This window comes from Lolium rigidum, chromosome 4, assembly GCF_022539505.1.
Source record: "Lolium rigidum isolate FL_2022 chromosome 4, APGP_CSIRO_Lrig_0.1, whole genome shotgun sequence".
NCBI lineage: Eukaryota > Viridiplantae > Streptophyta > Magnoliopsida > Poales > Poaceae > Lolium > Lolium rigidum.
In genome coordinates, this window is record NC_061511.1 from 56,992,122 (window position 1) to 57,121,682 (window position 129,561).

General features: G+C 43.3%; 1 protein-coding gene and 2 long non-coding RNA genes across 3 annotated transcripts; 2 read left to right on the forward strand and 1 right to left on the reverse strand.

Moving 5' to 3' along the window:
* Positions 1-13,201: 13,201 nt before the first annotated feature.
* Positions 13,202-14,334, forward strand: LOC124705632. Its single transcript, XR_007004116.1, has 3 exons — positions 13,202-13,331; positions 13,939-14,023; positions 14,270-14,334. It is a non-coding gene; the product is annotated as an uncharacterized LOC124705632 (long non-coding RNA).
* A 242-nt stretch (positions 14,335-14,576) lies between these two features.
* Positions 14,577-15,947, forward strand: LOC124648929. Its single transcript, XR_006986472.1, has 3 exons — positions 14,577-14,635; positions 14,725-14,817; positions 15,913-15,947. It is a non-coding gene; the product is annotated as an uncharacterized LOC124648929 (long non-coding RNA).
* Positions 15,948-23,542: 7,595 nt separating this feature from the next.
* LOC124708434 (alpha,alpha-trehalose-phosphate synthase [UDP-forming] 1-like) lies at positions 23,543-100,470 on the reverse strand. Its single transcript, XM_047240116.1, has 20 exons — positions 100,202-100,470; positions 100,020-100,075; positions 99,672-99,932; positions 32,044-32,484; positions 31,406-31,506; positions 30,936-31,324; positions 29,061-29,175; positions 28,735-28,836; positions 28,362-28,512; positions 27,465-27,553; positions 27,218-27,266; positions 26,959-27,059; positions 26,630-26,817; positions 26,376-26,493; positions 25,533-25,712; positions 25,318-25,440; positions 25,153-25,240; positions 24,936-25,066; positions 24,629-24,736; positions 23,543-23,993 (listed from the first exon to the last, which is right to left on the reverse strand). Exons 1-20 carry the CDS (start codon positions 100,468-100,470, stop codon positions 23,742-23,744), a joined length of 3,312 nt encoding a protein of 1,103 aa, XP_047096072.1. The 3' UTR covers positions 23,543-23,741.
* Between the last annotated feature and the right edge of the window lie 29,091 nt (positions 100,471-129,561).

Sequence of the window (129,561 nt, forward strand, 5' to 3'; positions counted from 1 at the left end):
GTCTCCATTGAATCTGGGGGAGTGATAGCAACCCCTAAGGTTGTGGATGTGCTTTTGCCACTAGGGATAAAACATCAATGCTTTGTCTAAGGATATTTGTATTGTTTACATTACGCACAGTACTTAATGCAATTGTCTGTTGCTTGTAACTTAATGCTGGAAGGGGTGCGGATGCTAACCCGAAGGTGGACCTTTTAGGCATAGATGCATGCTGGATGGCGGTCTATGTTCTTTGTCGTAATGCCCTAAGTAAATCTCATAGTAGTCATCATGATATGTATGTGCATTGTTATGCCCTCTCTATTTGTCGCTTGCCCAACCGTAATTTGTTTACCCAACATGTTATTTATCTTATTGGAGAGACACCACTAGTGAACTCGTGGACCCCGGTCCATTCTTTTACATCTGAAATACAACCTAATGCAATCATTGTTCTCTTTTGTTTTCTCGCAAGCAAACATCATTTTCCACACCATACGTTTAATCCTTTGTTTTCAAGCAAGTCCGGTGAGATTGACAACCTCACCGTTAAGTTGGGGCAAAGTAGTTTGATTGTGTTGTGCAGGTTCCACGTTGGCACCGGAATCCCCGGTGTTGCGCCGCACTACACTCCTTCACCAACAACCTTCACGTGATCTTCATCTCCTACTGGTTCGATAACCTTGGTTTCTTACTGAGGGAAAACTCGCTGCTGTACTCATCATACCTTCCTCTTGGGGTTCCCAACATACGTGTGCTTTACCGTCACAAGCAGCGGGCAGTACCCTGAGGGACGGGAGGGACCGACACGCCTCCAACGCTTAGGCACAAGGGTAGTTCAAGGCGCAAAGCTCCTCCACCTGCTGGTAGGTTAGAGTGGGTACGGTGGAAGCCATGAGAGAGTGATGAGAGATTGTAGAGATGTGATAATGCTGGCCAAGCCGGGCTACATATATAGAGTGAGAAATGGCGGGAAAAAATGTGGGCGGGAAGACAGGAGGCGGGAAGACAGTGGCGGGAAGAAATAGCGGGAAGAGATGTGGGCGGGAAGACAGGAGGCGGGAAGACAGAGGCGGGAAGAAATGGCGGGAAGAAGAGGAATCCAGAGCTGGTCATCTAACCTTTAGTCCCGGCTGGTGGGTGCAACCGGGACTAAAGGTGGTTTTTGTGTCATCTAACAAAACTGTCGGTGGGATAAGGACGTCTGGGTAAGCTTTAGTCCCGGTTGGTGGGTGCAACCGGGACTAAAGCTGTCGGCAGGATAAGGACGCATGAGTGGATGCACTGCTCGATGAGATAAAGCATGTAGCGCACGACGCCCTGTTTGAGGAACAAGACAAAGCAGAAGCGGCGCCGTGCCTATAAAAGGAGCATCGATACGCCTTGGCAAGCAGACCAACAAGCCAACCTAGCATCGATGAGGCTAGGGAAAATTTTCCTGCCAGCCCGTGAAAGACTCCATCTCCTCTAACAGTGTTGGGGAAAGAGTTGGAAAATCTCCCGTGGCGCAGCTTCTCGAAGATGTCATTGGTGCACACGCCCTACGACATCTTCGGAAGTGCGCCGCCCCCCCCCCCCTCGCCGCCCCCTCCGCATACGCGCTGTTTTTTGTTTTGTTTTTTAGGCGAGAGAGGAGAGAGAGAAACACATCGACCCCGCGCGTATACGGAGGGGGTGGCGAGGGGCGGCGCACAACTTTGTGCGCCTCCCCCTCGCCGCCCGCTCCGTATATGCGCGGGGTAGTCGGTGTTTATCTCTCTCCTCTCTCTCGATCCATATGTGTTGTCATCGGCACCGCCACCGTCCTTTCGCCACCGCCACCGCCTTTCGCCACCTCCACCGCCCCCTTTCGCCACCACGTGTACGCGCGCGCGTCCTTTCACATGCCACACTAATATTTCTTTACTTAATTAGTTTTTACTACATGTCTTCAGGACTGACATATGGCGGACGATAGAGCTGACCCGATTCTGGAAAGCTATGATCCGGAAGCCGAAGCACATATAACCGCCCTCATAAACGACGATATTGAGTATGTGCCGGAAGAAGATGAAGAAGATGTCTCTTCTTATCTGAACCTTGATGGTGAAGGCAAAGGTGAAGGCCAACAAGGTGAAGACGAAGGAAGAATGGAAGTTATTGAAACGTTTGCCTCCGGAGGGCAAACGACAAACGACCATCTCGAATTAGCAACCACCTCCGGCGAGGTATATATATAAATTGAGCCTCTAGTGATTCAAATTTACTGATTTGAATAAATATGTATTAACGCGCGCGACTCTCTTTCTTTTTTTAGCCCTCGACCGGATCGTCAAAAAAATCGAGTACAAAGCTGCGTGGCAAAACCAAGACGATGAAACAAGGAGAAACATATACCATCGATATTGTCAGTGAAACTGGCAGGCCGCTGGAGCCCAAACATCATTATACAAAGTTTACCAACCAATGCGGAGTTGTTGTTAGAGACAACATCCCGATCACCGTCCAGGAATGGAATGAGCCAAAGAAGGCACGTGTTGGTTTCAGTTTTGTCCACAAGAGAACAAAAAAAGGATTGTTGGAGAAAGCTTATGGAACATTTCATTCTACCTCGGGAATTCAACAAACACGATGAAGAGGTGAACGAGATTCCGGGTGGACGTGAGAGGAGGATGCTAGTCAAAGAGTTCGCTCTTCAGAAGATGGCCGAAGCATTCAAGAAAAATTTAGCCCGTGACTATGTCTCCCTGAACAAGATTCCGTATTTCAATGGACAATATGAGAAACTGAAAAATGATTGGCCCGAATTTGTGAGGCAAAAGTAGTCAGAGCATTTCAAGGCCATATCAGAAAAAAAATAAGGAAAATGTGGCTAAGAAAGTGTACAATCATATTATGGAGCCAGGAGGATACCGTCTTTCGGAGCCTAAGTGGGAGAAGATGGAGAACGACCTGAGGGAGCGAGGAATCCCTCTAGGTACAGAGGGATGGGACCCAAGGGCCAAAACCTGGTGGTACGGGCATGGGGGATCGCTAGACCCTGTGACAGGGATGTGTGTTCACCGGAAGAAAGCGTTTAAACCCACCCAAGCCCTTATTGACGCAATGACCCAAGCTCGATAGGGGAAGATAAAGTTCAACAGAGAGAACGACGCGCTGACATTTGCCCTCGGGAATCATGAACACCCAGGACGTGTACGAGGCAAAGGCGTCATTCCGTGGAAAGTAGGGTTTTCCCAGGACAATGACCCGTACAGTTACAGAAGCCGTAAGAGAAAGACGGATCGGGATGCAGATCTTGTGGGGCAGTTGGCATCGGAACTCTATGAGGTGAAGCAGATTGTGAATGAACTAGTAAAAGAAAGATCGGCAGGGCCGCATGAAGATCATGCAGCGGATGTCGGAAGCCAGCAGCGGAGAAGCAACGTGGCTTCCACGGAGGCCCCGGCTGGTGCTAATGCACCCTTGCTAGCCCCGGCTGGTGCTAATGCACCGATGATTGATATTACTGCACCGGAGCCTCGCTACCCCGTGGACGATGTAAAGGAGATGAAAGAATGTGAGCTGCATTATGCAATGGGGAACATTTCCATGAAGGTAGCGATCGGCTCCGCTTTACCTTGTACACCTGGAGTGCTCCACCATAACAACCCCATTGCAGATGGCCATGGTTGTGTCACGGTGGAAGACATAGTCCAAGGGTGAGAGGACCTAGAGATTGACTATGCTACACCCGAAGGAGAGAAAATACTTGGAGATGTCAAGCGCCAGTTCGTTCTAAGGAAAAAGAAGTACATAAAGTTTGCAGGCGAGGCGCTAAGGCTAACAAGTCCACCCCCCTCCGGTGGTGGTGGTGGTTCACCTAAACCTCCTTCACGTCAGCCGACGCCGCCCCCCAATCCACCTCCGGCGGGTAAGCAGCCACCGTCCCCCAGTCCGCCTCCGGCGAAGAAGGCCGACAGCAAGGCAACCCCCTCCTGGACTACTAACCCGGAGCCTTATGTACCTAAGACCACAAAGGTACTAATGCCATTACTGAAGCCTCTCCTCCCGAGACCTTGGGAACTTACTGAAGAGGAAACCAAGGTGGTCGCGGCTGCTCACCATGAGAAATGGAAGGCGAATATCAAGGAGAAAAAAGAGCCTGAGCCCAAGCCGGTATTTACTGAGCAGCAAAAGAAGTGGGCTAAGGATTTTTTGACGACACCGTCCCAAATCTCGCTGCAAAACGACTATGGACGTGAATTTCGTAGGCAAATAGCAATATTGGATAAGAAAGCCTCGGAGGAGAAGAAAGCCTTGGAGGAGAAGGAGAAGAAATCCTTAGCGGAGAAGGAGAAGAAAGCCTTGGAGGAGAAGAAAGAAGCAAGTACAAAATGCAGGAAACAAGTTTCCCAACTCGGGGAACAGAGAAAACAATCGATCCCCCGCTCATAGTGGAAGCTGGTCCTTCCCTTACGACGACGTCCTTCAGAGCCGATATAGATAAGGACATGGAACTATTGGACCCCGCTATCATAACAGCTGCTGGAGCACATGAAATGACTGTAGCGGAGGCCAAAGAAAGAGCGGCCGAGTTCAGTATGACTCTTCGTGCATTGTTAGGCCCTGAGGATGCGCCAATAAGTGAGGTGACATTTAAATATGCGTCGAATGGGCCTCTCGTCGAGCCTGCGCAGGAAGTGAGTCTACCAACAAATATGCGAAGTCTGCTATGCTGGTACAAGGATTTCATAAAAAATAAGGCCGACAAAGAATATATTTATGCGGAAGTTAGAGAGGAGCATCACTTCAAACATTACTATGTACAAGTTCATATGAGTGAATTGTTCCAGTTGTTCAATCTGCGCGAGCTCGACAAATCTATCCTGAGTTGCTACGTTCTGTAAGTGATCGATTTATTTCTATAATTAAATCTCTACCTCATCTCGTTCATTGCCTGCACTATATTGTCCTAACTATATTCTTGTGTACGCTATTATGCAGAATGAAGCTTGGGGAATGCAAAAGAAAGAACATCCTTGATGTTGGATTCATTGACCCACATATCACTAATGGATATGTGTTAGAAAGATACCCCAAAGACGTGGAGAAAGACTTGTATCAATTTCTTACAGAGCAGGAACTCAAATGTCAAATTCTATTTCCTTACCATTTTGGGTAAGTGTTTCTATCTTGTGCACATTCTCTTTTGTTTACTCCATACATGTTATGTCTAATCGATGACTTATGCATGACTGTGCGTGTAACGTGTCCGCAGGTTCCACTGGATTCTGCTAATAATTGAATATGACAAGTCCAGAGTTCTCGTCATGGACTCTCTGAGTATGGATTCAAAGCATTGGTCCGGTATAAGAGCAATGCTTCAAAAGTAATTATTTTCAATCATTTGCGCACTATATCGGCCTCTTTCGTTCGTTTCCTTATATCAAGTAACTAATAACTCCCTTGTTCATTTAATTTCTTTGCCCTGTAGGGTTTGGAAACGGTTCAAAGATAAAATAACCGGTGATTTCAAAGATGAGCTAAGAATTACAAGGATAGCTAATGTGGATATTCAGCCACCGAGGACCAATCTATGTGGATACTATGTGTGTGAGTTCATCCGGCGATACACCTCTGAGCGGAGGGCTGAGGATATCAACATGTGGAGGAATGACTTGCGAAAGAAGCTTAATCCAGAAGCTCGTTTCCGACCAATTCAAGAGTAATTGGCAGCATTTTTTATGAGGGAAGTCGTCCATCCTAAAGGAGAATACTATTACGAGGACGAAGAACTTCTAATTTGATAAATTGTATATGGAAACTTGTTTGAAGTTGTTCTTGTATATGGTCACCCGAGACTGAATATTATATATTCCTCTTGAATTATTCTTGTTTGAAACTTCAAACTTGTTTGAAATTGTATATTCATATGCATCAACGTGTAACGTGTATATATATAGTAGCGTACAATATGTGTACTGAGACTTCTTCAAAATTAAAATTAAACACAAAATAAAATATAAAAGAAATTAAACACAAAAAATTAAAAAGAAACCAGATTTAGGGGGGCTAAAAACCCAAACCTGCGGAGACCTTTAGTCGCGGTTGGTCCAACTGCGACTCCAACCGCGACTAAAAGTCCTCCACCCCGACGAACGCCTGACACCCACGTGGATGGGCCTTTTGTCGCGGTTCGTAAGCAACCGCGACTAAAGAGGGAACCTTTAGTCTCGCATAATTAATTCCGGTTGCGCAACCGAGATTAATGCCAGTTGCGAACAGCGACTAAAGGACGTTTTTTTACCAGTGACGTCATGGTACCTGCCTTCGTCATGCTCGTCTCCGGCCGCCATCAGTCCCGATCGGTATCGCTTGAACCGGTTGATGGAATCTTGAAGATGGGAGTCGTATTTCTTTTCCAACAAGTCGTGCCCGTACCGAGAACTCGCTGTCTGGCTGAGCTTGATCCTGGCGGAGCACTGGGCAGCGTAGCGTAGCAGGTTTGCGATCGACACCGCCGCCGTCTTGCCCGTGGACCTGTGCAGACCCTCGAGCTCGAGATGCTCGAGCTTGCGGAACTCCGCTAGGAGCTGAACCCGCCGCGCCTCGCTTGTGATGGCGATCTCCTCGAGGTCGCGCACCCGTAGCTCATCACCTTGGCGTGGGTGTAGCTGCGGACGAATTGCCAGAAGTTCCGGCGGACATCGCGTGGATCCTTGCCAGTCGAGGAGAGTCAAATCCGCCAGCGGCAGAGTCAGAAAGATGTGCCGGAGGGCCCCCCTATAACGGAAGCGCAGCAGTCTGGGCGCGTCAATCTCCACTCCACGCAATCACGCATCCTTCTTTCATCCAGCCGAACCAGTCGAGCAGCACGGCGGCCGCCGGGCAGCTGAGGCGGCAAAACACACCCTCGTCTCTGGATTCTCGAGGATGACGGACTCAAGGTGGATGACGGCGAGCACCAGCGCGGCTTGGATGACGCCCTGGAGAACCTTGAGCGGCACCTTGCTGTGGCACAGCCGCATCGACGCGAGCCGCGCGAGCGCGATGGCGGACGACAGCGGCAGCTCGAGGCCGCTGCAGTTGCGCAACTCCAGCACGCGGATGGTCTCCGACGGCAAGAAAGCGAGACGGAGCTGGTAATAAATTCTTAGTGCATCATTAGTTCATTACGCGACTACAAGTCGGATCGAGTCAATCCGCTCGAACCGCGGGGCATCGAGATGGCGAGATCCACGGCCGTGATCCGCGGCGCAATGGAAGAGGTAGGCCGTTTTGAGAAAATATAATCGCGAACGTTTGCGTTCGCAATTTTGGTTGTGTACCGCGTAAGAGCATCTCCAACAGGCGCGCTATATCGCGGCGCGCTAAAACCAAGAATCCGCGCGCGGTAAACAGATATGGCGCGCTGTGCCGTTTTTTCCTCCGCCGGGCGCGGCAAAATACAGCGCGTGCGCGCGCAGGAAAAATGGTCCTCCGCCAGGCGCTGCAAAATACAGCGCGCGCGGGCGCGGAAAACAGATTTCTAGTCTATTTTGCATTCACAATTCATGAAAGAAATGACACAATTCATGAAATAAATGACACAAAGTGCAACAACATCACATAGTTCAACAAGGACACACAAAATGACGTAGTTCAACAATGACACACGACATATGGTTCAAATGGACAAAGTGAAACAATGCATATCACAAATGCATATCACACTTCCGCATTTTCCAAGTCAACACCTTCTTCTTCGTCCTCGTCATCTTGGGTTGAAGGAGGAATAGTAGCATTCATGGAAGACACGAAGCCTCCCGGTGGTGCTCCCATACTCCCGTACACACCACTCACGGAGCCTCCCATGGTCCCTCCAAACACTCCTCCATAGCTTGATCCTCCCATGCCGGCCATGCCTCCATAGCCTCCCATGCCGGCCATACCTCCCATGGAGGGCATGGGCATGCTTCCCATGCCGGCCATGCCTCCCATGGAGGGCATGGGCATGCTTCCCATGCCGCCCATGCCTCCCATGGTGGGCATGGGCATGCTTCCCATGCCGCCCATGCCTCCCATGCCTCCTCCAAACATGCCTCCTCCAAACATGCCGGTGGTGGAAGTGTTCATGTTGGCTAGCAACAATCTCTTTTTGGCCAACACTTCATCGCGAAGAAGGTTGACGTACTCCTTTTGCCTCTCATCCATATGGGAAGTATCCATCAAGAAAAGCTTCCTCTCCTCCTCCGCTAGGCGTGCATGCTCCTCGGTGGCTTGCCTCTTCTCCTCCAAAGCCAACTTCCTCTCCTCGTTGGCGGCAATCCTCTCCTCCAAAGCGGCTCTCCTAGCTTCAATAGCATCCATAGCCTCTTTCTCCAAGTTTCGTTGCATCTTTCTATCTTCATTTGCTTGCAACCTTGCATTTGCAATCCTCTCCATAGCCATGGCAATGTCATCATCTCCGGCCTTCCTTCCCTTCATTTCCTTGCCGGTCTTCCTACCGGGCACATTCCTCCGCCCATTGTTGATGGAGTGAGGAGTGGAGCTTCTCTTCTTCCCTTCATCACTTGAATCATCATCGATGATTGTTGCATCACCGGTAGCATTGGCCGCCATAGTTGCCGCATCCAACTTGCCGCGCGTCTTCCACTTCTCTTCATTCCCTAGCACTTCATAGCAATGATGCAAGGTGAATGGCTTGCCAAGAATCTTGTTGCCTTTCTTGTTCTTCTTTCCCACATCCCTAAACAATCCTTGAGCCATGGAGTTCTACACATATGCGCAAAAGAAAATAGATGAGCCATATGAAGTACAACCGTATTCTTCTCATATGAGCCATATGGTGAACATAGTAGAGTCACTTACCCTATCATTCTCATTAGTGCCACTCGGATTGAGAACATCGATGTTGGCTTGCACGCCCGCCCATTTTTGGCAATCGGTGTTGATACCGGACCAACGGGACCGAAGTGAGCGCATGGTTCGCTCGATCCCACTTGTGTTTGTATTGAAGTACTCCGTCATCCTCATCCAATATGTTTCTCTTGTTTGATCGGTACCGGTTGTTGGATCCATTCCAATTGTCAACCACGTCTTGCAAAGCAACTTGTCCTCCGCTATGGTGTAGTTGGCGGCCCGGCCGGGAGGGCGAGGTTCAATCAACCCTTCTCCTTCCTCATCTACATCCTCATATTCCTCCTCCCCATAGGCGGCTTCATCGTCATGCAAGAACGAGGATCCAACATTCATTGTCTCCATGAATGCCGCATCATCCACTCTACATTGCAATGAAATTCATTACCATCGGCTAGGTATGCATCTAAACCACAATTCGACAAAAAAGAAGTGTTTTTTACCTCTCGGGCATTTCACCATCCACCATATGTGCGCCCGCGCGGTTGCCGGACGGAGGCGTCGGCTGGGTCGGCGGAGGAGGAGGAGGAGAAGGCGCCTGGTTCGGCGCCGGAGGAGGAGGCTGTCGGCGGGGGACGGGCGCCTTCGCTTCTTCGGTGGCGCGACGGCGGCGGGGCCGACGTGAGGCCGTTTCGTTGACGGCGCCTTCCCCCTCCTCGGCGCGGGCCGCGCGCTGCCGGTGCCCCGCGCGGCCATCTGCGCCGCGGCAGCGCCCGCGTGTAGTGCCCCGCGCGGCGGGACGAACAGCGCCCGCGCAGCAGCCGTTGGGTTCCCGGCGCCGGCGCCGCCGCTAGGGTTCGGCGCCGGCGCGGCGGGAAGTGGCGGCGGCGGCGGAGGGTGTGACAGAGTAGGGAGGGGTCGGCGGGTTGCCGGAGGGGTCGTCCATCGTCGGGATCGCCGGCGGCGCGCGGAGACGACGGATTGGGCTCGGGGCAGCGACGCGGGGGAGGAAGTTTCAGCGCGGGGATTTTTCGCGGTTGGACGAGCGATGCCGCGCGCTGTAGCCGACGCGCCGATATGCCGCTCCGGATTGTGCAAAACGCCGCGCGCCCTAAAAATTTTACAGCACCGCGCCGTTTACCGCGCCTGCTGGAGCGCCTGATTCTGTCCCGCGCGCGCTATATCGGACGTTTTTATGCCGCGCGGCCTATATAGCGCGCCTGTTGGAGATGCTCTAAGTCAGTAGTTTCGTGCGCAAACGTAAGCCCTGGAGTCATTTATCCCTTGGTTTCTTGCATTTCAAATAAGAATAGGAGGAGAAAAAACCGGAATTTCGGATCCGTGCGAGACGTACTAAGATAAATCTGCTGCGCATATGATGGATATATACGCGTTACCGTCGGAGGATCATCAGGTCAGATTTTCCGTGATGGCGGCTTCGAAAAGTGAGGGCCAGTCTGCATGGCCGGACCTGCCGCCGGGACTGTTGGGTGCCGTCCTTCGCCTCCTCCCATCCCTCGCCGACCGCGTCCGCCTCCGCGCCGTGTGCCGCCCGTGGCGCTCGGGCGCAACCGGGCTCCCGCCGTCGCACCTCCACCTCCCCTGGCTCGCCTTCACCGACGGCACCCTCCTGGATGTCGTCAACAATCACTACACCACGGTATAGATATAGGGGCACTTGTCCTAGTGGCACTTGTCAAAGTGCCCCTAATAGTAGCCAATTAGTGGCACTTTTCCGAAGTGCCCCTAATTGTATGCCTATTTGGGCACTTCTCAAATGTCCCAATATGTGTATACCTACTAGGGCACTTTTTGAAGTGACCCAATAGATGTTGACCTTTTGGGGCACTTTTAAGTGTCACAATTGATCATTACTTGGATAAAACAATGTAAACAATGCTATAGCTAGCATATAGTTAACAGGGATAGAAACATAACAGTAGCATATACAAACATCCTATAGCAGCCACCAGTTGCATTGGTAATCCTATAGCTAGCATATACAAACATAACAGCTAGTAGCATTGCCAATCCTATAGTTAACAGGGATAGAAAATTTAGTGCAATCTTTTCATAATCTGATAGAAAGAGGAAAAGCTGCACATGGAAGCAACATTCCATACATATATACTAACACTGCAGTTCATTCAGACTTACCCATATTGCATAGTAGCAGTACTTAACAGTAGCATAGAAACATAGCAGTTCATTTCTAATAGTCCATACTTAGCAGTACTTAACAGTCACTTAACAGTCCGTACTTAGCAGTTCATTACTTAACAGTCCATTACTTAACTAGATTACTGAAGTCCAACATTTCAAACTAGCACAACAGTGCTATGAGAAATGCTACCACCAAACCAAAATGCTATGAGAAATGCTACCACCAAACCAAAATGCTACCACTGGTACCGTTGCCACCGTCTTCATGGGTTCAGGTACCGTTGGCACCGTCTTCATGCTTCCAGGGGGTCGATGAGAAGCCAAGGGTTATGGCCATTCTTATCGACAGAGAAGCAGAAGATGTAGACGCAACCTTCTTCTAAGCCGAACCTCCTTACAGCCTTCGCCCAGCCACTTGTCAGCATTGCCCTCTTTAGATCTAGTCCCAGCCTCATCTTGACATTGTAAGACTTTTGATATCCCGCACATTGGACTGGTAGCTCAATTGCATCATCCAGGTACTTCTTGAGGTACCTCTGTGTAAACTTTGCGGAAAATACCTTGCAAAATAGAAACATTTGAGAATCATTAGGATAGAATATTTGTATTCTTCCTAAAGTACTAGTATTTTTTCAGAATTTATGCAAGGAGTTAAAATAAGTACACACCATTTTGCAGTTTTTTTGAATGACAGAAGATTTGCTCATCCTGTACACATAGTACTTGAATGGTTTTCCTGGGAACTGACGAACCAAATTTGTGAGGGCCTTGCATTGGTCTTCATTGAGTACTAGATTGTTTCCCCAAACACAGTGCTTATCATACTCCTCGCTGCCGTTATACGCGGTCCTGCGTATAATAGTTGTACATGTGAGAGACATATCCGTTTATCTCGTGGACGACATATTTGTAGGAATGTGAAGACACATACCCCTATGAACCAGCACAGTCTGCTGCACCGGGATGTCCATGTCCGGATCACTTTCCATCGGCATCTCCTCTTCACCATCAGAGAGCACGATAGGATTTAACTCCGTGCTCCCCACCTCCATCTCTGAAATATAGCAAGGTGTTAAATAAAACAATGGTGACTTGATTTTTAATAATAGATTAACATACATTGTTTTGTACATAATAGATCAACAACTTACCCCTTCTTTCGTCGGAGGTCGGGTACAACGCCACGAAGAAGATAGAGAACTGCTCCCCGGTCACCGGCGGGAACAAGATTCACTCGCACGAATTTGAGTATTAGTGATCTTCTAGGAATTAGTAGATTTTGTTTAATAAACTTGCATAATTTTTTTAAATTAAAATCAAAATAAACAAATGGAAAAATCAGGGATCATTGTAAAATGGCACCCATAGTATTAGCCGTCGCCATCGCCGTCGCCGCGCCTCGCCGTCGAGGGCCCAGCCGCGCCTCGCGCTCCATCGCCGTCGCCGCGCCTCGCCGTCGCCGCGCCTCGCCGTCGAGTGCCCAGCCGCGCCTCGCCGTCGAGTGCCCAGCCGCGCCCGCCGTCGCAGCCGAGGTGGTCCTCGCCCTCGCAGCCGACGGCCCAGCCGCGCCGCCGGCCGAGGGCCGGGCCGCGCTTCGCCGTCGTCTTCAAGGAAATTCCAAATCCAACTCCGGAGCGAGCGCACGGGAGTCGGGAGGAGAGCGGAACTCCAGCCGCTGCCTACACAGATCAGGCGAGCTGCTCCGGCCGCCCCCGCCGATCCGCCCGCAAGCCGCGCGCGGATTGACTCGCCGCAAACCCCAGGCCCTCTCCCCGCCTCGCCTCGGCCGCATTCGGCCGGCGGTGGGGAGCTCCGCCCCGATTCGTGCCGCTCCAATCCGTCGCCAGTCCACGGTGAGTTCGGTTCCGCCGCTCCTCTGGGCGTGCCGCTCGAATTCGGGGTGTTTCGGGGGCGTCTCTGACCCTGGTGCTGATTCGGGCTAGGGTTTTGCGAGGCTAGCGGCAGATGGGGGTGGAGGACTACCATGTGGTGGAGCTCGTCGGGGAGGGGTCCTTCGGGAAGGTCTACAAGGGGAGGCGCAAGTACTCTAGACAGGTTTGGTCCGCCGGCCGCATGCAAGGAGGGCGTGGTGGTCGAGGCAGCGGAAGGGCGGTGGTGCTTGGTGACGAGAGGAGGGACGTCCACCCTGCAGCTTGGGCGAGGGAGTCTTCACCGTCCTCGTCGCGGCGGTCTTGCTAGGTGTGGCGGAGGCCGTGGGCGGAGGTTGCCGAGGTCGCGGTACGGGTCCGGTATGAGCGGAGGTTGCCGATCTTGCAGATTGTTGAACCGACGGGTGCGGAGGAGCTACCTGGAGCAGTGGAACACCAGCGTCCAGCTCGACCTCATGCTCACTCGATGACATCGTCCCGCCGCACGCCACCGAGAACCAGGTGCCTCGTTCTTCCCAATCTTTGTCTGTCATCGTAGTTCTTGCCAGCGCAGGGAACGCATACTCCAGTCTCCTAGAAAGTTTACTAGGAATGATTCTTAATCTGACTAAGCAATGATCACCGTACTAAAGAGACTCTGGTCAGGTGATGGTCATAATTGTGTCTCCTCAATGGTTCACTAGGAGGGATTCTTAATTTGATCAATATTGTAAGCATTGTTGTGAACAAGCAGGCTCTAATAATAAATTGCTTCATGTTGACTGTTCAAGTTTTTTGCTCATTAAGGACTGCTAACAAAGACAAAAAAAAAGCGACAAATCTGCTTGTTTCAAAATTCCATTGATCTGTAATGCCCAACGTTTCGAGTTGTTTAAGTTGGACCAGTTCTAACTGGCATTTTCCAATCTAATTTATCAGCTTGTACTAGTACAGCAGACGATGTGATCTTGCTTGCAGTGCTTGCACTACTAAATTAACTGTTGTTCCATGGTCAGACTACGCTTATAATATGCGCACATGAAATCCTTATCAGAGGATTCCAAGCTAGAAACTGATCCATTTATGAGGCACAGTTGGTTCTAAACTTTTTTATTTTCGTTTTATTCAGACGATGTTCGTTTGTTATCTTCTACTAGCTCTGCGGATGCTTCCAAGACATTTGCCTTGCGTATATGCTGGAGTATAAAGCCAAGGTGAGTATTAGAGCCAAGCAATGCAGGTGTGGTAGAGTGGAAGCATTTCTGATCCAGGTTTCTTAATCACTTCCGTGTATGCTTGAAAGTTGAACGTTAGAAAACATGATCTTAATCGCTTATGTCCTACTCAAAATTGTTCTATTTTATTTTGGGGAAGGGAAAATGGTTGATTCAATACATACATTTGTGCTATGGATTATTGCTACAGTAAAATACTCATGGAGTATCATCATGTCCTTGCAGATATCATGGAGTATCATGGAATCCAACAGTAGTTGCGGGTGTTTGTCAAAGGGCAGTTTACCGATGATGAGTGGGCAGAGGAATAACATATGCCCAAAATGACGATGACCATTAGGTAATTGTGCCTTGCTTATGTCAAATAATCTGTGGATTGCTCCAGCACTTTTATTGTTTGCACAAAAGTACTCCAGCACTTATTTTGCTATAAGAACAAAATGACACTACTTTTGCTTGGGTTGGAACAAGTTTCAGTGCAATACTGAATTAATGGTGGGTAATGGCTGTTTCAGTGGAGAGCTCTTTGAGATGCTCGAGGATGATAAGTGCCTTCCAGAAGAACAAGTTCAAGCAATTGCTAAGCAGCTGGTATGGACTCAATGTTGTTTTTCTCCTTACGAACCATACCAGTCTACAACTTATTGCCTTCACGGTTTGAACGTGTGCCCTCATTTCAGGTAAAAGCATTGTATTACTTGCACTCCAATCGTATTATCCACCGGGATATGAAACCTCAGAACATCCTTATTGGAAAAGGATCTATTGTCAAGGTATATTCTATGCTGTGTATGGTACTAGTTTTAGATCATCACAAGAAGTCTTTGGAATTTTCTTGTTCATGATGGTTTTCAATTGCGTTTTAACTATGCTGGACACCACAGAGGGTTAGTGATGGACCAAACATTTCATTTCCTGTGCCAAACAGGGACATTAGGTCTAGAGTTGTAACAGGATAATCCTTGATTCTTTATAGAGTGGAATTGGTTTGTCTGAATTTATATTATTTAAGTGAAGAATCGAAAATTGTCGTGTATGTACATTTCTTGAAGCTCAGCTTGGACAGACTAGTTTCTTTTTGTCCAAACAACAGATTGTTCCTATAGTGCTTTGCTTTTGCATGAACTTATTGGATCGAGTACTTCATCCATCCATTTTAATAACATCTTCACTTCTCCGTAACCCAACATACAAGCCCTTAGCATGTCCATGTCCAGCATCACTACCCTTGCTCTGCATATTTGCAAATTACAGCGGGCGGAAAAAATACAAGACATCTAGATTAAACAATACAAGACATCTAGTGTAATATACTGCTACAGCTACTCAGTTTGCATGCTAGGAAAACGTACTTCACATGGGCAGGCTGCTACTTGCATTAATCCAAGCCCCTCTTTCACGGTATTGACATTTAGCTAATACTTTTAATAAGCCATGTGGATACACCAGCTGCATGACTTTCTGAAGAAATGCATACTGTAGATGGAGATATTGGGTATCTATCTTTGATATTTGTTACTGGAATTGATAGACAGCTCTTTTATTACAGAGTTATCCAAATGACTTTAGGACAGTTCATATTGAGCATTTGAGTTTCAGTTAAAAATGCTTTAGTACTGTCTTCTCTTTTTTCATTAGGACATATTTTTCAGCTCTTTCACTCAAAATAGGGGTCTCTATACTAGCGTCAACTTACTCATGCTCCTTTGTGCCACATTGATGGATGCAACAAGGCAAGTTTTTAGCATCCACCATGTGCACATGACCAAACTACTTGGTTTACTACTTACTGTCAGCATCTGAGCATGGACACCGCACTTCTATTTTTCATCTCCGTTTTGCTGAAACATATTACTGCTTCTCTCAAGGTACAATTCTGAATACTCAAGGTGATGGTGATCACCGATGCCGCACCATCTCAGTCGTCTGGGTTCAACTGAAGGTGATGCTGATCAGTTATGATGTTCAAAGTCGAAACATGGTGATGATTTGACAGTATAAAACTGAGAGTGTCACAATTTTCGTCTCCGTTTTGCTCAGTGTGTACGACAGTATATATGTTGGTACTGTGTGTTCTTATTCTTGTATGACAAGTATGTGCTCATTCTTGTATGAAATAATGTTCATATTGTGTGCTCATTCTTGTATGACAGTGAGCAGCACATGAAATGGTATTTGCGGAATTTTGGAAATTGCCACAGGTTATGGGGCACATCTCAAAGTACCCCTAATTGCATTTAGTGGCACTTGGCAAAGTGCCCCTAATTGATTTAGTGGCACTTGGCAAAGTGCCCCTAATTGGATTTTGTGGCACTTGGCAAAGTGCCCCTAATTGGATTTAGTGGCACTTGGCAAAGTGCCACTAGGTAGTGCCCCAAATACTTTTAGAGACGCAAGTAAAGGTGGCACTTGAAAAAGTGTCCCTATAGCTAATTAGTGGCACTTTGGTTCAAATTTGGGGCACTTTGAAATGCCCCAAATCTTATACCGTGATGTAGTGAATGCCGCGCACCGCGTGCGCATACCCGACGACGCCGTCTGCTACAGCGCCGGCGAGAACACGTTCTTCCTCGTGCACGACGACGGCCGGTGCTCCCTGGTGGACTTGTTCTACGGCGGCACGGCAACCCCTCTCCCCGAGCTAGCCGCACTCCTCCGCGCTTCTAAAGTGGACCCGCGCTACGAGCTGCTGCAGCCAGTCCACAAGGTCGTGGTGTCCACGTCCTCGGCAGAGCTGGAAGAAGATTGCCGCCTCGTCGCGGTCATAATCCGCGGCGGCAATGTCATCATCTCCACCTGCCGGCCGGCGGGGGAGACCAACGCATGCCTGGCGCTGGATAACTACTTCAATTTCTCCATCGCCGACATCGTGTTTTTCCGACCCCCTGGTATCGAGGTCATACCCGGAGCGGCATCGGCCGAATTCGAGATGATTCAGGAGCCTCATCTTCAGGAAGATCCATGGCCGTATGGTCACGAGGTTGCCCGGCGGTATCTAGTTGAATCCAATGGCAAGCTGCTCATGATCAGGCGGTGGACCCGCAAATCTCTGGTGAGCTTTAGTTACTATGGGATGACTGAATTCCATGACGCCGACGGATACGACCTCGACCGGACTCGCCGATTCGAGGTCTTCGAGATTGGCCACGGCCAATGGAACAGCCGGCGCCGGTGGCACAAGGTCCAGAGCCTGCACGGACAGGCGCTCTTCGTGTCATCGCCGTGCTCCAAGGCTGCACCTGCAGCAGACCATGGAGCTCAACAAGACTGCATCTATTTCTCCCACCAGTTCTATCGGAAGAAGATGGACGACCCCCTTGGTGACTCCGGGGTCTACAGCATGAGAGACGGGACGATCACGCGGCCCTTGCTGCCCGAGCCCGCGGCGGTGTCTGCGTCGCTGCCATGGCGCCTGCGGTTCCCTACATGGGTTTTCCCTGTTGAAGCATAATTCGGTTTCAGCTGCATACTGGTTGGTTCTCGATCGGTTCCTAGTGCCAAGAGACCCAAAGGGGTCCAATAATAAGATGGTAAAGAAACTAATACGTACTAGTACTACTTTCTGCATTCTTTTTTTTTAGATAGAGGTCTTATAAGAGCACATCCACAACGCTAGATTCTAATCTGAACGGTTAGGTGAAAAAATCAAGTGCCATAAAATTGGACGGCGTCCTTCACTACATCACTGTCAAATATTAGGGGCATTTCAAAATGCCACAGATTAGGAACAAAGTGCCGCTAATTAGCTATTGGGGCATTTTTTAAAGTGCCACCTTTACCTGCGTCTCTAAAGGTATTTGGGGCACTACCTTGAGGCACTTCTCAAAGTACCACTAAAACGAATTAGAGGCATTTTAACAAGTGCCTCAAAAGCTAATTAGGGGCACTCCTCAAAGTGCCACTAAATTCAATAAAGGGCACTATGACAAATGCCCCAAATGCCATTTAGAGGCACTTTGACAAGTGCCACTAAAGCCAATTAGAGGCAATCTGAGAAAGGATCCCAATATATAGAATACATGCACAAAATCTGAAATTACCATTCCACATATCACAACATCAAGGCATCAAGACATTATGCTCCCTCCGTCCGGAAATAACCATCCCCAGACTAGTACTGCACATTTTTTTTGCAGAAAAGGGCACATAAATTTCATTTTTCTACGACTTAGCCTTCAATTCAAAATTCAAAATTCAAAACAACCTATCGTCTACCTCCGTCATCCGCAATCGAAGCAAGCCTGGCACGCACGGGCAGCTCCGCGTGCACACACAGCTCAACATGCTCAGAGGGCTGCAGCCGGCTGGCCTGCTCCCCTCGCATAGAGCTCCACGGGCGCCCTCTCCACCTGCGTCACGCCGCCGTCTGCCCTGGCCTGCTCCGCTTGTGCCGCAGCACATCAACGACTGCGAGCTCGACCTCGTCTGCTTCGGACTCTCTTCAAGCCCAAGGTGAGCAGGTATGTCTTGCTTCGATAAAGCAGCCTGCAAGTTCATATACATTTATCCACGATGTAAACTTCCACTTTCCATACTTGTAAGTTGTAACCGTTAACCCAAACTGAAATGCATGTATCCATGATGAACAAGAAACAGATTTACACCTTTAAGATGCTTGATTGATATAGCATGCTGCTAGTGCCAATGCTTTTGGTTTAGATGAGTAGCACCAACTTAAGCAAATTGGATAAGTCAGGTTGTACTCTTACTTGATAGTTTCAGAAAATGGCCGTAGTCATTACTGGCTGCATCCCTGCCAAGTCATTTTCTGTAATTTCCTGTCATGTTCTGTCCATTAAAAGCTCCCTGGATATGCAAGTGTGTAATACAGTTAGGTCTAGCTTAAAGGCACAATCAGGTAAAGACTTTGTATAACAATAGCAGTCACGAACTTAGTTAAAACTAGTTAGTGTAGTGATCTAGTTGACTTACCTTGTGCTTATTTAACAGAAGAGCTCAACTACACACCTTCAAGAGAGATGCCTGATGTGAATTTATAAAGCAGTACAAGGAAAACAAAGATATATACTCCCATGTTAAAGCAGTACATTTCAACAACCTCCCATGTTTTAACAACTCTACAGAAAGTGCTGAATGGTTAATAAGCCAACCTAATCCAAATTTGAACAGAATATATGCAGACTTGAGAATCTAGTTAAATAACTACGCAAAAAAAAGAATCTAGTTAAATAATAAAGCAACAATATATGCAGCCTGGAGCACTCCCATAGTTAATTAATAAGGATACATATTTTACATCTACTAGAAACTGGAGCTTCACCGCAAGCTAACGAGAGCGCATGAATAGTATAGCATTGGATTGCACGCTCAAAACCTGCAGATGGTGACTCATTACGTGGCAAATGAACTTACATGGCAAGCACACTTCAGGTACTAAGGACATCCGTGCAAGAAATATTTATAGGATAACATACCCATAAGAGTATGTTTGGTTTGGGTTTTATACTTCTACTTCCAATTATATCATAAGAGTATGTTATGTTCAAGTTTCCTACTTCTACTTCTGAATTGTTCTCTTGCAGAATCATACTTTTCAACAATAATAGAAATTGAGATCCAAAACTTTTGTGAAACTATAAAAATCAGATTGTTCAACAGCTAGAGGCACAGTCATCATGAATTAACCTGACAACCCATGGTCAAGGCCTAGCTAAGAGTCCCAAAATCAGATATTTTATTCTTATGGTGGAGCTGTTGGTGTGTCGTGATGCAGTGTTCCTAGCTCGGACGAAGGGGTGGTCTCATGTCATCCTTGAGACATACTGTCAGCTGATTGTCAATTCTTGGAAGGATGGGAAGTGGCAGCGATCGGACTCAGCAGCGATCCTGCGGGAGATGAAGGCTACTATCTCCGCTTTTCAGGGTTTTAGGTTCGAGTTTGTGCGGAGAGATGCTAATAAAGCAGCACATGTTTGTGCTCGCTCCGCTCTCTTGCTAGAGTCTTATGTTACTAGTTTTGAACTTATCCTGATTTTCTGATTGAGCTTGTTCAATCAGATATTTTATTGTCATTTGAATAAAAGCCGGGCAGCGAATTTTTTTTAAAAAAAACCGGTCACGCTGAAATACTCAGCACGCGCCAAGATTGCGCTGGATTGCCGGATCGGACGCGCAGAAATGTAACCGATGACCAAATGAGAAATCAGCTACTGTAGCTGAAATTTAGAAAAGGTGATCATTATGCAATAATGGAAAGAGGTAGCCCGTTTTGAGAAAACATAATCGCCAGCGTTTGCGTCCGCAATTTTGGTTGTGTACCGCGTAAGTCGGTAGTTTCGTCTTTCGTGCGCAAGCGTAAGCCCTGGAGTCATTTATCCCTTGGTTTCTTGCATTTCAAATAAAGATAGGAGGAGAAAAAACCGGAGTTTCGGATCCGTGCGAGACGTACTAAGATAAATCTGCTGCGCATATCATGGATGCAACTTGCGCATTACCGTCGGAGGATCAACAGGTCAGATTTCCCGTGATGGCGGCTTCGAAAAGTGAGGGCCAGTCTGCATGGCCGGACCTGCCGCCGGAACTGTTGGGTGCCGTCCTTCGCCTCCTCCCATCCCTCGCCGACCGCGTCCGCCTCCGCGCCGTGTGCCGCCCGTGGCGCTCGGGCGCAACCGGGCTCCCGCCGTCGCACCTCCACCTCCCCTGGCTCGTGTTCGGCGACGGCACCCTCCTAGACGTTGCAAACAACGCCGCGCACCGCGGGAACATCCCCGACGACGCCGTGTGCTACAGCGCCGGCGATAACATGCTCTTCCTCGCGCACGACGACGGCCGGTGCTCCCTGGTGGACGCCTTCTCCGGCGCCGCGGCGGCAACCCCTCTCCCAGAGCTAGCCGCACTCCTCCGCGCTCGCAAGGTGAACCCCCGCGATCTGCTTCAGCCAATCACCAAGGTCGCGGTGTCCACGTCCTCGGCAGAGCTGGAAGAACGCTGCCGCCTCATCGCCGTCGTGATCGACAGCGAAAAGGTCATCATCTCGACGTGTCGGCCGGCCGGCGACACCAACGCGTGCCTGGCGCTGGACGACTACTTCGACTTCTGCATCGCCGACATCAAGTTTTTCCAAGGGCGGATCTACGCTCTGTCCAAGCGCAACGAGACACTCTGCGCCCTCGACCTCAACAAAGGCCGCATCAACGAGCTGCCGGAATCGCCACCCGGCTTCGAGGTCATACGCGGAGGGTCATCCGACAAGATCAAGATGGATCAGGAGCCTCATCTGCAGGAAGATCCATGGCCGTTTGGCCACATGGTTGCCGGGCGGTATCTAGTCGTGTCCAACGGCAAGCTGCTCATGGTGAGGCGGTGGACTCGCAAGCCTCTGCTGAGCTCTAGCTCCCCGTACTCGATATTTCAATTCCGTGATCCCGATGGATACGAAGCTAAGCGGACTCGCCGGTTCGAGGTCTTTGAGATGGACCGCAGCTACCGCCCGTGGCAGCGCAATGGCCGATGGAGCAAGGTGCAGGACCTTGACGGCCAGGCTCTCTTCGTGTCCCCGCCATGCTCCAAGAGTGCGCCTCCGGCAGGCCATGGAGCGCGGGAAGACTGCATCTACTTCGTGCATCAGATGGGTCCGTGGAAACCAGAAGATCCACTCGGCGACTCCGGCGTGTTCAGCATGCGAGACGGGACGATCTCGCGGCCGTTGCTGCCGGAGCCTGCGGCGCTGTCGGCTTCACTACCGTGGAGCTACCGGTTTCCTGCCTGGGTTTTTCCGGTTGATTGAAGGTTTATAATTCAAGTTTGAGCTACATGATGGCTTCTCATCTAATCTGCAGCTCTACGACAATTTTTTAGTTAACTCTTTGCTAAAACATAGTAGTACTCGTCTTGGTCAGTTAAACTTTGTAAAGTTTTTTATTAGAATCATTATGAATATACTTTCATATTATATGTATTTGATATTGTACACGTTGATTTGAGAGCCGTACAAGATCTATATTTTTAATCACTCGGTGGTCAGATCATATACATACTAACACAATGGTACAAATCTTTTCTTCGGCTGTAATGTGGTGAATGTGAGCAAATAAACCAAATAGCGGCTGCAGCATCACAACATATTTTCGATAAAGAGCAGCAGAACAACATGGACAAGATCGTAACACATTGTTCAGTTGTTCAACTTGTAAAACAAGAAGGAAAGGTTAATCTGCTACAAACTAAACTCCACTTCCAGTGACTTTTCTTCGGCTGTAATGTGGTGAACGTGAGCAAATAAGCCAAATAGTGACTGCAGAATCACAACATATTTTCGATAAAGAGCAGAAGCACCACATGGACAAGGTCATAACACATTGTTCAGTTGTTCAACTTGTAAAACAAAAAGGATAGGTTAATCTGCTCCAAACTAAACTCCACAAACCAACGAAACAAGAACTTCTCTCCCTTTCCCCTCTCTACAGAAGGAGGAGGCGAACCGGAGCGACCAGTCTTCTCCACCTTCACCGCCGGCAAGATCTCGGGTTCCTCTCCCCTCCGTCGGCCGCCTCGGCGGCGGGAGGGTAGGGGAACCCAGGATCTTCGATTCCGGCATGTAGATAGGCGTGAGATAGGTGTGCGTGCCGCCGGCGTGTCGGCGGCGACGAATAATGTATCCGCGGCTAGGATCCGGCGTCCTGGCGGGCGGATCTGCTTCCCGGACGGCGACGGTGAGGCAGCTTCGGCGTCGTTGAGGTGGGCTTTTGTTCTCTCCGATTTTCTGCTCCCAGGGTGGATTATCTCCGGATCCGGCCGGGAATCGGGTGAGATGCGTCTTGGAGATGGTCGGCGTCGTGTGCCGGCTTCGTCCAGAGGGTTGCTGCACTGGAGTGGGTGGCGAGGTATGAAGGTTGGGGCCCCGGCGTTCTTCCTCGACGTGTTCGACGGGAAGCGGCGGAGCTTCGCTCTGAGGAGTGACGGGGTTCCTCCCGGCCGACGAGCCCCAGAGACGATGGTGCCGCCGTTTAGCAGACGGACGACTATTGAGGTCCACAAAGGAGCAAGTCTCCGATGGTATCTCCTCTGAGCTGGAAGCGTGGTTAGTCCGTCTTTTTCTTCTCCGGCGGCGGGGATTGCAACTGGACACGATCTGGATGTGCTCAAGGACCTGGAGGGCTATCATTGTAATTTTTTATTTTTCTAGGGGTCTTTGTGCAAATTCCTATGTCTACTATCATCTGGATCTTTCCAGATATGGCCACGTTTGCTGTAATCTCCAAGGTTAAGCTAATGATAATTCGTGGTTTGCTCAAAAATAAAAACTAAACTCCACTCCCTGCATACCAACTTGACAGGCCAGACATAAAGGACAGAAGAACATGCCTAAATTGATATTGATGCAAAGATGCATAGACAAATGGGCTTGCAAAGATGCACCCACATGTGTGGTTTTCACTGAATTTGCAAGACAGAAACATGCCGACAAGAGTGGACAGTTAATTAACAAAGCACCATAGAAAGAAAATTTTGATTTGAATAAAACCTACAAAAGAATTATAACTTCGGTAACAGCAATTTAATGGTTTTACAGCATCACGTGCATCGACAAAAACTTGTGCGGTTGTAAATCAGCCGCAAAGTGATGAATATTTTCCAACCTCTTCAACTATATGTACAGTTTTTCCTATTCTTTTTTTGCTTACCCTAGGATTTTGCACATGTATACGTATTTGAAAGGGGCACCTCAGTGGCCACTCTACAACTGCGAGCCATCATCGTCTACTATGTCCAGGGAAGCCTCAGAATTTGCAAGACCACGGAGCAAGGTGACAACATCACTCGTTCCCTCAAGCTTGTACTTTGCTCGAGAGCATTCCCTGCCAACAGTACACGAGAAGTAGTTCTCAGCCTTGAGGCCGTCGAACATGATGCTGGTGCAATCTTCTTGCCCCGCCTTTGCCTTCGATTCACGTTGAATAAAGTAGGGAAGGGTATAGACGTCTTCATCCTGAAAAATGTTGTAATACCATTCAACATGGTACTTGAGCATTCCCAATGACTTTCATAGGCTAATGTGCTAGACCATACAATCTAAGCTTCATATAAAATGCATAAAATCCTAAACTGCTGATCATATATTTCTCGACTTAGGAACATGCTAAACATGTGAAAGAAAATGCATATACATGACGACATCGTTGGAAGTTGATTTCACCTCTAACAATTACATTTTCTAACTATGAATATCCACAATAGTGGTCTCTATGAATATTGAATGCATCACTGGACCTTTGGGTATATTATTGTGACGTGATAATTTTGATTTTATGTTGTTCTGGAAGGATCTGAACTTCTATATATATAACAGAAAGGGAGAAACAGTTTTTTCATCAAGTTGAACCTTTGTCCTCTCTGTTTCAAAAATATTGTGTCTGTTTTCTCATTATATACTGGGTGATCTCTTCTTTCATGCAGTACATAGAAGAAAAATACGGTGAAAATGATATAATAGGTGCCTTATAATTTTTTTAAGGACTCCCTTGACCCCAAACATCATTATTCATATTAACTGTTTGTCCTGTCTCATTTTGTTCAACTAAAGTAACATAAATAACAACACAGTGGAGAAAATTCAGTAATTACCTTTGCAAGGAAGTGACCTATGCACAAGACAAAGTCGATTGGAGTGGTTATGTTTTTTGACTTTCTTCTGCGACCTAATTCTTTAATGATTTCATTAACAGCATTACCCTGGACAAAAAGATGAATCAGTTTATAGAACGCAGGCACGCAGCCAACAACCAATATGTTGCATCTTCTATTTAAGTAAAGGATGGATCAGTTCAAAAAATATAGCTAACAACCATTATGTTCCACCTTTCTATCTTATTTTGCTTGCATAACCACTGAAACATTTCTGTATCGATTACAGAACTATAAAAGAGCTGACCTTGGTGACTCCCACAGGGCGCACCTCAATTGAGCGTCTGCCTTGAACAATATCAGCACTTCGATTTGATGATGAATACGACCCCAAGTGTTGTAACATATCCTTTGCCTGGTTTCTTCCAAAATCATCATCTGCGGAACATTTGCATGAAACATAGAAACATAAACCTTTTGGTTTGTGTCGATACTGGTACCATGAATGTAAGTTGAATATTTACCTGAGTATTTATAGTTCCATACAAATGATTTTTCACGCTGTTCTAGGTAAGAATTTGGGGTTCTTCTAGTGAAGTATTCAATAACTTTCTGGAAAATATTAGCATAAGTCAGAAGAGTAAACACAAAATTGCAACAACAGAACACAGTTCACCGTGTACACGCACCTTTACACTGTCAGAGCAACCAATTTCAAGATCTTCAGTTGCTGTGGCCATCCATTCTTCAGTGGTTCGCTGTAAAAACATCCCGTTCTCTGCCGCCAACCACATTTCGAACTCTCCGAAGTTCTACATGCAGGAAATGGTTATGTGATTTTCAGCCAGAGATTTGACTATATATAAATAATGCAAGCAGAAAATGAGAATCATTAAGAGATTACTTCCTCGAGAATAATTCTGCCATAACCACTGACAACAATTACAGTCGTATCCTCATCGTCACAAAGGGTTTTCAGAGGTCCCTTAAACTCAGGTTTCAACTTCAGTTTCATGCTTGCGGTTTGGTCAGAAGCCCCTATCTCAAAGGATTGGACCTGTTCAGTCAACGTTTCATGAAAACCCTGTATAGAAACACAGTTGTTAGCTGCTCTGTGGAGTAAATGTTCCACCAAAGTGCACCAAAAGTTATTAGATGACAGAACACACATAAATCATAATGTGAGGAAAATCATCACAAAAGTGAGAAGGCATCTAAGATCAGTTACATCTTCCTCCTTTATTCAGAAGGAAGATATCACTACACGATTTGTAAGATTTTATTTCCTGAAGGAAATTGTATTGTGATTATGTGAATCTAGTTTGACATATTATAACATTTCTTATTGAAATGAAAGAAAATGAGGATGTCCAGCCAAAACAATCTACAAAACTCGGAAGACTTTATTTGCAGTGAGTTGCCCGCTATTATCTTGAATAATGTCTAAAAGTGGGGCTTCAGCTTAAGTTTGAACCCAAAAATTAAGTAGGTTGGCTCGCCATGTCTTGATTTTATTCAATAATAACCCCAAGTTGCAAAACGACAAGTTCATTTAAGAGTGAGCGTCAAATACACCAGATGCAAACACAGCTGTACTCTACCTAAATAAGGCATAATGTAATCATCCAATTATTATTGTTAATTAAAGATGATGGTTTCGTCAGTATCAGAAAATTTTCTGAAAAAACAATGGAGACCAAGTAAGCAGCAATTTATAATGAGTTACAGAGAAATTCTGCAATCTTACCAATATGAGCAAACGACTTCTGGATTGTGCGTATCGTGAAGTTGTTTCTTCAATTGGGAGCACAACAATAGGTTGTTTTGTATGTACTGGAGCTTTAGTAGCTGTTTTATGTAGCTCGCTGCAGGAAAAGAAAAATTATGACTGTTAGATCCCAATATTAGTAAGAAAAAATTGTGTCTCGTCAAGAAGAAATCCAGTCAGCTGATAAATACTAGTCTTCCAAACTCCACGCTAAATTGGCATGAGCCCCTCACCGGACATAGTCTTCAGCCCAGTTTTGTGCACTGTATGCTGAAACCAGTTTATAATTATGCCTATGCCGTTCCTCTCTATCATGAGCTGGCATAGCCAAAGCAGCTTTTATGGAGTTTGCAACCTCTGCAGTATCCCACGGGTTTACAATAATAGCACCAGCCCCAAGAGACTGTGCTGCTCCAGCAAACTGAAAATAGGATAACAGCAAGGCATGTACCATTGAATACATTTAACAAGAAATGGGGAAATATATAACATGCAAATGTAAACTAACCACATCAGTACCAGGAGGTACCTACAAATATTAGGCAGATTGAAATCTGCTTACCTCGCTCAATATCAGAACACCTTTATTTGATTCTTGACAGGCAACAAATTCATAGCTTACAAGGTTCATACCATCTCTCAGTGACGTTACCAGAGCCACATCTGAGCAACACCGAGTAAAAAAAATAAAACATGCTCAGTTACTCACTAGTAGTAGAACATAATAATAAGTGAAAGCACATGTGACAGATTTGAGGAAATAATGATAACAAGCTGTTGAAGGTTATGCATTTAATTTTGAAAAGGGTTGGGAGAATCACCAGTGACTGCATAAAGAGCGCACAGATCAGGAAAATCAACAGTTTGGTCCTGTAAGATAAAAACATCCAAAAAAATTACTTGTATTTCTCTCTCAAACCGCAATACACAAAATGCTCAAATTAACATATTTATTGTAGTAGTGGTGATTCAGATGTATTTTGACACAACCATGCATTAGTACTAGTCTAGACTGGTCCCAAATAAAGCAAATATTAAGTTTGTGCATGTAGGGGGAGGGGGACAAACCAGATGGTGAATAGGAGTGGTTCTAATCGTTCCAAATCGACCATTTACACGTGCAACCAATTCGTGCACTTGACTTGCTAGCCTTCGATCTATTCATGGAGTAAATAAAACATTAACAAACGTGAAACAATCATTAAAACGTAGAAACGATACCTTGTAATAATCTCCTGAAGGTTAATTGTTACACCTAAGAACTACTCCCTCTGGTCGTGTTTAATCGACGCAGACATAGTAAATACATAAGCTGTTCTCTATTCACACTTCGCGTCAATTTTATCTGACCGGAGGGAGTACCTATAGAGACCATCATATCCCTCCAGTGCCTTATATTTTTTGAAACACCAAGGTGGTGTAATTTCACTAAACAATAGTCAATGACCACAATCTCTAGTTGTGGATGCAAAATTCCAGAATATCCGACTATCCAAGCGGTATTAGACTATTCGTCTAAAAATAAGAGAACAGAAATATTTCCATAAGTAGGAAATGAAGTTATAATGCATATCAGCCTACTATCTTGAGAATTGAGATTCTTAATCGAAGAAATATTATTTTTATATAATTACCTGTTACTAAATTATAAATATCTCCAATGATTTCTATAAACAATTCTTCCTAAGATTCTAAGAAACCCAATCTTGCAGAAGTTTCTGTTTCGGACATGACACTTCAAGAATTACCAGATCTTGTATTTCATCCGCAAGAAGTGTCAGCAACAAATGTTTGGAGTTACATTACTTCAGTTACTACAAGCTAGATTATTTCTGGAAGCATAACAACACACTGTACCGAGAACAATCGTAAACTCAATCAAGTGAACCTTCTGCATGCCAATCATATGAGTTATCTGTGCAAAAGACACCAAAAAATTGTAAACACCAATGAAATGGATCTTACATTCAGGTACGTCACTTCTGGTAGGCACTGCAATCTGCAGTAGAACCACCTTCTCATTCATACCATTGTTTTCCTCAAGATATTTCTCAAAGGCCAGCACCTTTTGAAGTAATCCTTTAATCATGTCAAAACGGTCAACACCCAGCATTACCTATCACATTAGCAAGCAACAACCAATCAACATAAAGGAAATTGTTGATTATCAAGAAGTGTACATGATTCACCAAACAAATTCAAAGAGATAAGGGAAATGTGCTAAATGAACTGAGGTGATACACACACGTTTTGTTGCATTGCAGTGGACTTTTTTACAGATTGTGTTACACAGAGCCTCAAAAACAATAACTTAGAAGTATATGACTTATCTTTGTACCTGTCGACCAGCAAAAATGCTTTTGAAATCAGCTATTTTTGCTTTGACTTCTGGAAGCTCCAAAGTTTCTTTGAATTTACTCGAGTCAATCCCGATTGGAAACTGGGTATTTAAGCAAAGTGAGTATCAAATAATCATTTTCTTGCATGCGCAAACAGATAATTTCAAATGTTCTGAATGTTGATGAGGTTTAGATATCATGATGAAAAAGGTAGTAAGCTTTGAGTGTGAGAGTAGAAAATCAAAATCATTTAATATTGATATTGGAAATCATTTTGAAAGTTTCAGATAAGATACAAATATAAATTAGAAGTTCTCATACATACAGCTTCAACCTTCACAATCCTCCCTTCGACCTCAACACCTTCTAGGTAACTCTCAAGTCCAAGAAGGCTGGTGCAAGCACTCACAAAGTGCCTTGCATAATCATACGTATGAAAACTGAAAAAAAAAAAGCAATCATCTACGTTATGACCAGCTCAATATTCAAACTGGAAAAGAACATAAGAGACAATATCAACTAGAGGAAAAAATAATTTAATGCGGACCAATGCACACCTATTGATTCTAAACCACTGCTACATTTAAAAACATGCATTTTTGTAATGGGGGGGCTTATGTGCAAAACGTGGTTATAAGGACGTGTGCTCTCCCAGGTGGAGAGACACGGAGAGATTCCCCAAAAGATTATATTGTATCGGCACTATGGTTTAAATCCTAGCCCACCCTTAGCCATCACCGTTTATATTCATGGTAGCTGTGTTGCATTCATGCCCCTCCCTTGGCTCCCTGCATCATCCTAGAAGCGAAAATAACAACCTCATTCTTGGGAGGGCATCAACTGCCGGCTTGATGGCAGGAGTAGGAACTCCACTGCCATGTGGCTGGATTTATGTGGAAGCTGGGCTACTAGGAAGGAGCTGATGGTTCCCCAGAACCCAGACAGCACAGGCTGTGTTTCCTCTGCTGCCTTGGGTCGTTATGTATTTGGGCTAATCCAGTGCTGTTCTTGTGGGTGCTGAACTGCTGATGTGCACGCAATCCTTTATGTGAAGACTATGCTAGTGGAGGGAGTGTTGGATGTTGCCAGATTTGAGTTGTAAAGACTTGTCGCAGTTGTAGCAGATACACATGCTTTATGATATGTGCAGCAACGCTCTATTAGAACAGATGAGTACAAAGAAGATGGAGGAAATAAAGAAAGCAAGTGGAAAAACTGCCACTGAGGCAAGCAGCACAGAAGAAGCAGAGTGCTGAGACTGCTGTCCTCATTGGTCACTTAGGGAGAATTGAGGAGCCTACTGCAGGCATGGAAGTATCAGAACGCCAAATGAGGTGAAGCTAGAGGGGGGGGGGGGAATTGCCTGAGTTGCTCGGCCAGACTAATCCTAGGGACAAAAGGAGAGGAGCACTACTTGCGGATACATGTACTGAACCTGCAAAGAAGAATGGCATAGAATGGAGGATGTGGAACCCCACTAATTCAGGGATAGCGGCATGGTTGATGACCTCTGTTTCTCCAGCTACTGCCAGGATAGTGAATGCAGTGGTGATATGGAAAACATTGAGAATATGTACTTTCGGCAAGGCAATATGATGATAATGGAAAATGTTCAGAGCAAGGTAGATGCACTAAAAGAGGGATGAAAACTGTCCAGGAGTATGCCAGCCAGCTGCACTTACTATGACCCATTGATCTGGTGGAGTTGAAATAAGATAGGCATGTCAGCAACACAGGATGGTTACATATTTTGTAAAAGGCCTGAGTTCAAAACTTGAGAACAAGAGAGCTGCTAATGTGCCACCACAGAACCTGCCTACAGTGGAGGATGAAATTTAAGACTCAAGTGGAGATCTGGGTGCGAGCGATAGACAGAAACAACCTTGCAAGATCAGCATATGTTTCTTTCAACAGGGATTGCTACAACTGGGCAGAGAACACATCTGAAATTGGCGCATTGGTATGGGAGGAACTCTGCCTAGTCACCATTGCGGAAACAGTGGGGAAAGTAGCAGAAAACAAATCCAACATAAAGCATCACAATTCAGAACATCTCGTTGGCTTTAACATAAGCCAAAACTCAAGCTAGGGCTCTTGCATCTACTTATGTAAACAAACCTTCGTATATAATAGATAGTTGATTCAGGAGCCTCCAAACATGTGACATGAAAAGACAAGTTTTAGAGGAGGAAGAACTCACCCGACCAAGTCAGACTTCAGCACTGCCTTCAACAGGTCCAGGCGGTTCGGTAGTGCTCGATAAATTTCAGATGAGGGGAACGGCGTGTGAAGGAACCATCCCACCTTCATGTTGATGTCATGCTTCTTCAATAGAGAGGGGAGGAGCATCAAGTGATAGTCATGGCACCATACGATGTCTCCTTTCTCATAGATTTGGCACACGACATCCGCGAACATCTGGTTGGCTTTCTCATAAGCTTTGAGCTGTGACTTGTAGTCTTTTGTCTTGCTGAACCTGTAATCCTGTGGCAGCCCAATGTAATGAAATAGTGGCCACAGAATATTATTACAGTACCCGCTGTAGTATTGGTCCACCAGCTCTTGATCCATGAACACAGGAAAGCACCTCTGTCACAGTCAGATGAGAACCACGTGACAATTTACACATAAAAAGATGTTAATGACAATAATGTGCCAGATTTAACCAACCATGGTCGAGGTGAGTTTATCCATGACGATTGTTTGCTCCTCCTTGTCGGGGATGGATACACCAGGCCAGCCGACCCATTTCATTTTCACCCCGGTCACACCTGTGGCATCATAATTCAGAACATCACCTCCAGGACAAATTGGCTCAGAGAGGAATATAACTGAACACAAATTGCCAGGTATGCATTAGAATTGACTGAAGATGGTGGCCTCTGATTTTTTGTTAATGCAAACAGGCAAAACACCTATGGAGAATGGCAGACTAGACGCAACTAGATTGGTTTTACTACACTGTCCAGGGCCTACGGATGTCATCACTCATCTGTATCTGTACCAGCTTGAAATAGATGAAGTGCATAAAGGCATGTACGTTGCTCTGGCTGTGGTCTCATGAACGAAGCACAAGCAAATGCCATCGACCAAAGCAAATCTATTGCCCAAGTGGCCTACTCAGTGCAAGTTCACAGCCACGCAAGAATTTCATGAACACTTCCTGACTTCGTATCTGAAAACTGTTGCCAGCAATTAACCTGGGCAGTCTAGCTAGTTAATGGAAAGTACGCGTTCCGTTGTCATACATCGCATCATGTCGCCAGCCAAAGATTTGGGAAGTCCTCGATCAGGGACAGGGATCATACCTCGTAGAGCGCTGACGAGACCACCCGAACTGTCAGAGTAGTCCCAACCGTCTCCGAGGCGCTTCACCGTCACGGGAAGACGATTTGCGACGATGAGGATCCGACCCTCCGGTCCTAGAAGTGCGGGTAGACAGCTGGCTGGGGCAGACGCCGCGGATTCGAGGGGGCGTTGGATCGCAGTTTCCGGCGCTGCGCCCGCGCCGCTGGCGTCGGTGGTGCCGTCGCCGCGAACCCGAGCGCTCGGGACGAGGCCCGAGGCGGGCTCCCCGGGGTCCTCGTCCTCGCGCTCCGCCGGGTCGGCGTCCACTGCTGCCGTGGAGGAGGACGCGGAGGAGGCGGAGGAGGGCAGGTAGGGCGCGATGCTGCTCCCCTGCAATACCCGCTCCAGCAGGAACTTAGTCTTCGCCGCGTCGTCGCCGTAGCGCGGGAAGGGGTCGGCGGGAGTGGCGCCATGCCCTCCGAGTTCTCGGAGGAGGCAGCGGTGGTCCTCGGGGTCCTCGTCCTCGCGCTCCGCCGGGTCGGCGTCCGCTGCTGCCGTAGAGGAGGAAGCGGAGGAGGCGGAGGAGGGCAGGTAGGGCGCGATGCTGCTCCCCTGCAATACCCGCTCCAGCAGGAACTTAGTCGTCGCCGCGTCGTCGCCGTAGAGCGGGAAGGGGGCGGCGGGAACGGCGCCATGCCCTCTGAGGTCTCGGAGGAGGCAGCGGTGGGGCCCGGGGTCCTCGTCCTCGCGCTCCGCCGGGTCGGCGTCCGCTGCTGCCGTAGAGGAGGAGGCGGAGGAGGCGGAGGAGGGCAGGTAGGGCGCGATGCTGCTCCCCGCAATACCCGCTCGAGCAGGAACTTGGTCGTCGCTGCGTCGTCGCCGTAGAGCGGGAAGGGGCCGGCGGGAACGGCGCCATGCCCTCCGCGGTCGCGGAGGAGGCAGCGGGTGTGCGCGGCGCCCGCTCCACCCACCTCCAGCGGCGGCGCGGCGTGCAGCATTGCGCCGAGCACCTCGCGGGCGACGGCGAGAGCGAGCGGCGGGAGGGAGAGGGAGAGGGGGGAATTGGTGTGGGGCCCTTCTGGCCGTTGCGGTTCGATCTTTCTAGAAGATACGGAACGGGATTCCACGGCGCGCTGTATCCGGGACGTCCTTGTGGGCCTGAGTCGTCAGCGACAGTGGAAAGGTCGGTTAGTGAACTCGTCGTGTGAAGCCAATTCGTGATCAAACAACTTTTTGTGGCGGACTGTTTTGGTTTGGTGAGTTTATGTTCTTCAGCATCCGTTGTGATTTTGTGAAATGCATGCTTTTGTGCGACTGCGTATTTTTGTGCAATAAATTTCTGCTGTGGCATGCGCGAAAAAGATACTAGTCCATCTGATTCATAGTATTTGTCGTAGAATCGCATGAATCATATTTTAGCACCTCAATTCACGCCTTTCAGGGATAATGAGAGAGTATCTCCGTTTTAATTAATAAGGCACACGCATATCATAAGATGAACTTTGATCAAAAAAACTAAGCAATAAAATCTTGATTATATACGTAATTAGTATAGAAAAAATCTGATGATGCTAATTTTATGTGTATTAGAGTAATTCTTGGTCAAAGAAAAACAAGAAAAAAGAGATGTTTTATTCATTGAAATGGAGGTAGTATGAGATAACGTACTAATATACTCCCTCCATTCTGAAATATTCTACATTTTAGCTTCAAAATGTATTCGGAAAACTTTGGTATTATATATAACAACATGGAAGGTTCATTAATGTCCAAACCTCGAGTATCCGGTGGAATCTAGAGTGTCCGGTGGACATGGGAAGAAGAGAGGGAAAAGTTCTGGTGGAAATAAAGGGGAAGGTGGCCGACCAGGACACCATGGCCACATGGAGCCAACCAGGGCATCCCAACTGGACCAGCTGGCCAGGCCCCAAGGGCCCATAGCGCCAGCCCCCTTCCCTTGGCCACCCTTTCGAAAGGTGGGCCTTATGATTGGGGGTTACCTGCCCATCCCTTGGCCGCACCGACCTAGGGTGGGCGGCTTCCCCCTCCCCAAGTTTGTGATCTCTCTCCACCTACAATTAGAGGTCCCCACCTCAATTTGTGTGCAAATTCCTCTCGAAGTCTCTCATGGCCCTTTGGTTGGTCGTATCTCTCTCTCCCTCTCCGCATACGTCATAAGGTTGAAACACTCTCACCACGATGGCCTAGCCCTGGATGGCAAAACCCTTGCAGATACCGCCTGGCGTGTGGACTACGCCGAAGGAATAGTCAGTTCGATTCTTGGAGCAAGGACGAGATATCCTCGTGGCTTGGATGTATCTTCTATCTATGTGGATTTCCCGGATCACCATCTTCATCGAGCTCTTCCGCTATACTCGGTGAGTTGATACCAACCAAATTACTTTGCTGCAATTACATAGTATAGATTTTGGTGTTCGTGGACTACATAGTATATATTTTGGAAATACATACACAATCCCCTTCAAAGTGGCATCAGAGAAGATCTATGTTTAGTTGCTTTATTTCGATCAAGTATATGTGTGGTGGTAGTATCATTTATCAACCCTTGATGATAGTGATGTAGATGTTGTGTAATAAAATTAATCAACTTGGGTAAAACTTGCAATAGAGCGTCTAGAGCCATCTAACTCTATTTTTGCAGTAAGTGCATACGATGTGGTATAGTTTTAAGATTTCAATATGTTTGTATGCGATGCTATATGATGTAATATATGTGTATCATATAACAGCATGATGGCCGGAGCCATGTGATTGTCATTTAATTATGAAAATATGAACTGCGCGTGTCGGACTGTTCAGCTTATTCCACAACGGTTGTCCGGATGGAGGCCAAATGCCAGAGGCGCCTAGTACATGGAGGTGTTGCCGCATGGTGGAGAAGGTGCTCCACCCCATTGTAAATTAAATGAACACGAACAGTTCAGCTGTCAGTGACTATGAAATATAGCATTAATCATCAATGAAAACAGACTTCATCCAAGAGGTGATTAAAAAAATTCTGAGAAAAAATATGCATGTATTCAGGTCTAGTACGAATAAGTTTTCACAAAAAATATCATTTCAAACATGTGGAGGAAAATCGAGATCTTTTTACCTTTTGGAACCACAATTTTCTGTTTTTCCTTGCATCCCAAAATGCAACATACTATTATTTAATAAACTTTGAAGGTATGAAGAGAGCACTTGTAGGTATCCAGAACATATTATTTAACAAAATTTAGAACTTCTAAATACCATTTTTTTTTATCCAGAGGCCTCGGGAGCCAAACACTGCACTCATCTCTTATGATCAATGACTAGTGTGTTTCAATCCCTGGCTCTCAGAAAATTTACACCCTCTTCACCCCGTTGTAAATTAACAGAACTGGCGCTGATAGTTCTGCTATGCCTAAAGAGTGGTGGCATCCATCAAATAACACAATCTTCTTACCTTTTCACCCAACATTTCTTTTGAAATAAATTCAAGATGCAAAGTCATGCCGCAATTTTCATTGCTAACAGATAAATACTAGTAACATCTTGACATACCCAACCGGATTCTTTTTGTTGAGTTACACCGACAGCCAGCACATGGCGACATAACAAAAGAGTTGGACAAACAAAATAACGGAAGGCTTGGAACAATATCACACAACCACCGAACACGCGCCTTAGTCCTCACCCGACCAGTTGGGATCAAAGAATGAAGGTGACACAGCCCGGATACAGTCTGCACAAACATGAAGAGGACCACATCAGTTTTACTACAATATACCAAGGAATTTATGGTTGCTAGGATAAGGATTTTGAAGCAGAGAACTAGTAACAAACATGTATGTAATTTGACCTAATTTACTATTAACCAGAAGTTAAGACAAAACTTCAGAATAATTATCAGAGTAGATATACTGCTGGGGTAACACATATATGACCAGTGTCTCAGCCTTTGGTCAAAAGTGTGGCAGGTAGGTTGGTTTAATCAGTGTCATTAGGGGTGATCGGAGATAGCAGCACCGTCAAACCGCAATAGGCAAACTGGTCACAGGCTCAAACAAAAAATTGAAGCAGTCACCAACTGGTGGTTCTTACTAGGGTAGACGTCAGGAAATTAAAACAGTAGAAGTAAACTGTATTGTAAGATGGAAACAACTACAGTTTCTGTTAGCAGTTAATCAGATTTATAGGCACCAATGCACCATAGAAATGTATTTCGACTATTAGTGCCACCCTGATCCTGGTGAGACATGTACCCATTCTGAACTCCATCAGCTCATACTAAAGGATTACAGATCTTGAATATGGATGCCATTGTAAAAGGTTATTATATACTCTACTTGGTGAGTAGTTGAAATTAGAATATAATTGCTAGAAGATGGTTCTATGTTTTTTTCAGAATTAGAGACATATAAGGCATGAAGAACATCAATATTAACTTACAAGCTTTTGGCCTTGGGATCTTCTTGAAACTGATATGCTCAGAAAGTACGCCACTTCTATTCAAGATCTTCACAATTTGATTGACCTTATCCTTGACCCTTAGTCGCTCTTCACATTCAATGCTGACTTCCTTAAGATGCACACATGCAAATGATTCCTCTATTTTAACATGTTTTCTTTCGCCTCGGGCTGCACATAGGAACCTCTAAAGGACGCAAGGCATTTTAGTAAGATCAACAAAATAAACATGCTTCATTCATCAGTAGTACAGTGGTCGCATAAATCCAGAAAATCTACCTCATCACTACGAAGCTGAAGAGTGAGCTTTTCAAGAGCTGGCGAGTGCTGAAGAATGCGAACTAGTGCATGTAGATCAATAGCCCTACACCACATGTCGAGCAAAAGAGTCTTTAATCTGCCAAATGTGGGGTAAGACTCCAGATCCCTTTTGTAGATATACTGGACAGATTGCAGAAGTATAAGTAATCAGAAACTCAAGTTTTCCAGCATATGAAATGAAATAATTGAGGTTGGTAGAAACTTTTGGTAGATATTTTAATTCACTTGTAAAAGGGAAAACACATAACTACACCTTAAGCCTGTAGATTATTCATTTTTTCTAATCAAGCCTCCATATAATTAAATATAATGATCCAAGGGTTCATTTCAACAAAAATAAATAGTTGAAGGCTTACATCAAGAAATCAACATTATAGGTGCTTGATCGGACAAAGTATAATAGTTAGTGTCCTAAAAGAGGCTCATGCAGTGGGAAATACTCATAACCCATTATGCCATTCTACGTTTTTCTGCATCTTAAACGTTGATATATTGACAATAGAGGCTAAAGATTTTGAGAAGAATCACTCAGTTTAGCATTCCTAACTTGTATGGTGTACCAACATGCAAGAGTATAATCCACATTGTACGTACAATTTGTCACAATCATCAGAAACGAAATAAACTGTACATCAACAATCTGTGACACTGAAAACACAAAAATGAGATAATGAAAGAAAAAAAAAAGTTGTTTAAGGATGTGTTGATGCATGTCTATCTAAATAGCAGATGGCAAGTACTAAACAGCAAGAGAAGGTACAGCGCAAGTGGAAGCATACCACTTTAGGTTGATCTCTCAATTCCAAATTGACAGCATTGGACAGACTATTGAGAAGCACACTCTGATAACCACCAACAGGATAACCACGACAGCCTTCACAGGTCTGGTCAGCACAACCTCCACACTTATCCTCGCACCCGGTGGAGAGATCGATGGACGCTGTTTCTAGCAGTGGCATGCCTTCAAGCAAAGGAGTCTTGCCTTGACAATCAAGCAGTTGCAGTGAAACAAGACAAGGTGCAGATATACAGACACGGTAATCCGCGGGGAAGTTGCATTCAGATATGCACAGACGCTTGAGCGACGGAAATGACATCTTGCGCACCCAGAAGCCGGCTTCCTGCATATTCAGATCCTCCAACACGGGACAGCTTGAGAAATCCAGAACGTCAGGGTCCACAAAGAAATGCTGAACATCCAGTTTCACCAGGTGCTGGGAGATGAAAGGCAGAGCGAGCTGCGTTTCACCGCCCACGTGGTCGCCGACGACCTTGAGCACCTGAACCTTGCACGACAGGGCGTACCGGATCCAGGAATCGAAGTACGGGTTTGGATCAGGCTCATCGGGCTCACCAGCGTAATCATCCCTGGTCAGATGTGACTCGATCTCGCAGTTGACGAGAGGCGCGTCGCCGCGGAGGGCGATGACGTGGTTGACGAACTTGTCGTAATCCACGGCGCTCGCGAACCGCCTGGGGTGGACGAGGCGCAGGGCGGGCATGCGCTTCCAGAGGTGCCGCCACCGGCGGGCCAGCACGGAGGTCTGCACGACCTCGTCCACCGGCAGCGAGGCGAGCACCTGGTGGAGGAGCTCGTCGGGGAGTTGGCTGATGCGGTCCACGGAGATGCTCGCCGCGGCCTTCTTCTTGGGCATTCCGTCGATCTTGTTGCGGGCGCCACGGCAGGTCCTGCGCGAGGGGTGGAACTGGGTAAAGATCAAGAGAGAAGATGAGATCGATCGGTGAAATCCAGCATCAAGTTGCTCACCTCGATTCGACGGCCGGTTGCTCTTCCTTAACTCCGGCCGGCGGCAGCAGCAGCGAGACTGCTTGACGACTCGGCTCGCCCGTAAAACATCCAACCGCAAGGCGAAGCTCGACGTTAAGATCAATCTGAGACCCGGCTTCTCCGGCGCCGGCCACCGCTACGTCGAATTTCACGTCGTTGGCGTCTTCGCCTGAATCATCTGGCAGGGCGTTGAGGTCTAGATGGACTCTCATGGCTGCCAAGGAGATGGCGTGCTGTTAATTTGGCGATGATTATGGGCGCTACTAATTATGCACGGTGGCTGTTCAGTTCCCCTGAAATTTGAAGTTCGCGCGCTGCCTCAGTTTTCGTTTTCCCGCTTTTCTAAGTGGCGCCAGACTGCTTGGACTGTTTTTGGCGCTAAGTTTTTCTTTTTTTGTTTAATCTGCGTTGGGTTACGTTCATTTTCGAGGGCTTTGGTCCCCTTGCGTCCGTGCGCCACCATTTAGATTAATCATAGTGGGAGTAACTAAAGTAGTAACATATACATGATTCCCAACTAGGTAAATTGATGACATGGTATTATATTAAATAAAGAAATAGATGGTTGTGGTAACTAGCTATGTTACCATAACATCGCATTTTTCAAGATAGAATGAATCTACAAGCTAATTAATACACTCATGCATAATACTACATCTAAGTTACTGTGGTGACCCGGCATACCACTGCATGGTGTAGTATGCAAGTCTGATATAACACCGATGAAACACCGTTTCACTCGTATTATATCGCTCAGAGTGGTACAACAGAAACATATGCGGGTCCAAGGCATGTCTATAGAATTACAACACAGTACTCTTTACAAAAGATCAAGCACAGACCTCCTACTTTACAATGAGGTAAAACTGCAAATAAACTCCAGGAGAACGACTCGTAGTCTAATCCTAACACGAACTCTATTTGTAGAGTATTTAACTAGCTACAGAGGCTATGAGTAGATTCTAGCTAAATAGGAGCTAAGTTTAGGAAGCTAGTTCCTTTCTATTGCTAATCTAGGTTTCTCCTTGTTGGATGTGGTATCTGACTCCTCTGATAGGTCCTGTTTCTTGAAGTAGTTGTTGCCTCCTCGATCTTCGAGTTGCACTGTAGTTACTCCTTCGATGCCTCCATATCTAAGCAGGGGATTTAAGAGTGGGATGAGTACGAGCGTACTCAACAAGTTCATTATAGGAAAGAGGTGTTTAATGCACTAGCTACAGCATTAGACCAGAAAGTCTAATACCAATGCAGGTTTTCATAATCATTTATTCAAAAGATTGCTTTTATTCAGAAGAACTATGTCCGTCAGCCTTCACCGGTTTACTAGAACTTCATGGAGCTCCTTTCCGGCAGCGTGTCGCAGTTCCATATCCCGGAACGAGGAGTGACAGTCACGGTTCTTTACACTCGCGAGAGGTGTGTTGCTTTACCCATAAGAGATCTTAACCTTGGTGCCAACCAAGCTGCGAGCTTGTCCACACTTCCTATGGTGTGAGGCCCGGTATAAGGTCTAGCCAATCATGTTCCTCCGCTACCTCGAACACCCACCCTTTGTTGCATACCCCGACCACGGGTCCTCGTCGGTCCCATTATTCCCGTAATTTCGGGGTGGACCCCGACCACGACAACAGTTTGGGACTCGTTAACCAAACTCCTTCGCCGGTAGCCGCAACCCATCATAGACCACATTACCGTGGGGAATTAGAAGGGATCCCCACCCTCAAGTTGTTCCGCAAGCAACAACGCTACGGTAAGCAACAGCTATACCGTGGGGAATTAGAAGGGGCTCCCCACCCTCAAGTTACTCCGCAAGACACAACTGCTACGGTAAGCGCATCCGTTGATGAACGAGAGGTGGAAACACTTTTGACTACTCCGTCCCACTCCGGATCTTATGGTTAACACGGGTATTACGGCACAAGAATCATCGGCGACATTTGTTGTTTAATCCTAGATGGATATAAACCCTTGCAATGGAACCTCCACCATATCAACACAATCCATGGTTCCATTGCCCACCACATAGTCATATTCATAGTTATGAAAGTAGTGGTTTTGATTTTTGTGCAATAGTGATAACCATAATACTTTGCAAGTAATTTGATAAAAATACTCAAATGACATGAGCAAGTGATGAACTTGCCTTTCTTGACTGCAAGATTATGCGTGCAAGGTCTTCGATACGCAATAACTCCAAATTCTGAAATAGCATCATCGTCCGGTAAGGACGATGTTTAAAAGATTGGAAAGGATGCAATAATGCATAAGAATGAGATGCAATCGCTCTAAACGTGACCTAACCCCGATGATTTAGGATTAGTGAGTTGTAATGATTAGTTCAGGGTGTGTTGCACTTTTAGAGTGATTCACAAACAAGGTTCTTATTCGGGGTTGTGTTGTTTTACAATCATAAGCGTGTGGTAAAATGCATAGTGACAATCATATATACCAAAGAATAATAGTTGTATAATAAGTAAAGAGCAATTGTCAATTTTAATACTATATGGCATGGTTAATGATTACTTGTTATATTCTTCAAAAGAATAACTTTTGAAGAACATGTTCTTTAATAAAGAACAAGTATGACAATTGGGTTTATGGGATGCTATAATTGATTCTGGTTCCAAGTAGTTTCGAAGTAAGTATAAGATGGATCACAACAAAGTTGGATTTATTAGCAACTAGGCTTGATTGGTCTTACTTAAGCATAAGCAACTTAAGCAATTAATTATCCGTGGTTGCTATCATGATTGGTATTCCTTGTTGGTGATAGATGGTTATTGGCTATAGGTCCTATTAGGCAGGATTGATGATGATTCCTCATTTTCTTCAAAAGAATAACTTTTGAAGAACATACTTCTTAAGTAATAAGAAGTATTGCAATTAGGGTTGAGGTTGTCTAGGTTTTACTGTTGGTTTTATTAAGTAAGGAGTAATTGGCTCCTAAATAGGATGGTTGATAAGTATCCAACATTAGTAGGGTTTAGTGGAATAGGGTTATGTAATATAAAATAGTAGGTATGGTTACTATTCGGGTTCATCACCATGGTGTGATGCTAAATAGGGATAAATATGGAGGATGGCTTTGGTAATAGGATCTAGGGTTTACACTTGGTTGACCCTACTTAATTATCTAGGTCTGATGAAGATGAATACATGGGATACCCATATATGAGGGATAGGTCTTCTACATTTTATGTGGCCAAGACAAGTATTTAGTTGCGATCGTGGTTCTATGCTTTGAAAGAAGGTACCATGATCACAGGTTCTAACCTAGGGTTTAGGTTAGAAACAAATTAAGCTTCAAACCGATTAATTAATGGAGTCGGGGTTCCTAATGGAATTAGGGTTTTTAGGGTTCACATGAAATGGTAGGGTTGTAATATTACTCTATATGGAATTAGGGTTTGCTAATTACCCTATAATTATTGGATTAATAACTTCATTGATAAAGTTGAAGTTATTAATAATTTTGAAATAAGAATAATATTGAGTTTGGCATTTTTAATAATTTTTAAATAATTATTAATTAAGATAATAATTAATTAGGGTTTAAATCCTTCTAATAAGGATTTAAATAAATTAATAGAAAAGGAAAATTAATTGTAATGTTTTCCTTATTTACTTACTGGTTTTTATTTATTTTATGAGATTTTTACTAATTATTGAATTTTATTTGAATTTGGAATTAGAATTAAAGGCTTAATGAACAAGTATTAAATAATGAAATTTTTATTAAAAATAAAAATTTCATTTTATATTTTTATTGGATAGAGTTATCTTTTCTAAGAATTTTCATATCTCATTTATATTTTTCTGACTTAATTTGGATTTTCTAAATTTATTTGAAGATGCAGTAATTTACTGGATTTATATTTAAACGAAAAGACTAAGTGTACCGTTTGGGTTTCTACCCGTATCACCGACCGGTGGACCCTAGTCCACGTCAGCCTGCCACGCGGACGAATGTTGGTCGGATTTGACCGGGCGTTTGACCTGCCGACGGTTAAACGCCGGTGAGACAAGCACGCGGTGGCGCCGCCAACTTCGCGCGCCCAGGACGCGCGGCTAGGCTCTCATCGGACTCCTCGACACGCCGAGTACAGCGGTGGTGTTGGTTTTCCCGGACGGTCACCGGAGCCTCGCCGGAGAACAAGACCGCGGCGGTGCAACTCCGGTGAGTACTCGAAATAACGCCTACGCTTGATGATTGAGCATGGATTCGGGCTCTAAAGATGCGTAAGGATCACCCGAAGCCGATGAGCCGCTCGACGAAGCCCGGGATGGTCGGAGCTGCCCTCACGGACATGATTTCCGGCGAGGTGCTGCGGAAGGGGCTAGTGAAATTGGGCCTCTCCCTAGCTTCCCCGGATGCGTGCCTTCTCCCAACGGGTCTACACGTCGAGGCGCACCTCCTCGACCGCCTCTCGGATGCTGGGGCGCCTCCCCTCGTCCGCTTCTTCTCCGACGCCGGCGGTAACTGGCGGGCTATTGCCAGGGATAGGGAGTGAATGAGAGGGCGAGGTTTGGCGGAGACGAACTAGGGTTCTTGGGCGAAGCTCTGAGCAGCTTTATAGCTCCCGGCATGGTCGAATTCGACGTCACATCGCCGGAGACGGCGCAGATGCCACGGTGAGGTAGAGGTGTGCAATGGGCACGAATCGTGGCGCAAACTATGTCAACGGACTCGTTGCGATTCACGCAGATCTTTGGAATGGAATTGGAGTCCGGGGCTCGTCCTTATCGTCGTCGAGGACGTGGCCAGGGAGCTCCTCCGCCGTGTCGATCTCGTGGAAGAAGAAGGAACGGCTTCGCTTCTTCTCTTTATTTTTTACAAATAAACGTTATTTGGGTCGGGTTGATTCGGTGCTGGGCCGGGCTGTGCATTGGGCTTCGTTGGGCTGCGTCAAGGCTGAAGCCGGGTTGCCGCGCCTCGGCAGGGTCCGGATAGGTTTTTCCCTATTTTACTTTTCTCGTTTTTATTTTCCTGTTTTATATTTATCCATTGAAATTCATATTTGGGTTTGGTTTACTTTTGCAGATCTTTCAATTATGCAAATTTCAATCAGGATTTAGTTTCCTGTCTTTCATACCAGTATTCTATTGGAATAATTATTTTAGATAAGATTATATTGCATATTAGTGACTTATTCAAAATAACTCATAATCATGAATTTTATATGTTTCCTTTAATTCTCCTTTTGCTATGCAATCAATTCTGTTTAGAATTATGAGAGTGATACTTCCAACTCAAAGTATTTGAGGGATTGTTATTATGTCTTAGTTTCCATTTGAGAGTTTAATCACTTGTATATTAGTTCATGTGAGCAACATTTTATTAGGGTTGTGTAGGTTTGATGATAACCCATATTAAATCTCACATTAGTATTATGGTCTCTTAATCCTTTGAAATACCGAGAGTAATTATTACTCTTATCGTGGTTTGGTTTTGATTCTAATGATAAGTGGTTGATTATCACTTATGGGTTTGAATTATTAAATATAGCACAAGGTTAATCTTTGGTTTATAATTGAAACCAAAGATATAGTTTGTGAGCAATTTCTAAGGTTCTATTGAGATTCATCTAATGGCAGCTTGGTTTGAATCTCAGCTATGGCCTGGTTTGTTTTAGGATCACTATAGTGTTACATAAACTAGGGTTGAGGTTTAATTCTAGGTGGTGAGATGGGATGACATCATATTACATGTGCTAGGGTTTATTCTCCCCTAACCATGATAAGGTGTTTACTTGCTTAATATTTCATGTGCTACCCTAATTACTAAAGATTTGGGAATTGGTTTTATCTTCTACCAATTACCTTCTTTTATTATTCCCAACTTATCATTAAAGTAACTACATTGATTTAAGTTCTTTTTATAGTTAACTTTGGTCACATGAATGTATGGTTTCTCACTACATAAAGTATAGAATTTAACTCTAAAGGTTTTCTTGTGGTTCTTGAGTGAAGATTGTGATATAAGTCTAGGGTTGCTTACTAATGATTTCCCCATGATTTCATGTGGTGAATGACATCTACTTATCTTATTAGGGTTTATCTTATCCTCACATATCTCAAGAGCATGATCATGGTTAGACATGATCAACTTGTTCTTGATATCATTTCCTCAAGTTCTTAGGTTTTATGATCATCATTCAATTTATAATGTTCAAGGTTGGGCTTCCTAAAGTATTTCTAATGGAAGGGTTTCACTTCCATGATCAAGTGTTGTCTTGATTAACTAAACATAATATCTCCCTTATTTCAAGTGTTGCCTCAATTATCTTGAGTGTAACTCTATAGCTTGAGTTTTCTCATACAGGAATTGTTTATTCTAGGGTTTATGGTGTACTCACAATATCTCAATAGGTATTAAGTCTAAGACTCCACTTGGTCTGTCTTGATTGAGTTAATCTCCTCCTTACTTTATCAATTCATGGATATGGTATTATTCCATGTGATATTAGGTTATCTCACCACTTCAAGGGAAATGGTTTACAACCTAATACTTTAGTTCAAAGGTTGTCCTTTGTTCATTAATAGGTAAAGCTAGGTTTAGAATAAATGGTCTCTCTCATATGGGAAGGCTTGAATAATACTCTAAGGTTTCTCTTAAAGGTGATGGTTTGAATACATGGATGTATTTCCAAGGTTCTGTTCAAGGTTTATCATTGATCCTCTAATAAGTAACATAGAACTCTCATCTCTTTGGATTTGATGTATAATAATATGGAAATAGAGGAGAATTATATTTCTTTGTTAGATATCCTTGTCTTGTTTCCAAGATTAAGGTAGAATGGGTATCATAGGTTTTATGGTAGGAGCTTGGATTAATTTAAGACATGGAGAAGATAAGTGAAGAATGGTTTCCCAATTATTGTTACTTGATTTCCAATTAATTGTAGGTTCATATGTTATGGCAGGGAATTCAATATTATGATCTTTTATAAGATCAAGCAATTGATCATTGAGTAAAGTGTTGTTGTGTGGATTATTAGTTCCATTTGATCTTACCCCTTAGATCAAATCATCTCTACCCAAAACAATGTTTTAACCAAAGTCACATTGAGGTTTATAGCGCTTGACTTGATGAGCTACTTCAATTCCACCAAGGTCAAGTGAAACTTCAGCTATCATGGATCGTTTTACTTTAAAGCGCGAAAATTCCCGCATTTTCTATGCATGAATGCGATGCACACATCTCGTTTCCCCTATTTTTGTAACCCCAATACCTGGGATATTACAGCCTCTACCCCTTAAACTAAACTTCGTCCTCGAAGTTTGATCTCTCTCACGTTTCCGAAGTGTGTATCCGACTTGTGCAGTACTACGACTTTTCTCGAACTCCGTGGTGATCTCACCGGATATAATTGAATATATCCCTTGTCCAGCATTCTTCCCGGAATCCATTACCGTTTGACATCAAACAACTATACTTCCTTTACTTCCATGATTTCCTCCAATATTATAAGCTTGTTTCCTTTCTCATTGAATATTCAATGATTGGAACTTCTTCTTGTCCTGACAGTCTTAATTGAGGACTAATTGGATAACAATCTCCTATTTGATAAAATAGGTCTTTGTTTTTCCCTTACTACCAAAACTGCAGTAATGGTGCTTAATAAGGTTCTAACCATGGAAATGGTTGTGATGGTTTATTTTCCTAGGAATGGATTAGACTCATTTAGTCCATCCAATCATGGTTTATATTTGATACCTATAATTGTTTTGGTTTCTTTAGGTTCCATGAAAGGAATCATTCTATTAGTCTATGGTTCTCGGTATGGTCAATTTCCTTCGGTCTTTGACCTCCTTGAGCTATATTTGGTCTCTCGATATTTCCTTCGTCCAACTTCTTTATCTTTGACTTACTTGAGCTTAAGTACTTCCGAGTAGATATTACTTATTTGCTCAAGTTACAATCCACTTCTTACGTCCTCGAGGTATGAACCTCGCTTTCCGGTCCGACATCCTTCCGAAAGTAATGTTCAACAATCTTATGAAAATAAGATCGAACTTCCTCTCGCTCCGTACCTTCTTCTTCTACCTTACTCAAAATATTGAGTTATTGTACATCCAACTCAATGTTTACTCTACCCCTTAGGGTTTTCTTATGGTCTTCAACTCCTTTTCTTCCAACTATTGGATTTATGGTTGGAATATTGGTCTGGTTATAACTTATGGGTTTTACTTCTTCTAAAGTCTCGCGAAGAATGTTTTTGGTGTATCCACTCAATTGTGGACATCCAATGTGAATCCTTCGACTAAATGATTATAGATCTAGCTATTTGGCTGACAAGATTTTTATTTGTTCACAAACTTTTGTTACAAATAATTAAATCGTGAACTATTTGTAATATACCAGCTTTGGTTATTATACCAACTGTGGCTATTTGATATCTAAAAAAATGGATTCTATTATAGGTTCTGATCAACTGGACGAGACATCTTCTACTCTATCTCGTAGTGTTGATCCTATACCAATTGTGGTCTTCTGATATCAACTATGGTCTTCTTATATCTTCTATGAGTTCATAGGTCATCTTTCTTTCTTCGAGGGTTTATTGTTGCAAGAAAACCACTAACACTATGATTATAGTATTCGAAGTGATTTCCCATGCATTCCTCTTCTATGTTGACTATGGATCCGCTTGAGCTTCACCATAATCACCAGCTTTCTCACCCTCATGCTTCTTGTGTACTAAAGTACTCCTCCGTTGAGGTAAAGCATGAGTTTAGGTTGGTACTTCCTTCAGAGTATTGTGGTTGCTTCACACAACTTTGTTTCCTTTATCTCGATGAACCTTCTTCTTGTCTTCATAATCTTCAGAAATCGTCACTTCCTCACACGTTTTCCATTACCCCCTAGATCTATAGCATCAAGTCAGAACTTGATATTGCAACATGCATTTGCATATCAAAGTCAAACTTCATGTATGGATCTAGTCAATCAATGAAAATCCAATAAAATCCAAGAAGATTCAGCTTTGTGAATATAATACACACCATCATAAGATAGGTTTATATCGTGATACTTAGCACGAATGTAGGGAATTCTACTATTTGTCTCAATCTTTACCTTAATTGCACATTTGCAATGAGATAAACTTGAAACAAAGTGGTCTAGGATAGTTGCGGTTAACCTAATTTTCTTTGGAAGTACTAACTGAGCTTCCATTTTGCTGAGGACTAGTTCAATGATATGTCTGTTTCTAACATCACTATTCTAGACACATAACTATTGGAATATAGCTCCTATACTTCCAAGTTATTGTATCGTAAGGCTATGGACCTAATGTTCTTGACACAGTTCCCATGGTTTTTGGAACATAATTCTTGCACTATTGTTTAGCACTTGGCTTCTTATTGTACTCCTCCAAAATTCTTATAATGTTCTATTCCATCACATAATGATTCTCAATTGAATCATATATGATTAACAACTCTACCATGTAAGTTGACATATATTCTTCTTATCTCTCTTCCTTATCTCCCATGATTGACTCATCATGGTCTCTACTACCTCATATGACTCATAGTTATCACTTACTATCAGTTGTTTCACATGTCTAGATAAGTTTACTCACTTATTACTTATATTGGTCTACATCTTCTATTAGGGTATCTTAATTATCTACATCACTTGTTATTACTTCTAGTGCAGGTCTAAGTAATTCTTATTTAACTATAACATGTGTTGGTACACCTCTTCCAATAGGATAGCTTCCTTATGGTTGTATCCTCTCTTTGGACTACCATGTATTGTATACCAACTCGTGGTCTACTCATCTATTGTTCTAAGGACTTAATGGTATACTACCTACTTGGGATTAACTAACTAACTTTATTTTATCTTGGTAAGCTAGATAAGAAATGTTGACTCAAGTGTGTCAGGATTATTCTCAAGTGAATATCCATCTCAAGTCATAAAAATATTTGGTCTAACTAAGACAACTTCCTATAGACACTACCAATCCTATAGGTCTCCTTTAAAGGTTTTAATCCTAAGGTCAAAGCATTTGCTCTGATACCAACCGTGGTGACCCGGCATACCACCGCATGGTGTAGTATGCAAGTCCGATATAACACCGATGAAACACCGTTTCACTCGTATTATATCGCTCGCAGTGGTACAACAGAAACATATGCGGGTCCAAGGCATGTCTATAGAATTACAACTACGTACTCTTTACAAAAGATCAGCACAGCCTCCTACTTTACAATGAGGTAAAACTGCAAATAAACTCCAGGAGAACGACTCGTAGTCTAATCCTAACACGAACTCTATTTGTAGAGTATTTAACTAGCTACAGAGGCTATGAGTAGATTCTAGCTAAATAGGAGCTAAGTTTAGGAAGCTAGTTCCTTTCTATTGCTAATCTAGGTTTCTCCTTGTTGGATGTGGTATCTGACTCCTCTGATAGGTCCTGTTTCTTGAAGTAGTTGTTGACTCCTCGATCTTCGAGTTGCACTCGTAGATACTCCTTCGATGCCTCCATATCTAAGCGGGGATTTAAGAGTGGGATGAGTACGAGCGTACTCAACAAGTTCATTATAGGAAAGAGGTGTTTAATGCACTAGCTACAGCATTAGACCAGAAAGTCTAATACCAATGCAGGTTTTCATAATCATTTATTCAAAAGATTGCTTTTATTCAGAAGAACTATGTCCGTCAGCCTTCACCGGTTTACTAGAACTTCATGGAGCTCCTTTCCGGCAGCGTTCGCAGTTCCATATCCCGGAACAGGGAGTGACAGGTCACGGTTCTTTACACTCTGAGAGGTGTGTTGCTTTACCCATAAGAGATCTTAACCTTGGTGCCAACCAAGCTGCAGTGCTTGTCCACACTTCCTATGGTGTGAGGCCCGGTATAAGGTCTAGCCAATCATGTTCCTCCGCTACCTCGAACACCCACCCTTTGTTGCATACCCCGACCCCGGGTCCTCGTCGGTCCCATTATTCCCGTAATTTCAGGGTGGACCCCGACCACGACAACGGTTTGGGACTCGTTAACCAAACTCCTTCGCCGGTAGCCGCAACCCATCATAGACCACATTACCGTGGGGAATTAGAAGGGGATCCCCACCCTCAAGTTGTTCCGCAAGCAAGAACCGCTACGGTAAGCAACAGCTATACCGTGGGGAATTAGAAGGGGCTCCCCACCCTCAAGTTACTCCGCAAGACACAACCGCTACGGTAAGCGCATCCGTTGATGAACGAGAGGTGGAAACACTTTTGACTACTCCGTCCCACTCCGGATCTTATGGTTAACACGGGTATTACGGCACAAGAATCACTGGCGACATTTGTTGTTTAATCCTAGATGGATATAAACCCTTGCAATGGAACCTCCACCATATCAACACAATCCATGGTTCCATTGCCCACCACATAGTCATATTCATAGTTATGAAAGTAGTGGTTTTGATTTTTGTGCAATAGTGATAACCATAATACTTTGCAAGTAATTTGATAAAAATACTCAAATGACATGAGCAAGTGATGAACTTGCCTTTCTTGACTGCAAGATTATGCGAGCAAGGTCTTCGATACGCAATAACTCCAAATTCTGAAATAGCATCATCGTCCGGTAAGGACGATGTTTAAAAGATTGGAAAGGATGCAATAATGCATAAGAATGAGATGCAATCGCTCTAAACGTGACCTAACCCCGATGATTTAGGATTAGTGAGTTGTAATGATTAGTTCAGGGTGTGTTGCACTTTTAGAGTGATTCACAAACAAGGTTCTTATTCAGGGTTGTGTTGTTTTACAATCATAAGCAGGTGGTAAAATGCATAGTGACAATCATATATACCAAAGAATAATAGTTGTATAATAAGTAAAGAGCAATTGTCAATTTTAATACTATATGGCATGGTTAATGATTACTTGTTATATTCTTCAAAAGAATAACTTTTGAAGAACATGTTCTTTAATAAAGAACAAGTATGACAATTGGGTTTATGGGATGCTATAATTGATTCCGGTTCCAAGTAGTTTCGAAGTAAGTATAAGATGGATCACAACAAAGTTGGATTTATTAGCAACTAGGCTTGATTGGTCTTACTTAAGCATAAGCAACTTAAGCAATTAATTATCCGTGGTTGCTATCATGATTGGTATTCCTTGTTGGTGATAGATGGTTATTGGCTATAGGTCCTATTAGGCAGGATTGATGATGATTCCTCATTTTCTTCAAAAGAATAACTTTTGAAGAACATACTTCTTAAGTAATAAGAAGTATTGCAATTAGGGTTGAGGTTGTCTAGGTTTTACTGTTGGTTTTATTAAGTAAGGAGTAATTGGCTCCTAAATAGGATGGTTGATAAGTATCCAACATTAGTAGGGTTTAGTGGAATAGGGTTATGTAATATAAAATAGTAGGTATGGTTACTATTCGGGTTCATCACCATGGTGTGATGCTAAATAGGGATAAATATGGAGGATGGCTTTGGTAATAGGATCTAGGGTTTACACTTGGTTGACCCTACTTAATTATCTAGGTCTGATGAAGATGAATACATGGGATACCCATATATGAGGGATAGGTCTTCTACATTTTATGTGGCCAAGACAAGTATTTAGTTGCGACCGTGGTTCTATGCTTTGAAAGAAGGTACCATGATCACAGGTTCTAACCTAGGGTTTAGGTTAGAAACAAATTAAGCTTCAAACTGATTAATTAATGGAGTCGGGGTTCCTAATGGAATTAGGGTTTTTAGGGTTCACATGAAATGGTAGGGTTGTAATATTACTCTATATGGAATTAGGGTTTGCTAATTACCCTATAATTATTGGATTAATAACTTCATTGATAAAGTTGAAGTTATTAATAATTTTGAAATAAGAATAATATTGAGTTTGGCATTTTTAATAATTTTTAAATAATTATTAATTAAGATAATAATTAATTAGGGTTTAAATCCTTCTAATAAGGATTTAAATAAATTAATAGAAAAGGAAAATTAATTGTAATGTTTTCCTTATTTACTTACTGGTTTTTATTTATTTTATGAGATTTTTACTAATTATTGAATTTTATTTGAATTTGGAATTAGAATTAAAGGCTTAATGAACAAGTATTAAATAATGAAATTTTTATTAAAAATAAAAATTTCATTTTATATTTTTATTGGATAGAGTTATCTTTTCTAAGAATTTTCATATCTCATTTATATTTTTCTGACTTAATTTGGATTTTCTAAATTTATTTGAAGATGCAGTAATTTACTGGATTTATATTTAAACAGAAAAGACTAAGTGTACCGTTTGGGTTTCTACCCGTATCACTGACTGGTGGACCCTAGTCCACGTCAGCTGCCACGCGGACGAATGTTGGTCAGATTTGACCGGGCGTTTGACCTCGCCGACGGTTAAACGCCGGTGAGACAACGACGCGGTGGCGCCGCCAACTTCGGCGCCCCAGGACGCGCGGCTAGGCTCTCACGGGCCCCCTCGACACGCTGAGTACAGCGGTGGTGTTGGTTTTCCCAGACGGTCACCGGAGCCTCGCCGGAGAACAAGACCGCGGCGGTGCAACTCCGGTGAGTACTCGAAATAACGCCACAGTTGATGATTGAGCATGGATTCGGGCTCTAAAGATGCGTAAGGATCACCTGAAGCCGATGAGCTGCTCGACGAAGCCCGGGATGGTCGGAGCTGCCCTCACGGACATGATTTCCGGCGAGGTGCTGTGGAAGGGGCTAGTGAAATTGGGCCTCTCCCTAGCTTCCCCGGATGCGTGCCTTCTCCCAACGGGTCTACACGTCGAGGCGCACCTCCTCGACCGCCTCTCGGATGCTGGGGCGCCTCCCCTCGTCCGCTTCTTCTCCGACGCCGGCGGTAACTGGCGGGCTATTGCCAGGGATAGGGAGTGAATGAGAGGGCGAGGTTTGGCGGAGACGAACTAGGGTTCTTGGGCGAAGCTCTGAGCAGCTTTATAGCTCCTGGCATGGTCGAATTCGACGTCACATCGCCGGAGACGGCGCAGATGCCACGGTGAGGTAGAGGTGTGCAATGGGCACGAATCGTGGCGCAAACTATGTCAACGGACTCGTTGCGATTCACGCAGATCTTTGGAATGGAATTGGAGTCCGGGGCTCGTCCTTATCGTCGTCGAGGACGTGGCCAGGGAGCTCCTCCGCCGTGTCGATCTCAGGGAAGAAGAAGGAACGGCTTCGCTTCTTCTCTTTATTTTTTACAGCGAAACGTTATTTGGGTCGGGTTGATTCTGGTGCTGGGCTGGGCTGTGCATTGGGCTTCGTTGGGCTGCGTCAAGGCTGAAGCTCGGGTTGTCGCGGCCTGGCGAGGTCCGGATAGGTTTTTCCCTATTTTACTTTTCTCGTTTTTATTTTCCTGTTTTATATTTATCCATTGAAATTCATATTTGGGTTTGGTTTACTTTTGCGAGATCTTTCAATTATGCAAATTTCAATCAGGATTTAGTTTCCTGTCTTTCATACCAGTATTCTATTGGAATAATTATTTTAGATAAGATTATATTGCATATTAGTGACTTATTCAAAATAACTCATAATCATGAATTTTATATGTTTCCTTTAATTCTCCTTTTGCTATGCAATCAATTCTGTTTAGAATTATGAGAGTGATACTTCCAACTCAAAGTATTTGAGGGATTGTTATTATGTCTTAGTTTCCATTTGAGAGTTTAATCACTTGTATATTAGTTCATGTGAGCAACATTTTATTAGGGTTGTGTAGGTTTGATGATAACCCATATTAAATCTCACATTAGTATTATGGTCTCTTAATCCTTTGAAATACCGAGAGTAATTATTACTCTTATCAGGGTTTGGTTTTGATTCTAATGATAAGTGGTTGATTATCACTTATGGGTTTGAATTATTAAATATATGTAATATCCCAGTATTTGGGGTTACAAAAATAGAGGAAACAGATGTGTGCATTGCATTCATGCATAGAAAATCCGAAAAAATTTAGCGCATTCACTTACAATACAAAGAGATCGGAGTTTCTCTTACGTCGGTGGAATTGAATTAGGTCATCGACGTGAGTGCGTGAATTTCGACATGACCTTTGTTTAACTTTTGCAATTTGGGGAAACAATTTGAAATTCAATTCAAATAGGAATGACAGAAATTCAAATAGGGATTTGAATCGGAATTTGAATCTCAAAAGAAAAAGTTATATGTTTACAATATTTAATAATACAACACAGTTATTAAGCATTTTAGAAATTATAAATCAAATAAGTATAATTATAATAAGAATGTGCAATCAAGAACTAAACATTAAACATAGCATCCATCTATTGGAACTGTACAACCATTACGAAATTATTATTTCAAGTTACAAAAACAAATAAAAGATTACAAAATAAGATAATAAAAAGAAAACCTAAACTAATCTTGCTCTTCTCCAATTCTCCAACGTCTTCTTTCCTGCAATAAGAAAAACAACAAAGCCAAGAAAAGAATTGTGTTATTATTAAAATGTTTGCCATCATCTTAGATGAGGCATCTTAGTTTTGGAACTCAACTCATGGATATTAGGAACTTGTCCTAATATCCAAAATATGGCCAGAGGGATTAATATCAATTCAAGGCAACAAAGGATTATGGATTATCTTGGATCATCTTGGACAAGTAGGCAACAGGGACAAAGCAACATTGAGTGATCCATTTTGCTTTAGAGAAGGGACAATAGGCAACACTGATATATTTATATTGCAGGCAACAAAGGCAACTAATAAATCCCTCCAACTTAGTCAAGTTCCTAATTAGAAAGGCTACATTAGAATTAAAATGGTTCTCTGCTGGTATTGATTACCAACAGGACCCTAAAGCATCACTTAACCTTATATAAGCCAACACTTTCCTAATTAAGCACCAGCTTAATTAGTCATTCCAGCCAGCAAGTAATTAACAAGAAAGCCATAAATTTAAAGTTCAGCTAAACAATATTAGGTAGCAGTGTTAATCTACTTGGCAGCCACAAAAGAAAGGCCAACACTGGATATCTACAAGCACCAACCGTAGCTTGCACAAGGAGGAGAAGAAATACAACTTGTTCACTTGCACATGGAGAGTAAGTTACCTACCAAGCAGCACGAGTCACCACATGCAGCCATGTGCTCGTCAAGCCCACATGTACTGCCCAGCAGTATATAAGCAACAAGTATCAAATCTTCCAACACACCAACACAGCCAGCCAGCGACAGCTAGCTCATGGGAGTAGTCATTTCTATCACATACCAAGCAAGAACACCTCATGATCCACTAGAACAACACACTAGATAAACCACTAAAATCAACGAACTAGATTTTAGGAGGAAGTAGAAGCAACGAGGAGGTGCGGTGCATGCCACAAGACGCAGGAAAGCTCGGAATCCGTAAGACCAAGCCTCTCTCTACGACAGCAGGTTGCTATACAGCCAAATCCAACTACAACATATGAATTCATCAACGGTATAGATCACCGGGATCTATCCCATGTCATATTTGCACTTGTAAATTCTTACAAGCATCCATAAGGGTTTGTTTGGGAAATTTTAACATCATCTGATCATGGTTATGATCTTCGCCTAATACATCACTCTACATAATCTACCAACAAGCACCAATCTTGCTAAATGGATATTTCTTCCGTGCACACTCCCGGGAGGTATCACGGAGCGGATTAAACCTAAGCATATGGCACATGGAAAGATTTTGCAAGTAATAAAATAGGCAAACCTCAAACTATAAATCATCAGTTAAATTGTGAGAGGTGATTCTCTCAGTCTGCATAGAGATGCTATGCCTGATCATCACAGAGAAATAAGAGCTATGTCATAGTATCTGTTCTTATTACAAATCTGAGCCTCAGCCTTTGCATCATCGGCTAAAGCAAGCATAGGTATATAAAAATCAACTCAAGCATCATTAGAAGCTTGGGATGGACATTTGCATCATCTGGTCATATAGCCCAGATCAATGCCTATTTCTCTACTCTACATAAGCACCTATAGCACTATATCTTACACCAACATGTCATCACCTTATGCTCACTCAACTCGTGGCACTATAGGATAATCATGCCGGTGAGATAGTACATGGGCACGTATGTAAAGAAAGAAAAGACATCAACACTAAGCTACAAAATCATCAGCCTTTGCATCTCGGGAAGGGGCCAAGAAATCAAGAATATATCTCGTTCTTATCAATTAATAGTCGGCAAGAGAGAGACCGCCGCGAGGGCGAGCAAGATCCCTGAGTAAAAGCCATCCAAGTAATTAGGTCCATGAATCTGGAAACACACACACTTTGCACAACTACATATAAATAGTTGATATTCCACACTTGCAAATGAACAGGGGATCCTTAGATCATTGGATAAAGTAGCAAAGCCACATGAATCATGATATTACCAATCCGAGGAACATAAGTATAATTTAAGCATGTGGAGCATGCAAATAACCCACCCAAGCATGCTAATAGCAAGTTAACCGTCCAACTTAGACCTAAAAGTTCCGTGAACATTTTTAGTGAGATCAAGTAACTTTAGCACCGCACGATCGATAGGTTCAATTCATCAAATTGATAAACCAGGACAGCCTACAAACCAAGTAGTACTATAGTAGCAGCCGCCAAGCCATCAAATAAATCATGCATATGCAAGCAACAATACTTGCTTCTTGTATATGTAAACCCAATACGAATTAAGCGGAATAATAACCGAATACCCACAGTTCACCGAAATACTGAATAAAAGCATTCAGCTTTTGGTAATAGTGATATTACAACAAGACACACATGTCGGGGATGATCTATTCATCCAAACAGAGATATAAATACTAGTAACAGACCAACCCAAGTTCATTAGCACAATCTGAAACCACATATGCATAGGCCAACCACACTCCATGTCTTATCAGGGGATATATCATATATACCAGAAATGTCATAACCAACATATCAGCAAGATTATAACCGAACTACTGGCACCATATAGATTAACACAAGGCCATAGACAGAGTAAGAGAGGAGTGGGATATAGCTCACATTGCAATTGCAGCACTAGAAGTAGAAGTTGACGCCGGGGTTGCGTCCGCGGCACCGTCCCGCCGGCGTCAAGGTCGAGGGGGTAGTAGCAGCAGCAGAGCACCATCACCATGCCACCAGCAGCAGCATCACCTCAACCACAGCACCACCAGAGCGACATCGCAGCATCACCAGCACCAGTACACGGACGCCGGGGTTGCAGACCTGCAGTACCATCCCGCCGGCGTCTGGGTAAAGGTAGAAGACCAGGGGGCGCACCGGCGCGCGGCATCACGCCGGCGACCGAGCCAGGCCAAACTAGGGGCCTAGCCGCAGGGGCGCAAGCGGGTGCAGGGAGGTGGCGCCGTGAAGGAGATACAGTGGAGAGTTTATGGAGGAGTCACGCCGACGGACGGCGACGCCGGAATCGGCCGGCGATGGCTGGAACTGTAGACAGCTAGGGTTAGTTTGGGGCAAGGGTGCGGGCGACAGGGGCGTCGCAGCGAGGAGAATTTGATGGAGAAGAAGGATGAGAGGGCGGAGAAGCCTCGAAGGTGAGCTGCGGCGACGGAGACGGCCGGCGACCGACCGGAATCACAGAGCGGCGACCACATCGCTGGAGGCGTACGGTGAGGGGAATCGTGTGCGTGCTGTGCGCTTCAGCGAGAGAGAGCGAGAAGAAATGGAGAGGGTCAAACCAGGCTTGGCTAGAGCCAAGTTGGGCCAAGTCCGGCTGGACCAGTTAAGCTCAGTCCAAATTAGTCATTCTATATTTTTTTAGGAAAATCATTTGTAAATAAATTAAGTCACAATAAAATCCAAATAAGGAAATATTGGACATAGAAAACTAACAGCAAATAAAAATAAGAAAATTATAATAATCATTCCTTCTACTATATTTTACAATATTTTTGGAAGTCTATTTTTTAAGTTTTTAATTAATAATGTTTAAACTCTCAAATATGTTTTCCTCAATTATTCTAGCCACATAAAAGTAAGGAAAAATAATATTTAAGTAATAAATCATTTTTGGATCTAAATTCTAAACTTATAACCAATACATAATCATTGTATTGTTATCACTATCTTAAACTTCTTAAATTCATGTTTCACTTAACCAATTACCTAAGATATAACTTAAAATCATAAAAATATATATTAAGTGTGTTAATGATACTATTTCATAACTATTCCATGAATTTGGATGAATAATTAAATGTTTTTTTTTCTAAGAGTTATAAGATCAAGAAAACTATTTAGATATTGCCTTTTATTTTTTTGAATATAAAAGAAGATTCTTTTAAAAGGAAGACTTAATTGAGAACCATGACACAATTAGGAATTGTTAAAAAAATCATTTAAATTTTCTTTATACCAACCATATAAAATCAACCATATATTATGATGTACTCTTACACATTGCATTTCATGTTCTACTAAATATCTAGAAACCTAATATAAAACTAAAATTGTTTCTTTCATGTCTTCACACTATTCCTTAATAATAGAAAAGAGTCATGATAAATTCTAAAACAAGTATCTCTTGTTTCAAGTCTTTACTCTTCAACTGATAAAATATAATCTAGTGAATCCAAAACCCTAATAAATACCTTGACTATGAAACAATGCTAAAAAGCACAACACATAACACAGAACTCACCAAACTCAATTAACATACAACTATTGGGGTTATAGCGGGGTTTTACCAAATGCATAACATATATTATGCATAATAACATCTTGCAGATCTTTAAACATTGTCCTTACCGGACAATGATGTTATTTTCAGAATTTGGAGTTTCCCCGCGAGTAGAAGCTTTTGATTACATTCTACCACGAGTCACAAGGCAAGTTCATCGCTTGCTCATGTCATTTGAGTATTTTTACCAAATTACTTGCAAAGTACTATGTTTATCACTATTGCATAAAAAGCAAAACCACTATTTTCATAACTATGAATATGACTATGTGGTGGGCAATGGAACCATGGATTGTGTTGATATGGTGGAGGTTCCATTGCAAGGGTTTATATCCATCTAGGATTAAACAACAAATGTCGCCAGTGATTCTTGTGCCGTAATACCCGTGTTAACCATAAGATCCGGAGTGGGACGGAATAGTCAATTGTATTTCCACCTCTTGTACATCAACGGATGCGCTTTTACCGTAGACCCTTGATCCAAGAGAGGACAAGTGGTACCCTTGATCCAAGAGAGGACAAGTGGTAGGGTGGGGGTCCCGATAAAGTCCCCACGGTAATTGCGGTCTATGATGGGTTGCGACTGCCGGCGAAGGAGTTCATGGTAGAGACCCGAACTGTTGTCGTGGTCGGGGTCCGTCCCTAAGGGGTGTAAGTGGACCGGCGAGGACCCAGTGGTCGGGGTTTGCAACAACGGGTGGGTGTATGAGGCAGCGGAGGAATATGATTGGCTATGACCTTATACCGGGCCTCACACCATAGGAAGTGTGGACGAGCTCGCGGCTCGGTTGGCACCAAGGTTAAGATCTCTTATGGGTAAAGCAACACACCTCTGCAGAGTGTAAAGAACCGTGACCTGTCACTCCTCGTTCCGGGATATGGAACTGCGAACGCGGCCGGAAAGGAGCTCCATGAAGTTCTAGTAAACCGGTGAAGGCTGACGGACATAGTTCTTCCGAATAAAAGCAACCTCTTGAAGAAATGATTATGAAAACCTGCATTGGTATTAGACTTTCCGGTCTAATGCCGTAGCTAGTGCATTAAACACCTCTTTCCTATAATGAACTTGTTGAGTACGCTCGTACTCATCCCACTCTTAAATCCCCGCTTAGATATGGAGGCATCAAAGGAGGATCTACAAGTGCAACTCAAAGACCGAGGAGTCAACAACTACTTCAAGAGACGAGGACCATATCGGAGGAGTCGGATACCACATCCGACAAGGAGAAAACCTAGATTAGCGAGTAGAAGGGGACTAGCTCCGTGAACCTAGTTCCTATTTAGATAGAATCTATTCATAGCCTCTATAGTTAGTTAAATACTCTACAAATAGAGTCCGTGATAAGATTAGACTACGAGTCGTTCTTCTGGAGTTTATTTGCAGTTTTACCTCATTGTAAAGTAGGAGGCTGTGATGATCTTTTGTAACAGAGTCAATGTTGTAATTCTATAGACATGCCTTGGACCCGCATATGTTTCTGTTGTACCACTCTGAGCGATATAATACTAGTGGAACGGTGTTTCATTGGTGTTATATCGGACTTGCATACTACACCATGCAGTGGTATGCCGGGTCACCACAGTTGGTATCAGAGCAAATGCTTTGACCCTAGGATTAAAACCCTTGAAAAGGAGACCTATAGGATTGGTAGTGTCTATAGGAAGTTGTCTTAGGTAAACCAAATATTTGTATGACTTGAGATGGGTATTCACTTGAGAATTATCCTGACATACTCAAGTCAAACTTTCCTACCTATTCTTCATAAGTGAAGCTAGTAGTTAATTCCAAGTATGTAGCATATCAACAAGTCCTTAAAACAATAGATGAGTAGATCACAGTTGGTATACAATACATGGTAGTCCAAAGAGAGGATACAACCATAAGGAAGATATCCTATTGGAAGATGTGTACCAACATATGTTATGATGAAGTAAGAGTTTTCAGACCTGTAATAGGAGTAATATCGAGTGGTGAAGATAATTATGATATCCTAATAGATAATGTAGACCAAATTAAGTAATGAGTAAGTAAAATTATCCAGACTTGTGAAACAATTGATAGTCAGTGAAAAATATAAGTTATATAAAGTAGCATAGACCATGATGAGTCAATCATGGAATGTAAGGAGGAGTGACAGAAATAAAATATGTCCACTTACATAGTAGTGATAGTAATCATATAGGATTCACCTGAGAATCATTATGTGATGAACTAGAGCATCATAAATATTTAGGAGAAGTATAATAAGAAGTCAGGTGATCACCAATAGAGTAAAACAATAGTGCAAGAATTATGTTCCAAAACCATGGGAAGTGTGCCAAGCACATCATGACCATAGTTTTATGATAATATGAACACTTGGAAGTGTAGGAGCTATATTTCCATAATAGGTGTTTAGAGTAGCAATGTTCGAACCAAGATATATCATGTGAGATAGTCCTCAACAAAATAGAAGTTAATTTAGTACTTCCGAAGGAAATTAAGTTAACCTTAATTATCCCAAACCACTTTGTTTCAAGTTTATCTCATTGCAAATGTGCAATTAAGGTAAAGTTGAGACAAATAGTAGAATCCCATCTATTCGTGCTAAGTATCACGATACAACCCTATTTATGTGGTGTTATATACTACACATCTCAGCCTGATGTTTAGAGATGTCTTACTCAACTAATATATTCAGGCTTATGATGGTGTGTAATATAAGCACAAAGCTGAATCTTCTTGGATTTTATTGGATCTTCATTGTTTGACTAGATCCATACATGAAGTTAGACTTTGATATGCAAATGCATGTTGCAATATCAAGTCCTTACTTGATGCTACAGATCTAGAGGGTAATGGTATTCGTGTGAGGAAGTGACGAATTTTGTATATTTTGAAGACAAGATGAAGGTTCATCAGATAAAGTAAACAAAGTTGTGGGAAGCAACCACAATACTCTGAAGGAAGTGCCAATCAACATTCATGCTTTACCTCAACAGAGGAGTACTTTAGTACATGAGAAGCATGAAGGTAAGAAATATGGTGATTATGGTGAAGCTGAAGCTGATCCATAGTCAACATAGAAGAGGGAATGCATGGGAAATCACTTAGGATACTATAATCATAGTGTCAGCTAGTGGTTTTCTTGCAAAATAAACCCCTGAATGAAGGAAGGTGATATATGAAAACATAGCAGACATAAGAAGACCATAGTCGATATCGGAAGACCACAATTGGTATAATATCAACACACTGCGAGATAAAGTAGAAGATGTCTCGTCCAGTTGATCAGGACCTATAATAGAATCCATTTTTAGATATCAAATAGCCACAGTTGGTATAATAACCACAGCTGGTATCAGTTGGTATTACAAATAGTCCACGATTTAATTATTTGTAACAAAGGTTTGTGAACAAATAAAACCTTATTAGCCAAATAACATTGACCTATAAACATTTAGTCTAAGGATTCACATTGGATGTCCACAATTGAGTGGATACACCACAAAGTTTCTTCGCAAAACCTTAGAGGAATATAAATTATAAACAAGACCTATACCAATATTCTAATCATAAGTCCAATAGTTGGAAGAAAAGGAGTTGAAGACCATAAGAAAACTCTAAGGGGTAGAGTAAAGATTTAGTTGGATGTACAATAACTCAATACTTTGAGCATAATAGAAGAAGAAGGTCTGAACTGAGAGGAAGTTCAATCTTATTTTCATAAGATTGTTGAACATTACTTTCAGAAGGATGTCAGACCAGAAGCCGAGATTTATACCTTGAGGAAGTAAGAAGTGGACTATAACTTGAGCAAATGAGTAATATCTACTCAGAAGTACATAAGCTCAAATAAGACAAAGTTAATGAAGTTGGACGAAGAAGATACTGTAGACCAAATACAGCTCGAGAAGGCCAAAGACCGAAGGAGATTGATTATACCAAAACTAAAGACTAAAAGAAAGATTCCTTTCATGGAACCTAAATAATCCAAAATAGTCATAGGTATCAACTATAAACCATGATTGGATGGAATAAATGAGTCTAATCCATTCTTTGGGAAATAAACCATCACAACCATTTCCATGGTAAGTACATTACCAAGTATCATTACTGCAATTCTGGTAGTAAGGGAAAACAAAGACCTACTTTGCCTATTAGGAGTAAGTTGTCAAATTAGTGTTCAGTTAAGACCAGCAGCACCAGAAGAAGTCCCAATCATTGAATCTTCAATGAGAAAGGAAACAAGATTAGGATATTGCAAGAAATCATGGAATTGAAGTAAAAAACCATGACTTAGAGACATACACTATTGGATTCCAGGAAGAATCTGGACAAGGGATATATTCAATGATATCCAGTAAGATCAATACGGAGTTCAAGAAAAGTCGTAGTCTGCACAAGTCAGATCCACACTCCGAAACGTAAGAGAGTTCAAACTTCGAGGACGAAGTTTAGTTTAAGGGGTAGAGACTGTAATATCCCAGTATTTGGGGTTACAAAAATAGAGGAAACAGATGTGTGCATTGCATTCATGCATAGAAAATCCGAAAAAATTTAGCGCATTCACTTACAATACAAAGAGATCGGAGTTTCTCTTACGTCGGTGGAATTGAATTAGGTCATCGACGTGAGTGCGTGAATTTCGACATGACCTTTGTTTAACTTTTGCAATTTGGGGAAACAATTTGAAATTCAATTCAAATAGGAATGACAGAAATTCAAATAGGGATTTGAATCGGAATTTGAATCTCAAAAGAAAAAGTTATATGTTTACAATATTTAATAATACAACACAGTTATTAAGCATTTTAGAAATTATAAATCAAATAAGTATAATTATAATAAGAATGTGCAATCAAGAACTAAACATTAAACATAGCATCCATCTATTGGAACTGTACAACCATTACAGAATTATTATTTCAAGTTACAAAAACAAATAAAAGATTACAAAATAAGATAATAAAAAGAAAACCTAAACTAATCTTGCTCTTCTCCAATTCTCCAACGTCTTCTTTTCCTGCAATAAGAAAAACAACAAAGCCAAGAAAAGAATTGTGTTATTATTAAAATGTTTGCCATCATCTTAGATGAGGCATCTTAGTTTTGGAACTCAACTCATGGATATTAGGAACTTGTCCTAATATCCAAACTATGGCCAGAGGGATTAATATCAATTCAAGGCAACAAAGGATTATGGATTATCTTGGATCATCTTGGACAAGTAGGCAACGAGGACAAAGCAACATTGAGTGATCCATTTTGCTTTAGAGAAGGGACAATAGGCAACACTGATATATTTATATTGCAGGCAACAAAGGCAACTAATAAATCCCTCCAACTTAGTCAAGTTCCTAATTAGAAAGGCTACATTAGAATTAAAATGGTTCTCTGCTGGTATTGATTACCAACAGGACCCTAAAGCATCACTTAACCTTATATAAGCCAACACTTTCCTAATTAAGCACCAGCTTAATTAGTCATTCCAGCCAGCAAGTAATTAACAAGAAAGCCATAAATTTAAAGTTCAACTAAACAATATTAGGTAGCAGTGTTAATCTACTTGGCAGCCACAAAAGAAAGGCCAACACTGGATATCTACAAGCACCAACCGTAGCTTGCACAAGGAGGAGAAGAAATACAACTTGTTCACTTGCACATGGAGAGTAAGTTACCTACCAAGCAGCACAGTCACCACATGCAGCCATGTGCTGTCAAGCCCACATGTACTGCCCAGCAGTATATAAGCAACAGTATCAAATCTTCCAACACACCAACACAGCCAGCCGCAGCAGCAGCTCATGGGAGTAGTCATTTCTATCACATACCAGCAAGAACACCTCATGATCCACTAGAACAACACACTAGATAAACCACTAAAATCAACAGCTAGATTTTAGGAGGAAGTAGAAGCAGCGAGGAGGTGCAGGCATGCCACAAGACGCAGGAAAGCTCAGAATCCAGAAGACCAAGCCTCTCTACAGCAGCAGGTTGCTATACAGCCAAATCCAACTACAACATATGAATTCATCAGCGGTATAGATCACCAGGATCTATCCCATGTCATATTTGCACTTGTAAATTCTTACAAGCATCCATAAGGGTTTGTTTGGGAAATTTTAACATCATCTGATCATGGTTATGATCTTCGCCTAATACATCACTCTACATAATCTACCAACAGCACCAATCTTGCTAAATGGATATTTCTTCTGTGCACACTCCCAGGAGGTATCACAGAGCGGATTAAACCTAAGCATATGGCACATGGAAAGATTTTGCAAGTAATAAAATAGGCAAACCTCAAACTATAAATCATCAGTTAAATTGTGAGAGGTGATTCTCTCAGTCTGCATAGAGATGCTATGCCTGATCATCACAGAGAAATAAGAGCTATGTCATAGTATCTGTTCTTATTACAAATCTGAGCCTCGAGCCTTTGCATCATCGGCTAAAGCAAGCATAGGTATATAAAAATCAACTCAAGCATCATTAGAAGCTTGGGATGGACATTTGCATCATCTGGTCATATAGCCCAGATCAATGCCTATTTCTCTACTCTACATAAGCACCTATAGCACTATATCTTACACCAACATGTCATCACCTTATGCTCACTCAACTGTGGCACTATAGGATAATCATGCCAGTGAGATAGTACATGGGCACGTATGTAAAGAAAGAAAAGACATCAACACTAAGCTACAAAATCATCAGCCTTTGCATCTTAGGAAGGGGCCAAGAAATCAAGAATATATCTGTTCTTATCAATTAATAGTCAGTAAGAGAGAGACCTGCTCGCGAGGGCAGCAAGATCCCTGAGTAAAAGCCATCCAAGTAATTAGGTCCATGAATCTGGAAACACACACACTTTGCACAACTACATATAAATAGTTGATATTCCACACTTGCAAATGAACAGGGGATCCTTAGATCATTGGATAAAGTAGCAAAGCCACATGAATCATGATATTACCAATCCGAGGAACATAAGTATAATTTAAGCATGTGGAGCATGCAAATAACCCACCCAGCATGCTAATAGCAAGTTAACTGTCCAACTTAGACCTAAAAGTTCCGTGAACATTTTTAGTGAGATCAGTAACTTTAGCACTGCACGATCAGTAGGTTCAATTCATCAAATTGATAAACCAGGACAGCTACAAACCAAGTAGTACTATAGTAGCAGCCGCCAAGCCATCAAATAAATCATGCATATGCAAGCAACAATACTTGCTTCTTGTATATGTAAACCCAATACGAATTAAGCGGAATAATAACTGAATACCCACAGTTCACTGAAATACTGAATAAAAGCATTCAGTTTTGGTAATAGTGATATTACAACAAGACACACATGTCGGGGATGATCTATTCATCCAAACAGAGATATAAATACTAGTAACAGACCAACCCAAGTTCATTAGCACAATCTGAAACCACATATGCATAGGCCAACCACACTCCATGTCTTATCAGGGGATATATCATATATACCAGAAATGTCATAACCAACATATCAGCAAGATTATAACCGAACTACTGGCACCATCTAGATTAACACAAGGCCATAGACAGAGTAAGAGAGGAGTGGGATATAGCTCACATTGCAATTGCAGCACTAGAAGTAGAAGTTGACGCCGGGGTTGCGTCCGCGGCACCGTCCCGCCGGCGTCAAGGTCGAGGGGGTAGTAGCGACGAGCGAGCACCATCACCATGCCACCGAGCAGCGGCATCACCTCAACCACGGCACCACCGGAGCGACATCGCGGCATCACCGAGCACCCGGTACACGGACGCCGGGGTTGCGGACCTGCGGTACCATCCCGCCGGCGTGCGGGTAAAGGTAGAAGACCAGGGGGCACACCGGCGCGCGGCATCACGCCGGCGACCGAGCCAGGCCAAACTAGGGGCCTAGCCGCAGGGCGCAAGCGGGTGCAGGGAGGCGGCGCCGTGAAGGAGATACAATGGAGAGTTTATGGAGGAGTCACGCCGACGGACGGCGACGCCGGAATCGGTCGGCGATGGCTGGAACTGTAGACAGCTAGGGTTAGTTTGGGGCAAGGATGCGGGCGACAGGGGCGTCGCGGCGAGGAGGATTTGATGGAGAAGAAGGATGAGAGGGCGGAGAAGCCTCGAAGGTGAGCTGCGGCGACGGAGACGGCCGGCGACCGACCGGAATCACAGAGCGGCGACCACATCGCTGGAGGCGTACGGTGAGGGGAATCGTGTGCGTGCTGTGCGCTTCAGCGAGAAAGAGAGCGAGGAGAAATGGAGAGGGTCAAACCAGGCTTGGCTAGAGCCAAGTTGGGCCAGGTCCGGCTGGACCAGTTAAGTTCAGTCCAAATTAGTCATTCTATATTTTTAGGAAAATCATTTGTAAATAAATTAAGTCACAATAAAATCCAAATAAGGAAATATTGGACATAGAAAACTAACAGCAAATAAAAATAAGAAAATTATAATAATCATTCCTTCTACTATATTTTACAATATTTTTGGAAGTCTATTTTTTAAGTTTTTAATTAATAATGTTTAAACTCTCAAATATGTTTTCCTCAATTATTCTAGCCACATAAAAGTAAGGAAAAATAATATTTAAGTAATAAATCATTTTTGGATCTAAATTCTAAACTTATAACCAATACATAATCATTGTATTGTTATCACTATCTTAAACTTCTTAAATTCATGTTTCACTTAACCAATTACCTAAGATATAACTTAAAATCATAAAAATATATATTAAGTGTGTTAATGATACTATTTCATAACTATTCCATGAATTTGGATGAATAATTAAATGTTTTTTTTTCTAAGAGTTATAAGATCAAGAAAACTATTTAGATATTGCCTTTTATTTTTTAGAATATAAAAGAAGATTCTTTTAAAAGGAAGACTTAATTGAGAACCATGACACAATTAGGAATTGTTAAAAAAATCATTTAAATTTTCTTTATACCAACCATATAAAATCAACCATATATTATGATGTACTCTTACACATTGCATTTCATGTTCTACTAAATATCTAGAAACCTAATATAAAACTAAAATTGTTTCTTTCATGTCTTCACACTATTCCTTAATAATAGAAAAGAGTCATGATAAATTCTAAAACAAGTATCTCTTGTTTCAAGTCTTTACTCTTCAACCGATAAAATATAATCTAGTGAATCCAAAACCCTAATAAATACCTTGACTATGAAACAATGCTAAAAAGCACAACACATAACACAGAACTCACCAAACTCAATTAACATACAACTATTGGGGTTATAGCGGGGTTTTACCAAATGCATAACATATATTATGCATAATAACATCTTGCAGATCTTTAAACATTGTCCTTACCGGACAATGATGTTATTTTCAGAATTTGGAGTTTCCCTGCGAGTAGAAGCTTTTGATTACATTCTACCACAGTCACAAGGCAAGTTCATCGCTTGCTCATGTCATTTGAGTATTTTTACCAAATTACTTGCAAAGTACTATGTTTATCACTATTGCATAAAAAGCAAAACCACTATTTTCATAACTATGAATATGACTATGTGGTGGGCAATGGAACCATGGATTGTGTTGATATGGTGGAGGTTCCATTGCAAGGGTTTATATCCATCTAGGATTAAACAACAAATGTCGCCAGTGATTCTTGTGCCGTAATACCCGTGTTAACCATAAGATCCGGAGTGGGACGGAATAGTCAATTGTATTTCCACCTCTTGTACATCAACGGATGCGCTTTACCGTAGACCCTTGATCCAAGAGAGGACAAGTGGTACCCTTGATCCAAGAGAGGACAAGTGGTAGGGTGGGGGTCCCGATAAAGTCCCCACGGTAATTGCGGTCTATGATGGGTTGCAGCTGCCGGCGAAGGAGTTCATGGTAGAGACCTGAACTGTTGTCGTGGTCGGGGTCCGTCCCTAAGGGGTGTAAGTGGACCGGCGAGGACCCAGGGTCGGGGTTTGCAACAACGGGTGGGTGTATGAGGCAGCGGAGGAATATGATTGGCTATGACCTTATACCGGGCCTCACACCATAGGAAGTGTGGACGAGCTCGCGGCTCGGTTGGCACCAAGGTTAAGATCTCTTATGGGTAAAGCAACACACCTCTGCAGAGTGTAAAGAACCGTGACCTGTCACTCCCTGTTCCGGGATATGGAAGCTGCGAACGCGGCCGGAAAGGAGCTCCATGAAGTTCTAGTAAACCGGTGAAGGCTGACGGACATAGTTCTTCCGAATAAAAGCAACCTCTTGAAGAAATGATTATGAAAACCTGCATTGGTATTAGACTTTACGGTCTAATGCCGTAGCTAGTGCATTAAACACCTCTTTCCTATAATGAACTTGTTGAGTACGCTCGTACTCATCCCACTCTTAAATCCCCTGCTTAGATATGGAGGCATCAAAGGAGGATCTACAGTGCAACTCAAAGACCGAGGAGTCAACAACTACTTCAAGAGACGAGGACCATATCGGAGGAGTCGGATACCACATCCGACAAGGAGAAAACCTAGATTAGCGATAGAAGGGGACTAGCTCCGTGAACCTAGTTCCTATTTAGATAGAATCTATTCATAGCCTCTATAGTTAGTTAAATACTCTACAAATAGAGTCCGTGATAAGATTAGACTACGAGTCGTTCTTCTGGAGTTTATTTGCAGTTTTACCTCATTGTAAAGTAGGAGGCTGTGATGATCTTTTGTAACAGAGTCAATGTTGTAATTCTATAGACATGCCTTGGACCCGCATATGTTTCTGTTGTACCACTCTGAGCGATATAATACTAGTGGAACGGTGTTTCATTGGTGTTATATCAGACTTGCATACTACACCATGCAGTGGTATGCCGGGTCACCACAATATAGCACAAGGTTAATCTTTGGTTTATAATTGAAACCAAAGATATAGTTTGTGAGCAATTTCTAAGGTTCTATTGAGATTCATCTAATGGCAGTTGGTTTGAATCTCAGCTATGGCCTGGTTTGTTTTAGGATCACTATAGTGTTACATAAACTAGGGTTGAGGTTTAATTCTAGGTGGTGAGATGGGATGACATCATATTACATGTGCTAGGGTTTATTCTCCCCTAACCATGATAAGGTGTTTACTTGCTTAATATTTCATGTGCTACCCTAATTACTAAAGATTTGGGAATTGGTTTTATCTTCTACCAATTACCTTCTTTTATTATTCCCAACTTATCATTAAAGTAACTACATTGATTTAAGTTCTTTTTATAGTTAACTTTGGTCACATGAATGTATGGTTTCTCACTACATAAAGTATAGAATTTAACTCTAAAGGTTTTCTTGTGGTTCTTGAGTGAAGATTGTGATATAAGTCTAGGGTTGCTTACTAATGATTTCCCCATGATTTCATGTGGTGAATGACATCTACTTATCTTATTAGGGTTTATCTTATCCTCACATATCTCAAGAGCATGATCATGGTTAGACATGATCAACTTGTTCTTGATATCATTTCCTCAAGTTCTTAGGTTTTATGATCATCATTCAATTTATAATGTTCAAGGTTGGGCTTCCTAAAGTATTTCTAATGGAAGGGTTTCACTTCCATGATCAAGTGTTGTCTTGATTAACTAAACATAATATCTCCCTTATTTCAAGTGTTGCCTCAATTATCTTGAGTGTAACTCTATAGCTTGAGTTTTCTCATACAGGAATTGTTTATTCTAGGGTTTATGGTGTACTCACAATATCTCAATAGGTATTAAGTCTAAGACTCCACTTGGCTGTCTTGATTGAGTTAATCTCCTCCTTACTTTATCAATTCATGGATATGGTATTATTCCATGTGATATTAGGTTATCTCACCACTTCAAGGGAAATGGTTTACAACCTAATACTTTAGTTCAAAGGTTGTCCTTTGTTCATTAATAGGTAAAGCTAGGTTTAGAATAAATGGTCTCTCTCATATGGGAAGGCTTGAATAATACTCTAAGGTTTCTCTTAAAGGTGATGGTTTGAATACATGGATGTATTTCCAAGGTTCTGTTCAAGGTTTATCATTGATCCTCTAATAAGTAACATAGAACTCTCATCTCTTTGGATTTGATGTATAATAATATGGAAATAGAGGAGAATTATATTTCTTTGTTAGATATCCTTGTCTTGTTTCCAAGATTAAGGTAGAATGGGTATCATAGGTTTTATGGTAGGAGCTTGGATTAATTTAAGACATGGAGAAGATAAGTGAAGAATGGTTTCCCAATTATTGTTACTTGATTTCCAATTAATTGTAGGTTCATATGTTATGGCAGGGAATTCAATATTATGATCTTTTATAAGATCAAGCAATTGATCATTGAGTAAAGTGTTGTTGTGTGGATTATTAGTTCCATTTGATCTTACCCCTTAGATCAAATCATCTCTACCCAAAACAATGTTTTAACCAAAGTCACATTGAGGTTTATAGCGCTTGACTTGATGAGCTACTTCAATTCCACCAAGGTCAAGTGAAACTTCAGTTACTGTGACTGTTTTACTTTAAAGCGCGAAAATTCCCCAGATTTTCTATGCATGAATGCGATGCACACATCTGTTTCCCCTATTTTTGTAACCCCAATACCTGGGATATTACAGTTACTATGCATTATGAAGGTAGTAACATAGAGTAGTGTCATATGCATGACACTACTATATGTTACTCCCCCTATGACTAGTCTTATGTATTTCTCCAAGTCAATTTACTTTTAACAAGTTCGATCATTTCGAGTACCTAGGAAACGGAGCAGGTGGAACAGGTTAACGCTTAAACCTCCAAGGCAATGACTTCTCAATGCATGAGAGAATCTTAGACTGCTCATAGTGGGGCTAACATAGGTGGTAACATCACACACCTTAAGGTATTTTGGTGACATGGTATGACAATAATTGGAAAAAAAGAGTGAGGTGGTAACTAGTTATGTTTACTATAACATCACATATTTCAAGGCAATATGAGTCTATGCATGAAACCACATCTAAGTTACTACCCACTATAGAGGTAGTAACTTAAACTAGTAACATGACATATGTTACTAGTGTAAGTTACTTCCCACTATGAGCAGCCTTAGACACGTTGTTGTGACTATATTGTCCTTCCCATTAACTGTACCAAATGCTAATTTCAAATTCGTCTTTTGGCTTTTGAAACTACTATTAGCCACCATTATACTGTCGGTTGGGAAAGAGATGTGTGAAAATTAGAGATGCCAATTTTTTGCCAACCAATAAACAAGGACGTGATTACACTTAGGTCGACCTAGGTTTAACTTAACACCAGGTCAGTCCGACCAAGTTGAACTTGTCGTTTTCAGATGAAAAAACTTTCCAAAAATGCGCAACTTGGGGAGTGCGCGGCACGGGGGACTTCACGCACACGCGATATTTTCTACATGCCCTGGGTTGGCTCACCTTAATTTGTACATGCTGCTAAAAGCGACCGCTACAACAATAGCGAGCCCAACCGTTCCTAAGCCCGGGGACGTCTCCAGGCTTCGAGCCAGCGGTGCATCTTATTTTGATGAAAATTAGATGAAAATTTTGACGAACATTTAATCGGACTTACAATGTGACCAGGCTTGATGAAAATATGGGATCCGCCACTAGCTACATCCCTTGGATTTCTCTCTTTTCCACAGAACCAAAGGCAACCAGAAGAATAACCTAGGACTGGCTGCTACATCCGCAATAAAATAAAGGAAAAAATAGATCACATGAACACCTAAGAAAACAAAATGAACCTCCTTAAGAGCATCTCTTGCAGCGACTCCCAAACTGTCCTTCAAAGGAACTTGGGGCACATCGCACACTTAACCTTTTCTAGTCACGCGTTACAAAGATCGCTTTGATCCGGGCGTGCACCAAATATTATTCGGCATCCCCAACCCATTTCATGTGTATAGACAGTCTATCTCGAACGTCGAACACGAACACGAACATACACTTGCTTTTTGGTTGGAGGTCACATTTGGGGGATACGGCTGGGAATGAGTGCCCCCAAAACGCGGCACCACACCGCGTCGTCCCCAAACGACTAATCCAACACTTTTACCGGACGCCGTTTGAGCGATGCGAATGCCGCATCGTCCCCCAAACGACTATTCCAACACTTTTACAGGACGTCGTTTGAGGATGCGAATGGAGATGTTCTAACACCAAAAAACTAGAGCAGGTAAGAAAGCGAGAGGGATAAATTAGATTGAAGTAGAACCAAAAGTATAAAATACTATATTAAATAAAAAAAACTGTACTTAAATTGAGTATAAGAGTGTGTATATATATAAAAGAGTCTCATAGTCCATCAATACATTATACTATGAATTATTATTATTATTATTATTATTATTACTACTACTAGTTGAATGTCCGTGCTTCGTCACGACTCAAAAGACTTATCTAATTGGTAGAATAAAATTTATAAGAATGGAATTAATAGACAATTATAAGATCATAAATTTCATTATCTTTACTATAAATGAAATCCGTGACTCAATTAGCGGTGAGAAAATTTAGTGAAACTCACCACCGGCAAAGCTGCATTCTAGGCTTTAGGCCTTGATTTCTAGCTAGCAATAATAATCTTGTAAGCGCTCCATCTCCAAAATTTCCGCTTTCTCTCCGACAATGATATTTTTGTGAAAGCTGCTGCAAGGATCATTTAGAGAAACCAGTTTGAAGCCAGCAAAGCTTATGTATATGGAAATCTAAACTTCAAAGCAAGTTAGCCCTTAAATTACAGAATAGATTATCAAACTATTAGAGCTATTTTGTACAATCTCAAAAATCACTTGTTTTTGTCGTCAATACAGCGAGAGGGTACAAAGCAAGTATGGGAATTGTTTCTTCATTTAGTCACCGACCTTCAGCGGCACGCCATAGAATCAATTTACTCCCTCCCACCCATCTGAAAAGGCTAATAACTCCCATCTTGATTCATCGTACATGTTAACTAAAACCACAAATACTAAGTCCATAATCAATTCTCCACAAATTTTGTTGCATCACAACCTTTTTTCAATCCATGTCACATGTCAGGTCCCCACAACTGTGTCTGGATCGCAACATCTGATTTTGTGAAGTACCGCTAGACGGAGGCACCAAAGACGCACAGACGTACCTGATGCAACCGTATCTTGAATGTTCCCTGCAGCACTACTTCGGCTTCACGCCCGTGGCGTTGCCCAGACAACGACCTTCTTCCCATTTACCTAGACAACGATTACACCGACATCCATCGAGAGGCTCATCTCCGCCGAGCCAACAACACAGTAGTCTTCACTACCTTCATTTGGTGAAGGTAGGAGCTTGGTTTGTTCTTGATCCACTAGTAACATATGGGTCTTCAATGACGGTATGATACTGACGGTTTGGAAATCCATCAGCGATTATCTTTTTCTATGACGATAGGGTGTTTTCGCGTCACATATGGCGATTTGGGACGCTTGGCCCAAAAAATAGTGACGGACGAGGTCTAAACGTCAGCTATTGTGTATAAATGAGCGTCGCGGGTGGTGGGCGGCCCGAACTGCTGAGTCAGCAGGGACGGGGCGTCACAACAACTGGGTTTCGGGCCGGTGGACACACCTGACCCACACTCTGCACGCTCTTGTTCACGTACTTTTCTGTCTGCCCGCACATCAGTCCAAGACCTGCAGCACTGGGACCCATATTTGTAAAGGGAGACAACCAATATCTGCACGCATGTACCTGGCCTGCACCACTCGGGCTCGCATGTCAGGTACCGACACGACCCACCTGCGTGGGGCCGCCCGTTCCGACAACCTCCCAGCATGCGAACTGGACCAGAACAATCAGTACCACCAACATGGGTTCCACATGTCAGTTGCCATGCCAATTTTTTTGCGCACGTGCCAGCACAAGTGTCTATCTGCCGTCAATTCTGGACGCATGGCCCCGCATGTCAGAGCCTGCTGGGATCCTTCTCTGAGAGTTTTGGTGGGTCCGGCATGCCAGAGATCTGAGTGGGCCGCATGTCAGAGTCTGCTGGGACCCTTCTCTGGGAGTTTTGGTGGGTCCGGCATGACAGAAATCTGTGGAGGGCACATGTCAGAGCCTGCTGGGACCCTTCTCTGAGAGTTTTGGTGGGTCCGGCATGCCAGAGATCTGTGGGGGCCGCATGTCAGAGCCTGGTGGGACCAACGTATGATAGTTTTAGTGGGCCCGGTATGCCAGAGATCTGTGGGGTCCGCATGTCAGATCAAGGTGGGTCCCAGCATGCCCGAGCTTGGTGGGCCCAACATGCCAGACTGTGGACCCAATATGTCAGTTTACACGTCTCGAACAGACTGGGCCAAAATAACTATCCCATCTTGGTGGGCTGAACCTATAAAAGAATCTGGTTTCCAAATTTCAGGATAGAAGACAACAAAGGCTTATTTTGTTCAATTAGTATGGCCTGATTTTGGCCCCTCTAGCCTCCAGGCACCTGATTCTTGGATCCAAATGAACTACGGTGAAATATGGGCCACCTTTTGCTTGGGCCGTTTTGGGATTGTTGTTCGAAGAAAGTGAATGTACTTTTGTGTTCAACGGTCGATAAAGGCCTATCACCTATTACTTGGTATCCGAACGAACTGGGTGTCCTTTTATATATATGTTGCAGATCATGTCTTTTAAACTTTACTCCAACAATGCACATAACAAACATTTCCCACAAATAAATGTTTCAATTATGGAACTACTAGCCAACACATTCGTCTACAACTATCGAGAAAAAAGACACATCGCAACTACAATGAGCCCTTCCATCACGTACGAAGAAGGAAACATTAGGTGCCAGAAAAGGGGTGGCTAACCGAAACCTTGATAAGAACAACAATTCATCTACTCTATAGTCAACATCTTCCTCTACGGGTAGATGGCCGCGCAGGTCCTCGATCCTCATTTGCAGCACATTGATATAACCCAAGGCGAATCTTACTTCTGTGTTGGACTCATGCAAGGTTTCAAGGGCCTCATAGGTCCCTGCGTGCCGACACGAGATCAATTGCAACATGATTCCACTTGCCAACAACGTCAGCATTCTGTTCGTGGAGGTCCTGGATGGAAGTCTTATCTCTCTCCATCGTCACAATGTTCTCCTCCTGAAGTTTGGACAACTTTTTAGTCTCCAAACGCAGCACGCGAAGATCGTTCACCTCTTTCTTATACAAATTAGCGCACCCAACAATTTCATCCAGGTCGTGCCTGAGATGGATAATATTCTCTTGAAGCCGGCAGGTGTTGGCGATGGACTGCAATAAAACAAAGAAACACCATAAGCCTGAGATGGGTAATATTCTCTTCACGAAAAGTACCCTAGGTTCCAAATTTGTAGACGCGGCTTTTTTTTAGAAATGTGGGAGCCTACACGGTTTAGCGAGTCTAGAAAAATGCGTATTGATAACAGATCTGATATGGTTGCGTCAACTAAATTGAGGAGGTTCTTGGATCCACACAAATAAATCATTTATGGGGGGTGACAAGGTATTAACTTATCAATGCCTATGGATTGTAGGCTAGGGTTTAGTTGGAAGTAGAGGGCAAGTAGATCTCGAAGGTTTCAGCCGAAAAGTACTCGACGATTATGAAAACTAGGGTTTGTAAACAATGATTCGATGATCTCTTCGTCCCTCGACTCCCCCTTTATATAGGAGGCGGAGCCGAGGGTTTCGTTTTGTACAAGTTACAGAGTCCGGGACGGTTTCTAACTCATCCCGCCAGATTACAAGTAGCACTTCCTATTACAACTCTAACTTTCCTTAATATATCTTGGGCTCCCGAATCTTCTTATTCTTCGAGTAGTGGGCCTTCAATAAACCCCGGGTACTATCTTCGGCAGGCCCATTAGGGATGCCTATGTCAGTAGCCCCCGAGATTTTGCTTGAATCGTAGAGTCAGGGAATATCTCCACTGTTTTTTTTATTTGAGAGCTTTAACTTTTTTATATTTCTTCATATAAAATTCTATATTGTACAGGGATAATGGTAATTGGGGCTAGTTCATCTGATGGATCAGCTACTAGTTAACTGCTCTAGTGGCAATCCGCAAAAACCTACTTCAAGATCACGTCCCTGGACATGATCTCGGGATACTGGTGCAAACTTCGACAGGTGCCGCTTAAGGTCTTACCATTCTGTCGAGTCCCAGTCAAATTTATCGAGTACCTAACGCGTCCGTTAGGATTTTTCTTCGTATCTGCTGATACGGATAAAAGTAGCAGAGCGCAGTCTTCGGCGATGCCACTGTTGACGTCAGAAACCCCCTTGCGGGCAGAGACGGTCAACACGGTAGAGCCGGGAACAACTAGGGCTGCGGCTGGCCCCAGTCCCTCAGAGCGACGGCCCGCAAAGCCTCCTGGTCGCACGCGCCGATGTTTATCACAAGGGCGTGCCACCCGACCTATACCTGGTCGGGAAGGTGTGGATGATGCCTCGCTTAGTTTCCTGCAGGGCACACACGTAAACGTTAAATACGAGCCTCGATCGGCTCTCGGGTTATCCCGTGAATCGGCTCAAAGAGCCGATCCACCCATGATTCGGACGAGGTGTCCGAATATATGGTGGTCCTGCTTGATCAAGGTAAAGCTAATGAGATCTACGACGATTTAGGGTTTTCACCGCATAATCGGATCATCCTACTCAGGATTGGGCCTCGCGCTCGCGCACGGTGACCGTAAGCCGATCCTAGACGAGTGCCTAAAAACCAACACGAGGTTGATCCCCGGAACATCCGTTCTAGGACTAGCAAACGCCACCCTACACGCCGCTGGATCCTCCGACCCCTTGTAAGGCCTAACTATTGCGGATGTTAAACTAATCCTTGATGGACAAGGAGCAACCGTAACGGATCAGATCTACTAAACTATGATCAAGCGGGGTGCCGCCCCTACACCTAAGATAGGTGTAAGGGCGGCTAGACATGCAAGGGTTGCACTACGAAAGCATGTAATATGAAGAACAATGCTAACCCTAACATGTCCAAGATAACTACGTTGCTCGCCATCAAAAAGGCTTCGAGTACGAGCAACGCATGAACAACGTAGGCAGGCTTGTGCTGCCTAGATCGCAAGATGCGATCTAGGCAGCATGATGCTTACCGGTAGAAACCCTCGAGACGAAGGAGTTGGCGATGCGCCGAGATTTGTTTGTGGTTGAACGTTGGTTGTTGTTTATTCCATAAACCCTAGATACATATTTATAGTCCAGCGGACTTTCTAACGTGGGCGTGCACCAAATCGTGCACGAGTAAGATTCTAACTTCTAAACTAAGATGCGATCTAATATGTTACAGATACACGGGCAATTAAGCCCAACTTGGTAAAAGGCCGATTCACGTATTTCTTCTATATATATTCTTCACGTCCATCTTGATCGCGGCCCACCTCTGACTCGGTCAAATTCTGGTGATAACACATGCCCCCTGGTTTTGGAAATGACATTTCCAAAATCATTACGCTTTCTTTCGTCGGGTCATGTCGTGGCGGAGCGAGCTGCCGCAGAATCCCCATCATGATGCCTTGCCCCTTCCACTTCTCCACGTGGCCGTAAAATTTTCTCGTTGGGCAACATCTCCTCGGAAGCTCGCTGTGGCATTGAATCTCTCTCATATCCCCTTTATTTAACCGTTCTAAACAGCTTGCGTCTCCTTCGTCCTCCTCGCATTAGCACCAAAAACCCTCTGTGCCGCCATGTCTTCTTCCTCTTCCTCCGAGTTTTCCTACGGGTCCGACTCCTCCCGCGAGACGCCGCCGGAAATTCGTGCCCCGGAAGACTGGGACGAGGAGATCCATGCCTCCTCCATTTGGTCTGAGGATGACAAGTCCTTGACCAGCGGGGATGAAGATCTTCAGTTCCTCGCCGATGGGGAACTAGAGCCAAAAAGCGAGGACGACCAGTTCTCCTGGGACGGCTGCCCCACCTCTGAAGAAGAGGGAGAAGAAGACGACGACGACGACGACTCCCTCGAGGGCTACCCGCCGGCGAAGCGCCTCCGCATGTGGTGGGATGACGATAGCAGCGACGACGAAGACGGGGATGAAGCCCCCGTGGAAGGCTACGGGAGTAGCGACGAGGAGCCCATCGGCAGCAGTGCCGATGAGAGTTCTGAGGATGACGATGAGGGCAGTGATGGCCCGTAGATTAGGATCTAGTAGTATAGGCCTAGCAGTACTAGATTGGTCAATAGACCCTTCTTTTGTTCTTCCCTCCCTGAGCAATCGGCTCCCCATTGTAAGAAATCCCAATACTAATGAAGAATTCCCTTAGCTTGATTTCGCCGATTTCTTTCATGCTGAGTTTGTCGATCGTTGGCCTAATCCATGCTTAGTGACTGATGGCAACGCATCAGTTTCATGATAATCTGCGAGACAGGCCAATTTAGCCATCCCTCCAAGCTAGCTGGCTTCTGCCGATGACGATGACACAGCCGATCTTAGTAAGCTGGCGACTTGATCTTTGAGCAGGCGACTTTAAAAGAGCCCTGGAACCGCCTTGGATGCTCAAACTGATGACTCTGTAACAGAACACCGCTCTTCAAACCAGTTGTGTCGCAGGGCTAGCCGATTCTAACCAAATCGGCTCCCCAGAGCAACGACCTTTAGGGCGAGCTGCCCCCCGAGCCTTAATGAAGGCGAATCAGCCCCATGTGCCGACATTAGCCTTAACTCATGACGTAGCCCCAAGCAGAGAACCTTCAAGGTGAGCTGCCCCCCGAGCTTCTTCAGTTCTTCCTGCGCCTTGCCAGTTAGATCGGCTCCTTTCCTTTGGTAGATCCGATGCGATCCATCCTTGACCCGATCTCGCACGTCCGGGCTGATCTTGGTCTTGTCCTTGAAGAGAGGATCCGAGCTCTTAAGCTACTCCATTAAGGAGCTCTTTCATTAAAACCCTCTTCGTGCTCCATTGACCCTCTGACCGTGACAGTTATTCCTCTTGAGTCGATGGCCACGCATCGGCTTCCATATCCTTAAGTCGATGTCTGTTGCATCGGCTGTGCTCGAAAATTTTCGAATTCTCAGAAATTTGTTTTTTTACGGCCGACCTGTGCATCGGCCCCCATACTCAAATACCCATCATCAAAGGATGAGACATTCTCTACTGCATATCCTCGTATTTTATCCACCTGGGTGCCCCCCGGAGCCGATCCTGTCAAGAGAATTGATGGTATCGGCTCGTTGGATATCATGTTGAACCCGAGGCAGAATGGATGGTGAGGATGATTTTGGCCGATCGCTGGAATCGGCCTCCCGCTGCTTTCTCGGTGAAGGTTTTGTGATGTCCCCTCACAAATCTTTTGGGGCCGATCACAAGGATCGGTCTCGCCACGTTTATCCATCGACATTTGCTTTTGTTACACGGTCAGGCCGGTGGATAAAACCAGCCTAACCCCGTTCTTTGTCACGTCGATGCGCTCACGGTCGTCCAAATTGATACCCGAGAGCGGCTCTTGACCCGATGTCTCCCAAATGTCCATGCCGGCCGTTGAAACCTCGACCGAATCATCTGCACGGACGACTTCTACTTCATCTCCATCCCACTGTATCAGGCATTGGTGCATCGTGGATGGAATGCAACAGTTGGCGTGGATCCAATCCCTCCCCAGTAGGACAGCATAGGTACTCTTGCTGGCGACGATAAAGAACGTTGTAGGGACAGTTTTTCTTCCTACGGTCAGATCCACATTCAGAACACCTTGCGCGTCAGATGCTTGGCCGTTGAAATCGCTCAGTGTTACATTGGTCTTGATCAGATCCGAGCTGGAGCGTCCCAACCGACGTAGCATGGAGTATGGCATAATGTTGATCGCCGCTCCGGTGTCTACCAACATCTTGTTGACAGGCTGCCCATTGATGTAGCCTCGCAAGTACAGGGCCTTCAGATGCCTGTAACTTATTTCTTTTGGCTTCTCAAAGATGACCGGCCGTGGGCCGCAGTCTAATTGCGTGTGGTGACCCGACATACCACTGCATGGTGTAGTATGCAAGTCTGATATAACACCAATGAAACACCGTTCCACTCGTATTATATCGCTCAGAGTGGTACAACAGAAACATATGCGGGTCCAAGGCATGTCTATAGAATTACAACACAGACTCTTTACAAAAGATCCACACAGACCTCCTACTTTACAATGAGGTAAAACTGCAAATAAACTCCAAAAGAACGACTCGTGATCTAATCTTATCACGGACTCTATTTGTAGAGTATTTGACTAGCTATAGAGGCTATGAATAGATTCTAGCTAAGTAGGAGCTAGGTTTAGGAAGCTAGTTCCATTCTATGGCTAAACTAGGTTTTCTCCTTGTTGGATGTGGTATCTGACACATCTGACAGGGTCCTGTCTCTTGAAGTAGTTGTTGACTCCTCGGTCTTCGAGTTGCACTGTAGCTCCTTCTTCGATGCCTCCATATCTAAGCAGGGGATTTAAGAGTGGGATGAGTATGAGCGTACTCAACAAGTTCATTATAGGAAAGAGGTGTTTAATGCACTAGCTACGGCATTAGACCGGAAAGTCTAATACCAATGCAAGTTTTCATAACCATTTATTCAAAAGGTTGCTTTTATTCGGAAGAACTATGTCCGTCGGCCTTCACCGGTTTACTAGAACTTCATGGAGCTCCTTTCCGGCCGCGTTCGCAGTTCCATATCCCGGAACGAGGGAGTGACGAGTCACGGTTCTTTACACTCTGCAGAGGTGTGTTGCTTTACCCATAAGAGATCTTAACCTTGGTGCCAACCGGGAATGACCCGTCCACACTTCCTATGGTGTGAGGCCCGGTATAAGGTCTAGCCAATCATGTTCCTCCGCTACCTCGAACACCCACCCTTTTGTAAGATTGTCCTCCCCTATATCCATGATGAGACCGTTCCGGGCATTCATATGCCTTCCCCTATCATCATGGATAGACCGTTCCGGACACCTTACAATCCCTCATAGACCGCAATACCGTGGGGACTTAGGACTCCCCAGCCACACCATCTTGCTCCTTCGGGCGACAAGTGTACTACGGACTATGCCGTGGGGACTTAGGACTCCCCAGCCTCACCAGCTTGCCCCCTTGGATTACAAGTGTACTACGGTAAAGCGCATCCGTTGATGAACGAGAGGTGGAAACACTTTTGACTACTCCGTCCCACTCCGGATCTTATGGTTAACACGGGTATTACGGCACAAGAATCATCGGCGACATTTGTTGTTTAATCCTAGATGGATATAAACCCGTGCAATGGAACCTCCACCATATCAACACAATCCATGGTTCCATTGCCCACCACTTAGTCATATTCATAGTTATGAAAGTAGTGGTTTTGATTTTTGTGCAATAGTGATAACCATAATACTTTGCAAGTAATTTGATAGAAATACTCAAATGACATGAGCAAGTGATGAACTTGCCTTTCTTGACTGCAAGATTATGCAGGCAAGGTCTTCGATACGCAATAACTCCAAATTCTGAAATAACATCATCGTCCGGTAAGGACGATGTTTAAAAGATTGGCAAGGATGCAATAATGCATAAGAATGAGATGCAATCGCTCTAAGCGTGACCTAACCCCGATGATTTGGGATCAGTGAGTTGTAATGATTGGTTCAGGGTGTGTTGCACTTTTAGAGTGATTCACATACAAGGTTCTTATTCAGGTGTGATTACTTGGTATTATCAACGAGTAGTTAATAGAGCATAATAATCAATTGAGCACACAAAGTATGATAATTGGCATAATATTAACAAGTAAAGAACAGTGGTCAGTTTAGTACTAAATGGCATGGTTAATGGTTAATTATCATATACTTTAAAAGAATAACTTTTCAAGAACATGTTCTATAATAGAGAACAAGTATGATAATTAAGTGGGTGGTTTTCTATGGTTGACTATGGCTGCATGTAGTTGCTGGAATAGGTATTAGATGGATCCCAACAAAGTTGGACTCATCGACACCTAGGGCTTGTAAGGTTAAGATAAGCCTAGGCATCCTAAGCAATTCATTATACATGGTTGTTGTCAAGGTTGGTTTATCTTGCTAATGATAGCTGGCTAGGGTTTATAGGTCCTTATAAGCAGGGTTGGTGATGATTCCTTATTTTCTTCAAAAGAATAACTTTTGAAGAACATACTTCTTAAATAATAAGAAGTATTGCAATTAGGGTTGAGGTTGTCTAGGGTTTGCTATTGGATTCACTAAGTAAGGAATGGTTGGTTCCTAAATAGGATGGTTCACAAATATCTCACACTAGTAGGGTTTAGTGGAACAGGGGTTAAGTAATGTCAATATTAGCATGGTTGCTAATGGAGTTCATCACAATGGTGTGATGCTAAATATGGATAAGTAAGGTTGATGCCTCTAAGGATAGGAACTATGGTTGGTTCTATTTGATCATCTAAGTTTTATTAAGATGAATACATGGGATACTAATTTAGTAATGATGGTTGCTACATTTTATGTGATCAAGGTAAATATTTAGAAGCTACTATGGTTCTATGAATGGAATCAAATATCATGATCACATGTTCTAACCTAGGTTTAGGTTTGGAGGAAATTTAGGGTTCACATGTAATGATGGAGCTAGGTTTTGTGCATAATTGAATTAGGGTTTTAGGGTTCCACATAAAATTATAGGGTTATCACTTGGTTTAAAATAGAACTAGGGTTTCCTAATTACCCTGTAATTATTGGATTAATAACTTCATTAATAAAGTTGAAGTTATTAATAAATTTGAAATAATAATATTAGATTTGACATTTTATTATTTTTAATGAATTAATAATTAAGGTAATTATTAATTAGGGTTTAAATTTCCACTAATAAAGATTTAACAAAACAACAAATAAAGAAAAATAACTTTAATGTTTTCTTTATTTTTCTTACTGGTTTTTATTTATTTTAGAAGGTTTTCCAATTTATTGAATTTTAATTCAATTTAGAATTAAAGAAAAGGCTTAATTAATGAGTTTAAAATAATTAAATTTTTATTAAAAATAAAAATTCTATATTATATTTTTATTGGATAGATTTTCTTTTTAGGAACATTTTGATATCTAATTTGTATTTTTCTGAATTGTAATGAATTTTCTAAATTTACTTGAAGTTGCGAGCAATCTTTGAATTTTGAAATAGAAACAAAAGAAATCCTAAATCTACCCGGCCTATCTACCCACGGAGACACGGAACCGTGGGCCGGGGGTCCACGTCGGACGCCACATCGGCGTGGACTGGTCAAAATAGGGAAATGGCGCGGGAGCTCGCTGCCGGCGGGGATTTGACGACGACGGCGCGCCTCCGAGCGATCTACGGGCGCGAGTGGATGCTCCTGCTACTCTACGCGTCACGGGAAAGCTAACGGTGGTGGTGCCGCCCATTATTGGTCGCCGGCGTTTGCCCGACGGCAAGGCCGAGCGGCGGTGCTCGCAGGCTATCGACGCGGGCATGCTTGAGGGCGTAATAGAGAAGGATAAGGGGTGCTTGAGCACCGGTGACTCACCACGAGCACGATGAGCATGACGGCGAGGTGGATGGGGGCTTGTATCGCCGGATTGAGCCATGGCCGGCGTCGGAGAAGACGGCCAGACATGATCGATTGGGGGCGTATCAGCTCGATTCCTGGCACACGGTGGCCATGTCGAGGACGGCGGTTCTAACGGTGGTCTCGGCAAGGTTTGGGACATTCCCAATCGACGGCGATGGTCGGTGCCGGAGCGGGTTAGGGTTTCGGTATGGGGGAAAATGGAGCAAGGGAGGAAGAACCCGATGCTAGGGCTCGCCGTGGAGCTTTTATAGGGCGCCAGGGATGCCTCGTCACGACGCCGGTCACTGGGAGCTCGCCAGCGAGAGACGAAGCTGGCCACGGCGTCGAGGTGGCCTCCATGCGCGAGAGAAGAGATGAGGACGACCATCTCCTTTTATTTTCTCGCCGAAGAGGTAAGTTGGCTGGGCTGGGCTGCTACTCGGGCCGTGGTGCTTGGGTTGCCAAGGTGGCTGCTGCTGGGCTCCTAGGCTGGGCTGCTCCGGCTGGCCGGGTCCGAGTAAGCTTCTCTCCTCTTTTCTTATTTCTTTTCTGTTTTTAATTTGACCAATTGAATTCATATTTGAATTTCTGTTATATTTGCAGGTGTTTTTATATGTTAATCCATTTTTGATGTTGTGTGATGACTAACACATCATCATTCTGTTTGAAACAATTCTTTCATATTGGAATATGTTACATACTAATGGGTGATTCAAAATGTCCATTAGGCATGAGGTTATGTGATGTTATATCCCCATTCCAAATGTTATTTTCTTATTTTGTCTCCATCTGTTTGTATTGTTAGGTTCTGGGTACTTTTTAACTCAAGATATTTTAGGGTTTGTTCATAAGACTTGGTTTCTATTTAAGATGGAATGACTTACATATTATTTATGGATGCCCAACTTATCAGGGTTTAATAGTTTCTAACTTTAACCCCTTCTGAGATTAACATAAACCTTATCCATGAAAGTATCTGATATAAGTATTGTTTCAATCATAATTTGATATTAATTATAAGGATAAGTGGTGGATAAGTGTTTCATCTCCACATATGGGTTTAAATTATGGAATTTGTGCATTAGGTGTTTCTTATGTCTAATAATTGAGGCATAAGATTTGATTAATGAATTATTAGGGTTCAAATGCTGATTACCTAAGGACACATGGTTTGAATCTTAATTGTGGTTTAGGTTTTATTTGTGATCACCCAAGTGATACACAAACTAGGGTTGAGATTTAATTCTGGTTTGTAGAGATGAGATGACACCATGTTGCATGTGCTAGGGTTTAATCTCCCCTAACCATGATAAGGTGGTTGCTTACTTAACATTTTATGTTCTCCTCTAGTTACTAAGGATTTGATAATTGGTTTTATCTTCTACCAGTTAACTTCTATTATTATCCTCAATTAATTATTAAAGTAACTACAGTGGTTATAGTTCTTTTTATAGTTAACTTTGGTCATATGGATATATGGTTTCTCACCATATAAAGTATAGAGTTTTACTCTAAGGTTTTCTTATGTTTCATAAATGAAGAAAATGTGGAATGTAGATCTGGTAGAATTCTACTTATGATCACCAATTGAATCACAAGTTAAGGTTGGAATATAAGCCTAGGGTTGCATACTAGTTGCCACCCAAAGATTTCATGTAGTGAATGAGATCTACTTATCCTGTTAGGGTTTATTCTCCATACCTCAAGTTCTTAGGGTTTATGATCATCACTTAATTAATAATGATCAAGGTTTGGCTTCCTAAGGATCTCTCATTAAATGGGGTTCTCACTTCCATGATTAAGCATTGTCTAGATTAACTAAACATAATATCTTCCTTATAGTTTATTGAGTGGACATGGTTATGGTTGTCTCAATTATCTTGAGTATAACACCATGGTTTGAGCTTTCTCATTTAAGAATAGTTATTCTAGGGTTTATGGTGTACTCCTAATATTTATTTAGGTTACTGAGCCAAAGATTCAATTGTCTATCTTAGTTGGTTTATTCCACTCCTTGTTTCACTAAGTCATGGATATAGTCTTATTCCACTTGGTATTTGGTGATCTCACCACTTCAAGGTGAAATGGTTTACCTAATATTTTAGTTCAAAGTTTAACATTGATTCTTAAATAGGTAAAGCTAGAATTAGTATGATTGGTCTCCCTCTCATTTGGGAAGGACTTGAATAATACTCTAAGGTTCCTCTTGGAAATGATGTTGTGATCATTTGGTTATTTATATCCAAGGTTTGCCTCAAGATTTATCATGGCTTCTCTAAACAAAATAGGACTCTCACCTCTCTAAGTTTAATGTATAATAATTTAGAATAGAGAAGAATTATATTCCTTAGTTGGATCTCCTTGTCTTGTTTCCAAGATTAAGGTAAAATGAACATCATAGGGTTTATGATAAGTGCATGGATTAGTTTAAGACATGGAAAAGATAAGTGAAGGATGGTTTCTCCGTTTTATTGTTACTTGATTTTCAATTGAATAAATGTTCTTAGGTTATGGCAAGGATTACCATATTATGATCTGTTATAAGATCAAGTAGTTGATCATGGAGTAAAGTGTGGTTGTGATGATTATTAGTTCTATTTGATCTAACCCCTTAGATCAAATCATCTCTACCCAAAACAAGGTTTTGACAAAGTCACATTGAGGTTTATAGCGCTTGACTTGATGAGCTACTTCGGTTCCACCAAGGTCAAGTGAAACTTCGATTCATTGTGATCTGTTTTACTTTAAAGCGCGAAAATTCCCAGATTTTCTATGCATGAATGCAATGCACACATCTGTTTCCTCTATTTTTGTAACCCCAATACCCGGGATATTACGGTCTCTACCCCTTAAACTAAACTTCGTCCTCGAAGTTTGAACTCTCTCACGTTTCCGAAGTGTGGATCTGACTTATGCAGACTTAAACTTTTCTAGAACTCCGTGGTGATCTCACTGGATATAATTGAAAATATCCCTTGTCCAGATTCTTCCTGGAATCCCTTAGGGTTTGTCTCTGAACCATGGTTCTTACTTTGATTCATTGATTTCTTCCAACTCTATAAGCTTGTTTCCTTTCTCATTGAAGATTCAATGATTAGGGCTTCTTCTTGTCCTGACAGTCTTAATTGAGGACTAATTGGATAACATTCTCCTATTTGATAAAATAGGTCTTTGTTTTCCCCTTACCACCAAAAGTGCAATAATGGTACTTGGTAGGTACTTAACATGGAAATGGTAATGATGGTTTATTTCCTTAAGAATGGATTAGACTCATTTAGTCCATCCAATCATGGTTTATAGTTGATACCTATAACTATTTTGGGTTATTTAGGTTCCATGAAAGGAATCATTCTATTAGTCTTTAGTTTTGGTAAGATCAATCTCCTTCGGTCTTTGGCCTATTTAACCTGTATTTGGTCTATGGTATTTTCTTCGTCCAACTTCTTTATGCTTGACTTACTTGAGCTTTAGTACTTCTGAGTAAATACTACTCACTTTCTCAAGTTATAGTCCACTTCTTACTTCCTCGAGGCATGTTCCTCGGCTTCTGGTCGGACATCCTTCTAAAAGTAGTGTTCATTAATCTTATGAAAATAAGATCGAACTTCCTCTCAGTTCAGGCCTTCTTCAACTATCTTGCTCAAAATATTGAGTTATTGTACATCCAACTCAATGTTTACTCTACCCCTTAGAGTTTTCTTATAGTCTTCAACTCCTTTTTCTTCCAACTATTAGACTTATGGTTGGAATATTGGTCTGGTTCTAACTTATGGGTTTTACTTCTTCTAAGGTCTCGCGAAGAATGTTTGTGGTGTATCCACTCGATTGTGGACATCCAATGTGAATCCTTCGACTAAATGATTATAGATCTAGCTATTTGGTCGACAAGATTTTTATTTGTTCACAAACTTTTGTTACAAATAATTAAATCGTGGACTATTAGTAATACCAACCGATACCGAGTTGTGGTTATTATACCAAGCTGTGGCTATTTGATATCTAAAAAAATGGATTCTATTATAGGTTCCGATCAACTCGGACGAGACATCTTCTACTTTATCTCGCAGTATTGATATTATACCAATTGTGGTCTTCTGATATCGACTATGGTCTTCTTATGTCAGCTATGATTTCATATATCACCTTCCTTCATTCAGGGTTTATTTTGCAAGAAAACCACTAGCTGACACTATGATTATAGTATCCTAAGTGATTTCCCATGCATTCCCTCTTCTATGTTGACTATGGATCCGCTTCAGCTTCACCATAATCACCAGATTTCTCACCTTTATGCTTCTAATGTACTAAAGTACTCCTCTATTGAGGTAAGCATGAGTTTCTGATTCTACTTCTTTCAAAGTATTGTGGTTACTTCCCACAACTTTACTTCATTTCTCCGATGAACCTACATCTTGTCTTCGGAATCTTCCAGAATTCGTCACTTCCTCACACGAATACTATTACCCTCTAGATCTATAGCATCAAGTAAGAACTTGATATTGCAACATGCATTTGCGTATCAAGGTCAAACTTCATGTATGGATCTAGTCAAACAATGAAAATCCAATAAAATCCAAGAAGATTCAGCTTTGTGCTTATAATACACATCATCATAAGCCCGAATAAAATAGTTGAGTAAGACATCTCTAAACATCGAGCTCGATGTGTAGTATAGAACACCACATAATATAGGTTTATATCGTGATACTTAGCACGAATATAAGGAATTCTACTATTTGTCTCAACCTTTACCTTAATTGCACATTTGCAATGAGATATACTTGAAACAAAGTGGTCTAGGATAGTTAAGGTTAACCTAGTTTTCTTTAGAAGTACTACTTAACTTAGTATTATACCATAAGTAAGTGCTATTGAGGACTATTTGTATGATACCTCTAGTTCTAATATGGTTACTCTGGGTACATATTTATTAGGATACAGTTCCTATACTTCTAAGTGTTTCTACCATAAGCATATGGTCATGATGTGCTTGGCACACTTCCCATATTTTTGGAACACAATTCTTGCACTATAGTTTTGCAATTGGCTTCTTATTGTATTCCTCTTAATTAATTATGAGGTTCTAGTCCATCACATAATGATTCTCAGGTGAATCCTATATGATTAGCAACTCTACCATGTAGACATATTTTATTTCTATCTCTCTTCCTTACATCCTATGATTGACTCATCATGGTCTATACTACCTCATATAACTCAGAGTTATCACTTACTATCAATTGTTTCACAGGTCTATATAATTTTAATTACTCATTACTTAACTTGGTCTACATCTTCTATTAGGATTTCTTAACTATCTTCATCACTTGATTTACTCCTATTACAGGTCTGGATAATTCTTACTTAATCATGACTCGTGTTGGTACACATCTTCCAATAGGATAACTTCCTTATGGTTGTATCCTCTCTTTGGACTACCATGTATTGTATACCAACTGGGGTCTACTCATCTATTGTTTTAAGGACTTATTGATATGCTACATGTTTTGGATTAGCTACCTAACTTCACTTAGGAATGATAGGTAGGAAATGTTGACTCAAGTGTGTCAGGATTATTCTCAAGTGAATATCCATCTCAAGTCATAAGAATTATTCGGTTTACCTAGGAAAACTTCCTATAGACACTACCAATCCTATGGGTCTCCTTTAAAGGGTTTTAATCCTAGGGTCAAAGAATTTGCTCTGATACCAACTGTGGTGACCCGACATACCACTGCATGGTGTAGTATGCAAGTCTGATATAACACCAATGAAACACCGTTCCACTCGTATTATATCGCTCAGAGTGGTACAACGAAACATATGCGGGTCCAAGGCATGTCTATAGAATTACAACACGGACTCTTTACAAAAGATCCACACAGACCTCCTACTTTACAATGAGGTAAAACCGCAAATAAACTCCAAAAGAACGACTCGTGATCTAATCTTATCACGGACTCTATTTGTAGAGTATTTGACTAGCTATAGAGGCTATGAATAGATTCTAGCTAAGTAGGAGCTAGGTTTAGGAAGCTAGTTCCATTCTATGGCTAAACTAGGTTTTCTCCTTGTTGGATGTGGTATCCGACACATCCGACGGGGTCCTGTCTCTTGAAGTAGTTGTTGACTCCTCGGTCTTCGAGTTGCACTCGTAGCTCCTTCTTCGATGCCTCCATATCTAAGCGGGGATTTAAGAGTGGGATGAGTACGAGCGTACTCAACAAGTTCATTATAGGAAAGAGGTGTTTAATGCACTAGCTACGGCATTAGACCGGAAAGTCTAATACCAATGCAAGTTTTCATAACCATTTATTCAAAAGGTTGCTTTTATTCGGAAGAACTATGTCCGTCGGCCTTCACCGGTTTACTAGAACTTCATGGAGCTCCTTTCCGGCCGCGTTCGCGGTTCCATATCCCGGAACAGGGAGTGACAGTCACGGTTCTTTACACTCGCGAGAGGTGTGTTGCTTTACCCATAAGAGATCTTAACCTTGGTGCCAACCGGGAATGACCCGTCCACACTTCCTATGGTGTGAGGCCCGGTATAAGGTCTAGCCAATCATGTTCCTCCGCTACCTCGAACACCCACCCTTTTGTAAGATTGTCCTCCCCTATATCCATGATGAGACCGTTCCGGGCATTCATATGCCTTCCCCTATCATCATGGATAGACCGTTCCGGACACCTTACAATCCCTCATAGACCGCAATACCGTGGGGACTTAGGACTCCCCAGCCACACCATCTTGCTCCTTCGGGCGATAAGTGTACTACGGACTATGCCGTGGGGACTTAGGACTCCCCAGCCTCACCAGCTTGCCCCCTTGGATTACAAGTGTACTACGGTAAAGCGCATCCGTTGATGAACGAGAGGTGGAAACACTTTTGACTACTCCGTCCCACTCCGGATCTTATGGTTAACACGGGTATTACGGCACAAGAATCATCGGCGACATTTGTTGTTTAATCCTAGATGGATATAAACCCGTGCAATGGAACCTCCACCATATCAACACAATCCATGGTTCCATTGCCCACCACTTAGTCATATTCATAGTTATGAAAGTAGTGGTTTTGATTTTTGTGCAATAGTGATAACCATAATACTTTGCAAGTAATTTGATAGAAATACTCAAATGACATGAGCAAGTGATGAACTTGCCTTTCTTGACTGCAAGATTATACGAGCAAGGTCTTCGATACGCAATAACTCCAAATTCTGAAATAACATCATCGTCCGGTAAGGACGATGTTTAAAAGATTGGCAAGGATGCAATAATGCATAAGAATGAGATGCAATCGCTCTAAGCGTGACCTAACCCCGATGATTTGGGATCAGTGAGTTGTAATGATTGGTTCAGGGTGTGTTGCACTTTTAGAGTGATTCACATACAAGGTTCTTATTCAGGTGTGATTACTTGGTATTATCAACAGGTAGTTAATAGAGCATAATAATCAATTGAGCACACAAAGTATGATAATTGGCATAATATTAACAAGTAAAGAACAGTGGTCAGTTTAGTACTAAATGGCATGGTTAATGGTTAATTATCATATACTTTAAAAGAATAACTTTTCAAGAACATGTTCTATAATAGAGAACAAGTATGATAATTAAGTGGGTGGTTTTCTATGGTTGACTATGGCTGCATGTAGTTGCTGGAATAGGTATTAGATGGATCCCAACAAAGTTGGACTCATCGACACCTAGGGCTTGTAAGGTTAAGATAAGCCTAGGCATCCTAAGCAATTCATTATACATGGTTGTTGTCAAGGTTGGTTTATCTTGCTAATGATAGCTGGCTAGGGTTTATAGGTCCTTATAAGCGGTGGTTTGTGATGATTCCTTATTTTCTTCAAAAGAATAACTTTTGAAGAACATACTTCTTAAATAATAAGAAGTATTGCAATTAGGGTTGAGGTTGTCTAGGGTTTGCTATTGGATTCACTAAGTAAGGAATGGTTGGTTCCTAAATAGGATGGTTCACAAATATCTCACACTAGTAGGGTTTAGTGGAACAGGGTTAAGTAATGTCAATATTAGCATGGTTGCTAATGGAGTTCATCACAATGGTGTGATGCTAAATATGGATAAGTAAGGTTGATGCCTCTAAGGATAGGAACTATGGTTGGTTCTATTTGATCATCTAAGTTTTATTAAGATGAATACATGGGATACTAATTTAGTAATGATGGTTGCTACATTTTATGTGATCAAGGTAAATATTTAGAAGCTACTATGGTTCTATGAATGGAATCAAATATCATGATCACATGTTCTAACCTAGGTTTAGGTTTGGAGGAAATTTAGGGTTCACATGTAATGATGGAGCTAGGTTTTGTGCATAATTGAATTAGGGTTTTAGGGTTCCACATAAAATTATAGGGTTATCACTTGGTTTAAAATAGAACTAGGGTTTCCTAATTACCCTGTAATTATTGGATTAATAACTTCATTAATAAAGTTGAAGTTATTAATAAATTTGAAATAATAATATTAGATTTGACATTTTATTATTTTTAATGAATTAATAATTAAGGTAATTATTAATTAGGGTTTAAATTTCCACTAATAAAGATTTAACAAAACAACAAATAAAGAAAAATAACTTTAATGTTTTCTTTATTTTTCTTACTGGTTTTTATTTATTTTAGAAGGTTTTCCAATTTATTGAATTTTAATTCAATTTAGAATTAAAGAAAAGGCTTAATTAATGAGTTTAAAATAATTAAATTTTTATTAAAAATAAAAATTCTATATTATATTTTTATTGGATAGATTTTCTTTTTAGGAACATTTTGATATCTAATTTGTATTTTTCTGAATTGTAATGAATTTTCTAAATTTACTTGAAGTTGCAGCAATCTTTGAATTTTGAAATAGAAACAAAAGAAATCCTAAATCTACCCGGCCTATCTACCCACAGAGACACAGAACTGTGGGCCGGGGGTCCACGTCAGACGCCACATCGGCGTGGACTGGTCAAAATAGGGAAATGCCGCGGGAGCTCGCTGCCGGCGGGGATTTGACGACGACGGCGCGCCTCCAGGCGATCTACGGGCGCGAGTGGATGCTCCTGCTACTCTACGCGTCACGGGAAAGCTAACGGTGGTGGTGCCGCCCATTATTGGTCGCCGGCGTTTGCCCGACGGCAAGGCCGAGCGGCGGTGCTCGCAGGCTATCGACGCGGGCATGCTTGAGGGCGTAATAAAGAAGGATAAGGGGTGCTTGAGCACCGGTGACTCACCCTGAGCACGATGAGCATGACGGCGAGGTGGATGGGGGCTTGTATCGCCGGGACCGAGCCATGGCCGGCGTCGGAGAAGACGGCCGGACGTGATCGATTGGGGGCGTATCGGCTCGATTCCCCGGCACACGGTGGCCATGTCGAGGACGGCGGTTCTAACGGTGGTCTCGGCAAGGTTTGGGACATTCCCAATCGACGGCGATGGTCGGTGCCGGAGCGGGTTAGGGTTTCGGTATGGGGGAAAATGGAGCAAGGGAGGAAGAACCCGATGCTAGGGCTCGCCGTGGAGCTTTTATAGGGCGCCAGGGATGCCTCGTCACGACGCCGGTCACTGGGAGCTCGCCAGCGAGAGACGAAGCTGGCCACGGCGTCGAGGTGGCCTCCATGCGCAGAGAAGAGATGAGGACGACCATCTCCTTTTATTTTCTGCCGAAGAGGTAAGTTGGCTGGGATGGGCTGCTACTCGGGCCGTGGTGCTGGGTTGCCAAGGTGGCTGCCGCTCGGGCTCCTAGCTCGGGTCGCTCCGGCTGGCCAGGTCCAGGTAAGCTTCTCTCCTCTTTTCTTATTTCTTTTCTGTTTTTAATTTGACCAATTGAATTCATATTTGAATTTCTGTTATATTTGCAGGTGTTTTTATATGTTAATCCATTTTTGATGTTGTGTGATGACTAACACATCATCATTCTGTTTGAAACAATTCTTTCATATTGGAATATGTTACATACTAATGGGTGATTCAAAATGTCCATTAGGCATGAGGTTATGTGATGTTATATCCCCATTCCAAATGTTATTTTCTTATTTTGTCTCCATCTGTTTGTATTGTTAGGTTCTGGGTACTTTTTAACTCAAGATATTTTAGGGTTTGTTCATAAAACTTGGTTTCTATTTAAGATGGAATGACTTACATATTATTTATGGATGCCCAACTTATCAGGGTTTAATAGTTTCTAACTTTAACCCCTTCTGAGATTAACATAAACCTTATCCATGAAAGTATCTGATATAAGTATTGTTTCAATCATAATTTGATATTAATTATAAGGATAAGTGGTGGATAAGTGTTTCATCTCCACATATGGGTTTAAATTATGGAATTTGTGCATTAGGTGTTTCTTATGTCTAATAATTGAGGCATAAGATTTGATTAATGAATTATTAGGGTTCAAATGCTGATTACCTAAGGACACATGGTTTGAATCTTAATTGTGGTTTAGGTTTTATTTGTGATCACCCAAGTGATACACAAACTAGGGTTGAGATTTAATTCTGGTTTGTAGAGATGAGATGACACCATGTTGCATGTGCTAGGGTTTAATCTCCCCTAACCATGATAAGGTGGTTGCTTACTTAACATTTTATGTTCTCCTCTAGTTACTAAGGATTTGATAATTGGTTTTATCTTCTACTAGTTAACTTCTATTATTATCCTCAATTAATTATTAAAGTAACTACAGTGGTTATAGTTCTTTTTATAGTTAACTTTGGTCATATGGATATATGGTTTCTCACCATATAAAGTATAGAGTTTTACTCTAAGGTTTTCTTATTTTCATAAATGAAGAAAATGTGGAATGTAGATCTGGTAGAATTCTACTTATGATCACCAATTGAATCACAAGTTAAGGTTGGAATATAAGCCTAGGGTTGCATACTAGTTGCCACCCAAAGATTTCATGTAGTGAATGAGATCTACTTATCCTGTTAGGGTTTATTCTCCATACCTCAAGTTCTTAGGGTTTATGATCATCACTTAATTAATAATGATCAAGGTTTGGCTTCCTAAGGATCTCTCATTAAATGGGGTTCTCACTTCCATGATTAAGCATTGTCTAGATTAACTAAACATAATATCTCCCTTATAGTTTATTGAGTGGACATGGTTATGGTTGTCTCAATTATCTTGAGTATAACACCATGGTTTGAGCTTTCTCATTTAAGAATAGTTATTCTAGGGTTTATGGTGTACTCCTAATATTTATTTAGGTTACTTGAGCCAAAGATTCAATTGTCTATCTTAGTTGGTTTATTCCACTCCTTGTTTCACTAAGTCATGGATATAGTCTTATTCCACTTGGTATTTGGTGATCTCACCACTTCAAGGTGAAATGGTTTACCTAATATTTTAGTTCAAAGTTTAACATTGATTCTTAAATAGGTAAAGCTAGAATTAGTATGATTGGTCTCCCTCTCATTTGGGAAGGACTTGAATAATACTCTAAGGTTCCTCTTGGAAATGATGTTGTGATCATTTGGTTATTTATATCCAAGGTTTGCCTCAAGGTTTATCATGGCTTCTCTAAACAAAATAGGACTCTCACCTCTCTAGGTTTAATGTATAATAATTTAGAATAGAGAAGAATTATATTCCTTAGTTGGATCTCCTTGTCTTGTTTCCAAGATTAAGGTAAAATGAACATCATAGGGTTTATGATAAGTGCATGGATTAGTTTAAGACATGGAAAAGATAAGTGAAGGATGGTTTCTCCGTTTTATTGTTACTTGATTTTCAATTGAATAAATGTTCTTAGGTTATGGCAAGGATTACCATATTATGATCTGTTATAAGATCAAGTAGTTGATCATGGAGTAAAGTGTGGTTGTGATGATTATTAGTTCTATTTGATCTAACCCCTTAGATCAAATCATCTCTACCCAAAACAAGGTTTTGACAAAGTCACATTGAGGTTTATAGCGCTTGACTTGATGAGCTACTTCAGTTCCACCAAGGTCAAGTGAAACTTCGATTCATCGTGATCGTTTTACTTTAAAGCGCGAAAATTCCCCAGATTTTCTATGCATGAATGCAATGCACACATCTGTTTCCTCTATTTTTGTAACCCCAATACCTGGGATATTACATTGCGCCACAGGTGCTTCATACAATCTTGGAGCGCTAAACTCCGTTGGAAGAATGAAGACCATGTTTGTGCCAGCCGATGTATCATCATCGGCTTTCCTCTGCTTGGGGCGCCACTCCATTCTTTGTGGCCGACCCTCTTCATCCAGGGTTCGCCGGATTTTGGCGGCCAGATCAGGCCGTGCCTTCCTTAGCGTGTGCAAGTACAATCTTTCAGCTTCTTCCAACCCACGCAGACGCTGAACCCTTCGCTTCCGGGAACGGCTGAGCCCATCAGGGCACCACCTGGGCCGATGATATTTATCTTCTTCATCATCGTCCTCTAGTTCCTCGAGATCTTCCACCCGAGCGGACTCAGCGTGCTTGTTCCGAGGTGGGAGAGGCCCTAGACGCTCGAACACGGACACGACAGCGGCATCCTTCTTCCTTTGTTTGCATTCTGGGCAGTTCTCGATCGTTGGCAATCGGCTCATTCCTGAGTCCCAGCAATGTTTGAAGAACGGACAGTCCCAGTGCCTATCCATGTTATCCTGCCCCCTTGACCTTCCTTCAGCGCGACGATTGTACCCGTCGTCGCTTCTACCATGCTGACGGTACCTCCTGACCTCTGCATCAGACCGACAAATCCTTTCATCATCTACGTCGTAGTGCCGACGTCGGTCGTGCTGCTGCTCGTATTTGTGGAGGAGGTGCTCGGAGAGTGGACGCTGATACCGCACGCGTCTTATTCCCTCCCCTGTCAGGTACCGCCTGTCATCATCTTGGAAAAGAACATAAGAGACAATATCAACTAGAGGAAAAAATAATTTAATGCGGACCAATGCACACCTATTGATTCTAAACCACTGCTACATTTAAAAACATGCATTTTTGTAATGGGGGGGCTTATGTGCAAAACGTGGTTATAAGGACGTGTGCTCTCCCAGGTGGAGAGACACGGAGAGATTCCCCAAAAGATTATATTGTATCGGCACTATGGTTTAAATCCTAGCCCACCCTTAGCCATCACCGTTTATATTCATGGTACCTGTGTTGCATTCATGCCCCTCCCTTGGCTCCCTGCATCATCCTAGAAGCGAAAATAACAACCTCATTCTTGGGAGGGCACCAACTGCCGGCTTGATGGCAGGAGTAGGAACTCCACTGCCATGTGGCTGGATTTATGTGGAAGCTGGGCTACTAGGAAGGAGCTGATGGTTCCCCAGAACCCAGACAGCACAGGCTGTGTTTCCTCTGCTGCCTTGGGTCGTTATGTATTTGGGCTAATCCAGTGCTGTTCTTGTGGGTGCTGAACTGCTGATGTGCACGCAATCCTTTATGTGAAGACTATGCTAGTGGAGGGAGTGTTGGATGTTGCCAGATTTGAGTTGTAAAGACTTGTCGCAGTTGTAGCAGATACACATGCTTTATGATATGTGCAGCAACGCTCTATTAGAACAGATGAGTACAAAGAAGATGGAGGAAATAAAGAAAGCAAGTGGAAAAACTGCCACTGAGGCAAGCAGCACAGAAGAAGCAGAGTGCTGAGACTGCTGTCCTCATTGGTCACTTAGGGAGAATTGAGGAGCCTACTGCAGGCATGGAAGTATCAGAACGCCAAATGAGGTGAAGCTAGACGGGGGGGGGGGGGGGGGGGAATTGCCTTAGTTGCTCGGCCAGACTAATCCTAGGGACAAAAGGAGAGGAGCACTACTTGCGGATACATGTACTGAACCTGCAAAGAAGAATGGCATAGAATGGAGGATGTGGAACCCCACTAATTCAGGGATAGCGGCATGGTTGATGACCTCTGTTTCTCCAGCTACTGCCAGGATAGTGAATGCAGTGGTGATATGGAAAACATTGAGAATATGTACTTTCGGCAAGGCAATATGATGATAATGGAAAATGTTCAGAGCAAGGTAGATGCACTAAAAGAGGGATGAAAACTGTCCAGGAGTATGCCAGCCAGCTGCACTTACTATGACCCATTGATCTGGTGGAGTTGAAATAAGATAGGCATGTCAGCAACACAGGATGGTTACATATTTTGTAAAAGGCCTGAGTTCAAAACTTGAGAACAAGAGAGCTGCTAATGTGCCACCACAGAACCTGCCTACAGTGGAGGATGAAATTTAAGACTCAAGTGGAGATCTGGGTGCGAGCGATAGACAGAAACAACCTTGCAAGATCAGCATATGTTTCTTTCAACAGGGATTGCTACAACTGGGCAGAGAACACATCTGAAATTGGCGCATTGGTATGGGAGGAACTCTGCCTAGTCACCATTGCGGAAACAGTGGGGAAAGTAGCAGAAAAGAAATCCAACATAAAGCATCACAATTCAGAACACCTCGTTGGCTTTAACATAAGCCAAAACTCAAGCTAGGGCTCTTGCATCTACTTATGTAAACAAACCTTCGTATATAATAGATAGTTGATTCAGGAGCCTCCAAACATGTGACATGAAAAGACAAGTTTTAGAGGAGGAAGAACTCACCCGACCAAGTCAGACTTCAGCACTGCCTTCAACAGGTCCAGGCGGTTCGGTAGTGCTCGATAAATTTCAGATGAGGGGAACGGCGTGTGAAGGAACCATCCCACCTTCATGTTGATGTCATGCTTCTTCAATAGAGAGGGGAGGAGCATCAAGTGATAGTCATGGCACCATACGATGTCTCCTTTCTCATAGATTTGGCACACCACATCCGCGAACATCTGGTTAGCTTTCTCATAAGCTTTGAGCTGTGACTTGTAGTCTTTTGTCTTGCTGAACCTGTAATCCTGTGGCAGCCCAATGTAATGAAATAGTGGCCACAGAATATTATTACAGTACCCGCTGTAGTATTGGTCCACCAGCTCTTGATCCATGAACACAGGAAAGCACCTCTGTCACAGTCAGATGAGAACCACGTGACAATTTACACATAAAAAGATGTTAATGACAATAATGTGCCAGATTTAACCAACCATGGTCGAGGTGAGTTTATCCATGACGATTGTTTGCTCCTCCTTGTCGGGGATGGATACACCAGGCCAGCCGACCCATTTCATTTTCACCCCGGTCACACCTGTGGCATCATAATTCAGAACATCACCTCCAGGACAAATTGGCTCAGAGAGGAATATAACTGAACACAAATTGCCAGGTATGCATTAGAATTGACTGAAGATGGTGGCCTCTGATTTTTTGTTAATGCAAACAGGCAAAACACCTATGGAGAATGGCAGACTAGACGCAACTAGATTGGTTTTACTACACTGTCCAGGGCCTACGGATGTCATCACTCATCTGTATCTGTACCAGCTTGAAATAGATGAAGTGCATAAAGGCATGTACGTTGCTCTGGCTGTGGTCTCATGAACGAAGCACAAGCAAATGCCATCGACCAAAGCAAATCTATTGCCCAAGTGGCCTACTCAGTGCAAGTTCACAGCCACGCAAGAATTTCATGAACACTTCCTGACTTCGTATCTGAAAACTGTTGCCAGCAATTAACCTGGGCAGTCTAGCTAGTTAATGGAAAGTACGCGTTCCGTTGTCATACATCGCATCATGTCGCCAGCCAAAGATTTGGGAAGTCCTCGATCAGGGACAGGGATCATACCTCGTAGAGCGCTGACGAGACCACCCGAACTGTCAGAGTAGTCCCAACCGTCTCCGAGGCGCTTCACCGTCACGGGAAGACGATTTGCGACGATGAGGATCCGACCCTCCGGTCCTAGAAGTGCGGGTAGACAGCTGGCTGGGGCAGACGCCGCGGATTCGAGGGGGCGTTGGATCGCAGTTTCCGGCGCTGCGCCTGCGCCGCTGGCGTCGGTGGTGCCGTCGCCGCGAACCCGAGCGCTCGGGACGAGGCCCGAGGCGGGCTCCCCGGGGTCCTCGTCCTCGCGCTCCGCCGGGTCGGCGTCCACTGCTGCCGTGGAGGAGGACGCGGAGGAGGCGGAGGAGGGCAGGTAGGGCGCGATGCTGCTCCCCTGCAATACCCGCTCCAGCAGGAACTTAGTCTTCGCCGCGTCGTCGCCGTAGCGCGGGAAGGGGTCGGCGGGAGTGGCGCCATGCCCTCCGAGTTCTCGGAGGAGGCAGCGGTGGTCCTCGGGGTCCTCGTCCTCGCGCTCCGCCGGGTCGGCGTCCGCTGCTGCCGTAGAGGAGGAAGCGGAGGAGGCGGAGGAGGGCAGGTAGGGCGCGATGCTGCTCCCCTGCAATACCCGCTCCAGCAGGAACTTAGTCGTCGCCGCGTCGTCGCCGTAGAGCGGGAAGGGGGCGGCGGGAACGGCGCCATGCCCTCTGAGGTCTCGGAGGAGGCAGCGGTGGGGCCCGGGGTCCTCGTCCTCGCGCTCCGCCGGGTCGGCGTCCGCTGCTGCCGTAGAGGAGGAGGCGGAGGAGGCGGAGGAGGGCAGGTAGGGCGCGATGCTGCTCCCCCGCAATACCCGCTCGAGCAGGAACTTGGTCGTCGCTGCGTCGTCGCCGTAGAGCGGGAAGGGGCCGGCGGGAACGGCGCCATGCCCTCCGCGGTCGCGGAGGAGGCAGCGGGTGTGCGCGGCGCCCGCTCCACCCACCTCCAGCGGCGGCGCGGCGTGCAGCATTGCGCCGAGCACCTCGCGGGCGACGGCGAGAGCGAGCGGCGGGAGGGAGAGGGAGAGGGGGGAATTGGTGTGGGGCCCTTCTGGCCGTTGCGGTTCGATCTTTCTAGAAGATACGGAACGGGATTCCACGGCGCGCTGTATCCGGGACGTCCTTGTGGGCCCGAGTCGTCAGCGACAGTGGAAAGGTCGGTTAGTGAACTCGTCGTGTGAAGCCAATTCGTGATCAAACAACTTTTTGTGGCGGACTGTTTTGGTTTGGTGAGTTTATGTTCTTCAGCATCCGTTGTGATTTTGTGAAATGCATGCTTTTGTGCGACTGCGTATTTTTGTGCAATAAATGTCTGGAGTAAAATACATGGTAGGTACCTAAACTTGTCGGCGGGGATCACAATGGTCATCGTACACATAGAATATCAATTTACGGTCACTAAAGACGCATTGTGTGCTCATATACGGTCACCTGTGCGGGTAGGACGTTGTATCTGTCGACATGGCAGCAGTGGATCCCCCTTGTCAAGTACAGTAGGTTCCAGCTCTCCAGTAATGTTTGTAAAAAGCCCCCCAAAATATTCACCCCCTCCCATTCCTCCTTCCTCTCACCTAACCTCATCCATCCCGCGTAACCCCTCTCTCCCTGCCTTCGTCTCCACCGCCGGCGCCCTGTCCCTGCTCTTCCCCGCGGGCGGACAACTCTGTTCCTCCGGCGCACCGCCCACCGTCTCGTGCGCATCCGCCCTACTCCATCTCGCGCGCGTCCGCCCTACTCCATCTCGCGCGACCGGAAACGATGACCACAGGGATGAGCCACGGCGGAGGCCGCCCCGCCCCTTCCCCAATAGATGTGGCACAGGACGACATAACGGTGCGTAGCGTGTCGTGCGTCGGTGCGGCGGCTTGCCCTTCTCGTTCGCCGGCGTGGAGGCGAGCAAGCGTGTCATAGATGGCACCCATGTCCCCCGTGACAGAGATGGGGAGAGGCGATGGTGGACGTGCTCTGCTGGTCGGCATCGTCGAAAGATTCCACGGGGAGGCGCGCACCATAGAGGCGGAGATGACGCGCTAGATGCCGGTGCTCTGGGACGACAAGGAGCTGCCCCTTCGCGCCGCCACGGCGGAGGGCTTCGGCGCCGTTCACCCACCACCCACCAGCGGAGCTGTCCCTGCTTCCATGCGGTGGATGGGGAGGTGCTGAGGAGACGAAGGGGGCCGGCGCGTCTATCCCGCGGCCGCCCCAAGCTTGACCGTGTGAGGATGCGGCGGAGCCCCGTCGTGGCCGCCCCGCGCAGGCGACTCATCCCGGCAAGACGATGCGGCGGCGGGGATGGACTGATTGGGGAGAAGATGGATTCCAGTATTACCTTTTCAGGATATTTTTCTTTTTCATTTAATGGTCAGTGCTGACTGGGAGAACTTTGACCGCTGGCCCCACTTGCCATGGGCAGGTCATGTATTATAAAGGGTTTTTAGTAAGTTTGGGGGCCTGTTTGTAATAAAAACTTGACAATGGGTCCTGAGAAGCGGGTCCTGCATGTACGACCTCACCAAATACCGCTTGCTCTTGGACCGGGTGACCGTACATGAGCCAACACCGCGTCTTCGGTGACCGTAACTTTGTATTCTTTGTGTACGATGACCAATATGAACCCCGTGGATAAGTTTAAGTACCTGCCATGCATTTTACTCTAAATTTCTGCTGTGGCATGCGCGAAAAAGATACTAGTCCATCTGATTCATAGTATTTGTCGTAGAATCGCATGAATCATATTTTAGCACCTCAATTCACGCCTTTCAGGGATAATGAGAGAGTATCTCCGTTTTAATTAATAAGGCACGCGCATATCATAAGATGAACTTTGATTAAAAAAAAAAACAATAAAATCTTGATTATATACGTAATTAGTATAGAAAAAATCTGATGATGCTAATTTTATATGTATTAGAGTAATTCTTGGTCAAAGAAAAACAAGAAAAAAGAGATGTTTTATTCATTGAAATGGATGTAGTATGAGATAACGTACTAATATACTCCATCCATTCTGAAATATTCTACATTTTAGCTTCGGAATGTATTCTGAAATAATCTGCATTCTAACTTTTAGTCAACAATAACACTAAAAGTAAAGTAGGTTTCCTCTTTTTATTGGATGTTGTTATTTTAACGTAGTTTGGTTTGGTTGTTCAGATATCTAAGTAGTACTAATAAATACAACACTATTTATGTCTATGTGGGGTAATTTTTTTAATAAACCACTACTCAATTTTCCATCATAAAGAAGGCAAATGAGCCATGAGTAAAAACTTCGGTCGACAGTCAATAGGTACAAAGTATGATGACTAGGGGTGGCACTGGATCTGCTCCTAGTCGGGAAGTACTTCTCATCCTCATTCCTATTTAACAATTGGGGAGATTTTTTCCCACCCCTTCCCTATCAGATTCGGGATTAGGGGGGTTTGAAGGATTTACGTCGCAGAGTTAACAATAATAACAATAATAATAATAACATTTATTTATTATCTATGCTCCATGTTTATTAATAAGTTGATCCTTTATGTTATAACTGCGGTGTTCCTTGAATATGAGATCCAGAGAAAAGCTCATTAGCACGTATAGAGAGATAAACAAGAAAGAAGTAGTTTCTAGTTATATCTATGATAAGACTAGCTCATTTGTTGTGAGATGGTCAAAATTTTCTTATCATGAGAATGGCTATGCTAACAACAATGAGGGTGGATCGCATGGCTGAACTATCGCACTCAATACACCCAAGTCACTGATATGTTATGAGTCATCCTTTTTAGTTAGTATCAAGATATGTTTAAGTGTTTGATTATGTAAAAGTCCTTTGATCATTAGAATATTATGTTGAATCATATCGGAGGGTATGCTTTGATCTTATCCACCCTCATCGGTTAACCCTGATCGAGTGTTGGGAAGGTTAAGACTCGGGTATATTTGAAGGTGCCGAAAACCTAATGATTCAAGAATAGGATTTGTTCCTCCTGACAAAGGAGAGATATGAACTGGGTCTTCTCGGTATTGTGGTTGTAAGTAACATGCGCAAACACATTGTGATAGTGATCACAGGACATCATCATACACCAAACGAGAAAAGGAGCATTGATACCAGATCGAGGATGGCGGGTATAGTGATCAATAAGTTGATTACGGTAATACCAAAGTTTTAACTGGGGTTATCAACATATCGTGTAACAAAGGGAATAATATATAACAACATGGAAGGTTCATTAATGTCCAAACCTCGAGTATGCAAAGGAGCCAATGTGGATATCTAGATGCCAACATTGGTTATTGATCTGAAGGTGTTCGAACTCATGACTGCGCTATGTCGAACCTGTTGAGTCACATGCTTAAAGGTAATATAATTTGTTGTGGGAGTTATATTTATGGTATGTGGTTGAAAGAAGTTGTTTGGAACAATTCCGGCAGCGTCTGGGATTGTTCCAGAGATTTTATGACTAAGAGAGAGACTTGCGAAGTCAGTATGAGCAGGTCATAACTGATTCGAGGTAACGTTGGAAGTTTTCCGGGGTTGTCATATATATTGAATTATTCTCGGAATCATTTCGGTGATATTCGTATTGGGAAAATCTTGTTCCGGTGGAATCTAGAGTGTCCGGTGGACATGGGAAGAAGAGAGGGAAAAGTTCTGGTGGAAATAAAGGGGAAGGTGGCCGACCAGGACACCATGGACACATGGAGCCAACCGGGGCATCCCAACTAGGCCAGCTGGCCAGGCCCAAGGGCCCATAGCGCCAGCCCCCTTCCCTTGGCCACCCTTCCGGAAGGTGGGCCTTATGATTGGGGGTTACCTGCCCATCCCTTGGCCGCACCGACCTAGGGTGGGCGGCTTCCCCCTCCCCAAGTTTGTGACCTCTCTCCACCTACAATTAGAGGCCCCCCACCTCAATTTGTGTGCAAATTCTCTCATGGCCCTTTGGTTGGTCGTATCTCTCTCTCCCTCTCCGCATACGTCATAAGGTTGAAACACTCTCACCATCATAAGGTTGAAACACTCTCACCACGATGGCCTAGCCCTGGACGGCAAAACCCTTGCAGATACCGCCTGGCGTGTGGACTACGCCGAAGGAATAGTCTGATCGATTCTTGGAGCAAGGACGAGATATCCTCGTGGCTTGGATGTATCTTCTATCTATGTGGATTTCCCGGATCACCATCTTCATCGAGCTCTTCCGCTATACTCGGTGAGTTGATACCAACCAAATTACTTTGCTGCAATTACATAGTATAGATTTTGGTGTTCGTGGACTACATAGTATATATTTTGGAAATACATACACAATCCCCTTCAGTGGCATCAGAGAAGATCTATGTTTAGTTGCTTTATTTCGATCAAGTATATGTGTGGTGGTAGTATCATTTATCAACCCTTGATGATAGTGATGTAGATGTTGTGTAATAAAATTAATCAACTTGGGTAAAACTTGCAATAGAGCGTCTAGAGCCATCTAACTCTATTTTTGCAGCAAGTGCATACGATGTGGTATAGTTTCAAGATTTCAATATGTTTGTATGCGATGCTATATGATGTAATATATGTGTATCATATAACGGCATGATGGCCGGAGCCATGTGATTGTCATTTAATTATGAAAATATGAACTGCACGTGTCAGACTGTTCAGCTTATTCCACAACGGTTGTCCGGATGGAGGCCAAATGCCAGAGGCGCCTAGTACATGGAGGTGTTGCCGCATGGTGGAGATGGTGCTCCACCCCATTGTAAATTAAATGAACACGAACAGTTCAGCTGTCAGTGACTATGAAATATAGCATTAATTATCAATGAAAACAGACTTCATCCAAGAGGTGATTAAAATAATTCTGAGAAAAAATATGCATGTATTCAGGTCTAGTACGAATAAGTTTTCACAAAAAATATCATTTCAAACATGTGGAGGAAAATCGAGATCTTTTTACCTTTTGGAACCACAATTTTCTGTTTTTCCTTGCATCCCAAAATGCAACATACTATTATCCTATATAACTAAGAAGTTCATCCCCACTATCTTATTTCTCTAAACATGCAGCTATGCCACCTCATCTATCATGCCAAGTCAGCAATCCATATTCGTTCCAGCGTTCAGTTTGCATGTGCTTGGTTCAATTAGATAAGTTGTGACCAGATAAGAGGAACTGCGCCGCCATTACTTGAGCCAGCATGCAGCTCATAAGGCCCCTACAGCCTCTTTTATGATTAATTATATCTGTTGGAAAGAACCGGCAGTGTCAATTTTTCGTTTCATTGCATTCTGCAGCCACCAAATAGTCACCACTCATGACACTCTCTTCCTCTGGATTTCTCCTCCACTATATCAGAAACTGACGAATGTTAACCGTCAAAATAAACTGGGAAAGGTTGTGCTTTAAATGGATCTTCAGAACAGAAACCGATAACAAATTTGTTCATCTTCCCCGCATGTAGTCCTCTAAGAAACTTCCGGTGCCACACCTATCCATCTCTTTCGTGCATACAAGCAACCTCCTTTGTCTTCAACCTTATAAATTAACGTCTGGTGCCACACCTCTTCTTACCTTCCCCTCTAGCAACTCTATATATTCATCTGTGCACCACAGGCTACTCCATCATCGTTGTCGAGCAGTTTTGGCCACCACACGTTTTTGCTACCGTTTGGAGTAAACAAGGCCACACTTTTGTTGAAGTTTCATTTCCATCCAGCCTTCTTTTATTTTTGAAACGAGTTTCCATCCAGCCTTCGCCATGCTTGATCTGAACAAGCTCGCCTGGAGGTTCCAGCATCAACAGCTCGCCCATCTGTAGCAACAACGATGCCATATAAGGTCGTCTCTATATACTCTCGGGTGTCAGTTTCCCACCTTTTCTTAATTTTTTGTAATATATAATCGTTCTAGGATGCAGCTTTTTCGTTGAAAATTCTTGGAAGTTTGTACTACGGAGTACGGAGTACGCACAGGCGAGGGGAGTACATCTTTGCTTTGTTCGAGTTGGAGTTGCGCCAATGAATTTCTGGATCGAGCAGAACAAAATATTGTTTTTTTAGCAGGCGAGGTTTTCACTGCGCTGCTTCACTTCTGTAAAAGAGGAATGCCGGGACAAATTCTGGTAAGAGTACAAATTGTGGAAAATACATACTACTCCATTGTAGGCTGATATATGCACGCACGGAGTACCACCAGTAATGATTGTTTACCTCATATGTCTTGGTTTTCAGTTAATTTTTGTGGATATCTACATAGCGAAGGTTCTTTCTGTATTAGCTGATGCTTCCATCGGGAAGTAGCATTATATATACGATTAATTCTTCTAAAATATGTTCTCCAGAAGAATTCATTCACTGAAGAAGACTGCATGATTCACTGAAAAAGACTGCATAGTTCACTAAGCAATATGGAGCTTTGTAAGTAGGCTGGATATTTACATATGACGAAATAAATATGCATGAGATGCTTTCGTTTACTATCAATGATTGTACAATTCACTCAACAGTACAGAGCTTTGTACGGAAGCTGAATATTTACATATGACAGAATATATTACTTGCTACATTTTGTTTTCAAATTTTCGTCACTTTTTTCAATTGGTTTTGGCTTTCAACTCCGCGTTGCATGTATGCACCTTCATTTTCATTTGATAGCTTAGCAATCAATTTTATTTTTGTAGACATTCGGTATGAAAATATCACACCAGTAATGTGGTAACTGTATTTTGTGAGTCAACCTCCATATGCTCTCAATCAAACGTAAGTCAAGACATTATTTACAGTTCAAAAATTTATGGAAATTTCTTCAGACGTGTGAGTAAATGTTTATCTCTAAGTGACTTCCGTTTAATGATGTTTCATTTTATATCTATCATCATTTGGTAGCACTTTTTTATAACATAGATAGTGTTATTGTTTGCAAGAGCAACGTGTGGGAATCATGCACTTAATTCAGTGAATTCATATTTTCTTTATTGCACGTACATCCTCAAAATATTTTAAATAAATATACCGCAGCAACGTGCGGGGTATTATCTAGTTTAATAAACTTTGAAGGTATGAAGAGAGCACTTGTAGGTATCCAGAACATATTATTTAACAAAATTTAGAACTTCTAAATACCATTTTTTTTATCCAGAGGCCTCGGGAGCCAAACACTGCACTCATCTCTTATGATCAATGACTAGTGTGTTTCAATCCCTGGCTCTCAGAAAATTTACACCCTCTTCACCCCGTTGTAAATTAACAGAACTGGCGCTGATAGTTCTGCTATGCCTAAAGAGTGGTGGCATCCATCAAATAACACAATCTTCTTACCTTTTCACCCAACATTTCTTTTGAAATAAGTTCAAGATGCAAAGTCATGCCGCAATTTTCATTGCTAACAGATAAATACTAGTAACGTCTTGACATACCCAACCGGATTCTTTTTGTTGAGTTACACCGACAGCCAGCACATGGCGACATAACAAAAGAGTTGGACAAACAAAATAACGGAAGGCTTGGAACAATATCACACAACCACCGAACACGCGCCTTAGTCCTCACCCGACCAGTTGGGATCAAAGAATGAAGGTGACACAGCCCGGATACAGTCTGCACAAACATGAAGAGGACCACATCAGTTTTACTACAATATACCAAGGAATTTATGGTTGCTAGGATAAGGATTTTGAAGCAGAGAACTAGTAACAAACATGTATGTAATTTGACCTAATTTACTATTAACCAGAAGTTAAGACAAAACTTCGGAATAATTATCAGAGTAGATATACTGCTGGGGTAACACATATATGACCAGTGTCTCAGCCTTTGGTCAAAAGTGTGGCAGGTCGGTTGGTTTGATCAGTGTCATTAGGGGTGATCGGAGATAGCAGCACTGTTAATCCGCAATAGGCAAACTGGTCACAGGCTCAAACAAAAAATTGAAGCAGTCACCAACTGGTGGTTCTTACTAGGGTAGAAGTCAGGAAATTAAAACAGTAGAAGTAAACTGTATTGTAAGATGGAAACAACTACAGTTTCTGTTAGCAGTTAATCAGATTTATAGGCACCAATGCACCATAGAAATGTATTTCGACTATTAGTGCCACCCTGATCCTGGTGAGACATGTACCCATTCTGAACTCCATCAGCTCATACTAAAGGATTACAGATCTTGAATATGGATGCCATAAAAGGTTATTATATACTCTACTTGGTGAGTAGTTGAAATTAGAATATAATTGCTAGAAGATGGTTCTATGTTTTTTTCAGAATTAGAGACATATAAGGCATGAAGAACATCAATATTAACTTACAAGCTTTTGGCCTTGGGATCTTCTTGAAACTGATATGCTCAGAAAGTACGCCACTTCTATTCAAGATCTTCACAATTTGATTGACCTTATCCTTGACCCTTAGTCGCTCTTCACATTCAATGCTGACTTCCTTAAGATGCACACATGCAAATGATTCCTCTATTTTAACATGTTTTCTTTCGCCTCGGGCTGCACATAGGAACCTCTAAAGGACGCAAGGCATTTTAGTAAGATCAACAAAATAAACATGCTTCATTCATCAGTAGTACAGTGGTCGCATAAATCCAGAAAATCTACCTCATCACTACGAAGCTGAAGAGTGAGCTTTTCAAGAGCTGGCGAGTGCTGAAGAATGCGAACTAGTGCATGTAGGTCAATAGCCCTACACCACATGTCGAGCAAAAGAGTCTTTAATCTGCCAAATGTGGGGTAAGACTCCAGATCCCTTTGTAGATATACTGGACAGATTGCAGAAGTATAAGTAATCAGAAACTCAAGTTTTCCAGCATATGAAATGAAATAATTGAGGTTGGTAGAAACTTTTGGTAGATATTTTAATTCACTTGTAAAAGGGAAAACACATAACTACACCTTAAGCCTGTAGATTATTCATTTTTTCTAATCAAGCCTCCATATAATTAAATATAATGATCCAAGGGTTCATTTCAACAAAAATAAATAGTTGAAGGCTTACATCAAGAAATCAACATTATAGGTGCTTGATCGGACAAAGTATAATAATTAGTGTCTTAAAAGAGGCTCATGCAGTGGGAAATACTCATAACCCATTATGCCATTCTACGTTTTTCTGCATCTTAAACGTTGATATATTGACAATAGAGGCTAAAGATTTTGAGAAGAATCACTCAGTTTAGCATTCCTAACTTGTATGGTGTACCAACATGCAAGAGTATAATCCACATTGTACGTACAATTTGTCACATTCATCAGAAACGAAATAAACTGTATATCAACAATCTGTGACACTGAAAACACAAAAATGAGATAATGAAAGAAAAAAAAAGTTGTTTAAGGATGTGTTGATGCATGTCTAACTAAATAGCAGATGGCAAGTACTAAACAGCAAGAGAAGGTACAGCGCAAGTGGAAGCATACCACTTTAGGTTGATCTCTCAATTCCAAATTGACAGCATTGGACAGACTATTGAGAAGCACACTCTGATAACCACCAACAGGATAACCACGACAGCCTTCACAGGTCTGGTCAGCACAACCTCCACACTTATCCTTGCACCCGGTGGAGAGATCGATGGACGCTGTTTCTAGCAGTGGCATGCCTTCAAGCAAAGGAGTCTTGCCTTGACAATCAAGCAGTTGCAGTGAAACAAGACAAGGTGCAGATATACAGACACGGTAATCTGCGGGGAAGTTGCATTCAGATATGCACAGACGCTTCAGCGACGGAAATGACATCTTGCGCACCCAGAAGCCGGCTTCCTGCATCTTCAGATCCTCCAACACGGGACAGCTTGAGAAATCCAGAACGTCAGGGTCCACAAAGAAATGCTGAACATCCAGTTTCACCAGGTGCTGGGAGATGAAAGGCAGAGCGAGCTCTGTTTCACCGCCCACATGGTCGCCGACGACCTTGAGCACCTGAACCTTGCACGACAGGGCGTACCGGATCCAGGAATCGAAGTACGGGTTTGGATCGGGCTCATCGGGCTCACCAGCGTAATCATCCCTGGTCAGATGTGACTCGATCTCGCAGTTGGCGAGAGGCGCGTCGCCGCGGAGGGCGATGACATGGTTGACGAACTTGTCGTAATCCACGGCGCTCGCGAACCGCCTGGGGTGGACGAGGCGCAGGACGGGCATGCGCTTCCAGAGGTGCCGCCACCGGCGGGCCAGCGCGGAGGTCTGCACGACCGCGTCCACCGGCAGCGAGGCGAGCACCTGGTGGAGGAGCTCGTCGGGGAGTTGGCTGATGCGGTCCACGGCGATGCTCCCCGCCGCCTTCTTGTTGGGCATTCCGTCGATCTTGTTGCGGGCGCCACGGCAGGTCCTGCGGGAGGGGTGGAACTGGGTAAAGATCGGGAGAGAAGAGGAGATCGACCGGTGGAATCCAGGATCAACTCGCTCACCTCGATTCCATGGCCGGTTGCTCCTCCTTAACCCCGGCCGGCGGCAGCAGCAGCGAGACTGCTTGACGACTCGGCTCGCCCGTAAAACATCCAATCGCAAGGCGAAGCTCGACGTTAAGATCAATCCGAGACCCGGCTTCTCCGGCGCCGGCCACCGCTACGTCGAATTTCACGTCGTTGGCGTCTTCGCCTGAATCATCTGGCAGGGCGTTGAGGTCTAGATGGACTCTCATGGCTGCCAAGGAGATGGCGCGCTGGCTGTTAATTTGGCGATGATTATGGGAGCTACTAATTATGCACGGTGGCTGTTCAGTTCCCCTGAAATTTGAAGTTCACGCGCGGCCTCAGTTTTCGTTTTCCCGCTTTTCTAAGTGGCGCCAGGCTGCTTGGACTATTTTTGGCGCTAAGTTTTTCTTTTTTTGTTTAATAATCTGCGTTGGGTTATGTTCATTTTCGAGGACTTTGGTCCCCTCGCGCCCGTGCGCCACCATTTATGTATTTCTCCAAATCAATTTATTTTTAATAAGTTTGATCATTTCGAGTAACTAGAAAGAAAACGGAGCAGGTTAACACTTGAACCCCAACGCAATGACTTCTCAGATAGCCATAGTGCTAGTATCTAATTAGCTAGTATCATACATATTAGTTTCATAAAAATGTTGATGTGACAACTAATTAAGGAGGTGGGAGGAGATTAGAGTAACATAGGTGGATACCGTATCATAGCGCATACCACGAGAAAAGTTAATGTCAAATAAATCTTGAACACAAATTTGCATCGTGATTTTAAAAAGCAATAAATATAGCATAACTATCTTACTCTCCATGATACTACTCATTATAGAGATAGTATCGTACACAAATACATATGCATGATATTACTAAATGATACTACCCATTATATAGATAATATCATACAGAAATATAGGATATTACTAAATGATAATAGCATACGCACCCGGGAGCCGGATTGAATTTCCGTGATACTACTGCATTATACTAGCTATTATATAGATAGTATCATACACAAATATCATATGTATGATAGGGAAATGCACTTTGGCTCATAGGAGCATATGCTCCCATTATGTGAATTCATATTTCAAAGTGTCAAAAAATTCTAAACTAAATTTTTACATGTACATCTAGACATTTTATATTGGTACACAAGTTTTCAAAAAAACTAAAAATAATTGCGGCTCCTGTAAAAAAGACAAGTTTTGATGCTATAACACGACTACGTACAGGATTTTTTTTTGTCTTTTTTGTACACGCCATATAAAATGTTGTTTCTCCACGAAAATTTGTGCACTAACATAGAATGTCAAGATGTACACCAACAAATTTATATCAGAATTTTTTAACAATTTTAAAATTGTTTTTTAATTATTTTATATAATGAGAGCATTTGCTCCTATGAGACAAATTGCCACCTCATGTATGATACTACTACTACATAATAGTTAGCACTATGACTAGCCTCAATGCATGAGAGGATCGTAGAGCATCTCCGGCCGCGTCCCCAAAGCGTCCCTCAAATGGCACCGGATCAAGCGTTTGGGGACACTTTTTCTTCGTGCCACGTTTGGGGGACGTCGTTCCTCAGCCACGTCCCCTAAACGTGCACCCCAAACATTAAAATAATGCATTATTTGTTTTTTCATTTTTATTTCAATAGAGAGAAGAAATTTGTAGTTACCAGCAAGACTTCGAAAAATATGAACTAATAGTCAAAGTAGTGCAACATAAACAAATTACATATAAAAACTTTGAAAAAATTAACTATTTTTTTAAACTACTTCTTCTTTGATGGCCCCGCCTCGTCGTCCTCACGGAGGCGCTTCCTGCTCGTCACCTCTTCCGAAGAGCCGGTGTTGTTCGACGCGTCGAAGGAACTTGTGTCCCCCTCGTCGTCGGTGCTCGTCGGATCCGCCTTCGCCTGGGCCCTTGCCTCCTTCTTTGTCGCCGCCGCCTCCGCAGCCTCCTCCTCCTCCTCCTTCTTCTCATGGCCGTCACCGGCGACGGCCTTCCCCTCCTCCTCATGGCCGTCGTCGGCCTCCCAATCCTCCTCCTGGCTGTCCGTCGGCGGGGAACTAGAGTTGCTAGGCGTCGCATCTCTGTCCCACCAATGGCGCCATCCCGGCGGCTTGCCATGTTGTCAGTGTTCGATGGCAAAGAGAGGTTGCTCATGGTGAGAGACGAGAGGGGAGATGAATGGTGCCAGCCGGTTGTAGATCGGAATGTGCATATGTAGGTGTCTTATTGAGCGCGGATGAAAGGCAGCGTAGATATCGAAAAGAGTTGTGGTTGCTCTTCTGCGGAGTTTGCGCTCCATTCGAGCGGTTCACGTGTCGATCGACGCGGTTGCTACTGTGACGGTTCTCCTTCCCGGCAACTGCACCGTCACAAGGTAGGCGACTGTTGAGTGTCGTTCGTGTGTCACTGACGCGTCGAGCCCGCCACTCCTCGCATCGCTTCTCGATGTGTCTGGCACACCCGGAATATCCCCTGTGGACCGGGGACGGGCTCGGCGCGCTGGACACCATATTGGGTCGCGCCGGACGGAAAGGGTCTTTGAAGCGCGCAGCTGGGAACGAAAAATATGTGGTACGCCCCAAATACCTTTGGGGTCGCTTTGAGGGTCCTTCCCTGCAAAAAAAAAAAAACTATACCAAATGCTAATTTCAAATTCGTCTTTGGCTTTTGAAACTACTATTAGCCACCATTATATACTATTGTTGCGAAAGAGATGTGTGTAAATTAGATGCTAATTTTTTGCCAACCAATAAATAAACAAAGGACGTGATTGCACTTAGGTTGACCTAGGTTTAGGTTGGCTATAGTGCTAGTATTTTAGGTGGTATCATGAATCCTAGGCATACAAAAATGAGGAGAGAATGGATTAGAATAACATAGGTGGATAGCGTACGTTGCGAGAAAAAGTTAGTGCTAAATAGATCTAAATTTAGAAGATTATGATACTACTATATAATACCACCCACTATAGAGATAGTATCATAGACAAGTATATCATATGCATGATAGGAGCGGTGTTTTGGAACATGGGTGCATATGCTCCCTATATTTCGAAATACATCTTACATATATTTTAAATTTTGAAAAAAATTGAAACTAAAAGTTCGCACGTACATCTTCACGTGCTACATACTCACAAAGTCGTTTCATAAGAAATCGAATCATCATGTGACGTGTGTAAAAAAGATAAAATTCAGTGCTAAAAATAATGCTTTGCATAAGATAAACTTTTTCTTTTTTATATAGACCACACAAAATATTGGTTTTTCGTGAAACTTGACGAACGCACGTATATTATGGAGATGTACATGTAGAATTTTTTGTCCAGATTTTTCGACATTTCGAAATATGATTTTTTGGTAGAGGGAGCATACGCACCCGGGAGCCGAATTGAATTTATTACTATATGATACAATGCACTATGATCAGCCTTAGCTTAACACAAGGTTGATCCCACCAAGTTAAACTTGTCGTTGTCAGCTGAAAAAACTTTCCAAGAATGCGCAACTTGAGGAGTGCGCGGCATAGGACTTCGTGCACGTGCGATATTTCTACTTGCCCTGGGCTGGCTCACCTTTATTTGTACATGCTCTCAACAACGCCCGGGCACGTGTCCAGGCTTCGAGTTAGCGGTGCAGATTATTTTGATAAAAATATGATGAAAATTTTGATGAAAAATTAACCAGATTTACAATGTGCCTAGGCTTGATGAAAATTTAGGGTCCGCCACTAGCTACATCCCTTGGATTTCCCTCTTTTCCACGAAACCAAAGGCAAGGTGAAAAATTATGCAGGACTAGCTGCTACATCCGTAATAAAATAAAGTAAAAAATAGATCACATGAACACTTAGGAAAACAAAATGAACCTCCTTAAGAGCATCTCCTGTCATGATCCTCAAAGCGTTCTTCAAAGGAACTTGGGGCGCGTCAGACAGTTAACCTTCTCTAGTCGCACGTTCCAAAGACCGCTTTGGTCCGGGCGTGTACCAAGTATTGTTCGGCATCCCAACCCATCCCATGTGTATAGACGCTCAATCAGGAACGCCGAACACGACTTTTACACCTGCTTTTTGGTTGGAGGTCACATTTCGGAGACGCAGCTGGAAACAGGCACACCCCCTAAACGCGGCACCACGTGGCGCCCCCCAAACGACCAATCCGACGCTTTTACCGGAACGTCATTTGGGGAATGCGACTAGAGATGGTCTAACACCAAGAAACTAGAGCAGCGAGAGGGATAAATTAGATTAAATTTAGAAGTAAAACCAAAAATATAAAATACTACATTAAATAAAAAATTGTACTTATATTTGGTGTAAGAGTGTGTATATATAAAAAAAAGGTGTCTCATAGTACATCAATACATTATATGAATTATTATTATTATTGTGTGTGTGTAGACTGGTGTGTTGTGTCAATTTGGTAGTTTTTATTTTTGAACAAACTAGATATATGACATTTAAGGTGTACCATCAGTACATGGCTCTCAACAGAAGAGCAAGAAAGATAAGTACCTAGCTGCACAATAGAACATAAAGCGGATTCAAACTCGTGAAGATGTTGAAGATCACAAACGGAACCATACGGCATTCGATAATCCGTTGACAAATCGGATTCGAAATTGCCACATCTGCAATCTTCAAGGGCCTCTATAATCGTGCGATCCAGTTGATGCCCCGCGGGTGGCTCTCCCAACAGTCTATCCGAAATATGCACACGGGGTGTAGAATTGAGCTGTAGATATCGAATAGCCATCACCGAGCTCAATGTCGTAGCATCTCTGCTGTTGAATCTGGGGATCAACGACGGAGGAGTTGTCGTCCACCTCCGGTGACACAGCCCGAACAGATCAGAGACTACAACTTCAACAAGGCGATCATCTGACAATGACAAGCAAGTGCAACTTGTGCAGCTATAACTTTTAGGATGATCCTGCTCAATTGCATCTATAGCACTGCCACTGATTTTCATTGAGGCCATATGATAATTTCTACCTAATAAATCCCACTAATCTCTACCTAATAAATCCCACTAATCTCTCCTTTCACCTCCCTAGTTTTCAGTCCAATGCATTAGTTGTAGCTCTATTAATTCATGGTCACGGTTTTATTGTGGGGGAGAAGAAAACCTAGAGGCTACCACCACCATGGCTGGCAACTTTGTGCTCACATGCATATCGGAAGTTCAATTCTATCTTTATTATTACCGTGCCCGGAAGGCTCCCCAATGACGACGCCGCCGCCAACCCTACCTTCAATGGCATAAGGCCTTCAAGGCTTCAACCACATGATCCATCGACTAAAGAACCACTCTCGTGCGTTGGGAGAAGAGAGAGCTGGGACCGCGAAGACCGGCGCTTGGGGAGGCGAAGTTGGGAGTCGGTGGCTCGCTGCCGCTCCTCGCCACTGTGCAGCCTTGCCTCTTCATGGAAGTAGGGCCGCCACCGCTCGCCATGTTCAGTCGCATATGACTCCTCTTGCCGTTGGACCCTAGCAAAAGTTGTCATTCAATCTTTCCCTTGGCCCACGTTTTTTGAACAACACTAAAAAAATTCAGCACAAATAGATCCTAGATTTTCACCCGAGGTTTGTGTTGTTGTGCATGTTTCTCAGAGATCTAGCATCTTATAAATGAGAATGTAGATACTCGTTTAACGTGATTTATGTTAACTGTGATAACAAAGATGTCCCGAAGCTTGTGAGGCCCATGGCCATGACCATGCCATATCAGCGACAACGGATCAGATACATCGTAATTAAAGTCACATCAAATCACTACTTTTGTATGAAAAGCTAGTGTATTTTCATTTCGCGGGATGTCCAACGTCGGAACACATGAAGCAGCGTCGAAAAACCATCTGATAACAAAGCTATTTCAACTTTCCTATTCACCGGTAACCTTCTATACTCACATTAGGACTCAATGTCAAACAACTAGGGTTTTTAACAAAGGAAGCTTCGGCCCGATCGCCGTGGTCGGACGAGGGCCAGAACTTATAGTTTGCAGGAGACAAGATCTCGGTTCTCTTTGGTACTTGTTGGGATCTGCACTACCACGAATCGTTGATGCGGTCTCGCCAAATTAACCAAAACGTTGTGAGGCGCATTGACAGTGGAATGTGATTATGGGCGGCACAATTTCAGTGTATGGCATGGCATGTAACTGTTTAATTTTTAAATAAATAGGGCTAAATCGCGCCGAACTTTTTTTAAAAGAATTAAATTAGTTAAAATCGATTAGAACTATACATTGGCATTAAGAAAACACCGAAGTTCAAAAGTTATTGAGTCCTTTCATTAAGGACCCAAGTTCACGAACAAACACACCGCACCATCCACTCACCTACACACATGTCTTCGATTTTTCTTCTCATGAAACTCTGTTGCTTACTGAAGCACTCGATGACCTAAATAATCAATCCAAAGATCATTTCTGGTTACATTATTTTACAGGGCTTCAACTATTAGTGCCACCCTGATACTGGTGAGACATGTACCCATACTGAACTCCATCAGCTCATACTAAAGGAATACAGATCTTGAATATGGATGCCATTGTAAAAGGTTATTATATACTCTACTCTTTGAGCAGATAAAGTTAGAATATAATTGCTAGAAGATGGTGCTATATTTTTTTTTTCAGAATTAGAGACATATAAGGCATGAAGACCATCAATATGAACTTACAAGCTTTTGGCCTTGGGATCTTCTTGAAACTGATATGCTCAGAAAGTACGCCACTTCTATTCAAGATCTTCACAATTAGCCAAAGCAGCTTTTATTTATAGTTCTATACAAATGATTTTTCACGCTGTTCTAGGTAAGAGTTTGGGGTTCTTCTAGTGAAGTATTCAATAACTTTCTGGAAAATATTAACTAGAGGTTAACACAAACTTTGCTGGCTTGCTCTACTAGACATCATCTCTACTCACTTAGGTACAGACGATGTTGGCTCGCTCCCCGGGGTCCATCAGCGGCAGAATGGAACAAAGTTCATATTATTAGATCCAAAAAGAGGATGATCTGATCGATCGAGGGGGCACTCCGGGAAAGAATAACAGCAAACTCATATATCCAAAGACTGAGATCTAATGGCGGCCCCATCAATATTCCCCAGATCAACCCACGCAAGAAGAAAAAAATCAAGAAAAACATGTCGTGGGCATTACCTGATGTTGGATCCATTGCCGGAAGATCGAAGAGCTCCCTCCAAGCCAACCGGCCGGCGATCCCATCGAGAGATGCTGCTTCCCCGCTCTAACCACTCCGTCGCCTCGCCAAGCATCCAAGGTGATGAGTCCTCTCCTCTCCTCTCCTCTCCTCGACAAGTAAAAGTCAAAGTCTAAGTCACACGCGCTTCCGCACGCGGACTCTAGCAATGGACTTGTACTTATAGAGGAGTTAGAATGGTTTGAAATATTTTGGGCGAAGCTAAAAGCGGGAGAAAGGGTGAGATTTCGCTGGGTCTCTACTCTACTCTCCGTTCGTTTCGATCCTTCACGGCAAGCATGGGATGGGATGGATGGACAGCTGGGATGGGTGTAGCACGGATTGATACATGATGGGTGTGCCTCCTCGCGAAACAACGAATACCAAGAGGCATATCCTAATTAATAGGTATACTCAATCAATACAATTAACTCATCCCGGCACGGGCGGCTCGTCTTTTCCGGGACCTGATGGGATGGGAGCACGATCCATCATTTTGCATGCCGGATTGGATGGAGGGATCAGAGGGGATTGCTTAATAACAATTACGGAGTACTCACGGTTTCTTTCCTAAAATTCAGATACTTCTAGCTAGTGTCCCTATTCTCACGGCTACAAACCTCGTAACTGTAGCTCTGCATGACCAAATCTTGTTACGTTTGGCTAGGTAGTATCCTCCTTGTGTAGAGAGAGATGAGACAGACAGAAGAATATATATGCCAGTATGACTAAATCGATTGTTTGTTATACATGTAGATTGATCCATCGCTAGCTGCATGCTCAACTCATGTGCTAGCTTAGATCCATCTTATCTGATAGACTTAACAAAAAAACACCTAGTTATCATCACGGTTACATCATGATGAGCTGAATGTGCATCCTGGCCGCGAAATCCATGCACCACGTACGTAGCAATTATAGATGATTTTTTCCTTCATGACTCTGATTTGTAGACCACAAAAAAATAGGTACCAAATCGCACAATTGGATTTATCAAATCTAAGCTACAACAAAATCAGAACCAATAGACATATCCAATCCATTGAAACTCGTGGACAGCCAAGAGAAAACATTCAAGTCACACCTAGCTCAAACTGTGACGCAGAAATAAGGCAAACCAAATTCCCACATCATCAATTGATCTTGCAATATTATTTCAGCTTCAGGTTGTAACAAAAAACAAAAATCACACAGTAACAAGCTTCATAAGATCCCATGACTGATGTATGTATGTGCTCAAACTAATACATCAGCTAGATACAACAAAGCTCTAGGTACCATATGGTGCTTAGCTTGGAAGAACAACGCACAAACTAGCAGCTTGATATACTTGACCTCAAGTGCTACTACTACACTTGCTAACGAACATATCTAAACTGCCCATATCACAAAAAGCACCATGTCGTCCCTAGGTTCTCAAGCACACTGACTCATGTAAGAGAACCATGTCGGATCAGTCTCCTCCCTCCTGGCCAGCTACCTGCAAAAAAATATAAAAAATTGTACTTATATTTGGTGTAAGAGTGTGTATATATAAAAAAAAGGTGTCTCATAGTACATCAATACATTATATGAATTATTATTATTATTGTGTGTGTGTAGACTGGTGTGTTGTGTCAATTTGGTAGTTTTTATTTTTGAACAAACTAGATATATGACATTTAAGGTGTACCATCAGTACATGGCTCTCAACAGAAGAGCAAGAAAGATAAGTACCTAGCTGCACAATAGAACATAAAGCGGATTCAAACTCGTGAAGATGTTGAAGATCACAAACGGAACCATACGGCATTCGATAATCCGTTGACAAATCGGATTCGAAATTGCCACATCTGCAATCTTCAAGGGCCTCTATAATCGTGCGATCCAGTTGATGCCCCGCGGGTGGCTCTCCCAACAGTCTATCTGAAATATGCACACGGGGTGTAGAATTGAGCTGTAGATATCGAATAGCCATCACCGAGCTCAATGTCAGAGCATCCCTGCTGTTGAATCTGGGGATCAACGACGGAGGAGTTGTCGTCCACCTCCGGTGACACAGCCCGAACAGATCAGAGACTACAACTTCAACAAGGCGATCATCTGACAATGACAAGCAAGTGCAACTTGTGCAGCTATAACTTTTAGGATGATCCTGCTCAATTGCATCTATAGCACTGCCACTGATTTTCATTGAGGCCATATGATAATTTCTACCTAATAAATCCCACTAATCTCTACCTAATAAATCCCACTAATCTCTCCTTTCACCTCCCTAGTTTTCAGTCCAATGCATTAGTTGTAGCTCTATTAATTCATGGTCACGGTTTTATTGTGGGGGAGAAGAAAACCTAGAGGCTACCACCACCATGGCTGGCAACTTTGTGCTCACATGCATATCGGAAGTTCAATTCTATCTTTATTATTACCGTGCCCGGAAGGCTCCCCAATGACGACGCCGCCGCCAACCCTACCTTCAATGGCATAAGGCCTTCAAGGCTTCAACCACATGATCCATCGACTAAAGAACCACTCTCGTGCGTTGGGAGAAGAGAGAGCTGGGACCGCGAAGACCGGCGCTTGGGGAGGCGAAGTTGGGAGTCGGTGGCTCGCTGCCGCTCCTCGCCACTGTGCAGCCTTGCCTCTTCATGGAAGTAGGGCCGCCACCGCTCGCCATGTTCAGTCGCATATGACTCCTCTTGCCGTTGGACCCTAGCAAAAGTTGTCATTCAATCTTTCCCTTGGCCCACGTTTTTTGAACAACACTAAAAAAATTCAGCACAAATAGATCCTAGATTTTCACCCGAGGTTTGTGTTGTTGTGCATGTTTCTCAGAGATCTAGCATCTTATAAATGAGAATGTAGATACCTGTTTAACGTGATTTATGTTAACTGTGATAACAAAGATGTCCCGAAGCTTGTGAGGCCCATGGCCATGACCATGCCATATCAGCGACAACGGATCAGATACATCGTAATTAAAGTCACATCAAATCACTACTTTTGTATGAAAAGCTAGTGTATTTTCATTTCGCGGGATGTCCAACGTCGGAACACATGAAGCAGCGTCGAAAAACCATCCGATAACAAAGCTATTTCAACTTTCCTATTCACCGGTAACCTTCTATACTCACATTAGGACTCAATGTCAAACAACTAGGGTTTTTAACAAAGGAAGCTTCGGCCCGATCGCCGTGGTCGGACGAGGGCCAGAACTTATAGTTTGCAGGAGACAAGATCTCGGTTCTCTTTGGTACTTGTTGGGATCTGCACTACCACGAATCGTTGATGCGGTCTCGCCAAATTAACCAAAACGTTGTGAGGCGCATTGACAGTGGAATGTGATTATGGGCGGCACAATTTCAGTGTATGGCATGGCATGTAACTGTTTAATTTTTAAATAAATAGGGCTAAATCGCGCCGAACTTTTTTTAAAAGAATTAAATTAGTTAAAATCGATTAGAACTATACATTGGCATTAAGAAAACACCGAAGTTCAAAAGTTATTGAGTCCTTTCATTAAGGACCCAAGTTCACGAACAAACACACCGCACCATCCACTCACCTACACACATGTCTTCGATTTTTCTTCTCATGAAACTCTGTTGCTTACTGAAGCACTCGATGACCTAAATAATCAATCCAAAGATCATTTCTGGTTACATTATTTTACAGGGCTTCAACTATTAGTGCCACCCCGATACTCGGTGAGACATGTACCCATACTGAACTCCATCAGCTCATACTAAAGGAATACAGATCTTGAATATGGATGCCATTGTAAAAGGTTATTATATACTCTACTCTTTGAGCAGATAAAGTTAGAATATAATTGCTAGAAGATGGTGCTATATTTTTTTTTTCAGAATTAGAGACATATAAGGCATGAAGACCATCAATATGAACTTACAAGCTTTTGGCCTTGGGATCTTCTTGAAACTGATATGCTCAGAAAGTACGCCACTTCTATTCAAGATCTTCACAATTAGCCAAAGCAGCTTTTATTTATAGTTCTATACAAATGATTTTTCACGCTGTTCTAGGTAAGAGTTTGGGGTTCTTCTAGTGAAGTATTCAATAACTTTCTGGAAAATATTAACTAGAGGTTAACACAAACTTTGCTGGCTTGCTCTACTAGACATCATCTCTACTCACTTAGGTACAGACGATGTTGGCTCGCTCCCCGGGGTCCATCAGCGGCAGAATGGAACAAAGTTCATATTATTAGATCCAAAAAGAGGATGATCTGATCGATCGAGGGGGCACTCCGGGAAAGAATAACAGCAAACTCATATATCCAAAGACTGAGATCTAATGGCGGCCCCATCAATATTCCCCGGATCAACCCACGCAAGAAGAAAAAAATCAAGAAAAACATGTCGTGGGCATTACCTGATGTTGGATCCATTGCCGGAAGATCGAAGAGCTCCCTCCAAGCCAACCGGCCGGCGATCCCATCGAGAGATGCTGCTTCCCCGCTCTAACCACTCCGTCGCCTCGCCAAGCATCCAAGGTGATGAGTCCTCTCCTCTCCTCTCCTCTCCTCGACAAGTAAAAGTCAAAGTCTAAGTCACACGCGCTTCCCGCACGCGGACTCTAGCAATGGACTTGTACTTATAGAGGAGTTAGAATGGTTTGAAATATTTTGGGCGAAGCTAAAAGCGGGAGAAAGGGTGAGATTTCGCTGGGTCTCTACTCTACTCTCCGTTCGTTTCGATCCTTCACGGCAAGCATGGGATGGGATGGATGGACAGCTGGGATGGGTGTAGCACGGATTGATACATGATGGGTGTGCCTCCTCGCGAAACAACGAATACCAAGAGGCATATCCTAATTAATAGGTATACTCAATCAATACAATTAACTCATCCCGGCACGGGCGGCTCGTCTTTTCCGGGACCTGATGGGATGGGAGCACGATCCATCATTTTGCATGCCGGATTGGATGGAGGGATCAGAGGGGATTGCTTAATAACAATTACGGAGTACTCACGGTTTCTTTCCTAAAATTCAGATACTTCTAGCTAGTGTCCCTATTCTCACGGCTACAAACCTCGTAACTGTAGCTCTGCATGACCAAATCTTGTTACGTTTGGCTAGGTAGTATCCTCCTTGTGTAGAGAGAGATGAGACAGACAGAAGAATATATATGCCAGTATGACTAAATCGATTGTTTGTTATACATGTAGATTGATCCATCGCTAGCTGCATGCTCAACTCATGTGCTAGCTTAGATCCATCTTATCTGATAGACTTAACAAAAAAACACCTAGTTATCATCACGGTTACATCATGATGAGCTGAATGTGCATCCTGGCCGCGAAATCCATGCACCACGTACGTAGCAATTATAGATGATTTTTTCCTTCATGACTCTGATTTGTAGACCACAAAAAAATAGGTACCAAATCGCACAATTGGATTTATCAAATCTAAGCTACAACAAAATCAGAACCAATAGACATATCCAATCCATTGAAACTCGTGGACAGCCAAGAGAAAACATTCAAGTCACACCTAGCTCAAACTGTGACGCAGAAATAAGGCAAACCAAATTCCCACATCATCAATTGATCTTGCAATATTATTTCAGCTTCAGGTTGTAACAAAAAACAAAAATCACACAGTAACAAGCTTCATAAGATCCCATGACTGATGTATGTATGTGCTCAAACTAATACATCAGCTAGATACAACAAAGCTCTAGGTACCATATGGTGCTTAGCTTGGAAGAACAACGCACAAACTAGCAGCTTGATATACTTGACCTCAAGTGCTACTACTACACTTGCTAACGAACATATCTAAACTGCCCATATCACAAAAAGCACCATGTCGTCCCTAGGTTCTCAAGCACACTGACTCATGTAAGAGAACCATGTCGGATCAGTCTCCTCCCTCCTGGCCAGCTACCTGCAAAAAAATATAAAAAATTGTACTTATATTTGGTGTAAGAGTGTGTATATATAAAAAAAAGGTGTCTCATAGTACATCAATACATTATATGAATTATTATTATTATTGTGTGTGTGTAGACTGGTGTGTTGTGTCAATTTGGTAGTTTTTATTTTTGAACAAACTAGATATATGACATTTAAGGTGTACCATCAGTACATGGCTCTCAACAGAAGAGCAAGAAAGATAAGTACCTAGCTGCACAATAGAACATAAAGCGGATTCAAACTCGTGAAGATGTTGAAGATCACAAACGGAACCATACGGCATTCGATAATCCGTTGACAAATCGGATTCGAAATTGCCACATCTGCAATCTTCAAGGGCCTCTATAATCGTGCGATCCAGCTTGATGCCCCGCGGGTGGCTCTCCCAACAGTCTATCCGAAATATGCACACGGGGTGTAGAATTGAGCTGTAGATATCGAATAGCCATCACCGAGCTCAATGTCAGAGCATCCCTGCTGTTGAATCTGGGGATCAACGACGGAGGAGTTGTCGTCCACCTCCGGTGACACAGCCCGAACAGATCAGAGACTACAACTTCAACAAGGCGATCATCTGACAATGACAAGCAAGTGCAACTTGTGCAGCTATAACTTTTAGGATGATCCTGCTCAATTGCATCTATAGCACCTGCCACTGATTTTCATTGAGGCCATATGATAATTTCTACCTAATAAATCCCACTAATCTCTACCTAATAAATCCCACTAATCTCTCCTTTCACCTCCCTAGTTTTCAGTCCAATGCATTAGTTGTAGCTCTATTAATTCATGGTCACGGTTTTATTGTGGGGGAGAAGAAAACCTAGAGGCTACCACCACCATGGCTGGCAACTTTGTGCTCACATGCATATCGGAAGTTCAATTCTATCTTTATTATTACCGTGCCCGGAAGGCTCCCCAATGACGACGCCGCCGCCAACCCTACCTTCAATGGCATAAGGCCTTCAAGGCTTCAACCACATGATCCATCGACTAAAGAACCACTCTCGTGCGTTGGGAGAAGAGAGAGCTGGGACCGCGAAGACCGGCGCTTGGGGAGGCGAAGTTGGGAGTCGGTGGCTCGCTGCCGCTCCTCGCCACTGTGCAGCCTTGCCTCTTCATGGAAGTAGGGCCGCCACCGCTCGCCATGTTCAGTCGCATATGACTCCTCTTGCCGTTGGACCCTAGCAAAAGTTGTCATTCAATCTTTCCCTTGGCCCACGTTTTTTGAACAACACTAAAAAAATTCAGCACAAATAGATCCTAGATTTTCACCCGAGGTTTGTGTTGTTGTGCATGTTTCTCAGAGATCTAGCATCTTATAAATGAGAATGTAGATACCTGTTTAACGTGATTTATGTTAACTCGTGATAACAAAGATGTCCCGAAGCTTGTGAGGCCCATGGCCATGACCATGCCATATCAGCGACAACGGATCAGATACATCGTAATTAAAGTCACATCAAATCACTACTTTTGTATGAAAAGCTAGTGTATTTTCATTTCGCGGGATGTCCAACGTCGGAACACATGAAGCAGCGTCGAAAAACCATCTGATAACAAAGCTATTTCAACTTTCCTATTCACCGGTAACCTTCTATACTCACATTAGGACTCAATGTCAAACAACTAGGGTTTTTAACAAAGGAAGCTTCGGCCCGATCGCCGTGGTCGGACGAGGGCCAGAACTTATAGTTTGCGGGAGACAAGATCTCGGTTCTCTTTGGTACTTGTTGGGATCTGCACTACCACGAATCGTTGATGCGGTCTCGCCAAATTAACCAAAACGTTGTGAGGCGCATTGACAGTGGAATGTGATTATGGGCGGCACAATTTCAGTGTATGGCATGGCATGTAAGCTGTTTAATTTTTAAATAAATAGGGCTAAATCGCGCCGAACTTTTTTTAAAAGAATTAAATTAGTTAAAATCGATTAGAACTATACATTGGCATTAAGAAAACACCGAAGTTCAAAAGTTATTGAGTCCTTTCATTAAGGACCCAAGTTCACGAACAAACACACCGCACCATCCACTCACCTACACACATGTCTTCGATTTTTCTTCTCATGAAACTCTGTTGCTTACTCGAAGCACTCGATGACCTAAATAATCAATCCAAAGATCATTTCTGGTTACATTATTTTACAGGGCTTCAACTATTAGTGCCACCCCGATACTCGGTGAGACATGTACCCATACTGAACTCCATCAGCTCATACTAAAGGAATACAGATCTTGAATATGGATGCCATTGTAAAAGGTTATTATATACTCTACTCTTTGAGCAGATAAAGTTAGAATATAATTGCTAGAAGATGGTGCTATATTTTTTTTTCAGAATTAGAGACATATAAGGCATGAAGACCATCAATATGAACTTACAAGCTTTTGGCCTTGGGATCTTCTTGAAACTGATATGCTCAGAAAGTACGCCACTTCTATTCAAGATCTTCACAATTAGCCAAAGCAGCTTTTATTTATAGTTCTATACAAATGATTTTTCACGCTGTTCTAGGTAAGAGTTTGGGGTTCTTCTAGTGAAGTATTCAATAACTTTCTGGAAAATATTAACTAGAGGTTAACACAAACTTTGCTGGCTTGCTCTACTAGACATCATCTCTACTCACTTAGGTACAGACGATGTTGGCTCGCTCCCCGGGGTCCATCAGCGGCAGAATGGAACAAAGTTCATATTATTAGATCCAAAAAGAGGATGATCTGATCGATCGAGGGGGCACTCCGGGAAAGAATAACAGCAAACTCATATATCCAAAGACTGAGATCTAATGGCGGCCCCATCAATATTCCCCAGATCAACCCACGCAAGAAGAAAAAATCAAGAAAAACATGTCGTGGGCATTACCTGATGTTGGATCCATTGCCGGAAGATCGAAGAGCTCCCTCCAAGCCAACCGGCCGGCGATCCCATCGAGAGATGCTGCTTCCCCGCTCTAACCACTCCGTCGCCTCGCCAAGCATCCAAGGTGATGAGTCCTCTCCTCTCCTCTCCTCTCCTCGACAAGTAAAAGTCAAAGTCTAAGTCACACGCGCTTCCCGCACGCGGACTCTAGCAATGGACTTGTACTTATAGAGGAGTTAGAATGGTTTGAAATATTTTGGGCGAAGCTAAAAGCGGGAGAAAGGGTGAGATTTCGCTGGGTCTCTACTCTACTCTCCGTTCGTTTCGATCCTTCACGGCAAGCATGGGATGGGATGGATGGACAGCTGGGATGGGTGTAGCACGGATTGATACATGATGGGTGTGCCTCCTCGCGAAACAACGAATACCAAGAGGCATATCCTAATTAATAGGTATACTCAATCAATACAATTAACTCATCCCGGCACGGGCGGCTCGTCTTTTCCGGGACCTGATGGGATGGGAGCACGATCCATCATTTTGCATGCCGGATTGGATGGAGGGATCAGAGGGGATTGCTTAATAACAATTACGGAGTACTCACGGTTTCTTTCCTAAAATTCAGATACTTCTAGCTAGTGTCCCTATTCTCACGGCTACAAACCTCGTAACTGTAGCTCTGCATGACCAAATCTTGTTACGTTTGGCTAGGTAGTATCCTCCTTGTGTAGAGAGAGATGAGACAGACAGAAGAATATATATGCCAGTATGACTAAATCGATTGTTTGTTATACATGTAGATTGATCCATCGCTAGCTGCATGCTCAACTCATGTGCTAGCTTAGATCCATCTTATCTGATAGACTTAACAAAAAAACACCTAGTTATCATCACGGTTACATCATGATGAGCTGAATGTGCATCCTGGCCGCGAAATCCATGCACCACGTACGTAGCAATTATAGATGATTTTTTCCTTCATGACTCTGATTTGTAGACCACAAAAAAATAGGTACCAAATCGCACAATTGGATTTATCAAATCTAAGCTACAACAAAATCAGAACCAATAGACATATCCAATCCATTGAAACTCGTGGACAGCCAAGAGAAAACATTCAAGTCACACCTAGCTCAAACTGTGACGCAGAAATAAGGCAAACCAAATTCCCACATCATCAATTGATCTTGCAATATTATTTCAGCTTCAGGTTGTAACAAAAAACAAAAATCACACAGTAACAAGCTTCATAAGATCCCATGACTGATGTATGTATGTGCTCAAACTAATACATCAGCTAGATACAACAAAGCTCTAGGTACCATATGGTGCTTAGCTTGGAAGAACAACGCACAAACTAGCAGCTTGATATACTTGACCTCAAGTGCTACTACTACACTTGCTAACGAACATATCTAAACTGCCCATATCACAAAAAGCACCATGTCGTCCCTAGGTTCTCAAGCACACTGACTCATGTAAGAGAACCATGTCGGATCAGTCTCCTCCCTCCTGGCCAGCTACCAGCTACCAGCTCTAGTTTTCCACTTGCTGTTGCCGCTGTTGTTGCATCAGGGCAGTATGCGTCCACCTCTCTCCCTCCTACACAAGCGCCACAACGACCTGCTGTTAGCTCCATGTAGCACTCCAACACCATGTCCGGCTATCACCAGTCAAACAAGGATTAGCGCCTCGCCCGCCCTTCACCTGCCTACACAACATGTGACCAGGTCAACTACATCACCAAAACAGGGGTCGCCAGCCATCAAGCTGGAGCAGAAGGACAACCAATGACAGAGCACATGGGAGCCACATAACTGAAGGATGAACCAGTAGCTCGCCGGACTGCGGAATGCTTGTAGAAGAGCATAAGCGTCACGGCCGCCATGTTGAGTAGGTAGTCGAAGACAGGGGCCACCCAAGCCTACAACCACATGAGGAGCGCGGGAGGCCTCGCGCAAACCCAGGAACAGCAGTACCGCCATCAACGCACTTCATAGCCAGTCTGCAAGAGGGCCTACAAACATACACGTTTTAGGGAGAAAAAAAGTAAGCACAATGTCCACAACAAGATTTTCTCGAGTAAAATAGCTTTTGATCAAAAAAATAAACTACCAGTTCACATTTTTGAAACAACAAAGCAAAGGACACAACCTCTTCATCATCAACAGCAGCAACAACATCTCTCTCCTGCGGACCCTGAGTGCAAGGGTCTTCATCTCAGGCCGCGCGCAGCGCTCCTAGTGGGGCACCTGCATGTAGCAGTTCATCATCGTTTATTCAACAAAAATAAGGTGTTGGATGTTAACAACCAGAATGCATATAAAAAGCTGTACTAACCCAGGTAGTGATTGTGTCACATACTGCATACCAGGATTCTCTTTTCTTGTATCTCAAACAGTGCCCCTTGTCTTCCAAGGAGTCACAAGTAGCATGTGTCTCTCTTGCATCTCAAAACTTGCTTTGCGGGCAACACATGCATACAAGGGTAACAAGACACTGGCCGCTCTGCCCTTCACTTATCAGATTCTTGAAACTGCAAGGGGAATCACATCAAGAATTGCCCGGGTATGCAAGTTTAATCGGATGACTGTCTTGGCCATGCGCTTCTTGGGTCTTCCTTGCCGGCCAGAAATTAGAAGGTACATCTTACCCG

Excerpts from the sequence above, each read along its gene's own strand:
- LOC124708434 (XM_047240116.1), bottom strand. The coding sequence starts at position 100,470 with ATGCTGCACGCCGCGCCGCCGCTGGAGGTGGGTGGAGCGGGCGCCGCG. Across the intron at positions 100,076-100,201 it reads CGCGAGGACGAGGACCCCGG|CATCGCGCCCTACCTGCCCT; the intron begins GCCCCACCGCTG and ends GCAGGGGAGCAG. Across the intron at positions 27,267-27,464 it reads CCACTCCTATTCACCATCTG|GACCAAACTGTTGATTTTCC; the intron begins GTTTGTCCCCCT and ends TTTATCTTACAG.